This window comes from Bombina bombina, chromosome 1 (assembly GCF_027579735.1).
Source record: "Bombina bombina isolate aBomBom1 chromosome 1, aBomBom1.pri, whole genome shotgun sequence".
Classification (NCBI taxonomy): domain Eukaryota; kingdom Metazoa; phylum Chordata; class Amphibia; order Anura; family Bombinatoridae; genus Bombina; species Bombina bombina.
The window spans coordinates 605,029,228-605,173,406 of NC_069499.1; the positions used below are offsets into that span (position 1 = coordinate 605,029,228).

Sequence of the window (144,179 nt, forward strand, 5' to 3'; positions counted from 1 at the left end):
TAATTGGCAAGAGTCCATGAGCTAGTGATATATGGGATATACAATCCTACCAGGAGGGGCAAAGTTTCCCAAACCTCAAAATGCCTATAAATACACCCCTCACCACACCCACAATTCAGTTTTACAAACTTTGCCTCCTATGGAGGTGGTGAAGTAAGTTTGTGCTAAGATTTCTACGTTGATATGCGCTTCTCAGCATTGTTGAAGCCTGATTCCTCTCAGAGTACAGCGAATGTCAGAGGGCCGTGAAGGGGGTATCACTTATTTGAATATGATAATTTCCCTAACGGGGGTCTATTTCATAGGTTCTCTGTTATCGATCGTAGAGATTCATCTCCTACCTCCCTTTTCAGATCGACGATATACTCTCAATTTACCATTACCTCTACTAATAACTGTTTTAGTACTGGTTTGGCTATCTGCTATATGTGGATGGGTGTCTTTTGGTAAGTATGTTTTTTATTACTTAAGACACCTCAGCTATGGTTTGGCAGTTTATGCATTTATATAAAGTTCTAAATATATGTATTGTACTTATATTTGCCATGAGTCAGGTTCATGTATTTCCTTCAGCAGACTTTCAGTTTCATATTTGGGGAATTTAACCCTTTAATGACCACAGCACTTTTCCATTTTCTGTCCGTTTGGGACCAAGGCTATTTTTACATTTTTGCAGTCTTTGTGTTTAGCTGTAATTTTCCTCTTACTCATTTACTGTACCCACACATATTATATACCGTTTTTCTCGCCATTAAATGGACTTTCCAAAGATACCATTATTTTCATCATATCTTATAATTTACTATAAAAAATTTTATAAAATATGAGAAAAAAATGGAAAAAAACACACTTTTTCTAACTTTGACCCCCAAAATCTGTTACACATCTACAACCACCAAAAAATACCCATGCTAAATAGTTTCTAAATTTTGTCCTGAGTTTAGAAATACCCAATGTTTACATGTTCTTTCCTTTTTTTGCAAGTTATAGGGCCATAAATACAAGTAGCACTTTGCTATTTCCAAACCATTTTTTTTTTTTCAAGATTAGCGCTAGTTACATTAGAACACTAATATCTTTCAGGAATCCCTGAATATCCCTTGACATGTATATATTTATTTTTAGACGACATCCCAAAGTATTGATCTAAGCCAATTTTGGTATATTTCATGCCACCATTTCACCACCAAATGCGATCAAATACAAAAAATCGTTCACTTTTTCACAAATTTTTTCACAAACTTTTGGTTTCTCACTGAAATTATTTACAAACAGCTTGTGCAATTATGGCATAAATGATTGTAATTTTTTTTTTGGGATCCCCTTTGTTCAGAAATAGCAGACATATATGGCTTTGGCGTTGCTTTTTGGTAATTAGAAGGCTGCTAAATGCCACTGTGCACCACACGTGTATTATGCCCAGCAGTAAAGGGGTTAATTAGGGAGCATGTAGGGAGCTTTTTGGGGTAATTTTAGCTTTAGTGTAGTGTAGTAGACAACCCCAAGTAATGATCTAGGCCCATTTTGGTATATTTCATGCCATCATTTACCCCGCCAAATACGATCAAATTAAAAAAAAACGTTAAATTTTTCACACTTTTAGGTTTCTCACTGAAATCATTTACAAACAGCTTGTGCAATTATGGCACAAATTGTTGCAAATGCTTCTCTGGGATCCCCTTTGTTCAGAAATAGCAGACATATATGGCTTTGGCATTGCTTTTTGGTAATTAGAAGGCCGCTAAATGCCCCTGCGCACCACACATGTATTATGCCCAGCAGTGCAGGGGTTAATTAGGGAGCTTGTAGGGAGTTTGTAGGGTTAATTTTAGCTTTAGTGTAGTGTAGCAGACAACCCAAAGTATTAATCTAGGCCCATTTTGGTATATTGCATGCCACCATTTCACCGCCAAATGCGATCAAATAAAAAAAAAATGTTCCCTTTTTCACAAACTTTTTCACAAACTTTAGGTTTCTCACTGAAATTATTTACAAACAGCTTGTACAATTATGGCATAAATGGTTGTAAATTTTTCTCTGGGATCCCCTTTGTTCAGAAATAGCAGACATATATGGCTTTGGCGTTGCTTTTTGGTACTTAGAAGGCCGCTAAATGCCGCTGTGCATCACACGTGTATTATGGCTAGCAGTGAAGGGGTTAATTAGGTAGCTTGTAGGGAGCTTGCAGGGTTAATTTTAGCTTTAGTGTAGAGCTCAGCCTCCCACCTGAAACATCAGACCCCCTGATCCCTCCCAAACAGCTCTCTTCCCTCCCCCTCCCGACAATTGTCCCCGCCATCTTAAGTACTGGCAGCAACTCTGCCAGTACTAAAATAAAAGATATATTTAGGCTTTTTGGTTTTTTTTTTTAAGCATATTTACATATGCTGCTGTGTAGGAGCCCCCCTTAGCCCCCAACCTGACTGATCCCCCACCAAACAGCTCTCTAACCCTCCCCCTCTGCCTTAATGGCCGCCATCTTGGGTACTGGCAGCTGTCTGCCAGTACCCAGTTTAGAATAAAACAGTTGCTTTTTTATTTTTTCCCCATTTTCTGTAGTGTAGCTCCCCCCCCACCAAAGAACAAACCCCCACCCCCTCCTAGATACCGTTGATTGTTTGTTTTTAAATAACACTTTTTATGACACTTTTAGCACAATCTTTTCTGTAGTGTAGCGGTTCCCACCTGCTCCCGCCCCGTGCACGCTCCCGCCCGCCGCCCCCGTGCATGCGTGCGTGCCCGTGTGCGCCCCCTTCTGCCCCGCCCCCGATCCCGCCCCCCGCTACATTACCCGGCCCATCGATGGCCGCCCACCCGCCTCCCAAGTCGGCTCCCACCCACCAACGATACCGGCCATCAATGTCCGGTGCAGAGAGGGCCACAGAGTGGCTCTCTCTGCATTGGGTGGCCATCTAGAATTATTGCAGGATGCCTCCATATCGAGGCATCACTGCAATAACCGGAAAGCAGCTGGAAGCGAGCAGGATCGCTTCCAGCTGCCTACCACACCGAGGACGTGCAGGGTACGTTCTCAGGCGTTAACTGCCTTTTTTTTGAGGACGTACCCTGCACGTCCTCGGTCGTTAAGGGGTTAAACATATTAATAAATTTATTTCTTGCCTGGGATTTTAGTCTTTTTTTCAATTGACTACTTCTTGCTATTGCGGGTATTAGGCCTGCGGGTGCGTCAAATGCTAAACTTTATTGCGTCATTCTTGGCCAAAATTTTTTTGGGCACGGAAAAAGACGTTTATGGCGCAACTTCGTCATTTCCACCGTCAGACTTGACGCAGAGACCTTTCACACTGCGGCGTCATTAGTGACGCGAGTGTGTCATTTCCGGTTATTTTTGGAGCCAAAAAAAGTTTACATTTTGTTGTGTGTCATACTTGCCGCCAAATTTGTTTCATTATTTCAATACCCCATTGATGTTTGCCTCTTGCTTTTTTCTCTATCAGAGGCCTATGCTTTTGCTTTTTTCCCATTCCTGAAACTGTCATATAAGGAAATAGATAATTTTGCTTTATATGTTGTTTTTTCTCTTACATTGAGCAAGATGTCCCAATCTGATCCTGCCTCAGAAGTTTCTGCTGGAACATTGCTGCCTGACATCGGTTCTACCAAAGCTAAGTGCATTTGTTGTAAAAGTGTAGAAATTATTCCACCAAATGTCATTTGTAATAGTTGTCATGATAAACTTTTACATGCAGATAGTGTTTCCATCAGTAATAGTACATTGCCAGTTGCAGTTCCTTCAACTTCTATTGTACATGATATACCTGTAAATTTTAAAGAATTTGTTTCTGATTCTATTTTGAAGGCTTTGTCTGCATTTCCACCTTCTAATAAGCATAAAAGATCTTTTAAAACTTCTCATTTAGCTGATGAAATTTCAAATGACCAGCAACATAATAATTTATACTCTTCTGATGAGGATCTATCTGATTCAGAAGATCCTTCCTCAGACATTGACACTGACAAATCTACTTATTTATTTAAAATAGAGTATATGCGTTCTTTATTAAAAGAAGTGTTAATTACTTTGGATATTGAGGTAACCAGTCCTATTGACGTTCAGTCTAATAAACATTTAAATGCTGTTTTTAAACCTCCTGTGGTTTCCCCAGGGTTTTTTCCTATTCCTGAGGCTATTTCTGATATGATTTCTAGGGAATGGAATAAGCCAGGTACTTCTTTTATTCCTTCTTCAAGGTTTAAAAAATTGTATCCTTTACCAGCAAAATCTATAGAGTTTTGGGAAAAAATCCACAAAGTTAATGGGGCTATTTCTACTCTTGCTAAACGTACCACTATTCCTGTGGAAGATAGTACTTCCTTTAAGGATCCTTTAGATAAGAAGCTTGAATCCTATCTAAGGAAGGCCTATTTATATTCAGGTCATCTTCTCAGACCTGCTATTTCTTTGGCTGATGTTGCGGCTGCCTCAACTTTTTGGTTGGAGAATTTAGCGCAACGAGAATTGGATCCTGACATATCTAGCATTACTCGCTTACTGCAACATGCTAATAATTTTATTTGTGATGCCATTTTTTATATTATCAAAATTGATGTTAGATCCATGTCTTTGGCTGTATTAGCTAGAAGAGCTTTGTGGCTTAAATCTTGGGATGCTGATATGACATCTAAATCTAGATTACTATCTCTTTCTTTCCAAGGTAATAATTTATTTGGTTCTCAGTTGGATTCTATTATTTCAACTATCACTGGAGGAAAAGGAGTTTTTTTGCCTCAGAATAAAAAACCTAAGGGTAAATCTAAGGCTTCTAATCGTTTTCGTTCCTTTCGTGAGAATAAGAAACAAAAACTCAATCCTCCTCCCAAGGAATCTGCTTCCAGTTGGAAACCTTCCTCAAATTAGAATAAATCCAAGCCATTTAGGAAACCAAAGTCTGCCCCTAAGTCCGCATGAAGGTGCAGCCCTCATTCTAGCTCAGCTGGTAGGGGGCAGATTAAGGTTTTTCAAGGATTTTTGGATAAAATCTGTCCAAAATCATTGGATTCAGAGCATTGTCTCTCAAGGGTATCGAATAGGATTCAAAGTAAGACCTCCTGTGAGAAGATTTTTTCTCTCACGCATCCCTGTAAATCCAGTAAAAGCTCAGGCTTTTCTGAAGTGTGTTTCAGACCTGGAGTCTTCAGGGGTAATCATGCCAGTTCCTCCTCAGGAACAAGGTTTGGGGTTTTATTCAAACCTATTCATTGTACCAAAGAAAGAAAATTTGTTCAGACCAGTTCTGGATCTGAAAATTTTGAATCGTTATGTAAGAGTACCAACTTTCAAGATGGTGACTATAAGGACTATTCTGCCTTTTGTTCAGCAAGGACATTATATGTCCACAATAGACTTGCAGGATGCATACCTTCATATTCCGATTCATCCAGAACACTTTCAGTTTCTGAGATTCTCTTTTCTAGACAAGCATTACCAATTTGTTGCTCTTCCATTTGGCCTAGCAACAGCTCCAAGAATCTTTTCAAAGGTTCTGGGTGCCCTACTATCTGTAATCAGAGAACAGGGTATTGCGGTTTTTCCTTATTTGGACGATATCTTGGTACTAGCTCAGTCTTTACATACTGCAGAATCTCACACGAATCAACTAGTGTTGTTTCTTCGGAAACATGGTTGGAGGATCAATTTACCAAAAAGTTTCTTGATTCCTCAGACATGGGTCACCTTTTTAGGTTTCCAGATAGATTCAGTGTCCATGACTCTGTCTCTAACAGACAAGAGACGTTTAAAATTGGTCGCAGCATGCCGGCACCTTCAGTCTCAGTCATTCCCTTCAGTGGCTATGTGCATGGAAGTTTTAGGTCTCATGACTGCAGCATCGGACGCAATCCCCTTTGCTCGTTTTCACTTGAGACCTCTACAGCTTTGGTGCAGGGATTATACAAAGATATCACAATTAATATCCTTGAATCCCAATGTACGACACTCTCTGACATGGTGGATAGATCACCATCATTTGGTTCAAGGGGCCTCTTTTGTTCGGCCAACCTGGACTGTGATCTCAGCAGATGCGAGTCTTTCAGGTTGGGGAGCTGTTTGGGGATCTCTGACAGCACAAGGAGGTTGGAAATCTCAAGAGGCGAGATTACCAATCAATATTTAGAACTCCGTGCAATTCTCAGGGCTCTTCATTTTTGGCCTCTGCTAAAGATAGAACCGTTCATTTGTTTTCAGACAGACAATATCACAACTGTGGCTTATGTCAATCATCAGGGTGGGACTCACAGTCCCCAAGCTATGAAAGAAGTATCTCGGATACTTGCTTGGGTGGAATCCAGCTCCTGTCTAATCTCTGTGGTGCATATCCCAGGTGTAGACAATTGGGAGGCGGATTATCTCAGCCGCCAGACTTTACATCCAGGGGAGTGGTCTCTCCATGCAGATGTGTTTTCTCAGATTGTTCAGATGTGGGGTCTTCCAGAGATAGATCTCATGGCCTTTCATCAAAACAAGAAACTTCCCAGATACCTGTCCATGTCCAGGGATGGTCAGGCAGAAGCAGTGGATGCACTGACACTTCCTTGGTGTTATCATCCTGCTTACATCTTCCCGCCTCTAGTTCTCCTTCCAAGAGTGATCTCCAAAATCATCATGGAACAGTCTTTTGTGTTGCTGGTGGCTCCAGCATGACCACACAGGTTTTGGTATGCAGATCTGGTGCGGATGTCCAGTTGCCCACCTTGGCCACTTCCGTTACGGCCGGATCTACTATCTCAAGGTCCGTTTTTCCATCAGGATCTCAAATCATTAAATTTGAAGGTGTGGAAATTGAACTCTTAGTTCTAAGTCATAGAGGTTTCTCTGACTCAGTGATTAATACTATGTTACAAGCTCGTAAATCTGTCTCTAGAAAGATTTATTATAGAGTTTGGAAGACTTACATTTCATGGTGTTCTTCTCATAAATTCTCCTGGCATTCTTTTAGAATTCCTAGAATTTTACAGTTCCTTCAGGATGGTTTGGATAAGGGTTTGTCTGCAAGTTCCTTGAAAGGAAAAATCTCCGCTCTTTCTGTTTTATTTCACAGAAAGATTGCTATACTTCCTGATATTCACTGTTTTGTACAGGCTTTAGTTCATATTAATCCTGTCATGAAATCAATTTCTCCTCCTTGGAGTCTTAATTTTGTTCTGAAGGCGTTACAGGCTCCTCCATTTGAGCCTATGCATTCTTTGGAAATTAAACTACTTTCTTGGAAAGTGTTGTTCCTTTTGGCTATCTCTTCTGCTAGAAGAGTTTCTGAGCTATCTGCTCTTTCTTGTGAGTCTCCTTTTCTGATTTTTCATCAGGATAAGGCAGTTTTGCAGACTTCTTTTCAATTTTTACCTAAGGTTGTGAATTCTAACAACATTAGTAGAGAAATTGTTGTCCCTTCCTTATGTCCTAATCCTAAGAATTATTTGGAGAGATCCTTACATTCTTTGTATGTGGTAAGAGCTTTGAAATATTATGTGGAAGCTACTAAAGATTTCAGGAAGACTTCTAGTCTATTTGTTTTATTTTCTGGTCCTAGGAAAGGTCAGAAGGCTTCTGCTAGTTCCTTGGCTTCTTGGTTGAAACTTTTGATTCATCAAGCTTATTTGGAGTCGGGTCAGGCCCGCCTTAGAGAATTACAGCTCATTCTACTAGATCAGTTTCCACTTTGTGGGCTTTTAAGAATGAAGCTTCAGTTGATCAGATTTGCAAAGCTGCGACTTGGTCCTCTTTGCATACATTTACTAAATTCTACCGTTTTTATGTATTTGCTTCTTCGGAAGCAGTTTTTGGTAGAAAAGTTCTTCAGGCAACTGTTTCAGTTTGATTCTTTTGCTTTTGATTTAAGTTTTTTTCTTTCAAAGATGAAATAAACTTATTTTTGTTTTGGGTTGTGGATTAATTTTTTCAGCGGAATATGGCTGTTTTTATTTTTATTCCCTCCCTCTCTAGTGACTCTTTAGAGGAAGACTCCACATCTTGGGTATTGATATCCCATATGTCACTAGCTCATGGACTCTTGCCAATTACATGAAAGAAAACATAATTTATGTAAGAATTTACCTGATAAATTAATTTCTTTCATATTGGCAAGAGTCCATGAGGCCCACCCTTTTTATGGTGGTTATGATTTTTTGTATAAAGCACAATTATTTCCAAATTTCCTTTGTTGATGCTTTCTACTCCTTTCTTTATCACCCACTGCTTGGCTATTCGTTAAACTGAATTGTGGGTGTGGTGAGGGGTGTATTTATAGGCATTTTGAGGTTTGGAAAACTTTGCCCCTCCTGGTAGGATTGTATATCCCATATGTCACTAGCTCATGGACTCTTGCCAATATGAAAGAAATTAATTTATCAGGTAAGTTCTTACATAAATTATGTTTTTTTTCCCATTCCTGAAACTGCCATATAAGGGAATTGATAATTTTGCTTTATATGTTGTTTTTTTCTCTTACATTTGCAAGAAGTCTCAATCTGATCCTGTCTTAGAAATCACTGTTGGAACACTGCTGCCTGATAACAGTTCTACCAAAGCTAAGTGCATTTGTTGTAAACTTGTGGAGGTTATACCTCCAGCTGTGGTTTGTAATGGTTGTCATGATAAACTTTTACATGCAGAGAATGTATCCATCAGTAGTATATCCATCAGTAGTAGTTCATTACCTGTTGCTGTTCCCTCAACATCTAATGCACATGATATACCTGTAAATTTAAAAGAATTTATTTCTGATTCTATTCAGAAGGCTTTGTCTGCCATTCCGCCTTCTAATAAACGTAAAAGGTCTTTTAAAACTTCTCATAAGGTTGATGAAATTTCAAATGACCAGCAACATACTGAATTATCCTTCACTGATGAGAATTTATCTGATTCAGAAGATCCTGCCTCAGATATTGACACTGACAAATCCTCTTATTTATTTAAAATTGAGTATATTCGTTCTTTGTTAAAAGAAGTGTTGATTACATTAGATATGGAGGAAACTAGTCCTCTTGATATTAAAACTAGTAAACATTTAAATTCTGTTTATAAACCTCCTGTGGTTATTCCAGAGGTTTTTCCAGTTCCTGATGCTATTTCTGCTATGATTTCTAAAGAATGGAATAGGCCTGGTACTTCTTTTATTCCTTCTTCAAGGTTTAAAAAATTGTATCCTTTGCCAGCAGTTAGATTGGAGTTTTGGGAAAAGATCCCCAAAGTTGATGGGGCTATCTCTACTCTTGCTAAACGTACTACTACTCCTACGGAAGATAGTACTTCTTTTAAAGATCCTTTAGATAGGAAACTTGAATCTTATCTAAGGAAAGCTTATTTATATTCAGGTCATCTTCTTAGGCCTGCAATTTATTTGGCTGATGTTGCAGCTGCTTCAACTTTTTGGTTGGAAACTTTAGCGCAGCAAGTATTGGATCATGATTTGTCTAGAATTGGTAAATTGATTCAACATGCTAATAATTTAATTTGTGATGCCATTTTTGATATTATCAAAATTGATGTTAAATCTATGTCTTTAGCTATTTTAGCTAGAAGAGTTTTGTGGCTTAGATCTTGGAATGCTGATATGACTTCTAAGTCCAGATTGCTATCTCTTTCTTTCCAAGGTAATAAATTATTTGGTTCTCAGTTGGATTCAATAATTTCAACTGTCACTGGGGGGAAGGGAGTTTTTTGCCTCAGGATAAAAGACCTACGGGTAAATCTAAAGCTTCTAACCATTTTCGTTCCTTTCAACAAAATAAGGAACAGAAACCTAATCCTTCCCCCAAGGAATCTTCTTCCAATTGGAAGCCTTCTTCAAATTGGAATAAATCCAAGCCATTTAAGAGATCAAAACCAACCCCCAAGTCCGCATGAAGGTACGGCCCTCATTCCAGCTCAGCTGGTAGGGGGCAGATTAAAATTTTTCAAAGATGTTTGGATCAATTCGATCCAAAATCATTGCATTCAGAGTATTGTCTCTTAGGGGTACAGAATGGGATTCAGAGTAAGACCGCCTGTGAGAAGATTTTTTCTCTCACGCATTCCAGCAAACCCAGTAAAGGCTCAGGCTCAGGCTTTCCTGAAGTGTGTTTCAGACCTGGAGTTATCAGGGGTAATCTTGCCAGTTCCGTTTCAGGAACAGGGTCTGGGGTTTTATTCAAATCTATTCATTGTCCCAAAGAAAGAAAATTCATTCAGACCAGTTTTGGATCTAAAGATTTTGAATCGATATGTAAGAGTACCAACTTTCAAAATGGTGACTATAAGGACTATTCTGCCTTTTGTTAAGCAAGGGCATTCTATGTCCACAATAGACTTACAGGATGCATATCTTCATATTTCGATTCATCCATATCACTATCAGTTCCTGAGATTCTCTTTTCTAGACAAGCATTACCAATTTGTCGCTCTTTATTTTGGCCTAGCAACAGCTCCAAGAATCTTTTCAAAGGTTCTAGGTGCCCTACTCTCTGTAATCAGAGAGCAGGGTATTGCGGTATTTCCTTATTTGGACGATATCTTGGTACTCTCTCAGTCTTTACGTTCTACAGAATCTCACACAAATCAACTAGTGTTGTTTCTTCAAAGACATGGTTGGAGGATGAATTTACCAAAAAATTATTTGATTCCTCAGACAAAGGTAACCTTTTTATGTTTCCAGATAGATTCAGTGTCCATGACTTTGTCTCTAACAGACAAGAGACGTTTGAAATTGGTTGCAGCCTGTCGGAACCTTCAGTCTCAGTCATTCCCTTCAGTAGCTATGTGCATGGAAGTTTTAGGTCTGATGACTGCAGCATTGGACGCAATCCCCTTTGCTCATTTTCATATGAGACCTCTCCAGCTTTGTATGTTGAACCAACAGTGCAGGGATTATACAAGGATATCACAATTAATATCCTTAAATCCCAATGTTCGACTTTCTCTAACTTGGTGGTTAGATCACCATCATATAATGTTAGGGGCCTCTTTTGTTCATCCAACCTGGACTGTGATCACAACAGATGCAAGTCTTTCAGGTCGGGGAGCTGTTTGGGGATCTCTGACAGCACAAGGGGTTTGGAAATCTCAAGAGGCGAGATTACCAATCAATATTTTGGAACTCCGTCCGATACTCAGGGCTCTTTAGTTTTGGCCTCTGTTGAAGAGAGAACCGTTCATTTGTTTTCAGACAGACAATATCACATCTGTGGCATATGTCCATCATCAGGGTGGGACTCACAGTCCTCAAGCTATGAAAGAAGTATCTCGGATACTTGTTTGGGCGGAATCCAGCTCCTCTCTAATTCTGTGGTTCATATCCCAGGTATAGACAATTGGGAAGCGGATTACCTCAGGCATCAGACTTTACATCCTGGAAAATGGTCTCTCCACCCAAATGTGTTTTCTCAAATTGTTCAGATGTGGGGACTTCCAGAAACAGATCTGATTGCATCTCATCTAAACAAAAAACTTCCCAGGTACCTGTCCAGGTCTAGGGATCCTCAGGCAGAAGCAGTGAATGCATTGACACTTCCTTGGTGTTATCAACCTGCTTATATTTTCCCGCCTCTAGTTCTTCTTCCAAGAGTGATCTCCAAAATCATCATGGATCAATCGTTTGTGCTGCTGGTGGCTCCAGCATGGGCTCACAGGTTTTGGTATGCGGATCTTGTTCGGATGTCCAGTTGCCAACCTTGGCCACTTCCATTAAGGCTAGACCTTCTATCTCAAGGTCCGTTTTTCCATCAGGATCTCAAATCATTAAATTTGAAGGTATGGAAATTGAATGCTTAGTGCTTAATCATAAAGGTTTCTCTGACTCTGTGATTAATACTATATTTCAGGGTCGTAAATCTTTTTCTAGAAAGATTTATTATCGAGTTTGGAAGACTTACATTTCATGGTGTTCTTCTCATAAATTCTCTTGGCATTCTTTTAGAATTCCTAGAATTTTACAGTTTCTTCAGGATGGTTTGGATAAAGGTTTGTCTGCAAGTTCCTTGAAAGGACAAATCTCTGCTCTTTCTGTTTTATTTCATAGAAAGATTGCTAAACTTCATGATATTCATTGTTTTGTGCAGGCTTTGGCTTGTTTCAAGCCTGTCACTAAATCAATCTCTTTGGAGTCTTAATTTGGTTTTGAAGGCTGTACAGGCTCCTCTGTTTGAGCCTATGCATTCTTTAGACAGTAAACTACTTTCTTGGAAAGTGTTGTTTCTTTTGGCCATCTCTTCTACTAGAAGAGTTTCTAAATTATCCGCTCTCTCTTGTGAATCTCCTTTTCTGATTTTTCATCAGGATAAGGCAGTTTTGCGGACTTAATTTAAATTCCTACCTAAGGTTGTAAATTTTAACAACATTAATAGAGAAAGTGTTGTCCCTTCTTTGTGTCCTAATCCTAAGAATTCTTTGGAAAGATCTTTACATTCTTTGGATGTGGTGAGAGCTTTGAAATATTATGTTGAAGCTACTAAAGATTTTAGGAAGACTTCTAGTCTATTTGTTATCTTTTCTGGTTCCAGGAAAGGTCAGAAGGCTTCTGCCGTTTCCTTGGCCTTGTGGTTAAAGCTTTTGATTCATCAAGCCTATTTGGAGTCAGGTCAAGCCCCGCCTCAGAGAATTACAGCTCATTCTACTAGATCAGTTTCCACTTCCTGTGCTTTTAAGAATGAAGCTTCAGTTGATCAGATTTGCAAAGCTGCTACTTGGTCTTCTTTGCATACATTTAATAAATTCTACCATTTTTATGTATTTGCTTCTTTGGGAGCAGTTTTTGGTAGAAAAGTTCTTCAGGCAGCTGTTTCAGTTTTATTTTTCTGCTTTTGATTTAATTTTTTTCCTCACTTTTATGAGAATTAACTTATATTTTGGGTTGTGGATTATTTTTTCAGCAGAATTCAGAATTTATGTAGGAACTTACCTGATAAATTAATTTCTTTCACATTGGCAAGAGTCCATGAGGCCCACCCTTTTCTTATGGTGGTTATGATTTTTTTTGTATAAAGCACAATTATTTCCAGATTCCTTTTGTTGATGCTTTTTACTCATTTCTTTATCACCCCACTATTTGGCTATTTGTTAAACTGAATTGTCGGTGTGGTGAGGGGTGTATTTATAGGCATTTTGAGGTTTGGGAAACTTTGCCCCTCCTGGTAGGATTGTATATCCCATACGTCACTAGCTCATGGACTCTTGCCAATATGAAATAAATTAATTTATCAGGTAAGTTCTTACATAAATTATGTTTTTCCATTGAGAGCAACGTCATATTATATTTATATTACAGAACAAAATAAATTTAACATCTGTGTGTATTTGTAATAAAAATATCAGAGTTCACTAGATTTTTTTCATGTAGTGGAAAAAATACCTACATTTTATATTTTCTTCCAATGGCTGCACAGGTTGTTGATGAGCTTGCTTGCTGCTAGTTTTAATATTGCTATTGTTTACCCAAAACTGTGTTTAACGCCAACAAAAATGTTAAGCACATAGTCAAGGTCATCTCCAGAAAAGCAATACACTAATGGCTTGTCAGTAAACATGCCCTACGAGCCCATCTGGTTCTGCACAAATGTGTATTGCTGTCTCAGAACTTACATTGACTGTGTTTAACTCTTTTGCAAGAGGCTAACACACTTCTGTGCAAGCACTAGTGCAATAATAAAATGCCCTAGAAAACTGTCACATTTTATGTCCCTTTAAATAGGGTTTTCTTTATATTTTTTAAATTCGGATACAACATCATACACAAGCACATTTAAAAATACAAGTTAAATATTTGTTTTAATGATAAATGTATTACAGGAGAAATGTAATGAAGGAAGTGAATAATATACACACAATCACACACACACATATATTATTATTATTATTCTTTATTTATTAAGCGCAAACAGATTCTGCAGAGCTGTTCATAGGTAACAAAGATAAAAGGACAGTACAATATGAGACACCAGACAAAATTTAACAAACATATACAGGGGGAATTGGGAGCCCTGTTCCCGTGGGAACTTACAATCTAAATGGGTAGGAGGGTGAGAAACAGGAGGTGGGGACTGCAAAGGTGGGAATGATGTTAGTGTGGAGTTAGATGAGGGCAACTATTAGGCAAGTGGAATTCATTAGTTGCTCATTTGGTGATAGGCTTCCCTGAACAAGAAGGTCTTTAGGGAGCGTTTAAAGGAGGAGAGGTTAGGGGAAAGTCTGACAGCTTGAGGAAGTGCGTTCCAGAGGGTTGGTGCCGCACGAGAGAAGTCCTGTAGTCTAGCATGAGAGGAGGTGATGGTAGAAGAAGCAAGGAGCAGGTCATTGTTGGATCTTAGGGGACGGGCTGGAGTATATTTGTTGATGAGTGAGGACAGGTATGGGGGGGGGCTGCATTGGTAAGTGCTTTGTAGGTCAGAGTGAGAATTTTGAATTTAATCTGCTGTGAATGGGGAGCCAGTGAAGGGACTCACAAAGGGGTGCGGCAGATACAGAGCATCAGGAGAGGTGGATTAGCCTAGCAGAGGCATTTAGGATGTATTGAAAGGGGGAGAGGCGGGATAGAGGAAGGCCAGTTAGTAGGTTGTTACAGTAGTCAAGCCGGGAAATTACTAGGGAATGGATTAGCTGTTTAGTAATTTCAGCACTCAGAAAAGGACGAATTTTGGAGATATTGCGTAGGTGGTTGCGACAGGATGAAGAGAGCGATTGGATGTGGGGTATGAAGGACAGATTGGAGTCGAGTGTAACTCCTAGGCAGCGGACTTGGGGTGATGAAGAGATAGTGGTGTCACCAACAGTGATAGTAAAGTTAGAAACTGGAGTAGAATTAGTTGGGGGGATTAGAAGAAGCTCAGTCTTGGACATGTTGATTTTTAGGTGGTGAGAGGCCATCCAGGAAGAAATGCCAGATAAGCAGTCGCTGATGTGGGAACGGACAGAAGGAAAGAGTGCAGGGGTGGATAGGTAGATCTGAGTATCATCAGCATAGAGGTGATAGTTGAAGCCATAGCTACTGATAAGTTTACCCAGTGAGGAAGTATAAATAGAGAAGAGTAGAGGGCCTAGAACAGAGCCTTGAGGTACTGCAACAGACAGAGGCAATGGAGAGGATGAGTCGCCAGCAAATTAGACAGAAAAGGACCTATTAGAGAGATAAGAGTGGATCCAGGAGAGGGCAATGTCACAGAGCCCAAGGGAGCTGAGAGTCCATAGGAGGAGGGGATGGTCAACAGTGTCAAAGGCAGCAGACAGGTCAAGTAAGATAAGTATAGAATAGTGGCCATTGTTTTTAGCAGAAAGAAGAAAGAAGATCGTTAGTAACCTTGGTGAGGGCAGTCTCAGTTGAGTGTTGTGGACGGAAGCCAGATTGCAGGGGGTCAAGCAATGAGTTGGAGGATAGGAAGTGTGTTAGGCGATCGAAAACTAGTTTTTCCAGGACTTTGGAAGCTAGCGGAAGTAGTGATATGGGGCGGTAGTTTGCAGGAGAATTGGGGTCGAGGGAGGGTTTTTTGAGGATGGGGGTAACCTTTGCATGTTTGCATATATATGTGTTTGATTGTGTGTATATTATTCACACACACACACATATATATATATATGTACACACACTTTAATTAAATTCCTACTCTAACACATATACAAATATATTAGAGCGTGAAAAATAGATGAACAGATCCAGTTATGAATTTTGCACTTTGCTGCATATTTTGTCTTTGAATTGTAATATAGTTCTAAACAAGGAATATCATTGACTCCCTGTGACACATACAAGGAATAAAAACACAATTAGTGAGGCTGTGTTTGAGGGGTCAGACAAGCTGTTGTGTTTGCATAAACTGTGGCTGGAAAAATCTCATAGGAGTGAGTAACAGTAAACTTAACTGTAAGTAAGTCAGTGTGTTTTATTTGCAAATTGATCTATCTGATGCAGAATTATTTGTCCAAGGGGCCATAAAGCGGTGTGACTGTCAATAAATACACAAAAGAAATTACCAGAGATATCTGCAATACATTTCATAGGTGTATGTTCCATCCATTTTTCATAACGGTCGGTTTTAATTGTATGGCCATTTGAGTTAAGTGAATATTGATTTTTGGTGTAGCTTCCATTACAACAAATATTGCAAAGTCAGATAAACTCGAGCACCAGTGGCTTATTTTCTGTGTGCAAGCTGGAGGAGCCACTGCTTGAAGACTCCAACACAGTATAAAATCAAAGAATTCCAGCAGCACAACAAGAGCAAGATATATTCCAAATTTATTAGGTACCTGGAGGAAAAAGCATGACGTTTTGGGCTCAGTTGCCCTTAATCATATGACCTCAATGCAGTACACACCTCTCTTAAAGAGACATAATACTCATATGCTAAATCACTTGAAACTGATGCAGTATAACTGTAAAAAGCTGACAGGAAAATATCACCTTTACTATGTAAAAAAGGAAGATATTTTACCTCACAATCTCCTCAGCTCAGCAGAGTAAGTTCTGTGTAAAAAAGTTATACTCAGCTGCTCCCAGCTGCAGGTAAAAAAATTAAAAAAATGAAGAAATGAACAGCAGCCAATCAGCATCAGCAGTGCTGAGGTCATGAACTCTTACTGTGATCTCATGAGATTTGACTTAACTCTCATGAGATTTCATAGTAAGCTTCCTTTACCTGATAGGTGAAATAATATGAGAGTGCACGAAGCTCATCCTTTCAGTTGTCCCGGGACAGACATACTAATATGCTGCTTAGAAATCCTTTACAATGGGAGGTGGCCACTGATGAACTTTTGAGGTAAAATATCTTTCTTTTTTACATAGAGATGTTCAGGTGATATTTTCTAATCAGCTTTTTACAGCTATGTTGCATCACTTTCAAGTGTTTAAACATTTGGGTATTATGGCCCTTTAAATACCCAACACCACAGGTGTGGCTAATCATACCTTTACCTTTTTCAAACATAACTCTCAAGTCTATGCGCCACCTAGTGGTGAAGCGCAGGATAGAGCTAGTGCTTGTGTTCCAATTAGTTTCAAATGGACACAAGCATGTAAGATAATTCCACTAATCTTTAATTAATAAAAACATATATTTATTAAAAACAATATATAAAATAACAACAAGAAGTGGATTAGGGGTATCCAAGTATCCCCCTTGACATGCAAGGAATTTCTCGGCACTAAGAAGGCCGTTTCATCAGGCATAAAGTTACCTTACTAACTATCCTGCTTTTAATGTATCTCTCAGCAAATCTGAATTATAAAAAACACGCCCAAAAGGGCGTATTCTCTAATTAGTCAAATGCACCTGTATGCATATGTGACCTACAACGTCTCACTATGCATGTAAACAAAACCTCACACAAAACTTTCACTAAAATATAATAATACATCATAATCCCACAATTTAAATATGAAGCAGTGTCAACCCATATGTAAATTGAAACATTGCAAGTACAGAAATGTATATATACAAAACCGCTTTCATTTTGCGGTTCAATTGTTATATTACAATCCACAATATCACCATAAATGGGCAATAACATATGAAACATAGAAATATACAAACCAATTTCATTATTGTTAGCATTTTAATTGTTAAGATCACCATACCATTTGTTTGTGATCACTGACGTCCATTGAAATGGACACATATTCATCCCTTTTTAATCCTAAAAGAAAAATGAGTTTACTACCTTACAGCTAGATTACGAGTTTTGCGTTATGAATGAAAGTGCAGCGTTATGCTTCATAACACTGCTTTTTCCCTAACGCTGCTATTACAAGTCTTGTAGGTATAGGTGTACCGCACACCTTTTTGGGCGTCACGCAACGTCAGTAACGCGTTTTTTAAAAGGACCTTTTTCAATGGGACTCCCATAGCGCCGGTATTACGAGTTTGCCTGGGAGGCCAAAAAGTGAGTGGTACAGTCTATAACCACAAGATCCCTACCTCCATCTAAAGTCAGTAGTTATGAGTTTTATGTTACAAAGCTGTAGCATAAAGTGTTAAAAAGTACACTAACACCCATAAACTACCTATTAACCCCTAAACCAAGGCCCTCCTGCATCGCAAACACTATAATACATTTATTAACCCCTAATCTTCCGCTCCAGACCTCGCTGCCACTATTAAAATATATTAACCCCTATTCCGCCGCTCCCCGACATCGTCGCCACTATAATAAACCTATTAACCCCTAAACCGCCGCCCTCCCGCATCGCAAACACTATTTAAATATTATTAACCCCTAATCTGCCGTCCGCCCACACCGCCGCTTTAATAAACCTATTAACCGCTAAACCGCAAACCCCCACAATTAAATATACTAAAATAAATTATTAACCCCTAAACCTCTGACCTCCCACATCACTAACTCTACATAAATATATTAACCCCCTAATCCTAACCCTAACGTAACTCTAAGTCTAACCCTAACACCCCTAACTTAAAGGGGGGGAGCGAGCTGACAGCGGGAGCGAGCTACTTTGAGTGTAATGGCGCGGTCGGGCCGGGCTGTGACTAGACAGCTGCCCAGATGCGCTCAGAGGGAAAACCAGACCCGCTCAGTAGAGCACAGAGGGCGGATCTGAAAAACCCTCTTTTTTTAATAAAAATTTCAGCGGCATTATTATGTTACATAAAGCTAGCACTAATATAATGTATTGCCCCTTAAATATAATTAAAATAAATCTAAATAAACCTTACAATTATTAACTAAATAATTCCTATTTAAAACTAAATACAAACTTACCTGTAAAAAAAACCCTAAGCTAGCTACAAAATAACTAATAGTTATATTGTAGCTATCTTAAGTTTTATTTTTATTTCACAGGTAAGTTTGTATTTATTTTAACTAGGTAGACTAGTTAGTAAATAGTTATTAACTATTTACTAACTACCTAGTTAAAATAAATACAAACTTACCTGTAAAATAAAACCTAATCTGCCTTACACTAAAACCTAACATTACAATAAAATTAAATAAATTACATTAATAAAATATAATTTACTAACTTACAAAAAAAAAAAACACTAAATTACAAAAAATAAAAAACGAAATTATTAAAAATAAAAATTAATTACTCCTAATCTTAAAGCCCTATCAAAATAAAAAAAGACCCCCCCAAAATAAAAAAAACCCTAGCCTACACTAAATTGCCAATGGCCCTTAAAAGGGCCTTTTGCGAAGCATTGCCCCAAAGAAATCAGCTCTTTTACATTGCAATAAAAAATACAAACAACCCCCCAACAGTAAAACCCACCCACCCTACCAAATAAAAACCTATCTAAATAAACCTAAGCTAAAAATTGCCCTGAAAAGGGCATTTGGATGGGCATTGCCCTTAAAAGGGCATTTAGCTCTTTTACGAATTTCCCAAAACCTTAACCTAAAAGAAAAACACACCCAAAAAAACCTTAAAAAAACCTAACACTAATCCCGACGATCCAATTACATCCATCCTCCTCCAGCCGGCAAAGTCCTCATCCAAGCGAGAAGAAGTCTTCATCCAGACGGCATCTTCTATCTTCATTCCATCCAGCGCGGAGTGGGTCCATCTTCAAGACATCCTGCGTGAAGCATTCTCTTCTTACGGTCGTCGGCCTAAACTGAAGCTTCCCTTTAAGTGATGTCATCCAAGATGGCATCCCTTACATTCCTATTGGCTGAAAGATTTCTATCAGCCAATAGGAATTAAAGGGGAACAAATCATATTGGCTATTGCAATCAGCCAATAGGATTGAGCTTTCATCCTAATGACTTATCCAATCAGCCAATAGGATTGAGCTCTCATTCTATTGGCTGATTGGATTAATTCCTATTGGCTGATAGAAATCTTTCAGCCAATAGGAATGTAAGGGACGCCATTTTGGATGACGTCACTTAAAGGTAACCTTCAGTTTATGCCGACGACCATAAGAAGAGGATGCTCCGCGCCGAATGTCTTGAAGATGGACCCGCTTTGCGCCGGATGGATGAAGATAGAAGATGCCGTCTGGGGGGGGGGGGGGGGGGATATTTGGGGGGGCTATTTTGGGGGGACTTTTTTATTTTGATAGGGCTATTCGTTTTTTATTTTTTGTAATTTAGTGTTTATTTTTTTTGTAAGTTAGTAAATTGTATTTTATTAATTTAGTTTATTTCATTTTAATGTAATGTTAGGTTTTAGTGTAAGGCAGATAAGGTTCTATTTTACAGTTAAGTTTGTATTTATTTTAACTAGGTAGCTAGTAAATAGTTAATAACTATTTACTAACTAGTCTACTTTGTTAAAATAAATACAAACTTACCTGTGAAATAAAAATAAAACCTAAGATAGCTACAATATAACTATTAGTTATATTGTAGATAGCTTAGTTTTTTTTACAGGTATGTATTTAGTTTTAAATAGGAATTATTTAGTTAATAATTGTAAAGTTTATTTAGATTTATTTTAATTATATTTAAGTTAGGGGGTGTTAGGGTTAGATTTAGGATACGTTAGGGTTAGGTTTAGGGGTTAATAACTTTAGTATAGTGGCGGCGACATTGGGGGCGGCAGATTAGGGGTTAATAACATTATGTAGGCGGCGGTGATGTTAGGGGCAGCAGATTAGGGGTGTTTAGACGTGGGGTTTATGTTAGGGTGTTAGGTTTAAACGTAACTTTTTCTTTCCCCATAGACATCAATGAGGCTGCGTTATGGAGCTTTTGTTTCCGATGATCGCAGGTGTTAGGCTTTTTTTTGCCGGCTCTCCCCATTGATGGGAAAATCGTGCACGAGCATGTCAAAGCAGCACTTGATTTCGCTGCGGTATGGAGCTCAACGCCACCATATCTCCCGCACAAGCCTGCTTTTTTAAAACCTGTAATAGCAGCGCTATAGGAAGGTGAAATAACACGCTCAAAACTCGTAATCTGGCTGATTATTTGCTATGAGTATGTGAAACGTTCGATATTTAACTTTGCTTTTGAAAAAGGAATGCTAATGGATGGACCCATTATTTGTATATCAACATTCCGTAAATTCTAAGTATACAATGTGTATGAACTACTTCCATGTATACGTATCCTCACCAGTCAGTGTGTGCAAAATTTTCCTTTTTCCTATCAGATTAGGGGTGTGTGTTCTATGATACGCCCATCTGGATATTCGTCACTCTTACTCTCCCATAATTGGCCGTTTGTATTTACGATATTTGCCAAGTGTGTAACTAAAGACTACGACCGTTCGTCATCACTTTCTACCTCTATTAAATCCCCATTCATTTTTTTATTGAAGCGAAAGATAAGTTTTCCTATAGACAATGAGAAAATCGCTACCTGTATCCTGTCACACCACATGATCACAGTACAATACACAGCACTGAACGTTCCTCCGGCATTTTCCACAACCCATGACACATCCTAACAAGAGGGTCAATTAACATAACACCTATATGGAAATGATAGTATTCCTACACAAATGAACTGTATATGAATGAGCTCACCTATAATATCTCTAATGACATCCGGTAGTCCAAGACTAAATAAATATGTGAGTGTATTATGTGTCAGTTACGAATCTGTTAACAGTGTATAGGATACTAAATCCGATGAAGAATAAAAGAATGAAAAATAAATATAAATAGTTCTGTATGTGGATAGGTAAATATCTGTGCAATGTGGATAAAATTATACCTAATATCGTATATACCTACTAATAATAAATAATTATGAACCCTACGGCATTGACACAGAAGTGCCAATCACTATAAATGTCTGAAATCTATAAACGGTCATTATCACCAGGGGGTCCAATTTCTGAAGAGTTATCACCCACTATGTGTCAACGAATATGTGATATATAAAAAAAGATACCATGTGTTCCGGTGGTAGAACCATCTATGTGTCAACGAATATGTGATATTTAAAAAAAGATACCATGTGTTCTGGTGGTAGAACCATCCGTATTAAAACCCTATAGTGTAGTGGCATATAAACTGTAATATTCAAGTGTTAGCATCCTCATCCTAAGAGAACCACTGAAATAGAACGAAATAAACAAAAATCCTGTAAAAAGCTGCCAGATCTATGGCTTCGTTCAGACCAGAGGGAAACAAGGACTGAAACCTATATATCCAAAAAGTCTCCATCTGGCGCAAATGAGCATATCTATTGACACCCACTGAACAACTGATGTGTTCCAAAGGGGTAATCTTAAATGTGTGATGACATCCCTTGTGTTGAACTGTACTATGTCTAGATACACTGTGTTTCATGGAGTGATATCTGATGTTCCTCCAGTGTTCACTCCATCTGGTGTGGATTTTTCTGCAAGTGCGGCCTAAATATTGAAGGCCACACTTGCAGGTCAAGACATAAATTACGTAGTTACTGCCACAATTAATGCGGCTCTTGATCCTAATAATTTCACCTACATATGGGTTGACACTGCTTCATATTTAAATTGTGGTTTTATGATGTATTATTATATTTCATTGAAAGTTTTGTGTGAGGTTTTGTTTACATGCATAGTGAGACGTAGGTCACATATGCATACAGGTGCATTTGACTAATTAGAGAATATGCCCTTTTTGGGTGTGTGTTTTCAATTCAGATTTGCTGCGAGATACTTAAAAAGCAGGATGGTTAGTAAGGTAACTTTATGCCTGATGAAACGGCCTTCTTAGTGCTGAGAAACTCCTTGCATGTCAAGGGGGATACTTGGATACCCCTAATCCACTTCTTGTTGTTATTTTATATATTGTTTTTAATAAATATATGTTTTTATTAATTCAAGATTAGTGGAATTATCTTACATGCTTGTGTCCATTTGAAACTAATTCGAACACAAGCACTAGCTCTATCCTGCGCTTGTATCCTGACTATTTGGAGAATCCTAATAGGGTGAGCTGATACGCCCTGCTGAAATTTATCAGTCTATTCCTACCAGCACATAGCTGTGCTTGTCTTAAATGTGAGTACCCTTTTGGCACTTATTATACACATGCCTTTTTACTTTGGTTGGCCTGCACATGTAGTGCCTCTCTGCTTCACTTCCCTTTTGCTGCCAACAAGGAACCTTTTGGAGCGGGTGAGCTGACACACCCCATAATTCTTCAGCCTGTTTCTACTAGCACATTTAGCGATATGTGAGTATCCATTTGGCACAAGCTATATCGTATTTGCACATTTGTGTAGTGTTTCTGCACATGAAGCGCCCCTCTGCTCTCTCATTCTGCAGCATATCCGGACTAGTCTGTGAGGAGGAGGCAGCCATCATTTGTTTGTCTATTTCGTGAAGATCCTTGAATCCTGGAGGAATTTATTTTATAAAACTTTGGACTGTGACTTAAGGACTTTTGTATGTATATTGTGTGTATTTGTATATGATACATTGTTTCACCTTTGTATATAACTACTTGGTTATATACGCGCCCCCTTGAGTCCTAACTTTGCTTTCTTTGTATCCTTTGCTGAAAATTTATATGCTCAGGAGCAGCAATACACCACTGGGAGCTAGCTGCTGATTGGTGGCTGCACATGTATGCCTCTTGTTATTGGTTTACCTGATGTGTTTAGCTATCAGTAGTACATTGCTGCTCCTTTAGCAAAGGATAACAAGAGAATGAAGTAAATTTGATACGTAAAGTAAGATGTTTTAAATTGTATGCTCCATCTGAATCATGAAAGAAAATATTTGGGTTTCATGTCCCGTTCAAAGGACATACGCGGGCAAAAATAAAATGCTTTAGAACATTTTATTATCCCACTATTCCTTATACAGGCCTATGTGTTTAACCTTAGGGAAGGGTTTAAGCACATAGTTAAAGTAGGTTCCTGTAGATAATCACTGGTGCTGCTACTTTCCACAAATAACTGAATAGTGTTTGTGGGGCTTATCCCTTGATTCCCTTGAGTTTATTTTGCTTTTGAACTTTATTTTTCATTTAATTTTTACCTTTTATTAGCCCCTTCTCCTCTATAAAGGGCTGAGGATATCCATAGATTCTGGGTGTCATTTTCTGTTCCAAAGACACATAGAAACATGAAATATAAAATTACGTACAAATTCCTTACAAATTATGTTTGTGTGTCTATGGCCACATATTCTTAGTATGCCTCTATGTGTCTTAATAGATAGTTAAAGGGACAATCAAGCTAAAATGAACCTTTCATGATTCAGATAGGGCATGCAATTTTAAATAACTTATTTTAATAATAAAAGTTTCTTTGTTCTCTTGATATTCTTAGTTGAAAGCTATACCTATGTATGTTCATATGCTAATTTCTAAGCCCTTGAAGGCCGCCTCTTATCTCAGTGCATGTTGAAGTTTTTCACAGCTAGACAGCACAAGTTTATAAATGCCATATAGATAACATTGTGCTCACTCCCGTGAACTTACTTATGGATCAGCACTGATTGGCTAAAATGCAAGTCTGTAAAATGAACTGAAATAAGGGGGAAGTATGTAGAGACTTAGATACAAGGTAATCACAGGTAAAAAATATATTAATATAACTGTGTTGGTTATGCAGAACTGGGGAATGGGTAATAAAATGATTATCTATCGTTTAAAAAAATAACAATTCTGGAGTAGATTGTCCCTTTAATGTGAAGTCATATTGCAGTATGATGCTATGGCAATATATATACAGCGGCATACTTTTTTTGTTGTAGTTTAAACAAAATAAAAAATTAACTGGGGTGACACTGTGCCCTGAAAGGCAGGCCCTGAAACGCACACGTGTGAAGGAAACTGACTGCTATTATTTAACACAGTCAAATAAGTGTTTTTTTTTTTTTTATTCTACACTACTGTTACACAAGATATGAGTTGCACTGGGGTGATACTGAGCCCTGGCAGGCAGGCCCTGAAACGCACACGTGTGAAGGAAACTGACTGCTATTATTTAACACAGTCAAAAAAGTGTTGTTTTTTTAAATCTACACTACTGTTACACCAGATATGAGTTGCACTGGGGTGATACTGAGCCCTGGCAGGCAGGCCCTGAAACGCACACGTGTGAAGGAAACTGACTGCTATTATTTAACACAGTCAAAAAAGTGTTGGTTTTTTTTAAATCTACACTACTGTTACACCAGATATGAGTTGCACTGGGGTGACACTGTGCCCTGGCAGGCAGGCAGGCACTGAAACACACACGTGTGAAGGAAACTGACTGCTATTATTTAACACAGTCAAAAAAGTGTTTTTTTTTTTTTTTAAATCTACACTACTGTTACACCAGATATGAGTTGCACTGGGGTGACACTGTGCCCTGGCAGGCAGGCCCTGAAACGCACATGTGTGAAGGAAACTGACTGCTATTATTTAACACAGTCAAAAAAGTGTTTGTTTTTTTTTAAATCTACCCTACTGTTACACCAGATATGAGTTGCACTGGGGTGACACTGTGCCCTGGCAGGCAGGCCCTGAAACGCACATGTGTGAAGGAAACTGACTGCTATTATTTAACACAGTCAAAAAAGTGTTTGTTTGTTTTTTAAATCTACACTACTGTTACACTAGATATGAGTTGCACTGGGGTGACACTGTGCCCTGGCAGGCACTAAAACGCACACGTGTGAAGGAAAATGACTGCTATTATTTAACACAGTCAAAAAAGTGTTGTTTTTTTAAATCTACACTACTGTTACACCAGATATGAGTTGCACTGGGGTGATACTGAGCCCTGGCAGGCAGGCCCTGAAACGCACACGTGTGAAGGAAACTGACTGCTATTATTTAACACAGTCAAAAAAGTGTTTTTTTTTTTAAATCTACACTACTGTTACACCAGATATGAGTTGCACTGGGGTGACACTGTGCCCTGGCAGGCAGGCCCTGAAACGCACACGTGTGAAGGAAACTGACTGCTATTATTTAACACAGTCAAAAAAGTGATGTTTTTTTAAATCTACACTACTGTTACACCAGATATGAGTTGCACTGGGGTGATACTGAGCCCTGGCAGGCAGGCACTGAAACGCACACGTGTGAAGGAAACTGACTGCTATTATTTAACACAGTCAAAGAAGTGTTGTTTTTTTTTAAATCTACACTACTGTTACACCAGATATGAGTTGCACTGGGGTGACACTGTGCCCTGGCAGACAGGCAGGCACTGAAACGCACATGTGTGAAGGAAACTGACTGCTATTATTTAACACAGTCAAAAAAGTGTTTGTTTTTTTAAATCTACACTACTGTTACACCAGATATGAGTTGCACTGGGGTGACACTGTGCCCTGGCACAGGCAGGCACTGAAACGTGAAGGAAACTGACTGCTATTATTTAATACAGTCAAAAAAGTGTTTTGTTTTTTTTAAATCTACACTACTGTTACACCAGATATGAGTTGCACTGGGGTGACACTGTGCCCTGGCAGGCACTAAAACGCACACGTGTGAAGGGAAATGACTGCTATTATTTAACACAGTCAAAAAAGTGATGTTTTTTTAAATCTACACTACTGTTACACCAGATATGAGTTGCACTGGGGTGACACTGTGCCCTGGCAGGCAGGCACTGAAACGCACACGTGTGAAGGGAAATGACTGCTATTATTTAACACAGTCAAAAAAGTTTTTTTTTTTTAAATCTACACTACTGTTACACCAGATATGAGTGGTGGCACTGGGCAAGTGGGCACAGTATACGCTGTGAGCCTGACACACACGCTGGCAGGCAGGCAACTGCAATTAGATTACACAGGAGAAAAAAAAAAAGCAGACTGATGTTCTAGCCCTAAAAAGGGCTTTTTGGGGTGCTCTCCTTACAGCAGAGATCAGATGAGTCCTTCAGGACTGTAGTGGACACTGAATACACTAGCCTAGCTATCAAATTCCCTATTAAATCAGCAGCAGCTACACTGTCCATCCTTCACTAAGAATGCAGCTTCCAAATGAATCTAAAATGGATGCTGTCCAGGAGGTAGGAGGGTCTGGGAGGGAGTGTCTGCTGCTGATTGGCTGGAATGTGTCTTCTGACTGTGAGGTACAGGGTCAAAGTATTACTCAATGATGACGAATAGGGGGCGGATCGAACATCGCATACGGAACTATTTGCCGGCGAACTATTCGCGACATCACTACCCGTAACTAATTAGTAAAATTTGGTTATGTTGTTGCCATTGATTTGAATACATTTTAATCCTATCAATTTGAACATTCTACAGCCATTAGTACACGTTGCTGATAGGATGGAGTGACTCATTAGTACAATTAAACGTATAACATATTTACACAAGTTTGGAGTTAGAATAAAGAAAACATATTTATTTGTATTAAAATGAGGGTATATAACCATCAAAGAATTTAATCTCTCTTGAATCTCACTCTTTTTCGCATACTCAGCAAAACAAATAACTTGGCTTATTCCAGACCGCCAGGTAGTTTATTTAGTTTCAAAACAAAAATTTATATCTGCCTGTAACATAAAGAAATGAGGTTTTAAAGTGCACAGTGAAATGGTATATATGAGATTGGTGGGACATTGGTCAAATCTCATTCAATACAGTAGATATTACTTTATCCCACATCAAAACCCTTATCCTGAGCACAAGTCATAATAAGGTGTAGCAAATGTAAAAAGAACATTTTGGCTCAGTATGATCATGCAGCAACATCTGCTACACCTTTAACAAATAATTCAACCTTTTATATGTGCCCTTTATCCTTTAGAAACCATAACTGGACTATGTTAATGTAATGAAATTATGAAGATACATTTATGAAGGAGAACTTTCCACCAGATTTTGTATTATTCTAGGACACAGTGTTAATTTTTCTGCTGTGCTCTATGGAACTGCTGATATCAAGATTTTGCTGTAGAGTTTACTATTAAAATTTGAGTCAACACAGCTGCTGACTAATTAGAGAAACCAATGTTTTGGAATTAATCAGAACCAAATATTTGTATCAAATTCAAGTATAGTGAACATCAATGAAGCCTTTTCCTGCCCTGACATCATCAAGGTGGTTGTGGATTTTCATATAAATGTAAAACAAAAATGAAAAAAATAAATAAAATAAAATGTTAATAAATAGTGGTCTTTCACAGCTAGGAGACCTTTGCTGTTCAACACTGGTCCTCCTTTCCCACAGGTAATCCTTGATTTCCTATCCCAATCCCCCTTCTGAATCCCTCAAACCTTCCTGAGCTATTTCAGCATTATTTGCCTCTGGGTACCCAATTTGGTATTTGTGTTTATCACAAACAATCACATTCTCATGAATTTCCCTATGATGAAGTTTAAAATGAGTTTGCATATATCAGAGGTGGTTCTCAGTTATTTTTTTCCCAAGTTTAAAGTATTTTGTTTGTTGCAGGAAAAGGGGGATTGTTACATTGGAATATCATGGATTCTCTACTTGAGTTAGAGGACAATCAGTTCCGAGGTCCTCCAGGTTCAAGTTTAACCCACCCCATTAAAACAAAACCCAGAAGTCCTGGTATACCACATAGGTTATGGACCAGATTGTACACAGAATCTAAGAAACTTTCATCTTGCTGGGGTCACGGGGGATGGCACCATTCCCACCTCGTATTCCTTTCTTTTCAGTGGGCTCCTCTTCATGTTGGCGAGACACAAGAAGTCTACAGGTAAGAAGTATACCAAATACGAGTGCATGGGCATATCTCTTGAGGGGATCGCCAACCAACTGATGGAAGAACAGGACAATAAGAACCAAGAGTAGTAGTATAAAGTTGGCCACGTCTTTAGGTTTCCCAGGAACTAGAGTGAGTACAATACCACATGCTAGCTCAAAGGAACCAATGGTCTTTCTGAGTAACATAGAAGAGATACCAAGTTTCTTCAGCGCTGGGAGAGCCTTAACATAACTCTTATAAGCTCGTCTCTGTGAAGAAAAGAGATAAACTATCAGCAATAGTCAGTTCTAGTATGAAGACATATTAGATAAACAAAAAGAAAAAAACACTTAAAAAAGAAAACAGTGAGAAGGAAGTGTTTTATTTTGATCAAAATAACAAATTCTTAATTGGTGAATTAATATTACATTTATGTTTCAGGAACTGTATTTGCGCTTATGCATTTATGTGCACATTTTCATACCGCCAAACGGGTCAAGTCCTACAAAAAGTGTGGGAACTCACCAAGACTTCCACCCCCTCACAATTAACATTGTTTTATACACACTGTATTTATATGTATATAATCTATACACTCTGGTTAATAAAAGCAAATTAAAACCAATAAAGGGCTAAATGGTTGCCTTTGAGCCTAACGATGGACACCTTTGGTTAGATTTTTACATGGCAGGGGTGAAATTTGTATTTGTAATTTAGGATTCAACTGATACTGAGAAGCTAGAAACACACTTTTTATAACACATGAAGGGGTATTTGTATATAGATGATGTTGAATAATCCAAAAAGCTAAGAGCCTTAGTACAATTTTAGGAGATGTTACTCCCTGGCTCTCAGGATGTGTAAGGCTCTGTAATGTAAACATCTGATATCATGACCTTAATAAGGTTTGTGTGTGCACTCACTCTGCAAGAAGAAACAATGATAATGTGATTTAAAGTAAAATTATGGTCACAGGGTGTCATTTTTTTCTTTTACCATTAACACGTATACCAAGTAAATGTGAAGCAAGTAACACTGGGAGAGGAAGCAGGAGGCATGAGTGCACAGTAACATTAAAAGAAAAACAGCTCACCTTGTACTTTGGGGTGAAACTGGTAAGGTTGAATCTGCAAAAAAATCATCATCTTGAACAGGTCAGCATTCTGCAGAGAACCTGGTCTGCTGACTATAAATTGATAGACATGCAGACACCAACATAGATAAACAGACTGCAATACTATTGGTGTATAAAATAAAGTAATTGGGCTTATCATCCTACAAGATGTTTCACAAACACCTATATTGCAAGGACTATTTTCCTTTGTGTGTACACGTGTTTTTTCCTTGCAAACCTCATCCCAGTTATCTCTAGAAGAATTAAAGGGACACTGAACCCAAGTTTTTTCTTTTGTGATTCAGATAGAGCATGCAATTTTAAGCAACTTTCTAATTTACTCCTATTATCAAATTTTCTTTATTCTCTTGGTATCTTTATTTGAAAAGCAAGAATGTAAGTTTAGATGCCGGCCCATTTTTGGTGAACAACCCAGGTTGTTCTAGCTGATTGGTGGATAAATTCACCCACCAATAAATAAGTGCTGACCAGGGCCTGCTGAGACCTCCCTGTCTGACAGCAACTCCAGACACCTCTTTCTGCTGAGCAGAGCAAGCCACACAGAACAGTAAGCACCATGTGTTCCACACAGTCCGGGGTGATCACACATGCAGGACCTATGATAGGCTTACATTTAGTGTATTATAGGAAGCGTTACTGCCCATTACTAAAGGATCTCACTATCCCTCTAACCATACTGTGCACCAGCTCCTCCCACCAGCAGCAGCAGTGTTTACTGAAAGCGTCTCTGTTTTCTGTCCAGGGGGAACTTAGTTAAATCTGCAAAAATAGTGCAGGTACTCTGATTTCATACATCCCCGCTGGACTTGACCCCTGCCTTCAAACATTCAAAATATGGAAACTGGAACCAGATTTTCCAAGGCTGTCTAGAGCTGTAGTCAGGGTGAACTGTGGTCATGGCTCACTTGGGCAAGCAAACCTGCAGTGAAGCAACACTTAACCACACCCCTTTACAGTCATATAGCACTAATGAGAGAGGCTTTGTAACAAGAATTTATACCAGTGGTCACAAAGTTTATTCTGGCCCTTCCTTGTTTATTAGGTAAATTATTAATTTGGCCCCATCAATTTTAACAAGTTAATGTTCTATAAAGGCACTCACAAATAAATATAAAGACAAGCACTCATTGTATGTATGTATGTATGTATTGGGTATTTGTAAAGCGCAGCTAATCACCCGTAAGGGTCTCAAGGCGCTGCTCATTTTATCGACCTCGGAAGGATGAAAGGTTGTCCAGCGTAGACTCCCATTATGCACTGCTTGAATAAATGTCACTTTTTATTCTGTTCCAGAATCATCACTTCACTTGGCACTCACAAGATAAATATACACTGTGTATGTCTATTGTGGACTACAGCTCCTACTATGCACTACTACATGGGTAAATGTCACTTCTAGTTTCTAGTATATCCAGTTCCAGGACAACTCATTGTTCAAGTGGCCCCCATGGGAGAAAAACACTTGGCCAGTAGCGCCCAAATATGAGCTTGATACCCCTGGTTTATACGCATGCCTCATCAAACATCAATACTATGTTACCATGCTTCCATCATTGAATGTATCAAAAGTAATTTAACAGACCTAAGTATCTGTAAACCATTTGAAATTGATTTGTGAATGTTGGGTTAAATATTATTATTAAAGGGATGCAGTAGTCAGTAAACTAAGTACAGTTCTTGAAAAAATAACTTAAGTAGTATTTTTGTAAAATATATCTATTACATTTTTTGCAGCTAGAATTGATATAATTGAGAGTGAACGGTATGATACTATAGTATTCTTTCTTGTCCACATGGCTATTTTTCTGCACTCCCTAACCAGCTGTATTACATGTATAGCGCCACCTAGTCAGCTACCAGGAACCACTGGCTGTGACATTATTAGCTGTGTACAGTTACAGTATATAGTATACAAGGCAGCAATCATCTGTTATCAGAACCTTGGGCACCGCAACCGCCTCTGTGAACCTAACCATGGATCCCACACCCCACGTGCTTTTAAGTTCTCGGACAGCCCAGACTGTTATCCAAGGGACATTTGTCTGTCAGATTATTATCCGTCACACACGCATTCTGACCGAGAACCTTTAAAAGCATGATGTGTTGGGTGGTTAGGTTCGTTAAGGTGGTTGCAGCACCCGAGGCTCTGATTAGAACAGAACTCTCTGGAGCGTATCTGCCCTCGGCCGTTATTGCATGATCTGATTAGTCCGTGTCTCTGTGAGGTCACTGGATGCACAACCAATCGGATAATCGTTTTATGTTGTCGCTAGCGCCTAGTTGCCATCACTGCAGAGACTAGTTTGTTGCCAAGGTAACCCAGGCTGTGCAGGAATTGTAATCAACTACAGAGTACTTCAATCAGGACAGGGAGACAGCCTCTGCTTACTTTTTTGTGTCACCTACACTTTATTTCTACTGTTTCCATTATTGCTGTGTGCAGTATACTGCACAGCTAGTACTATTACAGCCAGTGTTGCCTTGTAGCTGAGCAGGTGGCTCTCTGCATGTAATACAGATGCTTAGGGGGCATGTGGGAAAAAAGTGGGATGTGTGGAGAAGGAACAATACTATAGTATCAGGGAATGGCAATACAGACAAAGTTTACACTCAATTTAAACAACTTGGCTGCAACATTTTTATTATATATATCATGCAAAAATGCTAATTGTCATTTTTTTTTCTTTTTTCAAATATTGTACTTTGCTATCTAACTACAGTGTTATCATGCTTTTGCCAATAAAGATATATAGGAGTTGCATGTGAGTGTTTGATTTAAACATTTTTAGCAATGGGGAATTAGTCAGAAAACCCTAACTTATGAGTATGATTATCATATGATCTGTTTACTCACATATTATTTATAACTATCTTTATGTAGAATTTGTCATAAAATTAAAGGGGGCTAAAATTAAATTATATGTTTCAGATATAGAATGTCATTTGAAGAGACATTTCAGTGAATTTGTATTATGAAATTTACTTAATTATTTTGGTATATTGAAAAGCATAGGAGCAGGACCAGCAATGCCTTACTGGGAGCTAGCTGGTGTTTGGTGGCTTCTCACATTTGCCTCTTGTCATTGGCTCATGTGTGTTCAGCTAGCTCCCAGTAGTGCATTACTGCTCTGTAGCTGACTTTAACGATATGTTTAGCCCCATGAAAGGGTTTGACAATTATACACAAAGAACAGCGGTGCAATAACGACCGGACACATTACAGATTGTTTTCCCTTTAATAGTGACCTTGTTACTCTTGCCTATCTCTGTTGGTTTTTAAAAAGTAGGTTACCAATACATTTAAAGGAACATTAACACTGCTTTCTTTTATGTCAAAATTGTGCTTGTCCTGCGCTCTGTAAAGAGTTCCAAAATAAAACTTTCTATCCTAGGTTTTCTTTGAAATGCTGCAAATTGTCTACAATAGTGGAATACCCATTTATAACTAGCTATAATTGTACACAGCTAAGATCAAAATACTGACCAGAATATTAAAGTGGTTTTGCAACAAAAATATATTTATTTTGTATGTAGGATTACAAATGAAAGAAAATCATTTACCTACAATATGAGATTTATGTATTATTGTTCCTATAGGTCAATGCATCTCAGTGTGCTATTCCAGCTGTTAATGTTATAAAAAGGTCTGTATGTTAATTGTCTATTTGTTCATCTGTTCTAGAGAGCACGGTTTAGGAAGCCAAGCACAAGCAGCTCCCCTCCTCCCATGCAACAAAGAAACACCCTGTGAAACCAACTCAGACAGATGTGAGGGGGTGGGGTATATGTAGTAGACAAAGATTTACAAATATCATTTAATTTCCAATACTTATTGAGATAAGGCATTTAAGGGCATGCTTATGGCAAGGGCATGTGAAGGGGAAATCATTTTCTTTTTTTGTGAGCGAGGTTACTGCAATGTCTACAAGGCCAATGATTACATTCAGGATGGCTTTATGCAATGAGATGTGCAGGGGCGGCCAGATATTAGAAGAAACAGTGACAGCTCAATAAGGCCTGGGCTGGGCTACTTCTAGGAGATGTAACACTAGTACTGGGGGGTCAGGGTTACTACAAATTTTGACTAAGCTTGTAATTAAATATATATATATACACACCCACACATATACTCTAACATCTGCAGTGTGTGGGCCTCTTAATAACTATCCTTCTTATTTATAAATGTTATCAGATAAAATAAAGAGATTCAACAATGAATGAATGGAAAATAACCCTTAAAAAATCCACACCTCTTTTGCTTGTCATTCCTCATATTGTCTGAATGCAATTGGTATAGGTTTAAAGCTGCAGATACAATGACAAATGAAACCGACGAGGAACAGCAGATGTGAGATGACACTGAATGCTTGATTGTAAACATTGTACCAATGAAAAACAGTATCAATCAAAGACCTGCATATGGTTCTCCCAACTCAAAATAATCCGAAACCATATCAATTCTACAATAGTGTATAAATCGTCTTCAGCATTAACCCTTTTGTTGTTTATAAAAACAGGTAGATAAAAAAGGGCATTTATCATGTGAGGGGGGAAATCTTTTCTGTTGCTAAATATAGAATATTCCTGCCTGCTCCAGAGAGGATGACAGGGGTCAACCAGCAGAGGCCAAGTGTCCACTACAGTTCTCTATTGTCCCAGCCAGTATCTTTCCTTCTAATTATATCCATCATTCTCCTCTTATTTCCCCCAGCTATGCCCCTCCTGCCACTCACCATCTCACTATATGCATCCTTGCTGAGTCGTGGGGTTAGCTTGATGGTTCCCATGAACACAAAGAAAAGCCCGAGAGCTACAGAGAGGGCCACAACTGTCACAGTACGTGGGGACGCCATGGAGCAGCTAGTTAGCTACTCACACCTGTTCTGTTCAGATCCTGCTCTCAGAATGACAATATTGGTGCCTGAGCCCTGTACAGATCAGCTCTGAAGCCACATGGTCCTAGCGCCTTCCTCCCACCCCCTTTCTTGCTGAATATGTCTTTTCATCTGAGGTAGTCAAGCAGAAAAAAAGAGAGAGAGATAAAAAAGTATATAACCTAAGTTGCCAAAGAATTCTCAACTAAATCATTCCAATTAATTTCTTATTTTACGGAACATATTCATTAAGATATGGGGAAATGTCTATTTTAATTTATGAAACATTTGCAGGACAGGGGTCAGTATCTTGTAGAAGTTTGCGGTTTTTGTGTTTTCATCATAATCCAAGATGTCATCTAGTAAGACGCAGGACTAGCTCACAGTGAGCCGTGTGGGGAAACATATCCACTGCTACTGCTTCTTGTGGGACAAAGGATTCACCCAGAAGCCTTTTCTCTGGGGAGCTGGGGCAGCACAACCTAAAATTACACGGAAAATAAAAATGAATAAGTGGATGAACAGGTGAGCATTTTTATGCGATTTACATTCATTCATGTAATAATAATAATAGTGAGGTAATGATTATGAAATAAAAACTTATAGTGTGCACCTTAAACAAGAAACCCAATTTGTTTTTCATTATTCGGATACTGCATACTATTTTAAACAACTTTCAAATTGACTTCAATTATTTAATTTGCTTCATTATTTAGATATCCTTTGTTGGAGCAATTTATAAATTGGGAGGCCGTCTGCTCTTGTAAAGTACGGAGTCCCATTGCCTGCACATATTTCAGAAGTGTATTTGGTATATTGTTTTGTAAAATAAAGGTGCTACTGGGTGTATTAAAATACCCTTGTATATGGTAAGATAGACAAAAAAGGCAATGTGGGAGCAAGTAGCCATGATGCTTGCATTGTTAGTTGCCTTTCTGTGGCTCCCACAGTTGGAAAAGCTTCTAGACTTGGGAGGCCTAAATGATTGTATTCCAGTGAAGAATATCTATTCAAGTCTGAGGATTATGTCAAAGAAGCGTCAGAGATGCCTTTATTTCATTTGGCCTGGGATATGAAACCCAAACACTTTCTTTAGTGATTCAGACAGAGCATACAATTAAAAAAAATCCAGTTTACTTCTATTACCAAGTTTCCTTCATTCTTATGTTATTCTTTGTTAAAGAGATACATAGGTCGGTGTCTGGAGCAGTACATGGCAGGAAATAGTGCTGCCATCTAGTGCTATTGCATATGGATAACATTCTAACCAAACTGCTGCCATATAATGCTCCAGACACGTGCATACTCCTGAGCTTACCTCCCTGTTTATCAACAAAAGATACCAAGATAACAAATACAATTTGATAGAAGTACATTAGAAAGTTGTTTAAAATTGAATGCTCTATTTGAATCATGAAAACAGAATTTATGTTTACCTGATAAATTACTTTCTCCAACGGTGTGTCCGGTCCACGGCGTCATCCTTACTTGTGGGATATTCTCTTCCCCAACAGGAAATGGCAAAGAGCCCAGCAAAGCTGGTCACATGATCCCTCCTAGGCTCCGCCTACCCCAGTCATTCGACCGACGTTAAGGAGGAATATTTGCATAGGAGAAACCATATGGTACCGTGGTGACTGTAGTTAAAGAAAATAAATTATCAGACCTGATTAAAAAAACCAGGGCGGGCCGTGGACCGGACACACCGTTGGAGAAAGTAATTTATCAGGTAAACATAAATTCTGTTTTCTCCAACATAGGTGTGTCCGGTCCACGGCGTCATCCTTACTTGTGGGAACCAATACCAAAGCTTTAGGACACGGATGAAGGGAGGGAGCAAATCAGGTCACCTAAATGGAAGGCACCACGGCTTGCAAAACCTTTCTCCCAAAAATAGCCTCAGAAGAAGCAAAAGTATCAAACTTGTAAAATTTGGTAAAAGTGTGCAGTGAAGACCAAGTCGCTGCCCTACATATCTGATCAACAGAAGCCTCGTTCTTGAAGGCCCATGTGGAAGCCACAGCCCTAGTGGAGTGAGCTGTGATTCTTTCAGGAGGCTGCCGTCCGGCAGTCTCGTAAGCCAATCTGATGATGCTTTTAATCCAAAAAGAGAGAGAGGTAGAAGTTGCTTTTTGACCTCTCCTTTTACCGGAATAAACAACAAACAAGGAAGATGTTTGTCTAAAATCCTTTGTAGCATCTAAATAGAATTTTAGAGCGCGAACAACATCCAAATTGTGCAACAAACGTTCCTTCTTTGAAACTGGTTTCGGACACAGAGAAGGTACGATAATCTCCTGGTTAATGTTTTTGTTAGAAACAACTTTTGGAAGAAAACCAGGTTTAGTACGTAAAACCACCTTATCTGCATGGAACACCAGATAAGGAGGAGAACACTGCAGAGCAGATAATTCTGAAACTCTTCTAGCAGAAGAAATTGCAACTAAAAACAAAACTTTCCAAGATAATAACTTAATATCAACGGAATGTAAGGGTTCAAACGGAACCCCCTGAAGAACTGAAAGAACTAAGTTGAGACTCCAAGGAGGAGTCAAAGGTTTGTAAACAGGCTTAATTCTAACCAGAGCCTGAACAAAGGCTTGAACATCTGGCACAGCTGCCAGCTTTTTGTGAAGTAACACAGACAAGGCAGAAATCTGTCCCTTCAGGGAACTAGCAGATAATCCTTTTTCCAATCCTTCTTGAAGGAAGGATAGAATCTTAGGAATCTTAACCTTGTCCCAAGGGAATCCTTTAGATTCACACCAACAGATATATTTTTTCCAAATTTTGTGGTAAATCTTTCTAGTTACAGGCTTTCTGGCCTGAACAAGAGTATCGATAACAGAATCTGAGAACCCTCGCTTCGATAAGATCAAGCGTTCAATCTCCAAGCAGTCAGCTGGAGTGAAACCAGATTCGGATGTTCGAACGGACCCTGAACAAGAAGATCTCGTCTCAAAGGTAGCTTCCAAGGTGAAGCCGATGACATATTCACCAGATCTGCATACCAAGTCCTGCGTGGCCACGCAGGAGCTATCAAGATCACCGACGCCCTCTCCTGATTGATCCTGGCTACCAGCCTGGGGATGAGAGGAAACGGCGGGAACACATAAGCTAGTTTGAAGGTCCAAGGTGCTACTAGTGCATCCACTAGAGCCGCCTTGGGATCCCTGGATCTGGACCCGTAGCAAGGAACTTTGAAGTTCTGACGAGAGGCCATCAGATCCATGTCTGGAATGCCCCACAGCTGAGTGACTTGGGCAAAGATTTCCGGATGGAGTTCCCACTCCCCCGGATGCAATGTCTGACGACTCAGAAAATCCGCTTCCCAATTTTCCACTCCTGGGATGTGGATAGCAGACAGGTGGCAGGAGTGAGACTCCGCCCATAGAATGATTTTGGTCACTTCTTCCATCGCTAGGGAACTCCTTGTTCCCCCCTGATGGTTGATGTACGCAACAGTTGTCATGTTGTCTGATTGAAACCGTATGAACTTGGCCCTCGCTAGCTGAGGCCAAGCCTTGAGAGCATTGAATATCGCTCTCAGTTCCAGAATATTTATCGGTAGAAGAGATTCTTCCCGAGACCAAAGACCCTGAGCTTTCAGGGATCCCCAGACCGCGCCCCAGCCCATCAGACTGGCGTCGGTCGTGACGATGACCCACTCCGGTCTGCGGAATGTCATCCCTTGTGACAGGTTGTCCAGGGACAGCCACCAACGGAGTGAGTCTCTGGTCCTCTGATTTACTTGTATCTTCGGAGACAAGTCTGTATAGTCCCCATTCCACTGACTGAGCATGCACAGTTGTAATGGTCTTAGATGAATGCGCGCAAAAGGAACTATGTCCATTGCCGCTACCATCAAACCGATCACTTCCATGCACTGCGCTATGGAAGGAAGAGGAACGGAATGAAGTATCCGACAAGAGTCTAGAAGTTTTGTTTTTCTGGCCTCTGTCAGAAAAATCCTCATTTCTAAGGAGTCTATTATTGTTCCCAAGAAGGGAACCCTTGTTGACGGAGATAGAGAACTCTTTTCCACGTTCACTTTCCATCCGTGAGATCTGAGAAAGGCCAGGACAATGTCCGTGTGAGCCTTTGCTTGAGGAAGGGACGACGCTTGAATCAGAATGTCGTCCAAGTAAGGTACTACAGCAATGCCCCTTGGTCTTAGCACAGCTAGAAGGGACCCTAGTACCTTTGTGAAAATCCTTGGAGCAGTGGCTAATCCGAAAGGAAGCGCCACGAACTGGTAATGCTTGTCCAGGAATGCGAACCTTAGGAACCGATGATGTTCCTTGTGGATAGGAATATGTAGATACGCATCCTTTAAATCCACTGTGGTCATGAATTGACCTTCCTGGATGGAAGGAAGAATAGTTCGAATGGTTTCCATCTTGAACGATGGAACCTTGAGAAACTTGTTTAAGATCTTGAGATCTAAGATTGGTCTGAACGTTCCCTCTTTTTTGGGAACTATGAACAGATTGGAGTAGAACCCCATCCCTTGTTCTCTTAATGGAACAGGATGAATCACTCCCATTTTTAACAGGTCTTCTACACAATGTAAGAATGCCTGTCTTTTTATGTGGTCTGAAGACAACTGAGACCTGTGGAACCTCCCCCTTGGGGGAAGCCCCTTGAATTCCAGAAGATAACCTTGGGAGACTATTTCTAGCGCCCAAGGATCCAGAACATCTCTTGCCCAAGCCTGAGCGAAGAGAGAGAGTCTGCCCCCCACCAGATCCGGTCCCGGATCGGGGGCCAACATTTCATGCTGTCTTGGTAGCAGTGGCAGGTTTCTTGGCCTGCTTTCCCTTGTTCCAGCCTTGCATTGGTCTCCAAGCTGGCTTGGCTTGAGAAGTATTACCCTCTTGCTTAGAGGACGTAGCACTTTGGGCTGGTCCATTTCTACGAAAGGGACGAAAATTAGGTTTATTTTTTGCCTTGAAAGGCCGATCCTGAGGAAGGGCGTGGCCCTTACCCCCAGTGATATCAGAGATAATCTCTTTCAAGTCAGGGCCAAACAGCGTTTTCCCCTTGAAAGGAATGTTAAGTAGCTTGTTCTTGGAAGACGCATCAGCTGACCAAGATTTCAACCAAAGCGCTCTGCGCGCCACAATAGCAAACCCAGAATTCTTAGCCGCTAACCTAGTCAATTGCAAAGTGGCGTCTAGGGTGAAAGAATTAGCCAATTTGAGAGCATTGATTCTGTCCATAATCTCCTCATAAGGAGGAGAATCACTATCGACCGCCTTTATCAGCTCATCGAACCAGAAACATGCGGCTGTAGCTACAGGGACAATGCATGAAATTGGTTGTAGAAGGTAACCCTGCTGAACAAACATCTTTTTAAGTAAACCTTCTAATTTTTTATCCATAGGATCTTTGAAAGCACAACTATCCTCTATGGGTATAGTGGTGCGTTTGTTTAAAGTGGAAACCGCTCCCTCGACCTTGGGGACTGTCTTCCATAAGTCCTTTCTGGGGTCGACCATAGGAAACAATTTTTTAAATATGGGGGGAGGGACGAAAGGAATACCGGGCCTTTCCCATTCTTTATTAACAATGTCCGCCACCCGCTTGGGTATAGGAAAAGCTTCTGGGAGCCCCGGGACCTCTAGGAACTTGTCCATTTTACATAGTTTCTCTGGGATGACCAACTTGTCACAATCATCCAGAGTGGATAATACCTCCTTAAGCAGAATGCGGAGATGTTCCAACTTAAATTTAAACGTAATCACATCAGGTTCAGCTTGTTGAGAAATGTTCCCTGAATCAGTAATTTCTCCCTCAGACAAAACCTCCCTGGCCCCATCAGACTGGGTTAGGGGCCCTTCAGAACCATTATTATCAGCGTCGTCATGCTCTTCAGTATCTAAAACAGAGCAGTCGCGCTTACGCTGATAAGTGTTCATTTTGGCTAAAATGTTTTTGACAGAATTATCCATTACAGCCGTTAATTGTTGCATAGTAAGGAGTATTGGCGCGCTAGATGTACTAGGGGCCTCCTGAGTGGGCAAGACTCGTGTAGACGAAGGAGGGAATGATGCAGTACCATGCTTACTCCCCTCACTTGAGGAATCATCTTGGGCATCATTGTCATTGTCACATAAATCACATTTATTTAAATGAATGGGAATTCTGGCTTCCCCACATTCAGAACACAGTCTATCTGGTAGTTCAGACATGTTAAACAGGCATAAACTTGATAACAAAGTACAAAAAACGTTTTAAAATAAAACCGTTACTGTCACTTTAAATTTTAAACTGAACACACTTTATTACTGCAATTGCGAAAAAACATGAAGGAATTGTTCAAAATTCACCAAATTTTCACCACAGTGTCTTAAAGCCTTAAAAGTATTGCACACCAAATTTGGAAGCTTTAACCCTTAAAATAACGGAACCGGAGCCGTTTTTAACTTTAACCCCTTTACAGTCCCTGGTATCTGCTTTGCTGAGACCCAACCAAGCCCAAAGGGGAATACGATACCAAATGACGCCTTCAGAAAGTCTTTTCTAAGTATCAGAGCTCCTCTCACATGCGACTGCATGTCATGCCTCTCAAAAACAAGTGCGCAACACCGGCGCGAAAATGAGGCTCTGCCTATGATTTGGGAAAGCCCCTAAAGAATAAGGTGTCTAAAACAGTGCCTGCCGATATTATTATATCAAAATACCCAGAATAAATGATTCCTCAAGGCTAAATATGTGTTAATAATGAATCGATTTAGCCCAGAAAAAGTCTACAGTCTTAATAAGCCCTTGTGAAGCCCTTATTTACGATCTTAATAAACATGGCTTACCGGATCCCATAGGGAAAATGACAGCTTCCAGCATTACATCGTCTTGTTAGAATGTGTCATACCTCAAGCAGCAAGAGACTGCTCACTGTTCCCCCAACTGAAGTTAATTGCTCTCAACAGTCCTGTGTGGAACAGTCATGGATTTTAGTGACGGTTGCTAAAATCATTTTCCTCATACAAACAGAAATCTTCATCTCTTTTCTGTTTCTGAGTAAATAGTACATACCAGCACTATTTCAAAATAACAAACTCTTGATTGAATAATAAAAACTACAGTTAAACACTAAAAAACTCTAAGCCATCTCCGTGGAGATGTTGCCTGTACAACGGCAAAGAGAATGACTGGGGTAGGCGGAGCCTAGGAGGGATCATGTGACCAGCTTTGCTGGGCTCTTTGCCATTTCCTGTTGGGGAAGAGAATATCCCACAAGTAAGGATGACGCCGTGGACCGGACACACCTATGTTGGAGAAATATATTTTTGGGGTTTTATGTCCCTTTAAATATAGTAGAATTGCATAATCAACAAATGTATAATGTTACTTTCATTGTCCCCTTGCCCCTGTATCATGTGACAGCTATTAGCCAAACACAAGCACTGCAGACTCTTGCACATGCTCCGGTTCCTCAGAAAGTGTGCCAATAAAAATATTGTGCACATTTTGATAATGGAAGTAAATTGGCTGGAGTTGCTTGTGTTGAACAGTGTTTATATGGCAGCAAGTAGCTGTGATTAATTGCCTTTCCATGACTGGTTATTAATCTCCCGTAGTTCCACAACAGTGCCCGGGATTGAGTCTAGGGGGCCCATTTATCAAAGGGCTTGCGGACCTGATCCGACACTGCGGATCAGGTCCGCAAGACCTCGCTAAATGCGGAGAGCAATACGCTCTCCACATTTAACATTGCACCAGCAGCTCACAAGAGCTGCTGGTGCAACGCCGGCCCCTGCTGACTCGCGGCCAATCGGCCGCCAGCAGGGAGCTGTCAATCAACCCGATCGTATTCGATCGGGTTGATTTCCGGTGATTCCTGTCCGCCTGCTCAGAGCAGGCGGACAGGGTTATGGAGCAGCGGTCTTTAGACCGCTGCTTCATAACTTGTGTTTCTGGCGAGTCTGAAGACTCGCCAGAAACACGGCCCTTCAAGCTCCGTACAGAGCTTGATAATTGGGCCTGTAGGACTCCAGGTTTGCAGAATTTTCCTCTATATCCCTGTGTCATCAGAGGGCTCTAGATTCTGCTGCTTTTCCTGGAGACATGCTGCCTGCACGGGCTAGCTCTCTGGCTCTACCTGCTTGCCATCTGCAGGTAGTTACACAATCAGCAGTGCTTTAAAAGGCTGTCTCACTGGCCAATCCCTGCTCTGACTTTGTGGGCCTCTGGCCTGTGTCTGTATCCAAGTTGTTCTGGAGAACCTTCTGGCTCTTACACCCGGCTTGTCTCCTTACTTTTCTATTTAATCCCCTGTGTTAGACAAAGGATTGGACAGCTTCTCTGGTACACTGAACTTGGCTTGTTTTCGACTACTCTTCCAGATTCGCCCTGTGTTTGGTGACTTATCTGACCCTCGGTTTGTCTTCAGACCATCCTCTTGTTGCGAGCCTGTCACAGCTACCAGTGTATCCAGTATAACTACTTTTCTCAGTGGTGCCCTGCTACAGTACCCAAGCCCTGCAGAAGGCATCTGCCACACACCAGTATACAGAGGGAATCTGCCAAGCAACAGTATCCAGCTCCAGTACCAAGTCTTGCAGAGGGCATCTACCAAGCACCAGTATTCTGCTCCAGTACTCAAAGCCTTGTAGAGGGTGTCTGCCAAGCATCAGTCTCCTGCTTCAGCCCTCAAAGTGGACATTGCAATCCTCAACATGGAGTGGGCACCCCAGTTCCAGAGTGTGCACTTTCGGTCTAAGAGTGGGCACTCCTGTCCTCAGCCCTCGAGTGGGCACTCTGGCCTTAGAGTGGGCAATCCATATACCGGCCATAGAGTGGGCACACCTTCTGACTTCGTCTCCGGTGTTGGCATTACTGCAGCCTATCCTGTTTAAAGAATCTGAACATTTTTCCTGTACAATAAAAACTTACCTTATCTGTTTCTTTGCTACCATGCCTTAAAGGGGTAATAATTCCTTTAAAAAAAAGCCCATTCCACTAACCCCTTTTAGTGCTCAAGATAGGACTAAGACTGACACCTCTACATATGAGCTCCAAATCCCTGAACTGGCTTGCCGAGCATGACACATAGTTTAAAAACTATTAGATGGGGGGGGGGGGCATATCTGCACAGCAATCTGGAGCGGTCACACTTCTCAGAGCTCCAGTAGAATCTTCAATAAACCGCCGATTAAAGGAGAACATTTACAGGAAAACCCCTTTTTCAGAAAGCTGAAGTCCTCCATCACCTGAGGGGCCATATAAAATTATTTTAACGCTGTATTTTTGACACCGGAGGCCTGACACAGGCATCTAAGGCCTAGAGCGGCGGCTCAATATAGGCGGCGTCACCCACTCGGTAAAGCGACGTACTTAGCCATAACAGACCAAATCGCCAAACCTGCTAGGACTCTATCACTTTTACTCAAAAGATCTAAGAAGAGGAGGCTAGTAAAGAGCTACAATCAAAATGGTTTTATCAGGGAATATCACTAAACAAGACATCCTAAGTATTCAATGGCACAAATTCGAAACATTATGTCAGAAACTCATTAACAAAGCTCCACTCGATTACTTAAAGGGACAGTTTACTCAAAAATGTTCTCAATGATCCACTTCAGCTGCTGGAGTGTATTAAATTGTTTACAAGTATTACTATTAACCTTATATTGACATATGAAATAGTTTATTTAGCCTGTAGTATCCCCACCCATCCTGAAAGTTTTTGGCCTCCAGGCCAAGCTGTGTTAACACAGCCAGTAAAAGAAATTACACCCCAGGCGGGTTATAGAAGAGATAGGGTAATAAAATGTAAATTTTTCCATTGTTCTCTGCAAGTATTGGTGATTGGTTTATGGACATATATAAGATAAAGAAGCATGTATATGTACACAATGTGATAATGTAATGAGATCTGGTTATACCTACAAGCTCAACCTATTTTATTAGGTTGTGGATTAAAAAACACAAAATCAGCTAATTCATATACACAAATAAGCCTTAAAAAAAAGCAAATCTCATAATTATATACTATGCAGCTGGTAAAAAAAAAGTAATTGGAAACACATTAAGGGAAAAACAATTTTATAGTATACTGTCCCTTTAATGTCCCAATATCGCCCTAATGGGGTAGCATCAAATCCGACAGAGGAACAAAAAGAAACCAAGCTCACCATGAGCAATACCATGGAGAAGGGACCTCAACACATGGCAGCATCACCGCATAGATCGCAGCGTGGCATGGAGCCTCCGGAGGTGTCGGACGGCCTCTACGCAGAACTTATTATGAAGCATGCTATACCAAGCGCAACAACACTAATCATCGCTCCATCAGGTGCTTTAGAAGGATCTCTGCAGACGGGAAGACAAGCACCAGTAGGTGCGGCTCCCCGGGGGTTTGTAGGGGGCTCTCAGAGGACTGCATTGACAAAAATAATTTGCCCAATGTCTGCGCTAACAGCTGTGCTGATGGTAGATAACAGCAATCTTGCTGAGGCCCTACATAAAACAACTAGTACGGCTCACTTAACTGGAGCTCACGGAGGGACAACACATGAGGCTACCTCAAGACATCACTCCACTCAGGAATATCTTAACAAACCTTTACAAGGGAACTTCCAAACCCTTACTAAGGCGCTTTCCTACTTTAAACCCTTGGGATGACGAAGTTATATGACCCTAAAAACAGGGTTCACCATACTCATGAGTCTCGACCCATAACAGTTGGACACTTAAAGGAACTATGAGTAGACAGTTTGAAGTTGCACAGTTAATTATTTAAAAAGTTATTTCATGCATAATTTTAACTAGAAAAATGTATTTATCTGTTATAGTTAAAGTCACCATACCGAAGCAGTAGACCTGGCAATACTTTCTACTGTTAAATACAGGCATGATAGTTATCTCAGTCATTATATGTTATAAATGTAAAACAGAGGAGATATAAGCACTTTGCCTGTGGTTAGCGGCCGAAGCTGCAGGTAAGGGACATAAACACCATTTGAAGTCTCAATAAATGAGAGACTGTGATGCCACTTGTGTTTTTCTTTATCATGGTATTGTTGCCTGGATACTTAACCCTCTTACCTAACGTTCCTAATTTCCCGTTGTGATATCCCCTTATACACCCTATATACTGTACCTAGCATATTATATCACCCCTTACATAAAGCTCATCAGTTAATAAACTCTGTAGCTCACAGGGGGACATAAGTCCGAGCAGGACACAACTTATCTTTATTTTCATATAAATTTTGTATAGATCAGTTATGGCTCCTATCTAGCATATTTCATAACATTTGAATCTTATAGCTATATTTTCTTTTCTGATATTTTGTTTTATTACTATATAACCCTTAACTTCATGTTCTGACTTGAAAGTGGAAGGCCCAAAACTACAAAAGTGGTCTGCATTTACATCAAAAGGGGACTAAAAAAATGAGGACAGCGATTTAGGATGCACAAACATGTCTCTAAACAATATATCCATGTAAGCATAATAAATGCATTGCGTATTCCTGCATACGCTTGTTATTTATATCATGCAAATCCTCAATAAAAAAGTTTAAAAAACAAACAAAACAAAGCTACCTTCTATCTGAATTGTAAAAGATTTTTTTTGTTTTTTATGTCCCTTTAATGCTATTGCGCAAAGCATATTTCTTTTGCATTCATTGTTGTCATACTCCTTAAAAGGGACAGTCTAGGCCAAAATAAACGTTCATGATTCAGATAGGGCATGTCATTTTAAACAATTTGCCAATGTACTTTTATCACCAATTTTGCTTTGTTCTCTTGGTATTCTTAGTTGAAAGCTTAACCTAGGAGGTTCATATGCTAATTTCTTAGACCTTGAAGGCCACCTCTTTTCAGAATGCATTTTAACAGTTTTTCACCACTAGAGGGTGTTAGTTCATGTGTTTCATATAGATAACACTGTGCTCGTGCACGTGAAGTTATCTGGGAGCAGGCTGTGATTGGCTAAACTGCCAGTCTGTCAAAAGAACTGAAATAAACGGGCAGTTTGCAGAGGCTTAAATACAAGATAATCACAGAGGTTAAAAGTATATTAATATAACTGTGTTGGTTATGCAAAACTGGGGAATGGGTAATAAAGGGATTATCTATCTTTTAAAACAATAAAAATTCTGGTGTAGACTATCCCTTTAAAGGGACACTGAACCCAAATTTTTTCTTTTGTAATTCAGAAAGAGCATGCAATTTTAAGCAACTTTATAATTTACTCCTATTATCATTTTTTCTTCGTTCTCTTGCTATCATTATTTGAAAAAGAAGGCATCTAAGATTCTTTTTGGTTTCAGTACTCTGGACCGCACTTTTTTATTGGTGGATGAATATATCCACCAATCAGCAAGGAAAACCCAGGTTGTTCACCAAAAATGGGCCGGCATCTAAACTTACATTCTTGCATTTCAAATAAAGATACCAAGAGAATGAACAAAATTTGATAATAGGAGTAAATTAGAAAGTTGCTTAAAATTTCATGCTCATTCTGAATCACGGAAGAATTTTTTTGGGTACAGTGTCCCTTTAAGCAAATAAAGCACATTATTTCAATAAAAAAACAAAAACTATTAGATTTATTAGGTATGTGCATTCTGCAGTTTTGGTAGTCACCTAATGTGGAAGAAGATGGCCGCTCGTTACATTCACCTTTTTTTGGAGTTTAATTTCTTCTTGTGAAAACGCAGAACACTAAGATCTGTGCAAATCCAGATCTTAGCGTGTTGCACATTCACAAGAAGAAACCCAGATCCGAAAAGAGCCGAATGGCGCAAGCAGCCCCTTCTTCCGCATTCGGTAGCTAACAAAACTGCCGAACACACATGCCTAAGATTTAGTCCCAGTGAAGCATACCTACACAAATTTGAAGGTTATGTTAAAGAGGTTACACACTTTTCTTTTCCCATCTTGTTTGCCTATCTTACATAAAGTGATAGTTAATTATATTTATCAAAAATGTATTGTTTTAACCCCTTTGCTACTGGGAATTTCAGAGAAAATCTTGCCCGAAGGGAACATTTTTACCATTTTTGCTGTAATTCTGATTACAGAAATAATTTTTATTTTTTTGATTTATCTATGAAAACTGTGTGTGTGATATATATAGACCAACCATAGATTGCACTGCACCTCCTGGTACTTCATTCAGGAGTAGAAGTATAAAAGGTATTTCTTTATTGAGCTTGTTTTAAAAAAACATAGAAGCCTTAAAAACAGAGGGGAAAAAAAACAAATAATGAAGATGATTGACGAAATTCCTTAGTCGCCTGCAAGTAAAACTTCAGGGCACGGACTACGTCCAAGTTATACAACAGACGCTCCTTCTTAGAAGAAGGATTAGGACATAATGAAGGAACAATAATTTCCTGATTAATATTCTTATTAGAAACAACCTTAGGAAGGAAACCAGGTTTGGTATGTAAAACCACCTTATCAGAATGGAAGATAAGGCGAGTCACATTGTAATGCTGAAAGCTCAGAAACTCTACGAGCAGAAGAAATAGCAACCAAAAATAAAACCTTCCAATATAACAACTTAATATCTATGGAATGCATGGGTTCAAATGGAACCCCTTGAAGAACATTAAAGGGACACTGTACCCAAAAAAATTCTTTCGTGATTCAGATTGAGCATGAAATTTTAAGCAACTTTCTAATTTACTCCTATTATCAAATTTTTTTCATTCTCTTGGTATCTTTATTTGAAATGCAAGAATGTAAGTTTAGATGCCGGCCCATTTTTGGTGAACAACCTGGGTTGTCCTTGCTGATTGGTGAATAAATTCATCCACCAATAAAAAAGTGCTGTCCAGAGTACTGAAACCAAAAAAAGCTTAGATGCCTTCTTTTTCAAATAAAGATAGCAAGAGAACAAAGAAAAATTGATAATAGGAGTAAATTAGAAAGTTGCTTAAAATTGCATGCTCTTTCTGAATCACAAAAGAAAACATTTGGGTTCAGTGTCCCTTTAAGAACTAAATTCAAACTCCAGGGTGGAGCAATTGGTCTAAACACAGGCTTAATTCTGGTTAGAGTCTGACAAAAAGACTGAATGTCTGGAACATCTGCCAAACGTTTGTGTAGTAAAATTGACAAAGCAGAGATTTGTCCCTTTAAGGAACTTGCTGATAACCCTTTATCCAATCCTTCTTGGAGAAAAGACAGAATCCTGGGAATCCTAACTCTACTCCATGAGTAGCCCTTAGATTCGCACCAGTAAAGATATTTACGCCATATCTTATGATAGATCTTTCTAGTAACAGGCTTACATGCCTGAATCAAGGTATCAATGACCGAATCAGAGAACCCCCACTTAGATAAAATCAAGCGTTCAATCTCCAAGCAGTCAGTTGCAGGGAAACTAGATTTGGGTGTTGGAAGGGTCCCTGAATAAATAGGTCCTGCCTCAATGGAAGCTTCCACTGCAGCAGAGAGGACATGTCCACTAGATCGGCATACCAAGTCCTGCGAGGCCACGCAGGCGCGATTAGAATTACTGAAGCCCTCTCCTGTTTGATCCGAGCAATCACCCGGGGAAGGAGAGCAAACAGTGGAAACACATAAGCTAGGTTGAACAACCAAGGCACTGCCAAGGCATCTATCAGTTCGGCCTGAGGATCCCTTGACCTGGATCCGTATCTTGGGAGCTTGGCATTCTGACGAGACGCCATCAGATCCAAATCCGGTCTGCCCCTTCTGAGAATCAGGGTGGCAAAGACCTCCGGATGGAGTTCCCACTCCCCCGGATGAAACGTCTGTCTGCTTAAAAAGTCCGCTTCCCAGTTGTCCACTCCTGGGATGTAGATTGCTGACAGATAACAAGAGTAAGCCTCCACCCACCGAATTATCTTGGATACTTCTGTTATCGCTAAGGAACTTCTTGTTTCTCCCTGATGATTGATGTAAGCCACAGTCGTGATGTTGTCCGACTGAAAACGGATGAATTTGGCCGAAGCCAACTGGGGCCAAGCCTGAAGCGCATTAAATATTGCTCTCAATTCCAGAATATTGATTGGAAGAAGAGACTCTGACCTAGTCCACACACCCTGAGCCTTCAGGGAATTCCAGACTGCCCCCCAACCTAGTAGGCTGGCGTCCGTTGTCACTATCAACCATGAGGGTCTGCGGAAGCACGTCCCTTGGGACAGATGATCCAGCGACAACCACCAAAGAAGAGAGTCTCTTGTCTCCTGATCCAGATCTATCTGAGGATACAAATTTGCATAATCTCCATTCCACTGCCTGAGCATGTTCAGTTGTAGCGGTCTGAGATGAAAACGAGCAAACGGAATGATGTCCATTGCCGCCACCATCAATCCAATTACCTCCATACACTGAGCCACTGATGGCCGAGGATTGGACTGAAGGGCTCGGCATGTATTCAGGATCTTTAACTTTCTGACCTCTGTCAAGAAATTTTTCATGGATATGGAATCTATTAAGAGTTCCCAGGAAGGGAACCCTGGTCTGTGGAATTAATTAACTCTTTTCTAGATTCACCTTCCACCCGTGAGTCCTCAGAAAGGACAGCACCATGTCTGTATGAGACTTTGTCAGATGGTAAGACGACGCCTGGATTAGACTATCGTCTAGATAAGGCGCCACTGCAATACCCCGCGGCCTGAGAACCGCCAGAAGGGACCCTAGAACCTTCGTGAAGATGGTTAGCCAGGGTAGATATAGATCCTTCCACCTTAGGGACTGTTTGCCAAGAGTCCCAAACAGTGTCAGATATGGGATACATTTTCTTAAAATTGGAGATGGTGAGAACAGTATACCCGGTCTTTCCGATTCCCGTGTAATAATTTCCGAGATTCTCTTAGGAACCGGAAAAACATCACAGTAAGCAGGCACCTCAAGGTATTTGTCCATCTTACACAATTTCTCTGGTGGTACCACAATAGAGTCACAATCATCCAGAGTCGCTAAAACCTCCCGAAGCAACAGGCGGAGGTGTTCAAGCTTAAATCTAAAGGACATGACGTCCGAGTCCGTCTGAGGTAACACACTTCCCGAATCAGAAAGTTCCCCCTCAGACAGAAGTTCCCTGACCCCCAAATCAGATCCCTGAGAGGGTACATCGGAAATATCCAACAAAGCATCAGAGGTCGCAGTAATCAAATTGACTTCTGTCCTGCTACGTTTGCCCTGTAACACTGGCAACTTAGATAAAACCTCTGTAAGAGTAGATGACATAACTGTAGCCATATCCTGCAGAGTAAATGAAGTAGATGCGGTTGAGGAACCCGGCGTTGCTTGAGTGGGCGTTAAAGGTTGTGACGCTTGGGGAGAAAGTAGCGGCATACACTGATTCTCATCAGACTGAGAAGCATCTTTAGACATATTTTCCTTAAAGAAAATCTGCCCTTTACATTGTAAGGCCCTTTCAGTACATGAGGGACAAAAAGTAAGAGGGGGTTCCACAATGGCATCTAAACACATAGAACAAGTAGTTTCCTCAAGTTCAGACATGTTAAACAGACTAGCAATAGCAATAATAGTCGTTCTTTACTTGAAATATTGAGCTCTGAAGTCAAATTACAGACAAAAAAATTTTCACTAAAAAGTGTACTGCACCTTTAAATAATAAAAGCGCAACAATTTTTCTGTTATCTCCAAAACAACGTTTGCAGCAATAAAAACTTTATATATTGCACCAGTTTGCTTAGCTATGTTATGTCTGAATGACTGAACATACCTCAATGCTGCTTGTAGCATGACACCGTTCTCCACAATGAAGATTTTTCTTTACACTACCTTCAGCTGCTCTGTGGGAACCAGCATGGATCTTAGATAACATTTGCTAAGATCCTCAACATCAGGGCAGAAAAATAAAATGTCTCCACTCCTCTTGGGAAGTTATAGACTGACGATTTCTCCCTGAGGAAAATAGTACTCAATGGCACCATTTTAAAATAACAAACTTCTTGATTGAAGAATATAAACTAACACCTCACTTTACCTCTTCCTATCACTAACACAGGCAAAGAGAATGACTGGGGGGGGAGGAGCTATATATACAGCTCTCCTGTGGTGCTCTTTGCCACTTCCTGCTAAACAGGAAGTGTAATCCCATAAGTAAGGATGAAATCTGTGGACTCATCATATCTTGTAAAAAAGATCCAAAAGTGCAGGTTAGGACTGATAGCCAAACATGTTTCGGGCTCTCCCCTGGCCCTTGTTCACTGGCATGGAGCAGAGCAAAAACCTGCAAGTATTTAAAGCCCTATTGCAAACACCTGTGTGTAATTAATTGATGGTAGCAAATCATTATTTAAAGCTACAATTTCACATATATTACATAGACTTGTATAACAGTGTACCTATTGAAATCTTAAGTCTTAAAGATTAAGGAGGTTGTAAATGGATTTTCAAATGCATTTGTTTTAATGTTATAGATTAAATGTCCATTATCAATAAAATTCAATAAAAAAAGATTTACATCCAGTATGGAGTTAAGCCCCCCCTGGTTGTTTACATTGCAATTTGAAGATCCACATTACTTCCCTCTGATCTAAGAGGCGCTCCCTATCTCCCCCTCTTATGTTTGGGTATGTGGTCTATCCCATGTACTTGTAGCAATGCATCTCTAGACTCATGTTCATATGAAAATGTTTTGCTATGGGTGTGTTGCTTTCTGGGTTTTTAATGTCCCTAAGGTGTTGTAAGACCCTATCTCTAAGGGCACGTTTTGTGTGCCCAACATACTGTTTGTTGCATCCTTTGCATGTTAGCAAATGTTTGACATGCTTTGTATTGAAACTGATGGTATATCTGATATCATATTCATTACCTGTAACAGATTAGGTCAATTTGTTACCTGTCTTAATGTGTGTACATGTTTTGCAAACATTACCGTGGCATTTGTAACAACCAACTCTTTTGGGTAACCATGTGTGTTGTTGTTTTTTAGGTAGCATAGAGAGTCAACACATTTCGGAGAGTTTTTGCTCTGAGAGTTTAAAAATGGCAACCATTGAGAATGTACCACAAACAATTGATGCACAGAAAATGTCAGATGTTATCACAAAAATCTGTATGCAAATGACATAAGAACAATACTCTCCTTATGTAACGGACCGCTGCCTTCTTGCAGTCTCTCCCAAAGGACTGTAATGGACAACGTTATGAAAATAGAGATGGCGCAGGTCCTGTGGAATTCTTGTTAAATTTCTTTGTCTGACTCTGCAGATCTCTAATAGTAAAAGAGAAGGGCTTGATGTGTTTGTAATCATTAGATAAGAGCGCAGTATACTCAATCCATAGGTTCTGTATGTTCAGCCTCCTAAGACGGGCTGAACATACAGAACCTATGGAGTGAGTATACTGCACTCATTATCTAATGATTACAAACACATCAAGCTCTTCTCTTTTACTATTAAAGATCTGCAGAGTCAGACAAAGAAATTTAACAAGAATTCAACAGGACCTGCGCCATCTCTATTTTCATAACCATTGATAAGGACTTGTTTCAATTTATTGTCTCCTTGTAAAATAGGAAGGCATTCACATACGATACTGCAAATCTTGGAATAATCACAACTATAAGTGGGGATGAAAGTGGGTTTTCTTTCACCAAATTGTCTGTTATTCGTTTTCTGATTTAAAAGCTCATTTCTCGTTCTTAGATTGGCCTTTTTTGCGGATTGTTCCAATAGTTGAGTATCATAGCCTCTTGCTTGTAACCTTTGTTGGGTTTCAGTCAAATGTTTTTGATATGAACTGTCCCTTGTACAGTTTCTTTTAGTGCGTATAAATTGGCCATATGGTCTAGATTTAATAGTGTGCTGTGGGTGGCAAGATGTAGAGTGTAATATGGTGTTACCAGCTGTGGCTTTGCGAAAAGTTAAACTTCAACAGAAGATGAAGTGGATTTGACAGTAACGTCAAGAAAGTTAATGCTTGATGTGTTGTGTTCCAATGTGAAGTAGAGGTTTAGATTGTTACAGTGGATATATCAATGAAACTGGTGGATGGACAGTTCACCTCCATCCCATACCAGTACCAAATCATTGATATATCGCCCATAGTATTTGATGTTATTCCTGTATGGGTTACCATCTCCAAAAACGTGGCACAGTTCCCAGAATCCCATATAGAGATTTGCATAGGAAGGTGCGAATTTGGCACCAATAGTTGTGCCACGCTCTTGGAGATAGGAACAATCTTCAAAAAGAAAAAAGTTTTGAGTAAGTAAGTATTCCACCATAGTATGCAAAAATTGGATAGTGCAAGTATCATATTGTGAATGTAAGTTCAAAAAGTGATTGAGCGCTTTCAAGCCTTCTGTATGTGGGATTGTGGTGTACAGTGATGAGACATCCACCGTGACAAATCTGTAGGTATCCACTTTATGTTCTCTATTTGTTGAAATAATGTGGTAGTGTCTTTTAGATAACCATACAGATTTGCCACAATGGGTTGCAAAAAACTGTCTACCAAATCTGAAACTTTCTCATTTAGTGATCCTATGCCCGCCACAATGGGACGTCCAGTAGGGCGGGTGGGATGTTTGTGCAACTTAGGAAAGTTATTCAATATTGGAGTTACAGGATGTTGAGGAAGGAGACTTTCTGCTATTTTTTGTGTGATAATGCCATTGTTCTGAGCTGTATCGATCATGTTGTTCAATATCAGAAAATAAGCACCAGTGGGGTCAGAACGGAGGGTCTCGTAGGTATCTGTGTCACTGAGCTGTCTACTGGCCTCAGCCAGATAGTTAGTCCTGTTCAACAGCACCACGTTGCCCCCCCTTATCGGACTCCCTGATGACTATGTGCTGTGATCATGAGCAAGATCATGTAGTGCTTTTCTTTCTTGGGGGGGTTAAGATTGTTATCTCTATAGTGTCCACCACTTCGTTTCAGAGATTGTTTAATCTTCTTATCTAACTCGATGAGGAGAATATCTACAGTTAGTTGAAAAACGTTTAATGTTTGACCTCGTGCATGTATCGGATAGAAATTACTTTGAGCTTTAAAGTTACTAAGATCAACATCTTATGTTACAGGCCCACTTCTATTGTTTTGCAGACCCTCATTTCCCAATAATATTTGCTGCATATCACAAACTGCAGCATTTTAGTGAAAATTCAAATCTGAGGGTATGCAATCCAAATTAGAAGTAGAAACTGGGACAGAAAGGTTATCTTCTGTGCCCAAAATGAAAATTTATGCTTACCTGATAAATTTATTTATTTTTTGACACAATGAGTCCACGGATCATCTTAATTACTAATTGGATATTCACCTCCTGGTCAGCAGGAGGAGGCAAAGAGCACCACAGCAGAGCTGTTAAATAGCTCCTCCCCTCCCACTCCAGTCATTCAAGTGAAGTTAGGAAGAGAAAGGAAAAGCCAAGGTGCAGAGGTGTCTGAAGTTTACAATAACCCACAACCTGTCTAAAAGAACAGGTCGGCCCGTGGACTCATCGTGTCAAAAAAGAAATAAATTTATCAGGTAAGCATAAATTTTCTTTTCTTTTTTAAGACACGATGAGTCCACGGATCATCTTAATTACTAATGGGATTCAATACCCAAGCTAGAGTACACAGATGATACGGGAGAGACAAGACAGGTAACCTAAACGGAAGGCACCACTGCTTGAAGAACCTTTCTCCCAAAAGCAGCCTCAGACAAACTAAAAGTATCAAATTTGAAGAACTTTGAAAAAGTTGGAAAAGAGGAACTTCATCTGTGAATGCCCATGAGGAAGCAACAGCCCTCGTGGAATGAGCCATAACTCTCTCTAGAGGCTGCTGTCCAGCAGTCTCCTATGATACTCTTCAGTCAAAAAGAAGGAGAAGTAGCCTTAGCCTTCTGTCCCTTACGTTTTCCTGAGAAAGCCACAAACAAAGAAAAAGACTGACGAAAATCCTTAGTCGCCTGCAGGAGAAAACTTTAAAGCACGGACCACGTCCAAATTGCACAGAGTCGTTCCTTCTGAGAAGAAGGATTAGGACACAAGGAGGGAACAACAATCTCCTGATTAATGTTCCGAAATAAGATAAGGAGACTCATACTGAAATGCCGAAGCTCTGACACTTCCCGAGCAGAAGAAATAGCAACAAGAAATAAAAGTTTCCAAGATAACTACTTAATAACAAAGGAATACCTAAACTCAAAAGGAGCAACCAGAAGAACTTTGAGAACGAAATTCAGACTCCATAAAGAAGTAATGGTCTTGAACACAGGCCTGATCTTGACCAAGGCCTGACAAAATTATTGCCCACCTGGAACATCCGCCAGACGTTTGTGTAACAAAATAGATAAGGCAAAGATTTGACCCTTTAGGGAACTAGACGATATGCCTTTCTCCAAACCTTCTTGGAGAAGAGACAAAATTCTAGGGATCCTAACTCTACTCCATGAGTAGCTCTTCGATCCACACCAATAGAGATATACAAGCCATATCTTATGGCAAATCTTACTAGATACAGGCTTACGAATCTGAATCATGGTCACTATGACCAAGTCAGAAAACCCCACTTGGATAAAGTTAAACGTTCAATCTCCAAGCAGTCAGCTGCAGAGAAATTAGATATGGGAGAAGGAAAGGCCCTTAAATTAGAAGGTCCTTCCTCAACGGAAGACTCCAAGGCAGCAGAAATGGCAAGTCCACCAGATCAGCATACCAAATTCTGCAAGGCCAAGCAGGAGCAATGAGGATCACTGATGCCCTCTCCTGCTTTATTCGAGCAATGACCCAAGAAAGAAGCGCAAATAGAGGAAATAGATATGCTAGAGTGAAAATCCAAGGAACCGCCAGAGCATTTAATACTTCCGCCTGGGAATCCCTGAATCTCGACCCGAATCTCGGGAGCTTGGCAGTCTGTTGGAATGCCAAGAAATCTAATTCCGACTAAGCCCACCTGAGAATCAGGCTGCAGAACACTTCTGAATGGAGTTCCCACTCCCCCTGAAAGGTCTGCTTGCCCAAGAAGTCCACCTCCTAGAAGTCCACCCCTGGGATGTGGATCATCAACAGGCAACAGGAATGGGCCTCTGCCCCCTGAATTATTTCTGGTTATCTCTGTCATCTCTAAGGAACTCCTCGTTCCTCTCGGATGAGTGATGTAAGCCACAGAAGGTATATTGTCTGAATGGAACCTGATAAACTGGACCGAGGCTAACTGGGGCCAGGCCAGAAGAGCCTTCGCTCTCCGCTCTAGCAAGATTATACAGGGAGTGCAGAATTATTAGGCAAGTTGTATTTTTGAGGATTAATTTTATTATTGAACAACAACCATGTTCTCAATGAACCCAAAAAAACTCATTAATATCAAAGCTGAATAGTTTTGGAAGTAGTTTTTAGTTTGTTTTTAGTTATAGCTATTTTAGGGGGATATCTGTGTGTGCAGGTGACTATTACTGTGCATAATTATTAGGCAACTTAACAAAAAACAAATATATACCCATTTCAATTATTTATTTTTACCAGTGAAACCAATATAACATCTCAACATTCACAAATATACATTTCTGACATTCAAAAACAAAACAAAAACAAATCAGTGACCAATATAGCCACCTTTCTTTGCAAGGACACTCAAAAGCCTGCCATCCATGGATTCTGTCAGTGGTTTGATCTGTTCACCATCAAAATTGCGTGCAGCAGCAACCACAGCCTCCCAGACACTGTTCAGAGAGGTGTACCGTTTTCCCTCCTTGTAAATCTCACATTTGATGATGGACCACAGTTTCTCAATGGGGTTCAGATCAGGTGAACAAGGAGGCCATGTCATTAGATTTTCTTCTTTTATACCCTTTCTTGCCAGCCACGCTGTGGAGTACTTGGACGCGTGTGATGGAGCATTGTCCTGCATGAAAATCATGTTTTTCTTGAAGGATGCAGACTTCTTCCTGTACCACTGCTTGAAGGTGGTGTCTTCCAGAAACTGGCAGTAGGACTGGGAGTTGAGCTTGACTCCATCCTCAACCCGAAAAGGCCCCACAAGCTCATCTTTGATGATACCAGCCCAAACCAGTACTCCACCTCCACCTTGCTGGTGTCTGAGTCGGACTGGAGCTCACTGCCCTTTACCAATCCAGCCACGGGCCCATCCATCTGGCCCATCAAGACTCACTCTCATTTCATCAGTCCATAAAACCTTAGAAAAATCAGTCTTGAGATATTTCTTGGCCCAGTCTTGACGTTTCAGCTTGTGTGTCTTGTTCAGTGGTGGTCGTCTTTCAGCCTTTCTTACCTTGGCCATGTCTCTGAGTATTGCACACCTTGTGCTTTTGGGCACTCCAGTGATGTTGCAGCTCTGAAATATGGCCAAACTGGTGGCAAGTGGCATCTTGGCAGCTGCACGCTTGACTTTTCTCAGTTCATGGGCAGTTATTTTGCGCCTTGGTTTTTCCACACGCTTCTTGTGACCCTGTTGACTATTTTGAATGAAACGCTTGATTGTTCGATGATCACGCTTCAGAAGCTTTGCAATTTTAAGAGTGCTGCATCCCTCTGCAAGATATCTCACTATTTTTGACTTTTCTGAGCCTGTCAATTCCTTCTTTTGACCCATTTTGCCAAAGGAAAGGAAGTTGCCTAATAATTATGCACACCTGATATAGGGTGTTGATGTCATTAGACCACACCCCTTCTCATTACAGAGATGCACATCACCTAATATGCTTAATTGGTAGTAGGCTTTCGAGCCTATACAGCTTTGAGTAAGACAACATGCATAAAGAGGATGATGTGGTCAAAATACTCATTTGCCTAATAATTCTGCACTCCCTGTAGGTAGAACGGACTCTGACTGAGTCCAAACTCCCTGAGCCTTTAGGGAGCCCCAGACTGCTCCCTACCTTCTAAGCCCGGCGTCCGTCGTCACTATCACCCAAGATGGTCTGCGAAAGCAGGTTCCCTGGGGAAGATGATCCAAAGACAACCACTATAGAATCGAATCCTTCGTCTCCTGGTCCTATTCGAGGAGACAAGTCTGCATAATTTCCGTTCAGTTGCTTGAGCATGCTTAACCAAAAGCACAGCAAACAGTGACCCCAAAACCAAAAAATTCTGGGAGTTGTAGTCACGAACTGGAAGTGTTTGTCCAAAAAAACAAACCGTAGGAACTTGTGATGATCCCTGTAAATGGAACATGCAGGTACGCGTCCTTTAAATCCAATGTTGTCATAAATTGAACCTTTTGGATCAAAGGGTGAATGGAACGAATAGATTCATCTTGAAGGGCGGTACTCAGAGAAATTAGTTTAGACTCTTGAGATCTAAAAATGGCTTGAAGGTTCCCTCTTTTATTCGAACCATGAACAGATTGGAATAAAATCCCAAACCCTGATCTGGTATCGGAACAGGAACGAGCACTCCCAGGTTGGAAAGGTCTTTTACGCAGTGTAAAAACGCCTCTCTTTTTGTCTGGACTGCAGACAATCCTGGAAACAGAAAACTGCCTCTGGGAGAAAAACTCTTGAACTCTAACTTGTATCCCTGGGACACCATCTCTATTGCCCAGGGATCCTGAACCTCTCGAACCCAAGCCTGAGCGAAGAGGGAAAGACTGCCCCCTACAAGATCTGGTCCCAGATCGGGGGCATGCCCTTCATGATGTCCTTGAATACAACAGCAGGCTTTTTGGATTGTTTTCCCTTATTCCAAGATTGATTGGGTCTCCATGCAGGTTTAGTCTGTTCCTGTTTGGAGGTAGTTTAGAAAGAATTTCCCTGGAAATATCGAAAGGAACAAAATTGCTCTGTCGTCCTTTTCTCTATTGTGAGGGAGAAGGTGACCTTTACCTCCCATGAGGTAATCTCCGACAGGCCAGGTCCAAACAAGGACTTCCCCTTGTAAGGAACAGCTAAAAATTATGAATGTATGTATGGGGTACTTGAAAAGTATGGCTCATCACCCGTAAGGGTCTCAGGGCGCCGCTCATCTTAACATCAGAAGGATGAAATGTTGAGTGGACCTTGCCAGGGACTGAACCTGCAACCCTTGGGTTGCTACAGAACTTAGCCACAGTGTCTTATCATGCTGAGCTATCTGATAAGGTACAAAAGCGTAGAGTTAGAGGACACATCCGCAGGCCAAAGCCTTAACCATAAGGCTCTGTGAGCTAGATAGAAAACCCAAAAGCATCCGTAATAAAGGAATTAGCCAGTTTAAGGGCTTTAATCCTATCCTGTATTTCATTCAAAGAAGTTTCTGTCCTGATAGCATCAACCAATATGCTGCCGCCTAGTGACGGTAGCAATGCACACAGATGGCTGACATTGTATTTGTAAGCCCTGGTGTACAAAAATCTTTTTTTTTTTTTTTTAAATTACGACTGAGGAGTCGCTGTCCAATGTAGCGAAAACCTCCTTGAGTAACAGACAAAGGAGATGAGGCTTAAACTTGAAAGCTACAACTTCAGCATCAACAAGGGGAATTACACTGTGTTAGAGACCTCTCTTGCTGAATGTCTGTACTACCTCTAACGCTTTCCCTGTAATTTTGGGAAAGCAGACAACACATCAAAACACATGAGAAGAGCGAAGTCTAATAAAGTAACTCAAATGAGTTATAGAGGAAGCGCAGGGCACTGCATGTGAGGGCAATAAAATTTGCGACTCCAAAGGAGAAAATTGTATATAATAAACATTGAAATTAAATTTCTGAAAAACCACCTCATTGGAAACTGTTGTCTCAGAAAAAAGCACTATTCCTAAGGAATAAATTCCTCACATACAGAAGAAACAGCAAAAGAGTTAATGGTTAAACATGTTGTAACAACACAAAAGAAAAAGACTCTCTGCATAGCCTCTTGGTCCTGGATCACAAAAAAACAAGAGCTTCCAAAGAATCCTTTAATCATTTAATAACAGTAAATCATACAAAAATGTTACTTTCCCTTTAAATTTTAACAAGAACAGCTTTTTTCCTCTTTTCATTAATTGTTGTAAATATGGCAGAACAGCTTAAATAAGCTTTGCAATTTATCAAAAACCCCTCAGCGGGAAAATGCTGAGGTGCCTGTCTGAACAGAAAAACTATCTCCCTCTGAGCAGTACGTTCATGATCCGGAACTCCACCGCAACAGGGAAAGAGTCTCCGGTCCCATTACGCATATAGTATGATGATGCGTATAGGATCAGTAACTGCTCCGGAAGAGAAGGGAAAAAGGCACAATATGCAAATACTGCCCCCCCAAGGACCACCCGTCGTGGGCGTTAGCAAAAACAGCCGTCTCCTGGTCGGCATGTTATTTTATGTAACCGCTGGGAGATGAAAAAGGCACGCTATGCAAATTCAGTGAAAAACAGACTTGACAATAAAGTCATCTCCCGGTCGGCATTTTTCTTATGTAACCGCCAGGAGATGAGATAAAGTGCCCCAGAAACTAATTATGACAATAGTCAACTAGACGTAAAAGCACCTAATTACACCCGCCTAGGGCGATATCAGCACAGTAATCTCCCGGTCGGCATGTTTCTTATGTAACCCCTGGAGATGAGATAAAGTGCCTCAGAGACTAAGTATTATAATAGTCAGATAAACCAAATACACCCGCCTAGGGTGATATCAGTACAGTCATCTTCCGGTCGGCATGATTCTTTAAGTAACCGCCAGGAGATGTGACTACCACCATCGTCAGTTGCCCTGTGAGGCAAAATAAATACAGAGTGCCCCCCGTGCCTGCGCTAGCTGTCACAAATAATCTCCTATGTATCAGGGAGAATTCATGCAAAATAAAAATAAATTGCCCAATCCATTAAGGGCTTCTTTATAAATCCCATCCATACAAAGTAAGTGCCCAACTTCTTCTGAGTTCCTTCTTTATATCCCCAGAAATAAGTCAGCACTTACCTCATATTCTGCCCGACAGCAAAGGCAGCTCCCAGGTTTGCGAGGTCCTATTCCTCACATGGACCTGTGAAAGAGGAGAAAATACTGAGTAATATCCCTCAGACTTTTCAGGGTTAGGGCAGCATAAATGTATGGGAGGCGCAGTGAGAATTATGTCCCACAAGTTCCCATTTCTCTAAAGCCACCAAAGCTCTACTGTAGAGACTGATATGGACTACGGCTACACCCTAGGACAAAGCAGCACAATCTTGCACTACTTTAAAAATAATAAACTCTTGATTGAAGAATCTCATCTAACACCTCACTTTACTTCTTCCTATCACTAACGTAGGCAAAGAGAATGACTGGAGTGGGAGGGAAGGGAGGAGCTATTTAACAGATCTGCTGTGGTGCTCTTTGCCTCCTCCTGCTGACCAGGAGGTGAATATCCCATTAGTAATTAATATGATCTGTGGACTCATCGTGTCTTAAAAAGAAAAATGTTTTTTTAGCATAAGGTCCCTGACAAATCTATTTGTGTCTAATATTGTGGAAAATGAATCAAAGTGACAACTAAAGGAAAATCTTAGACCCCTGTTCAAGGAGGATATCACAAAGTTGTTGAGTTATCTAGATTATAGGTTTACCACATTATTTATTGATGATTTTATATATATATATATATATATATATATATATATATATATATATATATATATATATATATATATATATATATATATATATATATATATATATGAGTTTTCAAGGAGAGGTATAACAATAACAATAATATTCAATAGTTAAGTGTCATACAAAGAATAGTTATAACAGTCTTTTTCCTCTGAGAATGTTCGTAGATCGCTCAAAAATGGCAAGGTGTACATTAGTAGAGGGTTATATACAGGAGTAACTTGTGGAGATAAATTGGTGTTATATATAACAGTCTAGAACATGATAAAACGTTGACTTGTATAGAACAGTTTAATACAATCAATAAAGATTTCCTGATAATTGTTGTAAGAGAAAGAAGAAAAAAAGGATAAAGTAAAAAGGGGGAGAGGGGGTAGAGAAAAGAGTAGAGCGGAGAGAAGGACATTGGGGGAGGGAGGAGAGTAACAGGTTAAGATATGGATGCTGGTTAACTTAAAAATAATATATATTTTAAAAGTAGACAACCCAAGGTATTGATCTAGGCCAATTTTGGTATATTTGATGCTACTATTTGACCACTAGATATGATCATATAAAAAATAAATTAAAAAAATCCACAAACTTTGGGTTCCTCACTGAAATTATTACACACAAATAAGGCAGTCTTATGACAAATCATTATAAAAGCTTCTCTGGGACCCCCTTTGTTCAGAAATAGCAGACATATGCATGGCTTTGCCATTGTTTTTTGGCAATTATAATGTCGCTAATTGCAGCTTCGCACCTTACCTGAAATTTTTGGCAGTGAAGGAGTTAGTCAGTTAGCTTTTAAAGGGACATGATACCCAAATGTTGAAACACTTGAAAGTAATGCAGCACAGATGTAAAAAGTTGACTAGAAAATATCACCTGAACATCTCTATGTGAAAAAAGAAAGATATTTTACCTCAAAATGTCTTAAGTATTTACACCCCATTGTAAAGGACTTTAAGCAGCAAATCAGTATTGCCTGTCCCGGAACCTGCAAGGGAGCATGCCTCATGCACACTCATGTTATTTCCTTATTCCGTTTAAGGAAGTTTACAATGAAATCTCATGAGATCACAGTTCATGACCTTATCACTGCTGATTAGCTGCTGTTCATTTCTTTTTTTAACTGCAGCTGGGCAGTAACTGAAGTATAACTGTTTACACAGCACTTACTCTGGTGAACTGAGGAAATTGTAAAATATCTTCCTTTTTTACATAAAGATGTTCAGGTGATATTTTCATGTCAGCTTTTTACAGTTATACTGCATTCAAGTCATTTAGCATATCAGTATTATGTCCCTTTACGGTTAAGTTTTGAGTAGAGACTACCCTCCCACTTGAAATCGCCCACTCCTTGATCCCTCCCAAACAGCTATCTTCCCGCCCTCACCCCCCACTGGTCACCACCATCTTAGGTACTGGCAGAAGGTATACCAGTATGTCGTTTATTTTTTTTAATTTTTTTATTATTATTTTCATTGCCCTCGCAGTGTAGCGATCACTCCTCAACCCTCCCTCCACTCTGATCCCCCCTCAAAAGTTCTATAGCCCCACCCCCTTACTACTAGTGACCATCTTAGGTACTGGCAACTGCCTACCGTTGCCCAGTTTATTTTTTTATTATTTTTATATTGTAGAAAAATAATAATTCTGTAGTGGTGCCCCCTACCTCCCCCCAATCATTAATTATGCCCCCCCCCTTCCAATCCTTTTTCCCCCATAGTATAAACCATGCCTCCTTTAATTTTGTTTTTTTACTGTTGCGTAGGGCCCCTCCCATTCCCTCATCCACCTCTGTGCTGCTCACCTGCCAATTGTGCCCCGGTTCCATATGCAGACAAATTCCTGGAGCTCAGGAACTGCAACTTTTGGATGTAAAGTTATTGCTGGAGCTTCATACAGCTCAGACATATATACACGTTATGTGGTATGATGGGCAAAGTACAGCATAACGTGTGTATATATATATATATATATATATATATATATATATATATATATATATATACATACACACATATATACACACACACATACACACACTCTAGCCAGGATGTGCACTCTCACCTTCTTTCATCTGCCAGGGTGCTAGTAATATACATAGTAACAGAAATGAAAACTTGCACTCACTGGATATTAAAAAATAAAACTCAGGGCCTGAGGAAGGGGATGTAAAGCTCCCGAAACGTTACACTTTACACAAAAAATTTGATTTTTGAATATCCAGTGAGTGCAAGTTATCATTTCTGTTAATATATATATATATATATGAATTATTAGTACTTATCAGACCTCTGGTGCAAGGGGAAAGTAGTACATTTTTACTCAGAACAAATAGAAATGATAAGCCTCTCCTATCCAGCACTAAACAATCCCAACGGGTATAATTGGCTAAACAATCCTAGAGTGGTAAACCTTATAGAGACATAAGAAAAATAATTCAAAAAGTGTCAGACATATGCTGCAACCAAAGGAGTATTAAAAAAGCAGTTTATTGGAAAAACATGAGGTTAATATTAAACAACCTGAAGGGTACTCAAAACAATTCCTATCATAGTGCACTATGAAAATTCCTACCAGCTGGAAGAACATAAATTTAAGTAAAGTAAAAACTAAAAACTAAATAATGAAAATAACAAAAACAAAAACCTGTTTGTCACCACAGGTAATTTAAGTCCCGGTAGGTGGATTTAAAGAGACTTCCCAACAGATCAATAATAATAATGTAGCAACTTAGAAAATAAAATGTTGCTGTTGCTTGAAGACAGCCTGCAATTGGGTTGTTTAAACTTCCTTGTTAATTCGGAAGTTGGTGAAAGTAATATTCTGCTGTGATGCAAGATATAATCCAAACTTAACTTAAAGACACAGTATAAACTAACAATTCCACCATAGCGGTAAGTATTTAACCAGTTCTTGGCTATCAGCAATACTTCAAGTTGTTAGAAAATCAAGCTCCGCCATAGCGGTAAAGTATTCACCAGTTCTTGGCTCAAATAACAATAACTGTCTGAAAGTAAATTCCGCCGTAGCGGTTGTACTTGTGATTATTTGAGAGTCCCACTATCGCGGTGCCGCACCTCCAGGGGTGCTCCTCTCGCACTTCTTTGTGATCTCCGATTATTTAGCAGTTATTCACAGCCTCCAAATTGCAGCTATCTTAAATATTTACACCAGCAGTCTCAGTCTCATGAGTTTCCAAACTTCAGCCAGCTACGTGCGTTTCACCCCTAAGGCTATGGGGCTTCTTCCGGCTCCAAATTCAATCAATACTTTTGCAGGTGTGTTTGGTATACCTTTAAAGGGAATTTCTCGGAGGAAAACTCCTCCCTCTCTTGAAGCCTTTTGTAATTCTATATCATTCTTGGGGTAAAATGGTAACTGTCTGAACAAAAAACAAAAGGTATATCTACATTCCTATATACATACTTAAGTGTCAGACGATAAATACAAGCTACGGAATTGTAAAGAATACCGTAAATAAAAATATATACTTTGATGAAATCAATTTGCTCCTCTGAAATGCAACAATGGTCGACACCAATGTTGAAAAATAAAATACTTTGAAAATAATAATAGTAATATCCTATCATAAGTGGAACTCCTTCCTATAAATTCTTTAAAAAAGTTTGTGACTTGTTAGTATGGCAAATTTTATACAAAAATAATAAATAAATAAACCTTTAAGTATCAATTTTTCTTAACTTATGACCAAAATGAATTTTGGATACTTTATATTTGGTGTCTTAGTTTTATTTTTCTTATAGGGTTCCGACATGGACCATTCCTCCACTTCCATTTTGTTTTTCATTAAAAGATGAATGAGAGTGCAATCTAATCTAGCACCCTTATTCACCAAGAAAGCATGCATAATTTATTTCCTCATTCATGCCTTGGGGAGCAAGGGCTTTTAAATCAAATATCCATTTACATTCATTCTGTAAAAGTTTTTTATCCAAGTCTCCACCACGCTCTCTCAGATCAATCTTTTGCAGACCTCTAAATTTTACTTCATGCTTATTGCTGTTATGAAAATAGAAAACATGTTGTGCTACACTACTGGTGTCAATCAATTTGTTCTTTATATATCTCTCTTGTGCTCTTTAATTCTTTCTTTGAGCTCTCTGTACGTTTTTCCGTTGTTTGCCAAATTTGTCAATGAATTTATTCCCAGTGCTCATGTTTGGACAGACTGAGCATTTAGAACATCTAAAATTGCCATCTTTTCTTTTATATTGTGACAGCCATGTTTCAGACCTATTTATACGAAAATTGCTTCTTACTAGTTTATCCTTCAAGTTTGGAGCTTTTTTGGCTGTCATTTGGGGAGTACTGCTTATTTGTTTAGCAATAGAATTGTCTAAAATTAAAATGTGCCAATGTTTTAGCAATATTGTCCTAATTTTGGCCCAAGAATCATTATAAACACTAATGAATCTTACTGTATCTTCTTTCAAATTATCCTTAGGTTTATACAGTATGTCCTGTCGATTCTTATATCTAGCTTTTATGTATGCTTGTTTGAGACAATTCTGCGAATACCCCCTTTCCTTGAATCTTTTTTGTAGGTCACCTGCCTCTGTTTTAAATGTTTCAATTTGTGTACAATTTCTCCTGTGTCTGAGATTTTGGCCATGTGGTATATTAAATAGGAGGTGAGACGGGTGATGGCTATCAGCACGCAATAGTGTGTTGCCAGCAGTAATTTTTCTATGGGTAGAGGTAGTAATTATTTGGTTCACATTTGTAATGTTTAAATCAAGAAAACTTATTTCTGTTCTGCTACTGATATATGTGAATTTCAAATTAAATGTATTCTGATTCAGAACCTCCATGAATTTAGTTAATTCTTCCTCTGATCCCTCCCATAGCATTAAGGCATCATCTGTGAAGCGTATCCATAGTCCTATTTTGTCCTTATAGTCACTATCCCAGATTATTTCTTTTTCCCAGTATCCTAGGTACAGGCATGCATACGTAGGCGCACAACAAGTGCCCATCGCTGTACCTAGGATTTGTACATAGATCTTTTGATTAAATGTAAAATAATTATGTTGCAGTAGGAAGTTCAAAAGTGTTAATACAAAATTAGTGTGTTCAGAATATTGTTTCCCCCTTTGTTCCAGAAAATATCGACAGGTTTCCACTCCTTTTGAATGTGGAATTGAAGAGTATAAGCCTTCAACGTCAATTGTTTCTAAAATTGTATCCTTTTGGACAGCTAGACCTTCTAATTTTTTAAGTACATCAAGTGAATCTTTCACAAAGGATGGCAAATTTTCAAGGAATGGTCTTAAATTATAATCAACGTATTCAGAGATTTTTTCCGTCAGGGACCCCATACCAGAAATTATTGGTCTATCCGGTGGGGGTAACCTCCCCTTATGTAATTTTGGTATGGTATAGAAGGTGGGTATAATTGGAAACTTAACTTTTAGATAGTCAAATTCTTGTTTATTAATCAGACCTTCTTTTAAAGCTGCAGATAGTATTTCATCTAATTTAAGAGAGTATAGTTCAGTTGGGTCATTTTTGATATGTTTGTAATGAGTTTTATCTTGGACTTGGAGAATACATTCTTTCAGATAATCTTTTGTATTTAATACTACCACATTACCGCCTTTATCTGATGGCTTAATGGTAATTTCATTATTTGTTTGTAATTCTTTTAATGCTAGCTGTTGTTTAGCTGTTAAATTTTGTTTAATATGTGTATTCTCTTCCATCTCAATAATATCTTTTTCTACCAATTTGACAAAGTTTTGTACGCATGGTACCATTGATAAGGAGGGCATATAAGTAGATTTATTTCTTAATGTACTAAATCCTATATGAGATAAAGATGATTTTTCATGTGGTTCCCCCTCTGAAGCCAATTCCTCTAAGCCAATCAAAATTTGGCGATCATGGATATCAAGAGTTGTTTCAGGTATTTTATTCTCAAAAGTTTTCTTAAAAGATTTAAATTTGTTTGCACGTAAATTAATTTTAATCAATGTAAATTTATTACATTTATTTGTGGGAGCAAAGGATAGACCCTTACCCAATACTTCTATTTGATAATCAGTGAGTTTGGCGTCAGAGAGATTAACCACTTTTTTGTTTTTATTAGATTTTCTGCTTCTCTTTCATTTGATTTCTCAATGGGTATTTTCTCCCTTCCTGTGAAGCTTGTTTTGTATTTCCTCCCTCCTCTCCTGGTCCTTTTGTTTCCTGTTGTCTCTGGCCTAAAAAATCCCTTCTTCTACCTCTTCTAGATCTAAATCTTTGTCTATTTTTATCCTCAGTTGATGAACCTCCTGATTCTGAACTACTTGTCTGAAATGTGTAATTATAGACTTGATTCTTTTGATAGTCATCCCATCCCAGAAACGCGCGTAGCTGGCTGAAGCAATTGTTTGGAAACTCATGAGACTGAGACTGCTGGTGTAAATATCCAAGATAGCTGCAATTTGGAGGCTGTGAATAACTGCTAAATAATCGGAGATCACAAAGAAGTGCGAGAGGAGCACCCCTGGAGGTGCGGCACCGCGATAGTGGGACTCTCAAATAATCGCAAGTACAACCGCTACGGCGGAATTTACTTTCAGACACAGTTATTGTTATTTGAGCCAAGAACTGGTGAATACTTTACCGCTATGGCGGAGCTTGATTTTCTAACAACTTGAAGTATTGCTGATAGCCAAGAACTGGTTAAATACTTACCGCTATGGTGGAATTGTTAGTTTATACTGTGTCTTTAAGTTAAGTTTGGATTATATCTTGCATCACAGCAGAATATTACTTTCACCAACTTCCGAATTAACAAGGAAGTTTAAAAAACCCAATTGCAGGCTGTCTTCAAGCAACAGCAACATTTTATTTTCTAAGTTGCTACATTATTATTATTGATCTGTTGGGAAGTCTCTTTAAATCCACCTACCGGGACTTATATTACCTGTGGTGACAAACAGGTTTTTGTTTTTGTTATTTTCATTATTTAGTTTTTACTTTACTTAAATTTATGTTCTTCCAGCTGGTAGGAATTTTCATAGTGCACTATGATAGGAATTGTTTTGAGTACCCTTCAGGTTGTTTAATATTAACCTCATGTTTTTCCAATAAACTGCTTTTTTAATGCTCCTTTGGTTGCAGCATATGTCTGACACTTTTTGAATTATTTTTCTTATGTCTCTATAAGGTTTACCACTCTAGGATTGTTTAGTGCTGGATAGGAGAGGCTTATCATTTCTATTTGTTCTGAATATATATATACATACACACACACACACACATACATACATATACACACAGTATATATATATATATATATATATATATATATATATATATATATATATATATATAGATAGATAGATAGATAGATAGATAGAGAGAGTGTAGACTGTCCCATTAAAGGAATAGAAAGGTCCAAAAAGAAATGCGCATGAGCGCATTTCATTATAAATAGAAGCACTTTTGCAACATATTTTCATTAGCAAATATTACTGTTTTTCCGTGGCAAATGCACGTATCCTGTAAAGTCTCACGCAGCAATATTCAAACACCATCCCTGCTCAGAGAGTCAGCAGTGGCTTGTATGATACAAATTATGTCTTCAGAAACAAAATCTCTGAGCAGGCATGGTGTTTAAATACTGGTGCATAGGGCCCTCAGGGGATTTGTGTGTATGCCGCAGAAAAGCGGTAATAACTTTTATTAGAAGCATTTAGTTTTTGACCTTTCTATCCCTTTAAACATTAGAATGTCTCTTTAGTATATGAAGCATAAGCATGGCCCCACAAGCTGGGAGTCAAAGGGGGCACACAACGACTGCAGGAAGCCGGATTAGTCATCGATGTGCGAACTACAGCAGGAGATGCGGGCGGACTATCGCCGGTCTGTTTTCCATAAAGAAAAGGTATTTATTTTAAAAAGAAGCTTCATTGTAAAGTTTAATGAATGAAAGTGCCCCTGTTTTTAAGATTAGTTTTAGATACCGGGCTCTTATTAATTAAACGTTACATTTACTTTAAAGTAGCCATTCAGTAGAGCTAGTTGCACAGCACGGTTCATAGTCCCGAGTGCTTCTTTAATTATGTGTTTTGCACAGAGTTAAACAGACACAGATGCAGGGTTGCTAGTCTTAAAATTACATGCACTAATGAATTAGGGCAATTGTTCCAACTATGATGGTCCTTTATCTAAAACGTAACTGCCCATTTGTCATACTGTGCTTCAAGCTTATTTTAGAGATTCAGAGAGTAAGGATGGAAGAAAGGAGAAGAAGAAAAGTAGAAATAAAATATTAGTCTGGTTGTATGATCTATGCTCCAGTAAAAACATATAAAGGAAGAATGGGGCAATGGCAAGTGAGACAGAGGCAAAAGGAAAAGAAAGTGACACAGAACAGCAACAGATAGATGTGAGGATACTAGCGGTAGAGGTATGAGAGTGTGGGGAAGGGATACTAATAAAAAAGGTAGGAGAGAGTGAGAAAGGGATACTAGCGAAAGAGATAGGAGAGAGTGGGGAAGGGATACTAGCGAAAGAGATAGGAGAGAGTGGGGAAGGGATACTAGCGAAAGAGATAGGAGAGAGTGGGGAAGGGATACTAGCGAAAGAGATAGGAGAGAGTGGGGAAGGGATACTAGCGAAAGAGATAGGAGAGAGTGGGGAAGGGATACTAGCGAAAGAGATAGGAGAGAGTGGGGAAGGGATACTAGCGAAAGAGATAGGAGAGAGTGGGGAAGGGATACTAGCGAAAGAGATAGGAGAGAGTGGGGAAGGGATACTAGCAAAAAAGGTAGGAGAGAGTAAGGAAGGGATACTAGCAAAAAAGATAGGAGAGAGTGGGGAAGGGATACTAGCAAAAAAGGTAGGAGAGAGTAAGGAAGGGATACTAGCAAAAGAGATAGGAGAGAGTGAGAAAGGGATACTAGCAAAAAAGGTAGGAGAGAGTAAGGAAGGGATACTAGCGAAAGAGATAGGAGAGAGTGGGGAAGGGATACTAGAGAAAGAGGTAGGAGAGAATAAGGAAGGGATACTAGCGAAAGAGATAGGAGAGAGTGGGGAAGGGATACTAGTGAAAAAAGGTAGGAGAGAGTAAGGAAGGGATACTAGCGAAAGAGATAGGAGAGAGTGGGGAAGGGATACTAGTGAAAAAAGGTAGGAGAGAGTAAGGAAGGGATACTAGCGAAAGAGATAGGAGAGAGTGGGGAAGGGATACTAGTGAAAAAGGTAGGAGAGAATGGGGAAGTGGTAAGGAGAGGTGTAGAAAGTACACTGAGGCAGACGGAAGAGTCAGGAGAGTAAGACAGAGAGAGGAGGGACACTGAGTAAGTGGAAATAAAATATTAAAAATGTTCTTACTCAATCAAGTTCCTTCCAGCCTCTCCATTTAGTTTGCAAGTAACAAAGAGAAGGGTCCGGAGGCTCTCACATCTTCTGAGGGCCCGAACCACACGTGGGTCTACGGAGAAACATAGTCTTATTTTACCAAAATGATGACAAAGATAAATCATCACATTGTTACATGAGAAGGGTACAAAGAGACATACAGATGTACTCTATAGAAGTAATGGGAAAGAATAACACACATAAATCCACCAACTCAATTTAGGAAGAGCTCTAATGAGCCTGAAGTCTTCCCATCCATAAACAGAGGTGGGGCATGGCATCTCTCTTATTGGTGCAAGTAGTAGACCCTGGAGCCATCTGCATTGTCTGACCACTACAGACTAGCTGCTATCCGAAAGCAGGAGCTACGAGTAACCTGACACTTTCGCATAAGGAGCATGGAAAGGAAGCCAGAAGAGAGGAGTAAAAGGAAGAACTCATCTGTATAACACCAGAAGTTCCTATTAAAGCTCAAGGTAATTATAAAGATTAAAGCAGTGGAAAGAAATATGGCACTGATTTACTACATATAGGGTACATTTATTATGCTGTATTTGCAGTTTTTAAAGATATGTGAAGCACAAATGCAAGAAGCAGAAACTTATTCTTTTGCCACCTCAGAGATGGTGAGATCAATCACTGTGACACGTGCACATTTGGGGTGATTGACATTGATATTGCGAGAGCAGAGGGCGGCATTGCACAAGAAAGCTCTTATACAATGTTAAATTTCACCATACGATGCAGCATTGCAAGTGGCGACTGCAGGCAGACCCTGTGTATTACTTATATCTGTTGCTGCAATATTGAATATACTTTGAGATTATACCAATAACTGTGCAGACAGCACACAGAATAGGACAGAAACAAAAGAACAAAGATGGCTCTAAATAAATATAAGTGCACATTTTGATAAAATATCTACATTTGCAGGACTAAATGTTAAATCTCAGAGCCTATGGGAAATTAAAATCACTGCACAGTCCAAAGAACTCAGCAGCACTCATCACTATGCAAAAAGTTCCATCTTTATTTGGGATATTCAAAGCAAAAAAGACAATGTTTCGGACCTCTTATCCTTAGTCATGTCAATACATAAATGCAAGAAACACACCTTAATATAGGGATGGGGGTTAAAAAAACCACACCTACTTAATTAACAATTTACCTGTGAATTACTTGTCCTAGAGGAGGATGCGCCATCTAGTGATATATATATATATATATATAGTAATACACGTTAAAAACATAACTATTACATATTGTTGCAAAAAACAGCAACAATTACAGAGTATTAGATACAGAGACTGATCCTATTAAAATATTTACAGAAAAACAGATCATATTCTTTATTCATACCAACAGGGGCCATGGTTTCCAATTTATTAATCCAAAATACTTCCTTCTGTTTTAAAAAAAGCTCTCTGTCACCACCCCTTCTGGGTGGACTAATATGGTCAATTATTTGGAACCTAAGTTGACATACCCTGTGTCCTGCCTGAACAAAATGTTCTGCTACTGGATTTTTTATCTTGCCATTTCTGATATCAGATTTGTGTTCACATATCCTATCGCGGACCATCCTAGTGGTCTCTCCGATGTAACTCCACCCACATGGGCATTTAATCATATAAATGGCAAATGTAGTTTTACATGTGAAAAAAACCCTGATGTTGTTATATTTCTTGCCTGTGCGTGGATGATTGAAAAATTTACCCTTCACCATACTATTACAACTAGCACAGCCTAAACATGGGTAACCCCCAATATTTTTGTCTGTAATATAGCTCTTCACTTTAGTTTTAGAAGTACCTATATTGGCCTTTATTAGCCTATCTCTAAGATTCTTACTTCTCTTATAGGCCGGCATAAATCCTGACTGAAACTCAGTTACATGAGGGTTACACTGGCTCAATATGTGCCAGTGTCTCCTAAGGATAGAGTTAATATTACCGCTTAATGAGTTAAACTTAGTAACAAAAACAACACGATTCTGCTTCATCTTAACTTTAGGTTTTGTTGTCTCAAGCAAGCTATTGCGTGACACTGTTGCCACTTCTTCAATTTCTTTGTTAACTAAATCCGTAGGGTAACCCCTCACCTTAAATTTGTCACCCATCTGGTTCAATCTCTGTCTGACCAGTTTATCCTCTGACACAATTCTTCTTACTCTCAAGAGTTGACTCCGAGGTAAGGACCTTTTAAGGGATTCTGGGTGAAAGCTATCAAAATGAAGCAGGCTATTTTTGTCAGTAGACTTAGTAAAAAGATCTGTTCCAAAACTGTTGCCTAATTTATAGACTCTGGTGTCAAGAAATTCAATACTTTCCTCACTGTGCTTCAGTGTGAACTTAATGTGTGTAGTTGCACTATTCAACTGATTGACAAACTCCCATAGGGATCCAATCTCGCCCAACCACACTCCAAATATATCATCTATGTAGCGCCACCAGGTGGCGCCACATAGAATGAAGAGATTGTTCTCAAAGACAAATCTCTCCTCAAAGGTGTTCATAAATATATTTGCGTATGTTGGGGAGACATTGGATCCCATGGTCGTACCCTGTGTCTGAATATAAAATTCATCTTGAAATTGAAAATAATTACACCTAAGCACAATTTCAAGAAGTTCCAAAACAAAATCAATTTGACAATTATTGAACGTACTGAATTGCTGCAAAACTTTTTTCACTGCCCCTATACCAGATGCGTGTGTTATAGAGGTGTATAGACTTGATGCATCTAGAGTATATAGGATACTTTTCTCAGTTGCAATATTTAAATAATTTAATTTAACCATCTTGAAATAGAAAATAATTACACCTAAGCACAATTTCAAGAAGTTCCAAAACAAAATCAATTTGACAATTATTGAACGTACTCTATATTAAGGTGTGTTTCTTGCATTTATGTATTGACATGACTAAGGACTAGAGGTCCGAAACGTTGTCTTTTTTGCTTTGAATATCCCAAATAAAGATGGAACTTTTTGCATAGTGGTGAGTGCTGCCGAGTTCTTTGGACTGTGTTACTATTTAAAGGGTTTTTGTGTGGTACCCCTTCAGCTTGCACCACCTTTTTATCTTAGTGCTGTACCACTTGGACTGTGTTATATTGTCACCACACTGGTAATTTGCACTTAGATACTATGGATACAGTGACAGATATAGTCACGAATCATGGAGATATACATTCAAAGATGTTTGCCTACACTGAGATGGAGGCTGCACGGATCACCACCCTTGCCCGTGGTTCCAGAGACTTTTTAAAAATCTTGCCTGTGGAAGTTTCCTCCAAACAGTTTGATAAGGTGTCTAGAAAAAAACTTGCCTGGGAATTACACTCGACTACACTAGCTGAATATCACAGAGTGGGGTGCATTCCCCGTGGCTTAAGGATGAATGTGAGACCAACCCTCATGCTTAACAATGCTGAATACTGTGAGAAATTTGAGTATATCTTGAACAAATGTTCATTTGATTTGATGGTCCTTACTGTGGACTGTTTACAAAAAGAAATCGACACACAGCAATCCGAATTGTTAAAGCTTGAGTTGGAATTAAAGGCAAGTTTGAAATTAGAAGATCTAAATAAGTTGATGGAGACAACTAACAAAACTGTGGCTGAACTCCGCTCTGTGCTAGAAGCACGCAAACGTACCAAGTTCCTCCGCGATGAGGAATATTATTCACTGGGGACAGTGTACCGCTGGAGATCGGAATGGACTGGAAATTACGCCAGAGGAACTTCCGGTTATCGGAGACGTAGACACAACAGACGCTGACATGATGGAACATCGAATACAAGCCAGGATTTGGGGTCCTCAACGGGGGACTCGGAGACAGACGCAGGATCAGACGTGGGGGCCGGAGGGTGAATCATTAGTTTTAAATTTATCAAAGGTACAGATTACAGAGACTGAGTCTTCATTATTACAACGTGGACTTTCTTTTTGCCCTTTTTCCAAATGTGATTTTTTTTGAGATAGAGAAAGATTTATTTAAATTTTTTAGATCATTAAAATTAAGATCTATGTTTTCCAATGATTGTTATGTTGATAAATCTGATAATGCTGTAGCAAATTCGGGTGAGTTACACCTTAAAAATCTTGGTCTTAAGGTTAAAAGTAAATATATGCCAGCAAATTATGACAGTAGTATTGACATTTTTTCAAAGCTTGTATTAGATGATGTAAAAAATTTGCAACATAAGGTACTTAAAAAGACAAAGGCTAATAAATATGCAGTCCATCAAGGCCAGAATAAGGGTCATTTAGATAATGGGTCTATAGAAGCTTTAAAGTCTTTACAAATGAACAAAAATGTCATTTTGAAATCTGCAGATAAGGGCGGAGCAACAGTTCTTCTTGATAAGGATTACTATGTGAAAGAAATTAAGTCCCAATTATCTGATAATGAGGTTTACCAATGTTTACCATATAATCCTATCTTTAATATCGAAAAGGAAATTAATCAGAAGGTTTTATTTGCCTTTAAAAATGGCATCTTTGGTAAAAAGGAAATTATGTTCCTATCTCGTGAACATGCACAAACACCAGTACTATATACCTTACCTAAGGTCCATAAAAATTTACAGGCCCCTCCAGGGCGTCCCATTATTTCCAGAATGAATTCAGTGTGTTCTAATATCTCTATCTCGACCACATTTTAAGACCGTTTGTAGAACTATCTAGCTCTTACATTAAAGATACCAGTAATTTTCTGGTTAAATTAAATGATTTAAATATTGCAACTGAGAAAAGTATCCTATATACTCTAGATGCATCAAGTCTATACACCTCTATAACACACGCATCTGGTATAGGGGCAGTGAAAAAAGTTTTGCAGCAATTCAGTACGTTCAATAATTGTCAAATTGATTTTGTGCTTAGGTGTAATAATTTTCTATTTCAAGATGAATTTTATATTCAGACACAGGGTACGACCATGGGATCCAATGTCGCCCCAACATACGCAAATATATTTATGAACACCTTTGAGGAGAGATTTGTCTTTGAGAACAATCTCTTCATTCTATGTGGCGCCACCTGGTGGCGCTACATAGATGATATATTTGGAGTGTGGTTGGGCAACATTGGATCCCTATGGGAGTTTGTCAATCAGTTGAATAGTGCAACTACACACATTAAGTTCACACTGAAGCACAGTGAGGAAAGTATTGAATTTCTTGACACCAGAGTCTATAAATTAGGCAACAGTTTTGGAACAGATCTTTTTACTAAGTCTACTGACAAAAATAGCCTGCTTCATTTTGATAGCTTTCACCCAGAATCCCTTAAAAGGTCCTTACCTCGGAGTCAACTCTTGAGAGTAAGAAGAATTGTGTCAGAGGATAAACTGGTCAGACAGAGATTGAACCAGATGGGTGACAAATTTAAGGTGAGGGGTTACCCTACGGATTTAGTTAACAAAGAAATTGAAGAAGTGGCAACAGTGTCACGCAATAGCTTGCTTGAGACAACAAAACCTAAAGTTAAGATGAAGCAGAATCGTGTTGTTTTTGTTACTAAGTTTAACTCATTAAGCGGTAATATTAACTCTATCCTTAGGAGACACTGGCACATATTGAGCCAGTGTAACCCTCATGTAACTGAGTTTCAGTCAGGATTTATGCCGGCCTATAAGAGAAGTAAGAATCTTAGAGATAGGCTAATAAAGGCCGATATAGGTACTTCTAAAACTAAAGTGAAGAGCTATATTACAGACAAAAATATGGGGGGTTACCCATGTTTAGGCTGTGCTAGTTGTAATAGTATGGTGAAGGGTAAATTTTTCAATCATCCACGCACAGGCAAGAAATATAACAACATCAGGGTTTTTTTCACATGTAAAACTACATTTGCCATTTATATGATTAAATGCCCATGTGGGTGGAGTTACATCGGAGAGACCACTAGGATGGTCCGCGATAGGATATGTGAACACAAATCTGATATCAGAAATGGCAAGATAAAAAATCCAGTAGCAGAACATTTTGTTCAGGCAGGACACAGGGTATGTCAACTTAGGTTCCAAATAATTGACCATATTAGTCCACCCAGAAGGGGTGGTGACAGAGAGCTTTTTTTAAAACAGAAGGAAGTATTTTGGATTAATAAATTGGAAACCATGGCCCCTGTTGGTATGAATAAAGAATATGATCTGTTTTTCTGTAAATATTTTAATAGGATCAGTCTCTGTATCTAATACTCTGTAATTGTTGCTGTTTTTTGCAACAATATGTAATAGTTATGTTTTTAACGTGTATTACTATATATATATATATATCACTAGATGGCGCATCCTCCTCTAGGACAAGTAATTCACAGGTAAATTGTTAATTAAGTAGGTGTGGTTTTTTTAACCCCCATCCCTATATTAAGGTGTGTTTCTTGCATTTATGTATTGACATGACTAAGGACTAGAGGTCCGAAACGTTGTCTTTTTTGCTTTGAATATCCCAAATAAAGATGGAACTTTTTGCATAGAGGTGAGTGCTGCTGAGTTCTTTGGACTGTGTTACTATTTAAAGGGTTTTTGTGTGGTACCCCTTCAGCTTGCACCACCTTTTTATCTTAGTGCTGTACCACTTGGACTAAATTAAAATCACTGCAAATGGATGGAACATTTATTTATTCCAATATTATTAATCAGCAAAGTAGGGAACGTGCACCATATTGTTCATTACTGAATAAAGATGGATTTGAAGCCTTTTTAAAATTATCCTGCAAAATTATGTATTAAAACTCAGGAATTATACATATTTCTGGACTTATTTGATGTGAAAGACTTCATCAAAACTCAATTTAGGGAAAAAGCTAAATGACCATTCTTCCACACTAGCAAAGAAACCAATTTGAAACAGCCCATGCAGCTAACAGCTCACACCTTGAGGTATAAGAGAGGAAATTAAAGATTATGGGGAAGAAGAGAAAGGGGAATAAGATATAAAAAAAAAATGATAAATGGGGAAGAGAACGGGAGGAAAGGAAGTATGGAAGGTCTTGTACTCAAAAAGAAAAGTGGAGAGACGAGGAAGGAAAGGTGAAAAAGGCTAACTAGAAAGCTTCTAGAGAAGAATGGCCTATGTTTTTATTTTATTAACAAGTCTTACGAAGTCCTGCACGAGGGGGGTTGACCACTGCCACAACCGGCTCTGATTCAGGCCTTGTCTCCAAAAGCTGAGGGAGGAGTTTTTCAGCTCTTCCAGCTATGAACTGGCAGTTTTTTATCTCTAGAAGGACAAAAGCCAACATTGGGACAAAGTAAAGAATATCACCTTGAATTAACAAACATTACGATATATAGTTTTTAGAATGGAAAAATTAAGGAAAATCACACAGTAAAGAGGAATTACAACATCGGGTAGAAAAGTGACAAAGTAATTCCTAAATTACAGGTTTAATCTTTTGCTCAGTACATACCATTATAAGCCGCATTCCAGTCAGCATCAGAAACAGCCTCATTTGCCAGCTCAACCCCAATTACCTCCTGATATCTGTCTGCCAGGGATAAGCCAATCACACCTGGGTACAAACACATTATTGTATGTGAGATATTTTATTATATACATATTGAACGACAATCTATATTTTCTATCAATTATCCAATCACTGAGCCTATTACAGGAGCCCAGTGTATGAGATGCTCTAGTATCCAATCAGAGGTAGGTGTCACTGTCACTATTATAAGATCTGTGTATAAGGCAGATTCTTATTTCATTCAACTAACTTCAAATGCATTGAGACTTGAGGTGGTGAAATCAGGAGTGGTGTGCTCTAAGCGCTTACATTTCTCCCACCCTGTTGCATTCACTCAGAGAAGAGTAGAAAACTATGGCGTCCTTGAAAAGTAACACTAACAGGCCAAAGAAGGCTATGAACAACTCAGACAGGCTGAAGAGACGCAAGATGCAATTAAAATATTTTGACAAAAAGCTTCTTACTGACTGGGTATATTTTGGTAAATTAAAGGGACAGTAAAGATAAAACTAAAAATTCAGGTAGAACATGTACTGTAACTGTATAATTTACATCTGTTCTCAAATGTGTTCAGTCTCTTGGTATCGATCATACCTAGGTAGCCTCATGAGCAGCAATGCACCACTGGGAGCTAAGTGCTGATTTGTGGCTGCACATATATGCCTCGTTATTGGCTCAGGTGATATGTTCAGCTAGCTCCCAATAGTACATTTTGCTCCTTCAACAAATACCAAGAATTACGCAAATTTGATAATAGATGTAACTGGAAAGTTCCCTTTAACTACTAAATATGCATACCCACATAAAATATTTTCCCTTTCACATATAAATGAATCGTCATTGTCCACCCATAAGCAGTATACCAACCTAACCTGTTTTATTATTATAATTATGATAACATTGAGATTGGCACAAAGTGCACACGAGTAGCGCTGGTCTCTGCCCTAGGGAGGTACTGACAGATAAGCTCCACAGTGTTTAGTCAAGAAATAAACTGCTTTATAAATGTAATGCAGTATTTTTGTGGTTTTACATTTCTATTCCTTTAAAGGGACACTGAACCCAAATTTTTTATTTCGTGATTCAGATAGAGCATGACATTTTAAGCAACTTTCTAATTTATTTCTATTATCAAATTTTCTTTATTCTCTCTGTATCTTTATTTGAAATGCAAGAATGTAAGTTTAGATGCCGGCCCATTTTTGGTGAACAACCTGGGTTGTTCTTGCTGATTGGTGGAAAAATCCATCCACCAATAAAAAGGTGCTGTCCAGAGTACTGAACCAAAAAACAAAACAAAACAAAAAAGCTTAGATGCCTTCTTTTTTAAATAAAGATAGCAAGAGAACAAAGAAAAATTGATAATAGGAGTAAATTAGAAAGTTGATTAAAATGGCATGCTCTATCTGAATCGCAAAATAAAAAAATTGTGGTCAGTGTCCCTTTAATGTTTATTTTCTTTAGACATATGTTCCTCAACCCACAATCACATAGGCAGAAGCGGTATAGAAGGTATTCACATATGCTTGTGCAGTGTGTGATTGTAGGACCCTTATACATATAGGTCAATGACTTTTGCATTGGTTTATATGATCTCTATACCCATCATTAACATGAGTTAGTAGAAATGTATTATATTTTTAAGTTTTAGGAACCCCTAGTTAAAGGGACACTGAAGCCAATTTTTTTCTTTCGTGATTCAGAGCATGCAATTTTAATCAACTTTCTAATTTACTCCAATTATACATTTTCTTTGTTCTCTTGCTTTTTTTATTTGAAAAAGAAGGCATCTAAGCTATTTTTTTTTGTTTAGGACCATGGAAAGCACTAGTTTATTGGTGGATGAATTTATCCACCAATCAGCAAGAACAACCTAGGTTGTTCACCAAAAATGGGCCGGCATCTAAACTTACAGTCTTACATTTCAAATAAAGATACCAAGAGAATGAAGACAATTTGATAATAGGAGTACATTAGAAAGTTGCTTAAAAATTGCATACTCTATCTGAATCCCAAAAGAAAAAATTTGGGTTCAGTGTCCCTTTAACTTTCAAATATGTTGTTGGCTAAAAATCCCCTAATATATAGTGGGCTGAAGGAATAAGGGAATGTGCTATAAGATTTTACTTTAGTCTGTACACCCTTATCTTTTTATTAGGTAACAAACATTGTTATATTAATATACTTTATAACATTTAAACTTCTAAATTTCTGCCTGTATCTAAGCCAATATAGTCAGCCTCTTAGCACATGCTTTTTTATTTGCTTTTCACAATAGGATAGAAAAAGAGGGCGCCACATAGCGTAATAGAGTTTGAAGAAAATGCAAACTGTGATGAATCAAAAATGCTTACCAAATAGATATGCACCGTACTGTGACCGGTGCTGACAGGCAGACTAACACTCACAGTGGTTAGTACACTGGTGTCTGTGGTATACTGCGTCTGGACGAAGGTAGATTGATTCTGTCAGACTCCGTGCCGGGTAAATCGCTTTCTTGTCAAGCGTGGTATTGCAATGTATGATTCACACTGCAGACAGTGTGAAAAACGTTGGCCCTTGCAACGTTAGGATAAAAGCAAAAGGACAACTTCCGTGAATATAAAATATATATTTATTCCATACAAGTATCCATTGTTTCATGCCTGAGGAAACGACCAGTTACGGTCGAGAAACGCGTAGCGGTACTTGTATGGAATAAATATATATTTTATATTCACGGAAGTTGTCCTTTTGCTTTTATCTTAACGTTGCAAGGGCCAACGTTTTTCACACTGTCACCGGCACGGAGTTTGACAGAATCAATCTACCTTCGTCCAGACGCAGTATACCACAGACACCAGTGTACTAACCACTGTAAGTGTTAGTCTGCCTGTCAGCACCGGTCACAGTACGGTGCATATCTATTTGGTAAGCATTTTTGATTCATCACAGTTTGCATTTTCTTCAAACTCTATTACGCTATGTGGCGCCCTCTTTTTCTATTCTAATTCTACAGAATCCCCTTACCGAGGATCAGAGGAGCAGCCACCACAGAACTGTATTCACTCCATTTTTTCGTCTCATAGGAGCCATCTGGCTTGTGTCTATCTAATCATCTGATTGACGGTTTGTGCACTGACTGTTTAACTAATCTTCTAGCGCACCCCATGTTTGGATCCCTTCCATGGTTCTAAACTTGATTTTCACAATAGGAGACTGCTAGTTCATGTGGGCCATATAGATAACATTGTGCTTACGCCCGTTGAGTTATTTTAGAGTCAGCACAACACAGCACTAATTGGCTAAAATGCAGTTCAATAGATAATAAATAAAAAGTAATGTGATCATGGGGATGTCAGAAAAAGCTTAGATACAAGTTAATTACAGAGGTAAAAAGTATATTAATATAACCATGTTGGTTATGCAAAACTGGGGAATTAGTAATAAAGGGATTATCTAACTTTTAAAACAATAAAAATTCTGGTGTAGACTGTCCCTTTAAGATATGCCTTAGAGAGAACAATGCATACATAGCTAAGCACAACTACAATGAAAATTTAATGAAAAATTAATGAGTTGCAGTCTTTCATCAAAGACTACTCACCAGTCCCACAGCATACATCAAATAAGGTGCGACTAACATGGTCTTGATTCATGTTTCCAAGAGTTCTGTATAGGCGCTCAGCTGCCGGTGTATTCACCTGGAGAAAAGTTGTAGGGGACACACGGAGTCGAAGATCCAGAATCTGCTCAATAAGGTGAGGGATACCATACAGGAGAACTGGGGAAGTGGGCTGGTGCGTTTTAGTATCGCTGGGGGACATGAAAGAGGTAAAGCGAGGTAAAGTAGTAAGAGACATGCAAAACGGTTTGTGAGACGAGAGGGAGAGAAAACAGGAAGTTGTAGTATTAGATTCCATGAGTGAAAAGGTCTCCTAAAAATGGAAATTTAAACTCTGTACCCACTACATTTCCTTATGAAGAGCTTCTTTGTCTGACAATAGCTGACAATATTCTTATAGGGAACAACCACAAATGTTGGTTTTAATAATTCCTTGCAAGAGCAAAAATGTTTTAGGGTATGGAGGTTGTTCTTTATAACTCTGGGTTTGTTTTTTTAATTAAATAAAAAACAAAACAAAAAAAAAAACACATTCGTCCCTTTAGCTTTAACTTTGATATTTTAGCTTGCTTTTACATAAAGTTCCTGTATTCTAGCCAAATGCTGTAGGCAAGCCTCAGGAGAAACACAGAGGAATGAGTTGCAAGAGTATGTTAGATAGGGAAATCAGAGAGTATGGGGAGTAAAGCAGTGCTCTACACAGAAAATGTTGCCAGCCGGGTGGCTTTATGAAGAAGCTGTGTTGGGGCAGTGTAATACTTCGTAATATTATAGCATTTGTTGCTATGCAAAGCACAAATTAACTACAGAATTCAATATAAAATGTTATTAATGATAATTTGTGCAATAAACATTTTTAAAAAATGTTATTATTAGATCATTTTAGCTTATTATAGGCCTAAATTTTACCCATGTGGTCAGTAAAATCAGCAGGGTGGTGCCCCCATTAAAAAGGCCTAGCGGAGAACACTGTAAAGTGTAAGGGGAGAACTGGGAGAAGTCAATCGAGACAAAAGTGCACCTTTAAGGAATTAGAAGAGAGTAGGAATTAGAAATTCTGATGTTCTTACTTCAGCTGATAGTATAGAGAAGACAGATTACAGATAGAGCCAGCCCCTTTTGTAAAATATTCTTTGAGAGACTGCATGTGAAAACAGACCTCATCCTAATAAGGTAAAGTGGGGCAAGAGGGGAAAAAAATAAAACACGTAAAGAGTCAAATTATGGTAGCCAGGGAGATTAAGTGCACACATGCAAGAGTGGGTGAATAAGAAGTGAGTTAGAGAACGAGCACAAAGGGGAGTGAGAGAGCACACCATGAGAGGAAAGGGATGAGGGGCAAACAGGTGGTATAGGGAGACAAAGATAAATTAAATACACATTGCTTATTTGCATACAACATATTCCTATTTGTTCTATAGTTTTACTTGCGTCCCTGCGCCCTATATTTTAGTCTTTCTTCCACTAACCTGACCAAAATCCTGGGGATGAAATATAACTATGGCCATTGTCTCCCCATGGCTGTTGGTTCGCACAATGATTTCACGCCAGTGACCCCCATCGTGATAACGTATACAGGGCTGCAGCGGAGAGAGGTGCAGGAAATCTTCATAGCACTGGAGAAATACAATATCCAATGAGGACAGTAGTACAGAATGTAGCAATCATTTTATGATGTAATTTTGTGTGGGAACGGTTGTTATAAGATCCTACAGAGCATCCTATGAAAGTGTAAGATGGAATCTTATAAAGGGGCATGTGTTAGTGTATAAAACAGTAAAAGATATTCCTATAAAATTATTACATTTATGTTTAAAGTGATGGTATATCCTAGCATTTGTGAAACGCTAGGATTTACCAGTGGAACAAATAAAAGGGGACTTTCAGTCATAATGTTTAAAATGTGTAAAGTGCAAAATCCTATAACTAGGAAGATGACAGAGGGCGCAAAAATTAGTGTTGATGTAATAAAACTGTAGTAAATTTTAGTAAATTAAAAAAATACATTTTTTTTGGTAAAAATTGTGAAACCTAGGTTTCAAGTGAAAAATTGTGAAAATGTGAAAAAAAATGTGGGACCTAGGTATGGAGAAAATAATTCTCTAACTGTGGAAATGTTAGTGATTGCACTGCAGTGCTAAAAAATATATATATAAAATATACAATAATATAATATGTGAATAATGGTTACTAAATAAATAAAATGAAAAGAATCAAATAGAACAAAAAGTCCTCTAGTCTGCTCTTCTTCTGGCGAATCGGGTTTGCAAAGGATGATCTAAAAAAGAGATAAAGAGGAGCGGAGCGCCTCATAGTGCAGTTATCCAAGATAAGTGGATAAGTAAATGCTGACAATTGCTTACTTAAAGGTGTTTGCACAAAAAGGAGTGCAAACTAGGCAGGCTGGGCTTTTGCAATCTCCAGCTGACTGATAACAGCAACAACTCCTTTCTGTGTGTATTACGATGGATTTAGGGTAAGGTGACCTTTTAAGAAAACACAAGGATTGTCATAGTGCAGAGGTGACTGGTATCTGTGGTAACTTCAAATAAATGTGAAAATGAGTACTCACATTGGGTATGCACGGTGCAATCGTGCAAGCAGGTAGGCTGGATATTGTAAACACCAGCTGTCTAACCTAATCAGTCAGTTTGGTCTCCCTGGAAGCATCTTCAAAACGATGTGGCAAATAAGAATGATGTGGAGCGCTTCAAATTGTGTATTAGTGAAAAAAGGAGAACTACTTAAAAACACAAATTTATTGTAGTAAAATCATATAAAAAGCATGCAACGTGTTTCTCAGCTGGCTGGCTGTTTCATCAGGCATGTTCCTTTATTTGTCTTAAGCATTCGCCGTGCTGAGTGCCTCAGGCAGCCCACGGCAGAACGCTATTTTGTGGTGAGGTAACATTTCCACCTCTTAGCAAATAGCGTGCTAGCTAACCGGCATGGCGCCAGCTGGCACGCACGCCTATTGGCTTAGAGGTGGAAATGTCACCTCATAGCAAAATAGCGTTCTGCCGTGGGCTGCCTGAGGAGCTCAGTGCGGTGAACGCTTTAGACAAATAATGGAACTTTCAGCATGAAGTATTTTATACTTCATGACTGAAAGTCCCCTTTACTTGTTCCACTGGTAAATCCTAGCGTTTCACAAATGCTAGGATTTACCATCACTTTAAGGAGCTGCTTATGTATGTATGTATGTATGTATGAATGGGAGACACTAGAGACATTTATGAGGAACAGATATAGAGTGAGTGCACCTAGTGTGTGTTTATTTAGAGAAAAATTATTTTTGTCTAGAGAAAATAGTTTTTTGTAACCTCGCTCTGGATCCTACGAATTTTGACAGTAGTTCCTTCAAACGACTGTCTTAAGATAAAGTGTGAAATAACCAAGGTGTGGGGAGCTAACGGTGTGGTTTAAAAAGTGTTGTATCACAGTGTTATCACAAAATAAAAATAATTAAGCTTATATACAAAATGTATTTATTTAAAAACACTTTAAAACAGGTAGAATGTAAGTATAGAGCTCTAATACTCTAAAACATTAAAACAGTGTACAATTTTATAAGGACAACATTGGAGAATTTTGAGCAGTATTTATGATTTGTGTTCAAACTGTTCATATAATTTGATTAGTTTCGTGTTTTGGTTAAAAAGTTTTTTATATGAATGTTTTTCTTGTACTCACGATTTAGTCCTGAATAAAAAGACTTTTTTAGATGGCCTTAATTTGTGTCCAGGATAGGCCGTAGGAGAGACAAAGGAAATAGGTGACTGTCTTATGTTTAAGACGCTCCTTCTTTAGAAAGGTCAGAAATGGCAACAAATGTAAGCAAAGTTGTTTCTGTTTCAAAAGATTCTTTTCTTTTTGTTCCAATTCTTTGATAGTCTTTGAGGAGGTGAGACAATGTATGTTTCTATATTTGATGTGCTTAAAAATTCAATGTGCTTAAAGATTCTTAGCCGTTTTTACTCGTTAGTATGATGTTTGATAGCGAAATGAACTCGTTGGTCTCTGAGACTGTTTACCCTATTGATATGGTAGATTTGATGTTCAGGGTTTGCAGGAGTCTCTAAGAGGCTTGAAGTATTTCTGGATAGTACTGTCTTAGATCCAATATCAATTTCGGAGTACAAATAAATTTTTGAAGATTCTGAGGACCGGGACAATTTATCTGTCCGTAGAGGTCTCTTGTGGTAAAATGCTTCTTATGCACACTCAGGTGCACCCTCTTTTGATACCATATGCCCACACTGTGGGATTTTGAACTTACAAACGGATTCACCATATTTAGCGTTTGAACGTTTACAAGCGCATAAGAAGCATTTTACCACAAGAGACCTCTACGGACAGATAAATTGTCCCGGTCCTCAGAATCTTCAAAAATGTATTTGTACTCCGAAATTGATATCGGATCTAAGACAGTACTATCCAGAAATACTTCAAGCCTCTTAGAGACTCCTGCAAACCCTGAACATCAAATCTACCATATCAATAGGGTAAACAGTCTCAGAGACCAACGAGTTCATTTCGCTATCAAACATCATACTAACGAGTAAAAACGGCTAAGAATCTTTAAGCACATTGAATTTTTAAGCACATCAAATATAGAAACATACATTGTCTCACCTCCTCAAAGACTATCAAAGAATTGGAACAAAAAGAAAAGAATCTTTTGAAACAGAAACAACTTTGCTTACATTTGTTGCCATTTCTGACCTTTCTAAAGAAGGAGCGTCTTAAACATAAGACAGTCACCTATTTCCTTTGTCTCTCCTACGGCCTATCCTGGACACAAATTAAGGCCATCTAAAAAAGTCTTTTTATTCAGGACTAAATCGTGAGTACTAGAGACATTTATGGAATAGATGTATATAATAGTGACTCTATACACCATCATACCTTTGCTGCAAGTTTGTGTTTCTCAGGAATGTTGATAAGATGGTCTGTTCGCACACAAACAATGTTCCTCTCTAAAGAAAATGAGAGCAATTTTAACTGGAACCCAAATCAAATGTATTTTTTTAAAAGTCCTTATAACTGATTATATCAGGAGCTACCTCAACCCATTTATATTGTACCTAAGCCCAATTGTTGCCTTGCTCACCTCGGCTTTTTCCCACAAAGTGTCCAACAGTCTTGGGGTCTCCATCTGGACCACAGTTAACAGAGAAGGAAGTTTTGTTACGATATCCATAAATTTCTGGCTGTAAGGGAGACAGTGAGTAGGATGAGGTCACAAACTGATATAGAACTCCAGCCATTGCTTCCTGTTGACCAAAGCACTGGAGTTTACTTAGTTATGTTGGAGCACTCATCTTCACCCTTACCTATATATGTCTAACTGCTATCTCCTGAGACTAGTTCATCTTATGACGACTAACCTAAGATCCGCACATTTAAAGGGACATGAAAGCCAAAATTTTTATTTCACAATTCAGATAGAACATGCAATGTTAACTTCCCAATTTCCTTCTATTATCTAATTTACTTTGTTCACTTGGTATCTTTTGTTGAAAAGAAAACCTAAGTAGGCTCAGGAGCTATCTGCCGATTAGCAGTTCCTCATATATGCCTGTTGTTTGGCTTACCGATGTGTTCAGCTAGTTTCCATTAGTTCACTGTTGTTCCTTCAATAAAGGATACCAAGAAAATGAAACAAAGTTGACTATAGAAGTAAATTGGAAAGTTTTTTTAAAAAAATTGTACGTTCTATCTGAATCTTGAAAGAAAAAATATGGGTTTCATGTCATTTAACTAAATGTATAACATTTAGCTATGACTACTGTTCATCTAGTGATGGCTAACTGCGGATAATTAATCTTGGCACAGACCCTTACTACCAGCTCACCAGACCATTGGTCTGATTTATGCATGCTAGTGTCTCTCGCTCCCACTCTCACTTTATACTCAGAAATGATAACTGAGTGTGGATCCTTGTTCACCCCTTTGACCTGGAAATGTAGAAAGAAGCTTAACACCAGGTGAATTTACAATGTCTAACAGCAGATCCTCACTCCTAAAGGAACAGTAAACAAGGCAAGTGGTGGGTGGAGTTTGACAACTGAAAAACGATTGCAGCAAACAAGATGTTTATTTTAAAAAACGGTTAGACTTGGCTGATGCTATTTTATAGCAAGACAACAGGAAAGTGTTGTATTTACAGTGTTATAGTGTCCCTTTATTTAATAATAATATCTAAAGATGATAACCGACAGCAGACCCTTGGTCGCTTACAGATTAACTGCATAGCTTACTCTAATTTTACTAGGAACAAGAAACTGGTTAAAACTAACCTCAGATAAATAATTACATTTGACTCACCAAATAACTTTATAAAAAAATAGTACCACACTCTGAAGTGACCCTATATTTAAAATTCCAAATGCATTGGTTGTTATGGGTCGCATAAACAAAAAAAGTATTTGTTATCCTATGGCACTGGAATAGACTCATGTAATTAACCAATTCCAAGCTTTAAAGGGACACTGAACCCAATTTTTTTCTTTTGTAATTCAGAAAGAGCATGCAATTTTAAGCAACTTTCTAATTTACTCCTATTATCAATTTGTCTTCATTCACTTGTTATCTTTATTTGAAAAAGAAGGCATCTAAGCTTTTTTTGGTTTCAGTACTCTGGACAGCACTTTTTTATTGGTGGATGAATTTATCCACCAATCAGCAAGGACAACCCAGGTTGTTCACCAAAAATAAGCCGGCATCTAAACTTACATTCTTGCATTTCAAATAAAGATACCAAGAGAATGAAGAAAATTTGATAATAGGAGTGAATTAGAAAGTTGCTTAAAATGTCATGCTCTATCTGAATCACGAAAGAAAAAATTTGGGTACAGTGTCCCTTTAACAATCCCCTATTCTAAAGCCAGGTATCCAACGTCTGCAGATTTCTAGTTTGAAAATCTAAAATCCCTAGTGTCAGTTATTCTGAGTTTACTTTCTATGCAAATCCTGTTTTTCTTACCGACGGAAGAATTTCATGCAGGGGACAAACTAAATCGTTGTGATCACAGTTTTTTCCTCCATGCTCCTTTAAACGCTGGGTCAGTTCTCTGAGTACATCCTGCATGGCGCCCATCTTATACTGAGAGAGAGAGAGAGAGAAATATATATTGCATGTGCAACACTACAAGGATAACGTGTCCATCTCAAGAGTCAGACAAAGGATATGTTACCTGCAGCTGTTCTTCATATCCCAGCCTCCATAAAGGAGTAACTACATCAGATAGTCTGCAACACAAAGATAAAGGGGACGTATAGGGACTCTAAAAAGGTTACTTTTTGTTACTTGAGCTTATGCCATCGCTTTTCAGCAAAAGATATTAAGAGAACAAATACAATTTGATAATAGAAGTAAAGTGGAAAGCTGTTTAAAATTGCATGCTCTATCTGAATCTCAAAATAAAAATCATAGGTTTTAAGTCCCTTAATTAATTCATATAATACACCAACCCCCTCTCATCCCAAAATATAGCAAGTTAAACAAAATGTACTGATGGTATCCAACTACCACTCCCTATTTAAAAACACAACTACATAAAATGCATGGATATTTGGTACCTCTCCTCCCAGGAAGCATCTGAGCTCAGAGCTCCTTGTTTCTTCTTCTTTGGATATTGAAAACATCTTTCTCTCTGCCCAGTCTGTGACATTGCTCGTTTCATACACCAAGAGATGCGACCAGGACGCGGCAAAAGTCTCCGGAGCATCCCATGAAGTGCCATCTATTAGAAAGAAGAAAAAAAGTTGATGAACCATCATCCTTTTCAATAAGTCAGACTTCTGGTGAAAGAATCAAACAATATTTCCTATAGCTTTGTTCTATTTCCCTGAAATAAGGTTGTTTCTCTGTCTATATAGATTAATCATTACTATGTACTGTTAACAGGACACTTAATAAGGCAAAAACACAAACTGTTGCAGTATTATTGTTGTGAATCTAAGGTTACTTGCACTAAGTCTGTGCAATATTACTTTGAGAAAAACTTTAATCCAACTAAATGCAGAAGTTTCCATACATACTGCAGCAGTGTGCCATATAATGCAGTCTGTGAACTGTATTGTCCTCTTAATAGTAATTTCATTTTAATAATTGTTAAATTGGCAGTTTTGATACTGTAAGTCTGTAACACATCCTTGGTATAATAACCAGGAGAGTAGAAAGCTACAGTATGTTTAACATCCGATTGAGGTGTAGGTCAAACATTCCACTCAGTACTTCTCCTCCTAATCTATCCCCTGGGTGTGTCTCTAGTAGGGTTGCCACCCGTCCCTTAAAATACGGAATCATCCCGTATTTGAGCAGAAAATAGTGCGTCCCGTTTTGAATAAATACGGGACGGGGTTTGTTCCGTATTTTTGTAGTGATAGGTATGAGGCATGGAACTTGGAAGTGCTCTGGGGATCCGCGTTATTTCAGGCACAATACAGATAACTCACACTTCTAACTTCAGGATCTGATGTAACTACAGCCCTACCGTCGCACTCTATGGTAAGTTTCTGGCGGCACTCTGTATGTTTCCGCACTAGTTGGTTCCCAGGGGAAACAGGCGCTCTGCGCTTCTCTGTCACTGAGCTTGCAGCAACTCTATGGACGGTGTTCCATCTATCTCTATGGTCCCGGGGGCCGCCTCGATATCCGGTGTTAGCAGAGGAGCTTTGGACATGGGGAAGGGCTGGTGTGCTGTATTGTGACAGTCCGGTTTGCATTGCCAACATGGAACTGCTGGTGTGAAGCCGGGAGACAGGTGAAAAGAGAAACTGGCCAGAGAGTCATTCAGGTGCGTGCGTGCTGGGGAAGAGATTGATGTAAGAGATATAAGGAAGAAAATGAGAGATGATTGAGACGAAGATGGGAGCGCATGACAATATTAAGGAATTGCGGACAATGGCAGAACAACTTTGGGTAGCAATAAAAAAATGTACAGAGATTGAGAGCAGTGCTTCTAAAGTGCAGGGGTCATTAACGGTGGGCGACAAATGTTAAACAGCTGAGATCGAGACAGTGAGAGATTGAAAGTAGGGAGTATTAGAAGAGATGATTAAATAATGCGGATGAAGTAATTTAGAGAGAATGAAAGTGAAATCGATGTTAAATGGAAGAAATTGATGAATTGCGTTCATGGAAAAGGAAAACTGGTAGGATAAATAATTGTCAGACTGGAAAGATGTATTATTTAGTGGGGAAAGTGAGAACTGAAGAGTAAGGTGAGAATTATCAGAGGGGGGTTATTGAAGAAAGTTATTGGAGAAAGGGTGACGAATTGTAGACATAAGTCAGGAATGAGAGTAAAAGTGGAAAACAGGAATGTGGTTGAGGCTGTGAAAACTGCGGAACAGGGAGAGTGATGGAGGAAATTGGGAGAGACTGGGGTAGAAGAAGTGGATACTTTTGTGAATTAAGAAAATACTGTGTTTTAGAGACTAAATGGGTGAGGGAGTGAGACATCAAAATTTGGAGAGATAATTGGATGACCATAGGGACTAGACAGTAAGGTTGTGAGACTAAGGGTGAGAGAAACTAAGAAACCCTTCTACATCAGAATTCAACTATATCCATAGCCACCTTTCCCTAAATTATCCTCTTTGGCAACACTTACTATATCAAATGTCACACCATTCATTCAGATATTCATTCTGAAAGTAACAATGGTGAGGAAGGGAGACCGAGAATATGGGAGAAGCATTGATGGAGAGTGAAAGCTTCCAGTCAGTTTAAGAGGAATTAGTGAGGGATTGTTTTGTTGTTGTTTTTTTTTTTTTTTTTTTAACTTTTCAAGAATTTCAGCAAAAAGAACATGGGATAAGGCAGGGAGGAAGAATTGAGAGAGGTTAGAGGGCAGAAAAATAGAAGCTTGGTGGAAAAACCAAAGAGAAGTTTGTAAGAATGCATGACAAACATTTTGGGAGTTAAGAGATTTCCTTAAGAATTCAAAGATCCTTACTATGAGATTTCTTCACTTTGATGCTATTATGCAGAGCTAGTTCATTTAGAGGTACGCAATGCTATAGTGAATAATTTTCATAAAATAACGTAAGAATTTGGAACATTTAGCTAATATTAGAGATCTTTACATTTGTAGTAAATGTTGTTGATAAGCACAAGAGGGGGGTGCTTGAGGAGTGAGCAAGGATATAAGACGTGTGTACTATTCTTTTTTGGCCCAGAAGAGCCTTAAAGGGACATTTAAGACTAAATAAATGTTAGATATAATTATGCATTCAATGAAAAGATTAGTCTGAGAATAACATGAAGATGTATTTTTTAAAGTTTCATAAGTTGTTTAAACAGGGACAAAATAAGTGCAAAGTTTTAATGTCTATAAAACAAGGGGAGCTGCCATGTTGTAACTTACCTTCTCTGCTGTGATCAATTAGGGACAGTTATAATAGGTCACTGGAATATGCAGCCAATGGCTGTGTGGAATATGACCGTCATTGGGTCTGTGGTTATTGTGGCCATAAGGGGTGTGGCCCCCGCTGCGGCAGGCGTCCCTTATTTTTCTGTATTGAAGGTGGCAACCCTAGTCTCTAGTACTGTTCCTTTTGTCCTAAATATAGCTATGTTTTATCTACTATTGTGTATTTATTTCAGACAAGTATCTCAGTTTCTACCATGGTTTAGTCTGCTTGTTGCACAGGGACAGGATAACTATAGGTTCCTTCCGTGTCACGTGTTCCCTTCCCTGCTTCGTCCTTTCACCAAAAGTAGTCTAGCTGCAGACTGGAGCTCCACTAGTCTAGACAGGAAACATGTGACCTCCACTGACTCTAGTCTCTAGACAGGAAACCAGCCCCTTAACGATTCCTAATTTCCTGAAACACCTCCTTGAAGTTCTGATTCGTAGATGTTGCTCAGTTCTCTTCTTTTGATTGGCTCTTCCAGATTTGTCAGACGATAAAAAAAAACAAAAACAAAAACCATAAGTGCTTGATAAAAACAAAACATAAGTGCTCGGGGAGATTTGAAGTTCTGATTCGCGGATGTTGTTGCTCAGTCTCTTCTGTTGATTGGCTCTTCCAGATTTGTCAGACGTGCAATTGGTGAAGTTGAATTCACGCCTTGTGTCATATCTGTTATTGCTGGACTCGCCCACCAAGTATGATTCTTTTCCTTGCGTGTGTAGATTGGAAAGATATTTCCATGTGTTCTTCTCTGGTTCCAGTGTTAAAGTATGGATTCACTTTTAAATAGAAACGTGTAGCCGCTTCATTCACCATGCCCAGTGGGCAATTCGATGATAAATGTGTAGAGTGCAGGGCAGAAATGGAAACATTATTTAAAATAACGTTTATAATTTATTACAGATCTATATATTATCTGTTCCCCTTTTTTTAGGGCTTAACTAATGTAGAAAGCAATGAGTCTTAATATGTACAGCGGAACAAGAAGACAGACGCCAAAAAACACTGGAGTCAAGCTATCAGACTAACCAATTTAACCCCTAAAGGACCACAGTACTTTTCCATTTTCTGTCCATTTGGGACCAGGGCTATTTTTACATTTCTGCAGTGTTTGTGTTTAGCTGTAATTTTCCTCTTACTCATTTACTGTACCCACAGATATTATATACTGTTTTTCTCACCATTAAATGGACTTTCTAAAGATACCATTATTTTCATCATATCTTATAAAAAAAATTTAATAAAATATGATGAAAAAAACACACTTTTTCTAACTTTGACCCCCAAAATCTGTTACATATCTACAACCACCAATAAACACCCATGCTAAATAGTTTCTAAATTTTGTCCTGAGTTTAGAAATACCCAATGTTTACAGGTTCTTTGCTTTTTTTTTTGCAAGTTATAGGGCAATAAGTACAAGTAGCACTTTGCTATTTCCAAACCACTTTTTTTCAAAATTAGCGCTAGTTACATTGGGACACTGATATCTTTCAGGAATCCCTTAATATACCTTGACATTTATATATTTTTATTTAGAAGACACCCCAAAGTATTGCTCTAGGTCCATTTTGGTATATTTCATGCCACCATTTCACCACCAAATGCGATCAAATAAAGAAAATTTTTCACTTTTTCACAAATCTTTTCACAAACTTTAGGTTTCTCACTGAAATTAATTACAAACAGCTTGTGCAATTATAGCACAAATGGTTGTAAATGCTTCTCTGGGATCCCCTTTGTTCAGAAATAGCAGACATATATGACTTAGTTGTTGCTTTTTGGTAATTAGAAGGCCGCTAAATGCCGCTGCGCACCACACGTGTATTATGCCCAGCAGTGAAGGGGTTAATTAGGTAGCTTGTAGGGAGCTTGCACGGTTAATTTTATTTTTAGTATAGAGATCAGCCTCCCATCTGAGACATCTCACCCCCTGATCCCTCCCAAACAGCTGTCTTCCCTCCTCCACCCCACAATTGTCTCCGCAATCTAAGTACTGTCAGAAAGTCTGCCAGAACTAAAATAAAGGTTTTTGGGGTTTTTTTTTGTGGTTTTTTTTTAAAGACACATATTCTGCTGTGTAGGACCCCCCCCCAAACAGCTCTCTAACCCTCCCCCTCTGCCAGTACCCAGTTTACAATAATAAAATGTTATTTTTTTAAATATATTTTTCTGTAGTGTAGCTTCCCCCCTCAAACACCAACCCCCCACCCCTCCCAGATCTCTTAGATCAAAATACCCTCCCTCCTCTCTCCCACTTTATCTTATAAAAATGTCTCATAGTGTAGTGTTCCCTCCCGTCCCCGTGCATGCGCCCGTGTGCGCCCCGATGACCCCGCCAGCGATCCCGCCCCCTCTTACTGCTTCCTAACATCGATGGCCGCCAACTGCCTCCCACATCGGCTCCCTCCCACCAACGATCACGGCCATCGATGTCCGATGCAGAGAGGGCCCCAGAGTGGATCTCTCTGCATCGGATGGCTACAAACTGTTATTGCAGGATGCCTTAATATCGAGGCATCACTGCAATAACAGGAAAGGATCAATAATAACAGGATCGCTTCCACAGCTTGAAGGAACCAACGACGTACAGGGTACATCCTTAGTCGTTAAGGCCTTTTTTTTTGTAGGACGTACCCTGTACGTCGTTGGTCCTTTAAAGGGTTAAGTCAAGCTATCCGACACTGTTTTGGAGCAATCAGACAGTTATAAAACAGTAGTCAAGCTATCAGACACTTATTTGTTAGCACTTTCTTAAAAAGGCTGTTCCATACATATATGCTAATAAGAAATTTACTGAATACAACAAGCAATTTTGTTATAAATGTCACTCAAATTTAAAAAATAGTCATTTTCCAGCACTTCTATAAGCGTTAAAAACAAAATCTCCCATTGTGCCACTAAATTTTAACCACCGCTATCTCACATAATGATCCCTCTACAATATCACAAAGTATGGAGACTTTTTACTGTGGAATTTTAAAAATGTTAGTCCCCAAATGTCCCTCAAATTGCAAAATATTAACTTCCCAGCAATTTCACTTAGGGATAAAAATAAAATCTTCCACAGCACCAAGATTGTGAATTAAAAACTTTTATTGGAACATCAGCGTCATCAGATAAACATGCAACATTTCGTGCTATTCACCCTTAACCATGCAGTGCAAATACACCTGTGTAGGTGCCTTAAATACACCTGGATACACCAACAAGTAATACCTGTTACCAGACCATATATCCTATATACCAATACTACAATATTCTTATAGTGATACCTAGTGGTCAAAATTAATATTACACTTATTAGTTAAAGCAGCATATATTAACAAACATTATTCCATCTTCTTAATACATCGTTACAAAAACACTGATATATCTTTTTCTTTATGACCTTTAGGGAACATGGTGTCCAACTTACTTATCCAAAATACTTCCCTTTGTTTTAATAACATTTCTCAATTGCCACCCCTCCTAGGTTTTTTTAACACTATCAATAATCTGCCATCGCAGCTAATTGCATGACCAGCCTCCAAAAAATGAGATGATACCGGGGCATCCCTATTTTTACATCTTATGTTGGACCGGTGTTCGTTAATCCAATCACGTACCTTACGTGTCGTTTCAGCTATGTAAACTTTTGAACATGGGCATTTTATCAAATAGCATAGGTAGAATTGCAAGTATAATAATCATTAATGTGATACTTAATAAGTGCTCATACGATTTAATTGTTCTTACTGTACCTGCAAAAGGAAATGGAAATACAGAAGCATGAAATAACAGTAGCTAGAGAACAACTGCAGAATGTTTGCACATTAATTGATTTCAATAAAATGATGAAAGAAATTGATGTTAAAATTGATGAGATGCGGAAACAATTGCAGGAGCAAAAGAAAATCAAATTTACCCGTGATGAACAGGCTTACAGCACTGGCCGGGTTTACAGATGGCGATTTGCTGAAACCATAAGTCTTCAAAATCGTACTTCCGGTTTTCGCCAATTGGGAGCACAGTGTATTCCACACAATGCCAAAAGTGCAAACATATCGTTGGAGTCCACGTCCTCAGGAGAGGGGTTTACGGAGGATCAGGGAAGCGAAGGAGGTGGAGAGGTGGCCGTAAACACCGGCGCCCTGCATACCAGAAGTATGGAGAGAGCAAAACAAAATAGAGCCACCTGAAGAAATACAAAGTAGAACTACATCGTTGGTGCTAAATATATCTAACACTGCACTTGATGAAAATGAAGATAGTTTGTTAAACAAGGGACTTTCATTCTGTCCATATAAGAAACCCGATTTTTTGGAGTTTGATTAAGATCTGTATACATTTTTCAGAACTTTAAGGTTAAAACGTTTTTTTGCAAACAGGGTTGATGTAATTAAATCTGATATTAAGCATGATGTAATGAGCAATAATGTATTACTTTAAAGAAAGTGGGTTTGGTTGATAAAAGTAAATTTGTCCCTCCACAACAAAGTCACAGTATTGAAACTTTCATTTCTTTAGTTGGTAAAAATATTTAATTATTGAAGAAAAATTCTGTTAAAATAAAAAATCATGAATTTAATATTTCTAGAGAAGAGCAACATGCTATAAAAACCTTAAAGGGACAGTAAACCTTTGAAAAAAAATTAAAGCATTCAAACCAACAGATATATACCTTCATATTCATAATATATTGTCTTTTTCGTTTTTTCAGTTTTAATAATAAAAAATCGCTTTATGTTTTTATCATTTGCACTCCCTCCATTTACCTCATTATGCAAAGCCATTCACAGATGGCTCTACATATAGCACTCCGGAGTGCGCATAGCCATTTTCAATCCCATCATTCATTCAGTTGTAGCTGATTTCAGTAGGAGGAGTAAATATTTCACTCTCTCTACAGCGGCTAGTGTGGTAGTGTTAGTGTAGAGACACTACTGCGCATGCGAACGGGATTGCGCATTGCCATCATGAATATTCACTGCACACATTATAGGAAAACCAACGATTGGTCGATAGCTTACACCCATTTGACTTGCTTGCTCACGGGGCTGTCAGCTATCGATAGACTGAAGCGTGAAACGGCTGCTTGAAATGTAAAAAAAGAAGGTGATTTAAATAATAATTTTATTTACATTAAGGACGTATTTATATTGCAGTTCTATGACGATCTAGAGGTTATATACTAAGTGACTTTTCTAATCCTTTAAAAGAAAAGGATAACATCATAAAATCTTCTGATAAGGGTGGAGCTACCGTCATAATGGGAATAGATTATTATATACAAGAAATAAGTAACCAGTTAGCAGACCCTGTTGTGTATAAAAGAACAGATATTAACCCTACTACCAAAATACAGAAAGAAATTTATTTTATTTTACAAAGAGCAGTTGATGAAAAAGTTATTGATGCTAGATTAAAGAATTATCTATTCAATCGGAATCCTATTACACCTGTAATGTATATGTTGCCTAAAATTCACAAAAATTATAAATGCCCCCCAGGTTGTCAAATTGTGACCTCAATTTATTCTGTGTTTTCTAATTTATCTAAATTTATGGATAAGATTCTACAACCTTTTGTAGACCTTATTAGTTCTCATTTGAAAGACACTTGTGATTTTATCAGTAAAATAACTAATTTAGAGTGGCCCTATGATAAATGAATTTTATTCACTCTAGATGTAGGTAGCTTGTACACTTCTATAAGGCATGAGTGTGGAATTGGGCTGTTATTAATACCTTGAAAAAAAAGTCAATTATATGATGAAAGGCAACTTGCATTTTTTGATGATATATATTGAGAGTAATTTTGTATCATTACTACTTTTTGTTCCAGGACTCCCTATGTGCAGAAGCAGGGGACTGCTATGGGCTCTAACATAGCCCCCTCATATGCCAACATATATGGTTGTATTTAAAGCGATATATAGATGATGTGTTTGACATATGGGGTGGGGGCAGAGTTGAGTCCTTAGTAACATTTGTAAGAGATTTAAATTATGCTGTGTCAGGTTAGCAGTTTACTTTGGAGTACAGCGAGGAGGCCATCAATTTTCTTGATACAAGGGTATATATAGAAACAAATCGAATAATAGGTTGGAGTTGGATATTTATAGCAAACCAACTGACAGAAATAATATGCTACATTATACAAGTTATTATAACCATAGGCTTATTAATTCTTTACCTCGTAGCCAGTTCCTTCAAGTGGAAAGGATTGTCAGAGATGACAGTTTGGTTACAGATAGATTGAAAACTATGGACAATTCATTTTTGGAAATATTTTTTCCTAGACCTTTTGATTGAGAAAGAAATGATGAGGGTCATAGATACTCGCAAGAATGTTATACCTAAGAATAATAAAGAGGTAAAAAAAAATCAGACAGATTAGTGTTTATATCACAATACAAGGCCCTTAGTAATAAGATTGAATCTACCATTAGACGACATTGGCATATTCTTCAACAGTGTAATGAAAACAACAACAAATGTAATCAGTTATCTATGATGGCATATAGGAAGGTACCTAATCTGCGGGACAAATTGGTGCAAACTGACATTGGAAGTATTAAACAATTAAGTCAGAAATTAATTTCCTCTAAAAATTATGGATGTTATCCTTGTTTAAATTGTGAAAACTGTAACTCAGTTATTAGAGGCAAGGAATTTCTGCACCCCAGAACTGAACATAAGTATCACATTAATGATTATTATACCTGCAATTCTACCAATGCAATCTATTTGATAAAATGCCCATGTTCAAAAGTTTACATAGGTGAAACGACACGTAAGGTACGTGATTGGATTAACGAACACCGGTCCAACATAAGTTGTAAAAATAGAGATGCCCCGGTATCATCTCATTTTTTGGAGGCTGGTCATGCAATTAGCTGCGATGGCAGATTATTGATAGTGTTAAAAAACCTAGGAGGGGTGGCAACTGGGAAATGTTATTAAAACAAAGGGAAGTATTTTGGATAAGTAAGTTGGACTTTTGACCACTAGGTGTCACTATTAGAATATTGTAGTATTGGTATATAGGATATATGGTCTGGTAACAGGTATTACTTGATGGAGCATCCAGGTGTATTTATAGGGACATGAGACCCACATTTTTTCTTTCATGATTTAGAAAGAGAATGCAATTTTAAACATCTTTCTAATTTACTTCTATTATCTAATTTGTTTTATTCTCTTGATATTCTTTGCTGAAAAGCATCTCTAGATATGCTCAGTAGCTGCTGATTGGTTGCTGCACATAGAAGCCTCGTGTGATTGGCTCACCATGTGCAATGCTTTTTCTTCAACTAACTAAGGCCTAGATTTGGAGTTTAACAAACAAAACTGTCCACAGCACCAGTGAAGTAAAAGGAATCTTCTTTATTAAATGTTTAAAAGCATACAAGACAGGTATGCGACGTTTCGAGACCGCAGTCTCTTAATCATGACTGCGGTCTCGAAACGTCGCATACCTGTCTTGTATGCTTTTAAACATTTAATAAAGAAGATTCCTTTTACTTCACTGGTGCTGTGGACAGTTTGGTTTGTTATACATTGTGGAGCTGGAGGTCGCCAGCTCGACCAATTTGCATCAAAGCCTAGGAAGGCATTGCCCTGTGCCGGTCTCATCTCACAGTGCTGTAGATTTGGAGTTTGGCGTTAGCCGTGAAAACCAGCGTTAGAGGCTCCTAACGCTGGTTTTAGGCTACCGCCAGTATTTGGAGTCACTCAAAATAGGGTCTAACGCTCACTTTTCAGCCGCGACTTTTCCATACCGCAGATCCCCTTACGTAAATTGCGTATCCTATCTTTTCAATGGGATCTTTCTAACTCCGGTATTTAGAGTCGTGTCTGAAGTGAGCGTTAGACATCTAACGACAAAACTCCAGCCACAGGAAAAAAGTCAGTAGTTAAGAGCTTTCTGGGCTAACGCCGGTTTATAAAGCTCTTAACTACTGTGCTCTAAAGTACACTAACACCCATAAACTATGTACCCCTAAACCGAGGCCCCCCCACATCGCCGCAACTCGATTAATTTTTTTTAACCCCTAATCTGCCGACCGCCACCTACGTTATACTTATGTACCCCTAATCTGCTGCCCCTAACACCGCCGACCCCTATATTATATTAACCCCTAATCTGCCCCCCACAACGTCGCCTCCACCTACCTACACTTATTAACCCCTTATCTGCCGACCGCAAAGCGCCGCCACCTACGTTATCCTTATGTACCCCTAATCTGCTGCCCCTAACACCGCCGACCCCGATATTATATTTATTAACCCCTAATCTGCCCCCCACAACGTCGCCTCCACCTGCCTACACTTATTAACCCCTAATCTGCCGACCGGAGCTCACCGCTATTCTAATAAATGTATTAACCCCTAAACCTAAGTCTAACACTAACACCCCCCTAACTTAAATATAATTTACATCTAACGAAATTAATTAACTCTTATTAAATAAATTATTCCTATTTAAAGATAAATACTTACCTGTAAAATAAATCCTAATATAGCTACAATATAAATTATAATTATATTATAGCTATTTTAGGATTTATATTTATTTTACAGGTAACTTTGTATTTATTTTAACCAGGTACAATAGCTATTAAATAGTTAAGAACTATTTAATAGCTAAAATAGTTAAAATAATTACAAAATTACCTGTAAAATAAATCCTAACCTAAGTTACAATTAAACCTAACACTACACTATCAATAAATTAATTAAATAAACTACCTACAATTACCTACAATTAACCTAACACTACACTATCAATAAATTAATTAAATACAATTCCTACAAATAAATACATGGACCTCTTCAGCTCCCGCTTGGATGAAGACTTCAGCCGGATCATGGACCTCTTCAGCCCCCCGCTTGGGCTTGGATCAGGACATCGGAGGAGCTCTTCAGGACGGATCGGTGAACCTGGCAGGGTGAAGATAAGGTAGGAAGATCTTCAGGGGCTTAGTGTTAGGTTTATTTAAGGGGGGTTTGGGTTAGATTAGGGGTATGTGGGTGGTGGGTTGTAATGTTGGGGGGGGTATTGTATGTTTTTTTTTACAGGCAAAAGAGCTGAATTCTTTGGGGCATGCCCCGCAAAGGGCCCTGTTCAGGGCTGGTAAGGTAAAAGAGCTTTGAACTTTAGTAATATAGAATAGGGTAGGGCATTTTTTTATTTTAGGGGGCTTAGAGTAGGTGTAATTAGTTTAAAATTGTTGTAATATTTTTATTATGTTTGTAAATATTTTTTTATTTTTTGTAACTTAGTTCTTTTTTATTTTTTGTACTTTAGCTAGTTTATTTAATTGTATTTATTTGTAGGAATTGTATTTAATTAATTTATTGATAGTGTAGTGTTAGGTTAATTGTAGGTAATTGTAGGTAGTTTATTTAATTAATTTATTGATAGTGTAGTGTTAGGTTTAATTTTAACTTAGGTTAGGATTTATTTTACAGGTAATTTTGTAATTATTTTAACTATTTTAGCTATTAAATAGTTCTTAACTATTTAATAGCTATTGTACCTGGTTAAAATAAATACAAAGTTACCTGTAAAATAAATATAAATCCTAAAATAGCTATAATATAATTATAATTTATATTGTAGCTATATTAGGATTTATTTTACAGGTAAGTATTTAGCTTTAAATAGGAATAATTTATTTAATAAGAGTTAATTAATTTCGTTAGATTTAAATTATATTTAATTTAGGGGGGTGTTAGTGTTATACGATAAAGGAGAAAGGCAGCACCTGTGATTGTATTGTTGCGTTGCTAACTCCAAACACCCCTTTTATGTATAGCACCTGCTACAATTTCCAAAACCTCACAGTGGCCCCCAAAAGTTCTGTTATATATTCATACGACCTGTATTCCGTTGTGGCGCTGATTCTGGGGACCCACCAAAACCTTCTGGGCTCCAGATCCCCTCTCTCCGTATTCTGTGTATCAACAGTGATGGCCTGGAGGTCGAGCCGCGGCGTGGGTCCCTACAGCGTGTAAGCGTGTGTGCAGGATCGATCCGGAACTATGTGACGTCACAAATGGGAGCGGAAGAATCCGCAGGTGCGATGAGTCCTCAACCAGGGAGGACCGTTGTTACAGCGTCCTACTGTGTCTTTGCAGGGGTGATTCAATGCTGCTCAAAAGGTGCAAGTACCCGTGCCTTTGAACATATCCATCAAGATACAGCGTCAAAGAAAGAGAATAGAGGCACCGGGTAGTTGCACAAACAAATGTCCTTTATTAAGGAAATAAAACTGGAAACACTTAGGATAAAGCTTAAATCCTTGGGGCAATGGTGTAGTGGTAGTTCCCCACGTACCCTAGTGCTGACATGTTTCGGCAAATGCCGTAATCGTAGCTATAGGGTGCAAGCTTGTTTGTTTATTTAAATACACAAATCACATATCATTGGTTAAAAACTTGTGTGCTACGTGGGTGACACCCACCTCCACCTGTAGTTAATCTATCTGCCCTAATCTAGGATGTGTTACCGTGCTATCCACTCTATGTACAGGTTAGTCATTCTCAATTATAAACTAAACTGATATAATAAATATAATAGATAAATAATGTCATGAAACGAGACCTTCCTTAACATATGTATATAAATACATAAAGAAATACAAAAACTAAAACTGAAAAAACCTTTGTAATAATGAATTGTAAATAATAAACTAAGTGTACAATCTTAAATCCAAAAAATAATAATAATAACAAAGGCAGGGATCTGCTAAAACAGACCCAATACTGGAGGCACCAGAGAGTATTCTCGGCAGCTAATACTCATAAGCATCTTTACATTAAACCATGTTTTACTATAGTGTACATATACTAGACTATTTTAAGTCAGTTTTCTATGTCTTTTGTATAGTTGCCAAAGATAAAATTTAAAGATAGAATTTATCGAAGGTGAAATTTATTAATGAACATATAAACTTGTAAGCATATATATACATTATAATGCTTTGTTTTGAATACACAGGCTAACACCAGAAATTAATTAAATCATACTCAGAGTTGAGCCCCTTGGGCACCCTGGTGTTCAACCTGTGTATCCAGAACACTTCCCTTTTGAGGAGCAAGTTCTCCCTATCCCCTCCCCTATTTTGTGTATTCACCACTTCAATAATTGTCCATGACAATGTCCCTGGATCCTTATTATGTTTAGACTTGAAGTGGTTTACAAGGGGGGTGGTGAGTTTACCTTGCTTGATATCGTTTATATGTTCCCTAATCCTGGTTCTGACTTGTCGAGACGTTTGTCCTGTATATTGGATGTCACATGTATCGCAACTGAGAAGATACACTGCATATGTAGACCTACAATTAAAGAGCGCCCTGTGTGCAAATATTTCACCTGAATAGGCACTCCTAAATATATTTCCTAGTTTTACATGTCCACATGCTATACAGCCGCTAAAATTGCACTTGTAAACCCCTTTGTACCTTAACCAAGAGGATGTATTTATTTCATCTTGCTTTAATTGTGTGGGGGCTACATAGTTTCCTATGGTTTTGCCTCTCCTGAAGGCAAACCTCACTTTTTGTGTGGCAATGTGAGCGAGCTCATCATCAGCCTTCAGCAACGTCATGTGCTTGCGTACAATATTGCACACCTGATAATATTGCCTACTAAACTGTGTGACAAAAGTTAACTGTTCTGGTTTGGTGTCACATTTTGATTGTTTCTCACAAAGTAAGGTGGTCCTTTTTATGGCCCTTACTTCCTCACATGCCCTATATATATCCTGCTTGGGGTACCCTCTCTCCTTAAATTTGGTTACTAGTTCAGTTTCATGCTTGAAATGTTCACTATCTCGGGTACAATTCCTTTTGACCCTGGTGAACTGACCCTTCAAGACTGATTTGAATACCTGTTTCGGGTGGCTACTATGGGCATGTAAAAGCATATTTCTGGTTATTGGTTTCCTATAAAGCTCGACCTTAACATATTCCAGTTTCACACCATGAAGGGTAACATCCAAAAAATTGATGCTAGTGGACCCATATTCATGGGTGAACTGTAGGCCAGCCTTATTGATATTCAGATACTCTGCAAAAATCTCAGCTTCCTCCACACTTCCATCCCAGACAAAAAGCAGATCGTCTATATAACGACGATAATATGCAATTTTGCTTCTCTGTCTGTTTTTATCTCCATAGATGTGGCACAGCTCCCACCAACCCATATACAGGTTGGCGTAAGAGGGAGCAAATTTTGCTCCCATGGCCGTGCCACATCTCTGGAGATAAAATACGTTTTCAAACACAAAGAAATTATGTGTGAGGAGGAATTCGGTTACCCTGACAACAAATTTAATGAAATCATCATTATATTTAGTAGATCTTCTTAGAAAGAAGGCTATGGCTTCCAAACCTAAATTATGTGGAATGGATGAATAAAGCGACTTTACATCCACTGATAACCAGCCATAGCCCTCCCTCCAAGAGATCTTTTCCACCTCTATGAGGAGTTGTTTGGTATCCCTCAGGTGACTAAGGAGTTCCCCCACTAGGGGTTGTAGAAGAGAATCTAGCCATTTGGATAATGGTTCCAACATGGAACCAATCCCACTGATGATAGGCCTACCCTCAACCTTCTCCAGGGACTTGTGTACCTTAGGGAGAAGGTTGAAGGTAGGAATTCTGGGGTTACAATTATATAAATAATCGCTAGTACCTTCATCAAAAAAACCCCCTTCCATCCCATCATCAATTAGGTGTGAAAGTTCTCTTTGGAACCTTAGTGTGGGGTTGAAATCCAGTTCGGTATATTGTTTGGGGTCATTAAGCTGTCGTAGGGCTTCTTTGATAAAGGATGCCCTATCCATTAAAACAACAGATCCCCCCTTGTCCGCTGCCCTCACCACCAAATTTTTATTCTCACTTAAAGCTTTGAGTGCTTTCCTCTCCTTAACACTGAGATTACCATTAGCTCCATATCCAGAGGTGTATGCTAATTTATTTAAATCCTCCTCAATTCTTCGCTGGAATTTTTCCAGGATAGGTCCCCTCGACTGAATAGGGTAAAATTTGGATGCACCTCTGAATCTGGGACCAATGGTACTGGTGTGGGCAGAATTCATATCACCACAGTAGTTCTCTCTATCCAGAGACTCCAAGTTCACCACATCACAACATTCTTCAAAGGTTAAAGAAGAATTTATTTGCCCTTTGGCTAAATCACCTGTATATATATCCTCAGCCTGATCATTTTTGAAATGCTTTTTTAATGTTAGTGTTCTGATGAGTTTGTTTACATCAATTAACGTAGTGAACAGGTCAAAGTTATCAGTAGGTACAAAATTTAGTCCCAAGCCTAGGACTTTTTCCTCAACCTTACTCAATGTGTGGCTGGAAATATTGATCACTGGTGTTAATTGTACTTCCTGCCCTGATATTTTCTTCTGGATGATGACCTTGTTTTTAAATGATCTCCACCTTTCCCCCCCCCTTCTTGTCCTATGGGGGGCCTGGAAAAAACCTGTTCAATCTCTCCCCTCTCCCGTTCCATGGACATAGCAGTAGTGGGTATAGGAGCACCATTGGTATTATCTAGATCCTGGTATCTGGATTGTCTGCCCCTACCTCTTCCCCTGCTACCTGTATTGGGCTGTACTGGGGCTGAAACTATGGCTCTGGTTTTATTCGAGGCGACTGTGGGTGTTTGTATATTCTCGTCACCTGAAGAGGCACCAGTATTGTAGTCTTCTTGTGACTCTACCTCACTATCAGAGAAAGTGACTTTTTTGAGTGTGGAGTGTCCCTTCTGACCCCCTTGTCCCTGAGATCTAAGTCTATTATCTTTTTTAAATCTATATGCATGTGATCTTTGCTTCCTGTTCCAGATATAGACTTTATTGTTGTCATAATCACTCTGATCCCTGAGATATTTCTCATGCTTAATGCCCATAATATTATTTTTAGCCTCATCCAAGGTACTTTTTAAAATAATGTCATATTGTGAGTATTTGACACATGTACTGCGTATGCTTAATTCTGACTGTAATAATTCAATTTCAACTGTTATATTTTGTAATAACTTTCTCTTATACTCTATAAGCATATTTATCAAACGTATCGAACATTCTGTCAATATGTCATTCCATGCAGTGATAAATTCTATATCCTCAACAGGAAAGGTAGGGAACTTAGCTATGCGTAGTCCCCTGGGTATAATCCCTAAGGAAAGATATTTTTGTAATGTCCAAATGTCCCATTTGAGACGACATTCTTTTATCAAGAGACATTCAGCCTCTTCAAAGAGCTTACTGAGTGGTAACTGTGCTCTATCCGTAACACGGAACTACCACTACACCATTGCCCCAAGGATTTAAGCTTTATCCTAAGTGTTTCCAGTTTTATTTCCTTAATAAAGGACATTTGGGTGTTAGTGTTAGGGTTAGACTTAGCTTTAGGGGTTAATAAATTTATTAGAATAGCGGTGAGCTCCAGTCGGCAGATTAGGGGTTAATAATTGAAGTTAGGTGTCGGCGATGTTAGGGAGGGCAGATTAGGGGTTAATACTATTTATTATAGGGTTAGTGAGGCGGATTAGGGGTTAATAACTTTATTATAGTAGCGCTCAGGTCCGGTCGGCAGATTAGGGGTTAATAAGTGTAGGCAGGTGGAGGCGACGTTGTGGGGGGCAGATTAGGGGTTAATAAATATAGGGGTCGGCGATGTTAGGGCAGCAGATTAGGGGTACATAGGGATAATGTAAGTAGCGGCGGTTTACGGAGCGGCAGAATAGGGGTTAATAATAATATGCAGGGGTCAGCGATAGCGGGGGCGGCAGATTAGGGGTTAATAAGTGTAAGGTTAGGGGTGTTTAGACTCACTCGGGGTACATGTTAGAGTGTTAGGTGCAGACGTAGGAAGTGTTTCCGCATAGCAAACAATGGGGCTGCGTTAAGAGCTGAACGCGGCTTTTTTGCAGGTGTTAGGTTTTTTTTCAGCTCAAACAGCCCCATTGTTTCCTATGGGAGAATCGTGCACGAGCACGTTTTTGAGGCTGGCCGCTTGCGTAAGCAACTCTGGTATCGAGAGTTGAAGCTGCGTTAAAAATGCTCTACGCTCCTTTTTTGGAGCCTAACGCAGCCTTTATGTGGACTCTCAATACCAGAGTTATTTTTATGGTGCGGCCAGAAAAAAGCCGGCGTTAGCTACGCGGGTCGTTACCGACAAAACTCTAAATCTAGGCCTAAAAAATTAAGCAAAATAAATAATAGAAGTAAATTGTAATGTTGTTTAAATTTCTATTCTCTATCTGAATCATGAAAGAAAGATTTTGGGTTTAGTGGCCCTTTAAGGCACCTACACAGGTGTATTTGCACTGCATGGTTAAGGGTGAATAGCCCGAAACGTTGCATGTTTATCTGATGACTCTGATGTTCCAATAAAAGTTTTTTATTCAGAATCCTGGTGCTGTGGAATACTTTGGCCTTTGATATACCTTGGGGTGTCTGCAGTAACCCCTTCCTACATGCATAGGAAAAGTGGTTAGGTGCTGTATTGTGTGAGACAGCTGCAGTGAAAATTTAATGACACAATGGGAGATTTTGTTTTTATCCCTAAGTGAAATTGCTGGAAAGTAAATATTTTGCAATTTGAGTGACATTTGGAGACTAATATTTTTAAAATTTCCCAGTAAAAATTCCCCATACTTTGTGAAATTGTAGAGGGGTCATAAAGTGAGATAGCTGCAGTGAAAATGTAGTGGCACAATGGGAGATTTTGTTTTTATCTGTAAGTGAAATTGTTGTAGAATGCCTATTTCTCTTGTTAGGTGTATCTAGTCCACGGATCATCCATTACTTGTGGGATATTCTCCTTCCCAACAGGAAGTTGCAAGAGGATCACCCACAGCAGAGCTGCTATATAGCTCCTCCCCTAACTGCCATATCCAGTCATTCTCTTGCAAGCTCTCAACATAGCTGGAGGTAGTAAGAGGAAAGTGGTAAAATATAGTTAGTTTTTTCTTCAATCAAAAGTTTATTTTTTTTAAATGGTACCGGAGTGTTCTATTTTTCTCAGGCAGCATTTAGAAGAAGAATCTGCCTGCGTTTTTCTATGATCTTAGCAGAAGTAACTAAGATCCACTGCTATTCTCACATATGTCTGAGGAGTGAGGTAACTTCAGAGGGAGAATGGCGTGCAGGGTATCCTGCAATAAGGTATGTGCAGTTACGTTTTTATAGGGATGGAATTTGCTAGAAAATGCTGCTGATACCGGATTAATGTAAGTTAAAGCCTAAATACAGTGATTTAATAGCGACTAGTATCAGGCTTGCTATCAGAGGTATATACTCTGATTAATGTGCAATATAAAACGTTTGCTGGCATGTTTAATCGTTTTGATATATGCTTTGGTGAAAAAACTTATTGGGGCCTAGTTTTTTCCACATGGCTGGCTTTATTTTTGCCTAGAAACAGTTTCCTAAGGCTTTCCACTGTTATAGTATAAAAGTTACAGTTGGTGCAGTTAAAATTACAAACTGTGACATTCAGCTTCCCTCAGCAGTCCCCTGCATGCTAGTATAGGACATCTCTGAAGGGCTCAAAAGGCTTCAAAAGTAGGAGCTGTGGCAGTTGTTATGACTGTTTAAAAAACATATTTTTTGTTTTGTTAATCTGTTTTTTGTATTAAGGGGTTAATCATCCATTTGCAAGTGGGTGCAATGCTCTGCTAACTTGTTACATACACTGTAAAAATTTCGTTAGTTTAACTGCCTTTTTTCACTGTTATTTCAAATTTTGGCAAAATTTGTTTCTCTTAAAGGCACAGTAACATTTTTTTTATATATATTGCTTGTTAACTTGATTTAAAGTGTTTTCCAATCTTTCTAGTCTCATTGCTAGTCTGTATAAACATGTCTGACATAGAGGAAACTCCTTGTTCATTATGTTTAAAAGCCATGGTGGAACCCCATAGGAGAATGTGTACTAAATGTATTGATTTCACTTTAAACAATAAAGATCAGCAGTTATCTTTAAAAGAATTATCACCAGAGGATTCTGACGAGGGGGAAGTTATGCCGACTAAGTCTCCCCACGTGTCGGACCCTTTGACTCCCACTCAAGGGACTCACGCTAAAATGGCGCCAAGTACATCAAAGACGCCCATAGCGATTACTTTGCAGGACATGGCGGCAATCATGGATAATACCCTGTCAGCGGTATTAGCCAGACTGCCTGAATTCAGAGGAAAGCGCGATAGCTCTGGGGTTAGACGTAATACAGAGCGCGCAGATGTTTTAAGGCCCATGTCTGATACTGCGTCACAATATGCAGAAGCTGAGGAAGAGCTTCAGTCTGTGGGTGACGTCTCTGACTCGGGGAAACCTGATTCAGATATGTATACTTTTAATTTTAAGCTTGAGAACCTCCGGGTGTTGCTTGGAGAGGTTTTAGCTGCTCTGAATGACTGTGACACAATTGCAGTGCCAGAGAAATTGTGTAGACTGGATAAATACTACACGGTGCCGGTGTGTACTGACGTTTTTCCAATACCTAAAAGGTTTACAGAAATTATTACTAAGGAGTGGGACAGACCCGGTGTGCCGTTTCCCCCCCCCCCCTCCTATTTTTAGAAAAATGTTTCCAATAGACGCCACCACACGGGACTTATGGCAGACGGTCCCTAAGGTGGAGGGAGCAGTTTCTACTTTAGCAAAGCGTACCACTATCCCTGTCGAGGACAGTTGTGCTTTTTCAGATCCAATGGATAAAAAATTAGAAGGTTACCTTAAGAAAATGTTTATTCTACAAGGTTTTATCCTGCAGCCCCTTGCATGCATTGCTCCTGTCACTGCTGCTGCGGCGTTCTGGTTTGAGTGTCTGGAAGAGGCCTTTCAGACAGCTACTCCATTGACTGAAATACTTGACAAGCTTAGAACACTTAAGCTAGCTAATTCTTTTGTTTCTGATGCCATTGTTCATTTGACTAAACTAACGGCTAAGAATTCTGGATTCGCCATCCAGGCGCATAGGGCGCTATGGCTTAAATCTTGGTCAGCTGACGTGACTTCAAAGTCTAAATTACTTAACATTCCCTTCAAGGGGCAGACCCTATTCGGGCCTGGTTTGAAGGAAATTATTGCTGACATTACTGGAGGTAAGGGTCATACCTTTCCTCAGGACAGGGCCAAATCATGGGCCAAACAGTCTAATTTTCGTGCCTTTCGAAACTTCAAGGCAGGTGCAGCATCAACTTCCTCTGCTACAAAACAAGAGGGAACTTTTGCGCAATCCAAGCCGGCCTGGAAATCTAACCAGAAAGCCTGCTGCTGCCTCTAAGACAGCATGAAGGAACGGCCCCCTATCCGGCAACGGATCTAGTAGGAGGCAGACTTTTTCTCTTCGCCCAGGCGTGGGCAAGAGATGTTCAGGATCCCTGGGCGTTGGAGATCATATCTCAGGGATATCTTCTGGACTTCAAAGCTTCCCCCCTACAAGGGAGATTTCACCTTTCGAGATTATCTGTAAACCAGATAAAGAAAGAGGCATTCTTACGCTGTGTGCAAGACCTCCTAATAATGGGAGTGATCCATCCAGTTCCACAGATGGAACAAGGACAGGGATTTTATTCAAATCTGTTTGTGGTTCCCAAAAAAGAGGGAACCTTCAGACCAATTTTGGATCTAAAGATCTTAAACAAATTCCTCAGAGTTCAAAATGGAAACTATTCGGACAATCCTACCTATGATCCAGGAGGGTCAGTACATGACCACAGTGGATTTGAAGGATGCTTACCTTCACATACCGATTCACAAAGATCATCATCGGTTCCTAAGGTTTGCCTTTCTAGACAGGCATTACCAGTTTGTGGCTCTAACCTTCGGGTTAGCTACAGCCCCAAGAATTTTTACAAAGGTTCTGGGGTCTCTTCTGGCGGTCCTAAGACCACGGGGCATAGCAGTGGCCCCTTATCTAGACGACATCCTGATACAGGCGTCAAACTTCCAAATTGCCAAATCTCATACGGACATAGTGTTGGCATTTCTGAGGTCGCATGGGTGGAAAGTGAACGAGGGAAAGAGTTCTCTATCACCCCTCACAAGGGTTTCCTTCCTAGGAACTCTGATAGATTCTGTAGAAATGAAAATTTACCTGACGGAGTCCAGGTTATCAAAGCTTCTAAATTCCTGCCGTGTTCTCCACTACATTCCGCGTCCTTCGGTGGCTCAGTGCATGGAAGTGATCGGCTTAATGGTAGCGGCGATGGACATAGTGCCATTTGCGCGCCTACATCTCAGACCGCTGCAATTATGCATGCTCAGTCAGTGGAATGGGGATTACACAGATTTGTTCCCTCTGCTAAATCTGGATCAAGAGACCAGAGATTCTCTTCTCTGGTGGCTATCTCTGGTCCATCTGTCCATAGGTATGACCTTTCGCAGGCCAGATTGGACAATTGTAACAGATGCCAGCCTTCTAGGTTGGGGTGCAGTCTGGAATTCCCTGAAGGCTCAGGGATCGTGGACTCAGGAGGAGAAACTCCTCCCAAGTGCATCCCAGGTGTAGAGAACTGGGAGGCGGATTTTCTAAGTCGTCAGACTTTTCATCCGGGGGAGTGGGAACTCCATCCGGAGGTGTTTGCTCAATTGGTTCATCGTTGGGGCACACCAGAATTGGATCTCATGGCGTCTCGCCAGAACGCCAAGCTTCCTTGTTACAGACCCAGAAGCGACGCTGATAGATGCTCTAGCAGCACCGTGGTTCTTCAACCTGGCTTATGTGTTTCCACCGTTTCCTCTGCTCCCTCGACTGATTGCCAAAATCAAACAGGAGAGAGCATCAGTGATCTTGATCGCGCCTGCGTGGCCACGCAGGACCTGGTATGCAGACCTGGTGGACATGTCATCCTTTCCACCTTGGCCTCTGCCTCTGAGACAAGACCTTCTACTACAAGGTCCTTTCAATCATCCAAATCTAATTTCTCTGAGACTGACTGCCTGGAGATTGAACGCTTGATTTTATCAAGGCGTGGCTTCTCCGAGTCAGTCATTGATACCTTAATACAGGCACGAAAGCCTGTAACCAGGAAAATCTACCATAAGATATGGCGCAAATATCTTCATTGGTGTGAATCCAAGAATTACTCATGGAGTAAGGTTAGGATTCCTAGGATATTGTCCTTTCTCCAAGAGGGTTTGGATAAAGGATTATCAGCTAGTTCTTTAAAGGGACAGATTTTTGCTCTGTCTATCCTTTTGCACAAGCGTCTGGCAGAGGTTCCAGACGTCCAGGCATTTTGTCATTCTTTGGTTAGAATTAAGCCTGTGTTTAAACCTGTTGCTCCTCCATGGAGCTTAAACTTGGTTCTTAAGGTTCTTCAAGGAGTTCCGTTTGAACCCCTTCATTCCATTGATATCAAACTTTTATCTTGGAAAGTTCTGTTTTTGATGGCTATTTCCTCGGCTCGTAGAGTCTCTGAGTTATCAGCTTTACAATGTGATTCTCCTTATCTGATTTTCCATACAGATAAAGTAGTTCTGCGTACAAAACCTGGGTTTTTACCTAAGGTAGTTTCCAACAAGAATATCAATCAAGAGATTGTTGTTCCATCATTGTGTCCTAATCCTTCTTCAAAGAAGGAAGTCTTTTACATAATTTGGACGTAGTCCGTGCTTTAAAGTTTTACTTACAAGCGACTAAAGATTTTCGTCAAACATCTTCCCTGTTTGTTGTTTACTCTGGACAGAGGAGAGGTCAAAAGGCTTCGGCAACCTCTCTTTCTTTTTGGCTTCGGAGCGTAATACGCTTAGCCTATGAGATTGCTGGACAGCAGCCCCCTGAAAGGATTACAGCTCATTCTGCTAGAGCTGTGGCTTCCACCTGGGCCTTTAAAAATGAGGCTTCTGTTGAACAGATTTGCAAAGCGGCGACTTGGTCTTCGCTTCATACCTTTTCAAAATTTTACAAATTTGATACTTTTGCTTCTTCTGAGGCTATTTTTGGGAGAAAGGTTCTACAGGCAGTGGTCCCTTCCGTTTAAGTACCTGCCTTGTCCCTCCCTTCATCCGTGTACTTTAGCTTTGGTATTGGTATCCCACAAGTAATGGATGATCCATGGACTGGATACACCTAACAAGAGAAAACATAATTTATGCTTACCTGATAAATTTATTTCTCTTGTGGTGTATCCAGTCCACGGCCCGCCCTGTCCTTTTAAGGCAGGTCTAAATTTTAAACTACAGTCACCACTGCACCCTATGGTTTCTCCTTTCTCGGCTAGTTTCGGTCGAATGACTGGATATGGCAGTTAGGGGAGGAGCTATATAGCTGCTCTGCTGTGGGTGATCCTCTTGCAACTTCCTGTTGGGAAGGAGAATATCCCACAAGTAATGGATGATCCGTGAACTGGATACACCACAAGAGAAATACATTTATCAGGTAAGCATAAATTATGTTTTTTGCAATTTGAGAGACATTTGGGAACTAATATTTTTAAAATTCTACAGTAAAAAGTCCCCATACTTTGTGATGTCGTTGAGGGCCATTGTGCGAGATAGCTGCAGTGAAAATTTAGTGGCATAATAGGGGATTTCATTTTTATCCATAAGTGAAAATTTTGGAAAGTGGCTATTTTTGCAATTTGAGGGACATTTGATGACTAATATTTTTAAAATTCCACAGTAAAAATCCATTGTGGTGGATTGAAATTATCCTGATCCAATACGATCGGGATGATTGAAAGTCCCTGCTAAAGGTCAATTGGCTGCCAGGGGGCAGCACTGCACAAGCATTTCACCAGAAATGCTTGCGCAATGATAAATGCGGACATGATTCACTATAGTGAACCATATCCGCTCTACAAATGATAAATCAACCCCTAAAACTCACATCCACAATTAAGTGCAGGAAATGATCATTTGTAGCAAGCTTTATTCCCTCATCAATTCATTTTTATTATATATACACACACACATATATATATATATATATATATATATATATATATATATATATAACACATACACATGCATGCATGCACACACACGCATGAATGCGCACACACGCATGCACGCACACATGCATGCAAACACACATACACTAGAGGGAGTTGATGCACAGCCTAGCAAACACTACAACACTAAGAAAAAAATTACCAAAGCAAACGGCTTAATTTCTGTGCAGAGCTTTCTTTTTTTCGGTTGCTTTTCAGTAAAGTTTAGGGACCTCTATTGGTGATGAGATGAACTGTAAACAATTTGCTATGAAATCTAGTTGCTCTAACTTGCTACTGAATTGTGATGCATGAGTAAAACACCATTTGCTCTTCCTATAAGAAATAACAGGAAGCATACATTTCTTATGACCTTCCGACATAGGAATTGTTTTTTTTTTCTTGCACCAGAAAGATGGTTTCTAAATCACAATGGTTTATATCATGGGTTTCAATTTTGTCTATAAACTTTGATATTACATAAGTACTAGAAGGTCCAACTACTCTGCCCATTATCCCACCTATGGAAAATGCAGGCTATCCTTTTGCATACACAAGGCTACCTTGAATGTCTTTACTGTATTTCTGTATGATTTCTGCCTAAATTCAGTGTCATAGGTCCCTGAATGGGTGGAAGCAGACCTCTTCTAGTATGCACTCTTTAAATGAAAATATAATTGCACAACAAATTCCAAAAGAGGAAGCTACACATTTTTTTTCTTCATTTTTAATCACTTACAATACAAGCACACAACATGATAATGACAGTGTAACAGTTTAAAGAACAAGCAAATTAATCTAATTACAGCAAAGTTGAATTAGTATAAGCAGAACATAGAGTGAGGAATGCTAGGGTTAAGACTTAAAAACTGAAGGTAGTAAGGCATTTGGCCATACAAAATCCATCATTATATGTTTTTAACATTTGCTGCATTTTACCCAACAATTGAGTGATAGCTAATCCTTTTTGCTGAGATTCAAACCTAATAACAGAAATATATCTGACCCATTTAGAGTTAGAATTACTTACAGCCTCCAATAACAATGAAAAGTTAGCGAATGAAAGGGCTTGTCACTCTGGGAAGTACAATAATCTAATGACAATGATAAGGTTAAGGTGTAAATGTTAAGTCCCACTTAAGGGCAGAGTGAACTAATGACCATGTGATGCTTAAAGGTCTGAGGGCGGAAGCCCATAACGTGAATGGGCTGATGCTCAGCGATGTGGATTATTCTCTTGGGTTCCATGTTCTGATCTCGCTCTCTGCTGCTCTTGTTTCAGTTTTAGCGCCTGCATTGCTTTGCGGTAAAGATCTGAAATAAAGGAAGGATAAGAAGATATATAATTTTTTAAAATTTATGTATATTTGTTTATCTATTTATCTCTTAGAAATATGTTTATTGATTATGCTATTGGAGCCGATGCTAGGACTTTTTCTGCTACACAGACTAAGATACATTCCCCCCCCCCCCCCATGAAAGTTGGAAGATTGTCAATACTCCTACGAGTGCCCATCAGCCCCAGTAATAACAATTAGGCTGTGGATTAGTATGTCCCACTGTTGTCATTGACTCCACCAACTTTTATAAAGTTTTGCAGAGAGCGCAGGGGCTGTGCAGTGAGATATTTCAGCTGACCTGCACTCTCTGCCTCTTTATGTTTCAGAGGAGTCCCCTCCCATTCTAGTCATTATGCCACCACATATGGCCCCTACTATGAAGCCCTAGTTAGGCAGCAAAATTAAACAAATATACACATTATGCTACCAGTTTAAAGCTTTGCAATACCAAAATGAATTACCATTATTAGCTATACTCTCTTTAAAAACCCTCACATAATACTTGTCCAAGTGCATTCTGATTATTGTACTACCTATGTTGAATCAAGTGGTTTGTAAACAGGAAGTACTACATACAAATCTCAAGAGCCAAGCTTCTTTGATTGTTTTCCTTTTTGCTCCTTTTTGGATTATTCTATATCCATTTATTTAAAAGCAGCTTTGGATCATAAAAATGAAAGGGTCTGGCTCCTAATATTCCTGCTTACTCCTAAATTTGAAATAAATTTGTCAGCCCACAATGCAGAACATTTTCCCCACTATATCCTCTTACCAAAAGTGTTGCCTGTGTCTCTAGTATTGGCTTCAATCTCTTGTGATTTGATTTGATTCTTCTGAATCAGTTTTCTTTTCTTCTTTTTCTTTTTTAAACCTGGAGGCATAGTACATATTGTCATTTTACCATTACATTGGAGAGGTAAGTCATGTCCTATTGCTCCTGTTTGTGCCATCCTGCAGTACAATAACATCTGTCAATAATCAATATAACTATAAGGAGGTAGAGATTCTAGTATATCATGTAGTGAAGGACAGACTCTATATCTCTGAACAGACTCAGTTCTATATCTCTGGATGTGAAACTTTCTGGAGACTCCATGTTCTACAGGATCTCACAAAAGTGACTACACCCCTCACATTTTTATAAATATTTTATTATATCTATTCATGTGACAATACTGAAGAAATTACACTTTGCTACAATGTAAAGTAGTGAGTGTACAGCCTGTATAACAGTGTAAGTTTGCTGTCCCCTCAAAATAAACCAACACACAGCCATTAATGTCTAAACCGTTGGCAACAAAAGTAAGTACACCCCTAAGTGGAAATGTCCAAATTGGGCCCAAAGTGTCAATATTTTGTGTGGCCACCAATATTTTCCAGCATTGCCTTAACCCTCTTGGGCATGGAGTTTACCAGAGCTTCACAGGTTACCACTGGAGTCCTCTTCCACTCCTCCATGATAACATCACAGAGTTGGTGGATGTTAGAGACCTTGCCCTCTCTGGGCCTCTATGAGTGCTGGCAGCACTCATAGAGGCCCAGACCATGACACTCCCACCACCCTGCTTGACTTTAGGCAAGACACACTTGTCTTTGTACTCCTCACCTGGTTGCCGCCACACACGCTTGACACCATCTGAACCAAATACGTTTATCTTGATCTCATCAGACCACAGGACATGGTTCCAGTAATCCATGTCCTTAGTCTGCTTGTCTTCAGCAAACTGTTTGCAGGCTTTCTTGTGCATCATCTTTAGAAGAGGCTTTCTTCTGGGACGACAACCATGCAGACCAATTTGATGCCGTGTGCGGCGTATGGTCTGAGCACTGACAGGCTGACCCCCCAACCCTTCAACCTCTGCAGCAATGCTGGCAGCACTCATACATCTATTTCCCAAAGACAAACTCTGGATATGACTCTGAGCACGTGCACTCAACTTCTTTGGTCGACCATGGCGAGGCCTGTTCTAAGTGGAACCTGTCCTGTGAAACTGCTGTATGGTTTTGCCCACCGTGCTGCAGCTCAGTTTCAGAGTCTTGGCCATCTTCTTACAGCCTAGGCCATCTTTATGTAGAGCAACAATTCTTTTTTTCAGATCCTCAGAGTTCTTTGCCATGAGATGTCATGTTGAACTCCCAGTGACCAGTATGAGAGAGTGTGAGAGCGATAACGCCAAATTTAACACATCTGCTCCCCATTCACACCTAAGACTTTGTAACACTAACAAGTCACATGACACCGGGGAGGGAAAATGGCTAATTGGGCCCAGTTTGGACTTTTCCACTTAGGGGTGTACTCACTTTTGTTGCCAATGATTTAGACATTAATGGCTGTGTGTTGAGTTATTTTGAGGGGACAGCAAATTTACACTGCTATACAGGCTGTACACTCACTACTTTACATTGTAGCAAAGTGTCATTTCTTCAGTGTTGTCACATGAGATATAATAAAATATTTACAAAAATGTGAGGGGTGTAGTCACTTTTGTGAGATACTGTATAATTACCACCTAGCTATGTCCCTTTCTGAGGGATAAACGCCATGTAAAAGCTTCTTTTGGTTTGTGTCATATGTTGCAAGGAGGTACAGGCTCCATGTGCCTTAGCTCTAGTTCCCTGTGGAGAGAAAATTCTGCCCCATATTCCTTTCCTGTTCATGTCACTCCTCACCAGCAGTCTGGTCACTGGGCTGTTCTTCAGGCTGGATTAATGCCCTGTGTCCTATTACATGTGTTTGCTGAGCTTTGCTGGAGGGAGACCCCTTCGGCTCAGATTTCCATTTCTTGTTATCCTCTCCCTCTTTCAGTTCCTGGAGTTGTCCAGTCTCCTTCACTCTGACCTTCCTTCTCCTCTTCTTTACATTGTTCATACTGTGACCAGTCTTAAAAACAAACAGAATGGAGCACCATTATATCATTTGCAAGGATACTTCAGCTGTCTATGATAAGAAAGAGGAGAACATATTCTATATTTGCCAGAAGAGATCAGTGTTTTATCAGATTACTATATAATTACACTTGAGAATACCACATGTAAAATAACATAACTGGAAAAACGCTTTTTTTTTTGTAAATGTTTATTTTTGACAGTTAAAGGGTCATGATACCCAATTTTTTTCTTTCATGATTTAGAAAGAGCATGTCATTTTAAACAACTTTCTAATTTACTTCTATTATCTAATTTGCTTCATTCTCTTGATATCACTTGCTGAAAAGCATATCTAGATATGCTCAGTAGCTGCTGATTGGTTGCTGCACATAAAGGCCTTGTGTGATTGGCTCACACATGTACATTGCTATTTCTTCAACAAAGGATATCTAAAGAATTTAGCAAATTAGATAATAGAAGTAAATTGGAAAGTTGTTTAAAATTGCATGCCCTATCTGAATCATGAAAGTTTAATTTTGACTAGACTGTCCCTTTAAATGATATAATGAATGTTTCTAAACAAATATTAATAATAACAACATTTCAATACCCCTGGTAAGGTTGTCCCAAAATACAAGGCACACTAAGTAAAATTAAACAAGAATCTATAGAAAAGAGTCAAATAAAAGTTCATCTGCAATGCATTAACAACATGTCATTTGATTTATATTTGCCTGAAACTGAGATTTTTTTCCACTAGTGCTAAATGCTGTCATATTAAAGGGACATGAAATCTAAAAAAAATAATTTCATGATTCAGATAGATCATACAGTTTTTAATAACTTTCCAATTTACTTCTATTATCTAATTTATTTCATTCTCTTAGGCCTAGATATAGAGTTGGGCGGTAGCCGTCAAAACCAGCGTTAGAGGCTCCTAACGCTGGTTTTGGGCTACCGCTGGTATTTAGAGTCAGTCAGGAAAGGGTCTAACGCTCACTTTCCAGCCGCGACTTTTCCATACCGCAGATCCCCTTACGTCATTTGCGTATCCTATCTTTTCAATGGGATCTTTCTAACGCCGGTATTTAGAGTCGTGGCTGAAGTGAGCCTTAGAAATCTGACGACAAAACTCCAGCCGCAGAAAAAAGTCAGTAGTTAAGAGCTTTCTGGGCTAACGCCGGTTTATAAAGCTCTTAACTACTGTGCTCTAAAGTACACTAACACCCATAAACTTCCTATGTACCCCTAAACCGAGGTCCCCCCACATCGCCGCCACTCGATTAAATTTTTTTAACCCCTAATCTGCCGACCGCCACCTACGTTATACTTATGTACCCCTAATCTGCTGCCCCTAACACCGCCGACACCTATATTATATTTATTAACCCCTAACCTGCCCCCCACAACGTCGCCGCCAGCTACCTACAATAATTAACCCCTAATCTGCCGACCGCAAAGAGCCGCCACCTACGTTATCCTTATGTACCCCTAATCGGCTGCCCCTAACACCGCCGACCCCTATATTATATTTATTAACCCCTAATCTGCCCCCCTTAACGTCGCCTCCACCTGCCTACACTTATTAACCCCTAATCTGCCGAGCGGACTGCACCGCTACTATAATAAAGTTATTAACCCCTAATCCGCCTCACTCCCGCCTCAATAACCCTATAATAAATAGTATTAACCCCTAATCTGCCCTCCCTAACATCGCCGACACCTAACTTCAATTATTAACCCCTAATCTGCCGACCGAATCTCGCCGCTACTGTAATAAATGGATTAACCCCTAAAGCTAAGTCTAACCCTAACACTAACACCCCCCTAAGTTAGCTATTTAATAGCTACCTAGTTAAAATAATTACATTACCTGTAAAATAAATCCTAACCTAAGTTACAATTAAACCTAACACTACACTAACAATAAATTAATTAAATAAAATACCTACAATTAAACCTAACACTACACTATCAATAAATAAATTAAAATTCCTACAAATAAATACAATTAAATAAACTAACTAAAGTACAAAAAATAAAAAAGTATTTACAAACATAAGAAAAATATTACAACAATTTTAAACTAATTACACCTACTCTAAGCCCCCTAATAAAATAACAAAGACCCCCAAAATAAAAAATGCCCTACCCTATTCTAAATTACAAAAGTTCAAAGCTCTTTTACCTTACCAGCCCTTAAAAGGGCCCTTTGCGGGGCATGCCCCAAAGAATTAAGCTCTTTTGCCTGTAAAAAAAAAACCATACAATACCTCCCCCCAACATTACAACCCACCACCCACATACCCCTAATCTAACCCAAACCCCCCTTAAATAAGCCTAACACTAAGCCCCTGAAGATCTTCCTACCTTGTCTTCACCATGCCAGGTATCACCGATCGTTCCAGGCTCCAAAATCTTCATCCAAGCCCAAGCGGGGGCTGGCGATCCATAATCCGGCGGCTGAAGAGGTCCAGAAGAGGCTCCGAAGTCTTCATCCTATCCGGGAAGAAGAGGCGATCCGGACCGGCAACCATCTTGATCCAAGCGGCATCTTCTATCTTCATCCGATGACGACCGGCTCCATCTTGAAGACCTCCACCGTGGACCCATCTTCTTCCGACGACTTCCCGACGAATGACGGTTCCTTTAAGGGACGTCATCCAAGATGGCGTCCCTCGAATTCCGATTGGCTTATAGGATTCTATCAGCCAATCGGAATTAAGGTAGGAAAATTCTGATTGGCTGATGGAATCGGCCAATCAGAATCAAGTTCAATCCGATTGGCTGATCCGATCAGCCAATCAGATTGAGCTCGCATTCTATTGGCTGATCGGAACAGGTGGAGGCGATGTTGAGGGGGGCAGATTAGGGGTTCATAAATATAATATAGGGGTCGGCGGTGTTAGGGGCAGCAGATTAGGGGTACATAAGGATAACGTAGGTGGCGGCGCTTTGCGGTCGGCAGATTAGGGGTTAATTATTGTAGGTAGCTGGCGGCGACGTTGTAGGGGGCAGATTAGGGGTTAATTTATATATTATAGGGGTCGGCGGTGTTAGGGGCAGCAGATTAAGGGTACATAGGGATAATGTAAGTAGCGGCGGTTTACGGAGGGGCAGATTAGGGGTTAAAAAAATATGCAGGTGTCAGCGATAGCGGGGGCGGCAGATTAGAGGTTAATAAGTGTAAGGCTAGGGGTGTGTAGACTCGGGGTACATGTTAGGGTGTTAGGTGCAGACGTAGGAAGTGTTTCCCCATAGAAAACAATGGGGCTGCATTAGGAGCTGAACGCGACTTTTTTGCAGGGTTTTTTTTTCAGCTCAAACAGCCCCATTGTTTTCTATGGGGGAATTGTGCACGAGCACGTTTTTGAAGCTGGCCGCGTCCGTAAGCACCACTGGTATCGAGAGTTGCAGTGGCGTTAAATTATGCTCTACGCTCCCTTTTTGGAGCCTAACGCACTGAAAACCCAGCCATTCTGTGAACTCTAAATACCAGCAGTATTTAAAAGGTGCGGCCAGAAAAAAGCACGCGTAGCTAACGCACCCCTTTGGCCGCAAAACTCTAAATCTAGGCGTTAGTATCTGTTGTTGAAGGAGCGGAAATGCAAGCTGAAAGCCAATAACAAGCGGCATACAGCCACCAATTAGCAGCTTCTGAGCCTAATTAGGTATACTTTTCAACAAAGGATACAAAGAGAATGAATCAAATTAGATAATAGAAATAAATTGGAAAGTTATTTAAAATGGTATGCTCTATCTGAATAATGAAAAAAATAATTTTTTTAATGTATCGGTTCAATCTGGGATGTTGTTTCAGGAAACCTTATTACTATCTTTGGAAAACATCACTGCTCATTGGGGTTCCAAATTATGCCCCACTCACTAGAGAATGCCGTGACAATCAACACTAAAAGGTCTGCTAGCTGTTATCTTTTAAAATCTGCACATTTTAGGAGTCTACCTGATTGACTTATTGAAAGGAAAAAGGCAAACAAAACATTCATAAATAATCCACTCACGTGAGAGCTGCTCAATTTGCTGGCAGTGAGCCTACTAGTAATAATTAAAGGGATATGAAACACAAACATTTTCTTTTGTCATTCAGACAGAGAATACCATTTTAAAAAGTGTTTCCAATTTACTTCTATTATCAAATTTGCTTTGTTCCCATGATATTCTTTGTTGAAGGGATACCTAGGTAGACATCTGGAACACTACATGGCAGGAAATAGTGTTGTCATCTAGTGCTCTTGCACAAGAATAATAATCTTGTAAAACTGCTGCCATATAGTGCTCCAGAAATCGGCTGGCTCCTATGCATACGTGCCTGCGTTTCAACAAAAGATACCAAGAGAATGAAGGGAAATTGATAATAGAAGTAAATTTAAAAGTTGTTTCAAATGCTCTATCTGAATCATAAAAGATGTTTTTGGGGTTTCATATCCCTTTAATGTTGTGTTCTGTGGGCACTATATTATTTTGTGGTTGATTACTTATGAGAACAGTTTGTTTACATCTCCTGCTAAATTGCTCTAATATGAGACAATATTTTATCACTAATAATAATCCAACCATGCTTACTAAACTATATTTCTTGGACGCGTTTCACGCAGGAGGCAGATGGCAGCTTTTGGAATTAAACAATCACAGTTTCATTCATACTGAGCCTTTATGCTCTTTGCTGTGTTTGTGTTTTTTTCACTAAAGCTGATCTCTTCTTGCTTTTATAGAATGTAACTGTATTTCAACATCAACATGGGAATACATTCATTGCTGTAACATAACCACTACAAATCCCAAATCTTAAAGGGACATCATACTGTAAAATCTTCTCCCCTTTAATGTGTCCCTAATTATTAATTTGACCTGATGGAGTGTTTTCATTTGTTTACAAATATCTCCTTTACCTTTTTTTTGTCATTTTAAAAATAGAGCCCATTCCATTTGAAATTGTTTTCTTGCAGCTACGCTCAGTACAATGAACTCTTATCAGCTATTTGCCAGAGTACATTACCCCTCTAGTTCTTGGACTTGCCCTGCCATGTTATGACTCATGCCAAGTTATTTCTTGGTCAGGTAAGCGATTGTGCCAGTCAAACCTAGTTTCCCTATTTAAAGGAGTTTGTAACCAAAGGTCAAGACTTATTGAAGTTGCAATTCTCTAATTTTAATGATTTTATTAATTATGAGAAAAAGCTTAGTCACACAAATATTGTTAATCAAATTGTGGGGCTAGATTTACAGTTGTTTTCAATGCAACCCAAGCAACACACAGGATGACAGGGACATTAAAGGGACACTCAAGTCAAAATACAGAAAGATACATAAAGAGCAAGCAGTTTTGAGACACTTTCCAATTTACTTCCATTATCAAATTTTGCACGGCCCTTTTATGTTCACACTTTCTGTGGAACAAGATCCTACTGAGCATGTGCACAAGCTCAAGTTGCGTAATTATATATAATTTTATATAAAGATTATATTAAAGAAGCGGGATGTTTGGTGGATTAAGCATCTTGGCACTGTAAGCCCTAAAGGTCTTAATAAAGATTTTGATATTCATTTGTTTTTATAATATTGATTTTATTGATTATATATGTATATATGTGTGTGTGTGTGTGTATATATATATATATATATATATATATATATATATATATATATATATATATATATATATTATACACACAATTGTTTTTATTTTATTTTTGTTTAATTTTTCAATAAATGTATATTGATTTTACTGTAGGACTTTTGTGCAATTGACTTTGGATATAGAAGTTTGGACTGCAATGTCTATATGGCCACTAGATGGGGTGGTGAGTGATTTTTGTTACAATGTGTTTGAGAGTCATCCTGATAATGTCCACTATGGGGTAATATTGATTTGCACAGGTAGCTGTGTCTAGCTGTGAACGGTATGAGTATGTAGCCTGAAACATCGCATCTGTGTGTTTTCTCCCCAATAAATGAGACCAAGTTGTGGTACTTGAAAAAGAGTGGTGCTGGATTTTTATTGTGGATGTATCTGCCTTAGGATAACAGAGCCATGTAAATGCCATGCACACAGTGTTGTTCTTTTATTTAATTTTTTAATTATACCATTAAACATGTTCATTACTGAGGTCTAACTTATCCATATCAGGGGTGGACTGAGCAGTCTGGCAAATAAGACCTGGACAGAGCGCCCGGCACATAGGGGGGCCCACTAGTTGTGTCACCAAGGCAGCTGATCACCATGTGTTAGTAGTAACTAAGCAGGGGGGTCTGTTGCTCGGGGAGCTGGGAGTGTGGGGTCTGGCCCTGGAAGGCGGTCGCTGGGGGATCTGTCACTGTGGGGGCCCTAGGGTGTGGGGTCTGGCACTGAAAGTTGAGGGACTTGTCTCTGGCCCTAATGGTTGGTGGACCCTGGTGAGACCGGGGCATTGAAGCAGGGGGATGAGGGAGGGGCATGGGAGGCCTTTTGTAATTTGTGCCCGGGGGGCCTGGTTGGTCTCAGTCCACCCCTAATCCATAGCCATTAAAAGGAGTGTTTTATGGAGAGAAAAAAATTGTCTTAGAGGGCTATATAGGGTGTTCAATCTCCCCATGTAAGGGGCCACATTGGATTACATTTTTTACTTGTATGGCAGATGAACACATTTTTAAAACTATATTAATTGAAACAAAAATACAATTATGAACTTCTATACATAAAGTTTAAATATTCAGGTATTTAACATGATGTGTTTCACAAACCAACATATTTAAGAGCATGTACATGGGATTTACAAGGAAAGGGGTCAGTTCCAGAGAAAGGGACTGTACCTGAAAGCTGCTGAGACTGAAGTTTTGCCCCTGGCGTTAGATTTAAAAAGCCTGGGCTATAAAGAACACTAGAGAACAATTAAAATCTAAAGCGCCAGTACAGGCAAAATATACCCAAGAAAAAGAGAGCATGTAATTTAGTGTTTAAATAAAAAAAAAAAAAATATGTATAACATGAGATGAAAATCTCCTAGGTATAAATTAAACCTTATACAAGAATTCAGAGCTTGACAAAGGCTGAAGTAATTTCAGCGGAAACGCGTGGCGGATCTCCTAGTGTGCATCAAGAGGAAGAAAAGAAAGGATCAGCTGTAGAGCCGGCACCCCACAACTCAAACCAGACACTCCCATAATACTAAGCTAATCAGCGCCCTAACCGGTATAGGCGAGAACTGAGCAAGAGACAGAAGTGTTTGTAGCTGGGGTTTTTCAGCGCGGCTTCAAGATCAGCAAAAACAGTTACACTGCTTGTCTTATTTTGGAGGCATTTTCTTCTAAAAGGTGACATCGGACAAAGAAGACAGCTCATTCTAAGAGCTGAACTTAAAAGGATCACTTAAACATTCTAAGAGCTGAACTTAAAAGGATCACTTAAACAGGTACCTGTAGTTTCTAGTGGATCCATTTGAGCACTAAAAAACACTGTGCTACACTAAAGGAATCACGGATACCAGTAAATCACTCAAATTCATCTGCACCTTTGTGGACATTTTACTGATATGCTGATTTAGCCATATTAAACGGAAGCTATTTGGTTTATGCACTTAGCGCACATACTCTTAGATTATCAGTAGATAATTTGATGATAGATATTGTGTTACAAATTGCTTGATATTCTGATACATACAGTTCTAGTTGCTTACATTAGTAACCTACAATATATGTGTAATTTTCCTTGTGTAAATGCTTTTATAGATTACTCACATTTTAATAGAGATTGGCCAATCACATATTTTATTGTCTGAATTCTTGTATAAGGTTTAATTTATACCTAGGAGATTTTCATCTCATGTTATACATATTTTTTTATTTTTTTTTAGGTTCTTTTTGTGACATTTGTTGAAGAATAAATTATTTTTTTATTTAAACACTAAATTGCATGCTCTTTTTCTTGGGTATATTTTGCCTGTACTGGCGCTTTAGATTTTAATTGTTCTCTGTTGTCCTTTCCCCTGGGGATTTAGGAGAAATATCCCCTTAAATCTTAAAGCATATATACCCTAACCTTTGCGCAGTCTGTATAACCTTTTGTAGATTATCCTATAAAGAACACTACAATGTTTATTGCTTTGAAGGTATTATAAATAGGGCAACAGGGGGGGGGGGGGGGGGGGTTGTAGAGAGAGAGCACCTACTTCTATTACCTGTGACAAGATATTCTGGATCGGTTTCAGAGGTCTCTTTTTCTCCCCTGGGAATGATTTAAATTGCACCAGGTCTGTGATGTTGTCACGAGGAACTTCCCAGCCAGGCAGGGCCCTGACATGGATTAAAAAGAAAAATGTTGATAAGTCATAACACAAAAATAAGACTATATCTGAATATAGTCTATATAATTTGTGCTGCCTTCTTTGTTATATCATGTAACATCCTGTAAACTGTAAGCATAAACATGTCTAGGAACAATATACAATATATAGGGCAAGGGGGAAACACAATCAAAAGAAATAGGGCCACTAAAATGCCTACGAATGAAATAAAGAATCATTCACATATGTATGATTGATAGATAGATACTTACATACATGCATACAGTATAGCAAGAGGGATGATCATGGTTGGGGGCACACAAGGGAGCTATCTATTATGCAAGTGGAGCTTGTGCTCCCTGCCTGGAGATTCCTGTTTATTTTGCATATTTTATGTAACTGTATTTCTCTTTGTTTGTTTGGTTTTGTACAATCATGTACCCAGCTCTAAAGAATTTAATGTCCTTTACAAATAATATTAAATATACAAGTATTGATAAACACACATATTTCTTTTAGTAGTCAAAAAACCTTCATAACTTAGATAAATTGTTCCAAAGATGATTTTTTTTCAGGTGCTGAGGATGTGTTGTCAGGTGGTTACCTATCAACTTGTGTCCTCCTTGATGCTTTTAGACTGTCTTTCAGCTCTGCACTCTCCTGCAGCACTCGTGCGCTCAGTATGGGGTAACTGAGGGACACAGATTTTAGGATCCAGCGTAGCCCCTTCAGGATGGCCCAGTCATGGTGTGAATGAAAGTTGGTGCCAGCAGAACACGGTTCCTAAGATAAGTAATGGACAGTAGGGTTCTATAGGAAATAGATGCTAAAGTCTGTCTTTCCCTTTTAAGCTAACACAGGGACTACAGGGCAAGAGGTTTGTTTTTCCCTCTATAGGGTTAAACAGTCATACACATATGAGGGTATTAATCTGACTCTGCTTCTCTTGTTTTAGGATGAGCAACAAAGTGGAACATAGTAGGTACATGGAGCCTGTCCCTTCTCTACATTAGTGGCACTAGGGCTAACACCTTTTCTGGACAAAATACCGACTGTGGCACAGTGAAAGAGCCAGATTAAGATTTTAGCAGGCCCTTCCAGCCTGGGTCTCCCCTGCAGCCATACTAATATTCTCTCTCTCCCATCATGTAACACAAAGCAGGGGGTATTGGCACACATACTCACACACACCTTTATATATGAAAAATATATTTCTTACAGTTTTAGGATGGGTGGAAGTTATATCTATAGTGCCCATGTGTGAAAATCTCTCTGTTTGGCAATATTATTTAGGTGGCTTTGGGCTAGAATGTTGGCAGAAGGGTGCTGTGCTAGAGGCCTATATGGGTTAGGCAACTATACTTAGTTTACCTTTTTAATGTTAGTGGGCATCAAGCAAATACCTAGACTGCCTTGTGATTAATCTGATTCTACTGAGAGAAGCAAGAGGTAACTGAAGGTCATTAAGTCCCTCCCTCCTCAGAAAAAGAGCAAAAGAACGCAGACAAGACGGAGATTGTAACACGTTAGACGTACAATTCTGCAGTGTGTCTGGCTCTCATTCACCAGTGTCTCTAGTGACAGCAACTCGATGACTTCACTGGGAAGAATAGCGCATGACTTGTCCTGCTTATTTGCCAATCTATATCAGAGATAGAAAACGGACACAAAATAATATGTTCACAGATAATGGATAAAGCAGAATGTATTGGTACTGTTTATGATATGTTATAAGAGAGAGTTGTAATATGTTGTCTCACATTAGCAGTGGTTTTCCGGACACTCTGGGGTGCCTCAGGACACTGGCCAGGACACAGGCCACCTCTTGCATACGACCTGGATCACTGGCATCCACAACAAACATCAAAGCATGTGCATATGGGTAATGAAACCTCCAACTGGTGCGTCCCTTGAGCCCTCCTGGCAGCTCCAGCAAAGTCAGATCAAAGTGGTCCAATCGAAGATCTGTCCTATGAGGATCAGTGGGGGAAGATGAGACATGACAGGGAGGGACTGGAGGAAAATTGGTAGATAAATAATAGGCAGGTATCGAGGGGAGCAAAGGGTGAGTCAGGTTTCAGTGGGAGTGGTATAAGAAAATATATAGAAAGTTCATGAAAGTGTTTCAAATTATGCAGTGTATATACAAAGCTTACACACCCAATATACATTATTCTTAGTAGAAATGCATTCAATATTCTAAAGAACACATGATTTTTACTTCTCACCTCTTCGAATTACTCTAATAATTGAACTTTTCCCTGAATTTTCCAGACCAAGAACCAGAATTGTCACTCGTCTGTAAACAAAAGAGACATGCATACTAAGCTATGGGTGCGGTTACATTAGAGAAAATTATTTTTTTAGAGCAATGAGCAAAAAAAGATAGAGAAATAAGTCAGTATCACTTGTGTATATACAGAATACAAGTTAAAGGTCACAAGTTTTAGGCCCAAGTAAGACAATCGGTATTTTAATTTGCCTATTTGAATAGTCATGTATAAGAGCTCTGACTGAAATATTGTAAACCTATGAGACTTACAGTTTATTTTTGGGCATGGTTTAAAGACACAACTATACAATGTAGACCATTTTCATAGAGAGTTCACTTCTAAACACATTTAACCTGTGTCTATTAATTCCCAAGAGTCTACTTTACTGTATGATCTTATTAAAGGACCCACCCATTAACAATACTAAAAGCTGAATAAGTAAACATGTTTCTGTGTTACTCCAGATGAGAATACAGATGATGATTGGAGGATACTTACATATGTGACTTTTGATTAGGTTACTGACTTAATACCTTATATGGTGGACACTAACATAGCAGGAAACATACTGGCAAAAAAAGTTTTAGTAAAAAATAAACTACTCTGTAAAAAGTAAGAGGTTTATTTTCACCAGATTGTCCCTTTAATGGGCTGCTGAGAATTAATTGGGTACAGTCATTTAAAGAAGACAAGCAATTGGTCATCTAGTTTGTATCAGTCATTTAGAAAGTTTATTTTATGTTTAGCTTCTAAAGAAATTAAGATAGGGTGGTGCATGGAGATTCTGGATAATGAGGAGCGTTTGTGGGAAGGAATATGACAATATGTTTAATGCAGGTGAGGGTAATTGTCAAAATGAGCTTGGGCTGCAAGGAAAGACAATGGCAGTTGTATATGGCTTTGGGAGTTAAAGCAAATAAGTATATACAATGGCCAGTCTACAAAACATTTTAGTTAATTATTCTTAAATGATAAATTAATGTTCAAAATGATTAAATTAATCAGCAACGGTTATGGAGGTAGATCATTTTTAACTTAGACAATATGCCATAAATTCCTAGTGATATACCACTCAACCAACACTATGCACCATACTTTACAGTAGAGAATAATCACAAGCAGTCTTAACTTATTTGTAGATTTAGACTGTAAATTTCTTTGATGTATTTATTTATTTACTTTTTGCTCCCATTACAATCCATTTGAGTTTGCCTTGCAAAAACTTCAGAGTGTCATTGAGATTTTTTGGCTCCAATTTCTATACCATTCTATTCCATTAAAATCAGAGGCATTTCACTTACGCCTAGATTTAGAGTTCTGCGTTAGCCGTCCAAACCAGCGTTAGGGGGTCCTAACGCTGGTTTTGGCCGGCCGCTGGTATTTAGAGTCTTGTAGGTAAGGGTCTAACGCTCACTTTCCAGCCGCGACTTTTCCATACCGCAGATCCCCTTACGTCAATTGCGTATCCTATCTTTTCAATGGGATCTTTCTAACACTGGTATTTAGAGTCTTGGCTGAAGTGAGCGTTAGAACTCTAGCGACAAGACACCAGCCGCAGAAAAAAGTCAGGAGTTAAGAGCTTTATGGGCTAACGCCGGTTCATAAAGCTCTTAACTACTGTGCTCTAAAGTACACTAACACCCATAAACTACCTATGTACCCCTAAACCGAGGTCCCCCCACATCGCCACCACTATAATTACATTTTTTAACCCCAATCTGCCGACCGCACACCGCCGCAACCTACATTATCCCTATGTACCCCTAATATTATATTTATTAACCCCTAATCTGCCCCCCCAACGTCGCTGCTACCTACCTACTTATTAACCCCTAATCTGCCGACCGGACCTCGCCGCTACTCTAATAAATGTATTAACCCCTAAACCGCCTCACTCCCGCCTCAAAAACCCTATAATGAGTAGTATTAACCCCTAATCTGCCCTCCCTAACATCGCTGACACCTAACTTCAAGCTACAATTACCTACAATTAAATCAACTAAACTAAATTACAAAAAAAAAAAACACTAAATTACAAAAAAAACAAACACTAAATTACAAAAAATAAAAAAAGATTACAAGAATTTTAAACTAATTACACCTACTCTAAGCCCCCTAAAAAAAATAACAAAGCCCCCCAAAATGAAAAAAATGCCCTACCCTATTCTAAAATAAAAAGTTTACAGCTCTTTTACCTTACCAGCCCTTAAAAGGGCCTTTTGCGTGGCATGCCCCAAAGAAAACAGCTCTTTTTCCTGTAAAAAAACATACAATACCCCCCCAACATTACAACCCACCACCCACATACCCCTAATCTAACCCAACCCCCCCTTAAAAAACACTAAGCCCCTGAAGATCTCCCTACCTTATCTTCATCAAGCTGGGTATCACCGATCCGTCCAGAAGAGGCTCCGAAGTCTTCATCCTATCCGGCAAGAAGAGGTCCAGAAGAGGGTCCGAAGTCTTCATCCTATCCGGCAAGAAGAGGAAATCCGGACCGGCAAACATCTTCATCCAAGCGGCATCTTCTATCTTCATCCATCCGACGAGGAGCGGCTCCATCTTCAAGACCTCCGGCGCGGAACATCCTCTTCTCCCGACGACGAATGAAGGTTCCTTTAAGGGACGTCATACAAGATGGCGTCCCTCGAATTCCGATTTGCTGATAGGATTCTATCAGCTAATCGGAATTAAGGTAGGAAAAATCTGATTGGCTGATTGAATCAGCCAATCAGATTGAGCTTGCATTCTATTGGCTGTTCCGATCAGCCAATATAATGCAAGCTCAATCTGATTGGCTGATCCAATCAGCCAATCGGATTGAACTTGAATCTGATTGGCTGATTCAATCAGCCAATCAGATTTTTCCTACCTTAATTCCGATTGGCTGATAGAATCCTATCAGCCAATCGGAATTCGAGGGATGCCATCTTGGATGACGTCCCTTAAAGGAACCTTCATTCGTCGTCTAGTCGTCGGGAGAAGAGGATGTTCCGCGCCGGAGGTCTTGAAGATGGAGCCGTTCCTCGTCGGATGGATGAAGATAGAAGATGCCGCTTGGATGAAGATGTTTGCCGGTCCGGATGTCCTCTTCTTGCCGGATAGGATGAAGACTTTGGACCCTCTTCTGGACCTCCTCTTGCTGGATAGGATGAAGACTTTGGAGCCTCTTCTGGACGGATCTGTGATTCCCAGCGTGGTGAAGATAAGGTAGGGAGATCTTCAGGGGCTTAGTGTTAGGTTTTTTAAGGGGGGTTTCGGTTAGATTAGGGGTATGTGGGTGGTGGGTTGTAATGTTGGGGGGGGTATTGTATGTTTTTTTACAGGCAAAAGAGCTGTTTTCTTTGGGGCATGCCCTGAAAAAGGCACTTTTAAGGGCTGGTAAGGTAAAAGAGCTGTAAACTTTTTATTTTAGAATAGGGTAGGGCATTTTTTTATTTTGGGGGGCTTTGTTATTTTTTTAGGGGGCTTAGAGTAGGTGTAATTAGTTTAAAATTCTTGTAATCTTTTTTTATTTTTTGTAATTTAGTGTTTGTTTGTTTTTTGTAATTTAGTTTAGTTGATTTAATTGTAGGTAGTTTATTTATTTAATTAATTTATTGATAGTGTAGTGTTGGGTTTAATTGTAACTTAGGTTAGGATTTATTTTACTGGTAATTTTGCAATTATTTTAACTAGGTAGCTATTAAATAGTTATTAACTATTTAATAGCTATTGTACCTGGTTAAAATAAATACAAAGTTGCCTGTAAAATAAATATTAATCCTAAAATAGCTACAATGTAATTATTATTTATATTGTAGCTATATTAGGGTTTATTTTACAGGTAAGTATTTAGCTTTAAATAGGAATAATTTATTTAATAAGATTTATTTTATTTCGTTAGATTTAAATTATATTTAACTTAGGGGGGTGTTAGGGTTAGACTTAGCTTTAGGGGTTAATACATTTATTAGAGTAGCGGCGAGGTCCGGTCGGCAGATTAGGGGTTAATACTTGAAGTTAGGTGTCAGCGATGTTAGGGAGGGCAGATTAGGGGTTAATACTATTTATTATAGGGTTGTTGAGGCAGTAGTTAGGCGGTTTAGGGGTTAATACATTTATTATAGTGGCGGGGTCCGGTCGGCAGATTAGGGGTTAATAAGTGTAGGTAAGGTAGCGGCGACGTTTGGGGGGCAGATTAGAGGTTAATAAATATAATATAGGGGTCGGCGATGTTAGGGGCAGCAGATTAGGGGTACATAGGTATAATGTAGGTTGCGGCGGTGTACAGAGCGGCAGATTAGGGGTTAATAATAAAATGCAGGGGTCAGCGATAGCGGGGGAGGCAGATTAGGGGTTAATAAGTGTAAGGTTAGGGGTGTTTAGACTCGGGGTACATGTTAGGGTGTTAGGTGCAGACTTAGAAACTGTTTCCCCATAGGAAACAATGGGGCTGCGTTAGGAACGGAACGCTGCTTTTTTGCAGATGTTAAGTTTTTTTTCAGCTCAAACTGCCCCATTGTTTCCTATGGGGGAATCGTGCACGAGCACGTTTTTGAAGCTGGCCGCGTCTGTAAGCAACGCTGGTATTGAGAGTTGAAGTGGTGGTAAATATGCCTGTACGCTCCCTTTTTGGAGCCTAACGCAGCCCTTCAGAGAACTCTAAATACCAGCGTTGTTTAAAAAGTGCGGGGGGAAAAAAACACGCGTAGCTAACGCACCCCTTCTAACGCAAAACTCTAAATCTAGCCGTTAGTTTAGATGCTATACTATATCAATCGATTTAACAGTCAAGGCCTATAAGAAACATTTTATTTTGGGCATCTAGGACAGCAAAGTTTAAAGAACAACTTGGTTACATGATAATTTGCCACTCTCATGCTCTCCAAGGAAGAATGGTCTATAACTGGTCTAAACGCAGCTCCCAGAAGCGGATAGTCACAGTTGCCTTCTTTTCTATGTATCTGACAGGAGAGAACGAAAAATTAACTGCTTGGTATTTTGTGAGAAACATATACGTATATAAGGCAAATAAATACTAAAATGAGTGAGAGTTGGACGTTTGTGGAGCAACAGATTTATTAAAAAAGTCAAAAAACAACTGCTATCAATTGATTTATTGGCCTCTGCAAATGTAGACTTATATTTAACTCTTACTAACATGCTTTTGAAAATGGCACCACTTCATGGAGCCAATTCAAAGTGGCTGATTTGATTTTGGTTCAGAAAATCAGCCAATAACAATTCAAGGGCACGCCTATATAAGGGGGTACATTGCATTAAAATTCAGTTTGCGGTGGTGACCGCATGAAGAAGACATAAGATCAGAAGATGGGGAGATAAGATGTACCGGGTGGAACATGGATAAAGACTTCCCCAGTGGAATGGTGGATGAAAATGGACCACAGCCACCGGGATAGAAAAGGAGCTCGTAGGAGCCAGATTCAAGTTTGGTGAGAACCTTCTTTGGTGTTTAGTGCTAGGTTCTTTTGGGGTGGGTTTTTTATTTTTAAGAATAGTTTTTTGGTTTTTTTTTGGGCAGCAAAAGTGTTAAATGCCCTACTAACGGCAGTGCCCAGCCAAATGCCCTTATCAGGACAATCTGTAGAGTAGGTTTGTTTTGATAGGCTTTTTTTTGGAGGGGGGGTACTTGTATTGTAGGTTGGTTTGTTTTTTTGAAAGGAAAAAGAGCTGTATAACTTTAGGGCAATACCCTACAAAAAGCCCTTCTATATACTTTTTATTAGTCAGGTAGATTGCAGACATTATGAAGGTGCAGGGCGCGTTATGTGGGAGTTGGCCGAGCGTTCCAGGGGAGTATATGGAAGAAATGACGTAGGTGTACAGTCTGTGGGAGTTCGCAGGGTGTTTCAGGGGAGGGTAACTAACACATTACATAGATGTAGGAAGTATAAGGGAGTAAGCTGGGCGTTGCACGGGGAGTATAGTTAGAATATGACATAGGTGTAGGCATTCCAGGGGGGAGTAACCTGTACTTTGATTGGAATACATAATCAGCAGTGCAATATATTCCAATCTCTGAAGTATAGAGAAGGTGTCAGTCATTTTTGTCTGGCCCCCTTTTTTTAGTTATGTCAGACAGGTATTATTTTAAGTGTTTGTACACAGAAACTTAATCAGTGATAAACCACTTAGACAACAGGGCAGGACTACCTCAATCTCTTTCTTTAACTACAAATGTGCAAACTATAATTCATGTTCAGATCTTATGTAAGTGTAACCGTTTGTGATTGCTTAGCAATGGTCCTTTTGTTCTGGGGGATAGGGAAGTCGGTTACAAGAAAAAAAACCATTAAACAATATGCTCATTTATATAACTCCACAGGAGTGAGCACCATGTTATCTATATGGCACACATGAACTAGCAGTGTCTTGCTGTGAAAAGCTATACAAATTTACTGAGATAAAAGGCGGTCTGTAGTGGCTTAGAGACAGGCAGAAATTTAGAGGTTAAAAGGTTATAAAGTATATTAATATAACAATGTTGGTTGTGCAAAGCTGAGGAATGGGTAGTAAATTGGAGTAGGCTGTCCCTTTTAACATATTTTCAGGCAAAGTAGCTGCTCTTTCATATACATGATAGTACATTTTTTAGTACAATGTTGCTTTAATTTGTTTAGAAGCACATGCTAGCCAAATGCTAAATCACTTGAAAGTCATGCAGCATACCTGTAAAAAGCTGACTAGAAAATATCACATGAGCATCTCTCTATAAAAAATTAAGATATTTTACTTCAGAAAATCCTTAGAAGAAACATTCCATTGTAGAGGAACTTTAAGCAGCCAATCAGGATGCTTGCTCAGGATTTACAAAGACATTTGTATCTGGCATGTGCATGCAAGGGATGGGCGAATGTGTATATTTCCGAATTCGAATGTTAGAACGAATGTTATTACCGAAATTCGAATTACAAATCCGAATGTTGATACGAACCAATATAAAAAAAATTATAATCTAATGCTATTTACAGTTTTTGAATGTCACTTTTGAATTCGAATGTTTATAATTAGATCGAATGTCCACATTTGAAATTTCGAATTTAACCTTCTATTTAACAAATACTATTCAGAAGTTCAATAGTTCATGTGGTAGGGAATCTAGTAAATTGATACATAATAGATACAAATATATCAATTTGAATGTTTCTATTTCGATTGAATATTGTTGAATATTACATTTAAAGAAATCATTAGAAATACTATTACAAACATATTAATTTGAATTTTTCGAATTTGAATATTGCATAATTCTAATATTACATTTAAATAAAGCATTATAGTAATACTATTACAAATATATAAATTCTACATTTTCGAATTCGAATATTGCATAATTTGAATATTACATTTAAAGAAAGCATTAGAAATACTATTACAAGTATATAAATTAAAAATTTTCAAAACAAATATTTTCGAATGTAATTGTAAAATTCGAAACCGAACATTCGAAAATCGAATGTTATGTAAACATTCGATTCGAACGAACAAATGTGTTAAAATTCGTTTCATTTTTCGAATGTTGCGAAACATTTGCCCATCCCTAGTGCATGCACCATCACATTATTTACATCCTCAGTTTAAGGAAGTTTACAATGAAATCTCGAAAGTGTGAACTAAGTACTGATGATGCTAATTAGCAGCTTTTTACAGATATGCTGCCTCACTTTTAAAAAAAAGTATTAATCTCTCAAAAATAAATCCAACCAAATAAACCTAATTATCATAATTATGGACAGTGCAAAGCAACTTGATTCATTGGCCTCTATTTATCAAGGTCTGGCGGACCTGATCCGACAGTGCGGATCAGGTCCGCCAGACCTCGCTAAATATGGAGAGCAATACGCTCTCCGTATTCAGCATTGCACCAGCAGCTCACAAGAGCTGCTGGTGCAACGCCGCCCCCTGCAGACTCGCGGCCAATCGGCCGCAAGCAGGGGGGTGTCAATCAACCCGATCATACTCGATCGGGTTGATTTCCGGCAATGTCTGTCCGCCTGCTCAGAGCAGGCGGACAGGTTATGGAGCAGCAGTCTTTGTGACCGCTGCTTCATAACTGCTGTTTCTGGCGAGTCTGATGACTCGCCATAAACACGGGGCATCAAGCTCCTTTCGGAGCTTGATAGATAGGCCCCATTGTGTATCTATAAATCTGCAAATGTTATACTGGAATAAGCCTCATATTTCATGGGGCAGTCCAGTGAAATAAATGCATAAAGCTTTAAATAATACTCTAAGTAGCTGCTATATTTATAAAGAGCGTCAATCATTTATACATATGGAGCCAGTTTTTTCAAGATGGGGTAGAATCTCTACTCAATGGGTTCAATTTATTATTGACCGAATTGGGCCAAATCACTCTGTTTCCGCGCAAGCTTTTAGGCTCACCAGAAACAGGGGTTAAGAAGCAACGGTCTATAGACCGCTGCTCCTTAACTCATACGCCACCTCTGAGGCTGCGTATAGCAATCCGCACCATCCTAAACGATCAGGCTGATTGACACCCCCTGCTAGCGGCCGATTGGTCGCGAATATGCAGGGGGCTGTATTGTGCAAGGAGTTCACTAGAACTGCTTGTACAATGCTGAATACGGACAGCATATGCTGTCTACCTTATGCTGAATACGGACAGCATAAGGTAGAAAAAATCCTATTGGCTGATGCAATCAGCCAATAGAATTGAGCTGGCATTCTATTGGCTGTTCCAATCAGCCAATAGAAGGTGAGCTCAATCCTATTGGCTGATTGGATTTTTTTCTTCCTTAATTCTGATTGGCTGATAGAATTCTATCAGCCAATCGGAATCGAAGAGACGCCATCTTGGATGACGTCACTTAAAGTGATATTCATTCAGCAAGAAGACGTCGTTGGAAGAGGATGCTCCGCGTCGAATGTCTTGAAGCTGGACTCGCTCCGCTCCGGAAGGATGTAGATAGAAGATGCCGTCTGGATGAAGACTTCTGCCCATCTGGAGGACCACTTCTCCTCCCGGCTTTGTTGAGGACATCTTGCCACTTGGATGAAGACTTCTCCCGGTAAGTGAATCTTCATGGGGTTAGTGTTAGGATTTTTTAAGGGTGTATTGGGTGGGTATTAGTTTTAGATTAGGACTTGGGCCTGCAAAAGAGCTAAATGCCCTTTTAAGGGCAATGCCCATCCAAATGCCCTTTTCAGGGCAATGGGGAGCTTAGGTTTTATTAGTTAGCTTTTTATTTGGGGGGTTGGTTGTGTGGGTGGTGGGTTTTACTATTGGGGGGGTTGTTTGTATTTTTTCTACAGGTAAAAGAGCTGATTTCTTTGGGGCAATGCCCCACAAAAGGCCCTTTTAAGGGCTATTTGTAGTTTATTGTAGGTTAGGGTTTTTTTATTTGAGGGGGCTTTTTTATTTTCATAGGGCCCTTAGATTAGGTGTAATTAGTTTAAAGCTTTCATAATTTCTTTTTTATTTTTTGTAACTTAGTGTTTATTTTTTTGTGTAACTTAGTGTTTGTTATTTTTTGTAACTTAGTTATTTGTAACTTAATTTTTTACAGGGAGTGCAGAATTATTAGGCAAGTTGTATTTTTGAGGATTAATTTTATTATTGAACAACAACCATGTTCTCAATGAACCCAAAAAACTCATTAATATCAAAGCTGAATAGTTTTGGAAGTAGTTTTTAGTTTGTTTTTAGTTATAGCTATTTTAGGGGGATATCTGTGTGTGCAGGTGACTATTACTGTGCATAATTATTAGGCAACTTAACAAAAAACAAATATATACCCATTTCAATTATTTATTTTTACCAGTGAAACCAATATAACATCTCAACATTCACAAATATACATTTCTGACATTCAAAAACAAAACAAAAACAAATCAGTGATCAATATAGCCACCTTTCTTTGCAAGGACACTCAAAAGCCTGCCATCCATGGATTCTGTCAGTGTTTTGATCTGTTCTCCATCAACATTGCGTGCAGCAGCAACCACAGCCTCCCAGACACTGTTCAGAGAGGTGTACTGTTTTCCCTCCTTGTAAATCTCACATTTGATGATGAACCACAGGTTCTCAATGGGGTTCAGATCAGGTGAACAAGGAGGCCATGTCATTAGATTTTCTTCTTTTATACCCTTTCTTGCCAGCCACGCTGTGGAGTACTTGGACGCGTGTGATGGAGCATTGTTGTGCATGAAAATCATGTTTTTCTTGAAGGATGCAGACTTCTTCCTGTACCACTGCTTGAAGAAGGTGTCTTCCAGAAGCTGGCAGTAGGACTGGGAGTTGAGCTTGACTCCATCCTCAACCCGAAAAGGCCCCACAAGCTCATCTTTGATGATACCAGCCCAAACCAGTACTCCACCTTGCTGGCGTCTGAGTTGGACTGGAGCTCTCTGCCCTTTACCAATCCAGCCACGGGCCCATCCATCTGGCCCATCAAGACTCACACTCATGTCATCAGTCCATAAAACCTTAGAAAAATCAGTCTTGAGATATTTCTTGGCCCAGTCTTGACGTTTCAGCTTGTGTGTCTTGTTCAGTGGTGGTCGTCTTTCAGCCTTTCTTACCTTGTCCATGTCTCTGAGTATTGCACACCTTGTGCTTTTGGGCACTCCAGTGATGTTGCAGCTCTGAAATATGGCCAAACTGGTGGCAAGTGGCATCTTGGCAGCTGCACGCTTGACTTTTCTCAGTTCATGGGCAGTTATTTTGCGCCTTGGTTTTTCCACACGCTTCTTGCGACCCTGTTGACTAATTTGAATGAAACGCTTGATTGTTCGATGATCACGCTTAAGAAGCTTTGCAATTTTAAGAGTGCTGCATCCCTCTGCAAGATATCTCACTATTTTTGACTTTTCTGAGCCTGTCAAGTCCTTCTTTTGACCCATTTTGCCAAAGGAAAGGAAGTTGCCTAATAATTATGCACACCTGATATAGGGTGTTGATGTCATTAGACCACACCCCTTCTCATTACAGAGATGCACATCACCTAATATGCTTAATTGGTAGTAGGCTTTCGAGCCTGGAGTAAGACAACATGCATAAAGAGGATGATGTGGTCAAAATACTCATTTGCCTAATAATTCTGCACTCCCTGTAGTGTAGATTTAAATTATTTGAGTAGGGTTAGGTGTTTAACCTCTTAAGGACATATGACGGAATTTTTCCGTCATAAAACAATTGAGCAAACTGAAAGCTGTGTCCTTAAAGCGTTAAATACGGTATATAATATATTTATTTTAAATTGTAGTTTTATGTTATTTTAGTATAAAAGTTAGGTTAGATTAATTATTAATTTAATATAGTTTAATGTAATTTTATTATAATAGTTAGGGTAGGTTAATTAATAGTTTAATATAGTTTAATTTAATTTTAAAGCTAAGTTTAAATTTATTATAAGATAGGAATGAGTTAATATTTAATATAAAGTTAACGGGTTGTTAGGTTTAGGGATTAATAGGTTAATTTAGTTTATGACGATGTGGGGGGCTGGCTGTTTAGGGGTTAATACATTTTTTCAGTTGCGGTGGGCTTCGGGAGCGGCAGGATAGGGGTTAATAACTTTATGTAGGTGGCGGCTGTATAGGGGGTGGCAGATTAGGGGTTAATAAGTATAATGTAGGCGGCGGTGGGCTCTGGGAGCGGCGGTTTAGGGGTTAATAAGTTTATTTAGTTGCGGCGGGGTCTGGGAGCGGCGGATTGAAAACCAGGTACGCTGGGCCGGAATAGTGCCGAGCGTACCTGGTAGGTATTTGATAAATGGCAAAAGTAGTCAGATAGTGCCGAATTTGCATTCAGAACATCTGTAGTGATGTAAGCATTGATCTGTGTCGGACTGAGAGCGGCGGATCGTATGTTACGTCACAAAATTCGACTTTTTCCTGTCTGTAGGCTTTGATAAATAAGGCAAATCAAACTCTCCACAATTACGCTGCGGAATTCCAGCGTATTTGCGGTTGACGGCTTGATAAATAGAGGCCCTCATGTGTAATCTCAAGGTAAATTTGGCTATTACTGTAATTATTGTTTTCCATTATTATTACGTATGGAACTCATTCATTTTACAACACACACTAAACAAATCTATGGTGCATTTTATTATAATACTGAAGTCTCAAAAATAAAGCAGGAATATGTAACAAAACAAAAAGGCATTAATTATAATGTATGCAATTATATTGTGCAAAATATTAATGTATATATGTTCATACATTATTTCCAGTGGCATAAATTTGTTTTGGGTGTATGTTTTTAGAAGTTATTTTGAGACAGTAGTAATTCACCAGCTTTAATATAAAATATTAAGTAGTAGTGGTATTTCATTACAGTGCATTATAATATAATATATAAAATAATAGTGTGTGTGTATAAATGTGTCTGTGCATGAGTGTGTGGGAATGTACGTGTATCAGTGTGTGTGTAAGAGAGAGAGAGAGAGAATGGCTCTTTTTCAAAATCAAGCAAGATTACCAATTTGGCTATTTTATGCTTCCGACAGCCATATTGGTTTGAAATGCCATTTAAAAAGAAAGCAAGAATACGAACACTCTTGAATTCTTACTGTAAGGGGCCTATTTAACAAAGGTCTGTCGGACCTGATCACGCTCTCCGTATTCAGCATTGCACCAGCAGCTCTTGTGAGCTGCTGGTGCAACGCCGCCCTCTGCAGATTCGCGGCCAATCGGCCGCCAGCAGGAGGGTGTCAATCAACCTGATCGTACTCGATCGGGTTGAATTGCGGCAATGTCTGTCCGCCTGCTCATAACTGGTGTTTCTAGCGAGCCTGAAGGCTCGCCAGAAACACGGGGCTTCAAGCTCCGTACAGTGCTTGATAGATAGGCCCCTAAATCTTTGCCATCTACTTGCTGAGGCGAGCACTTTTGTAAGCAATGGTGGAAATAGAGCAAGGCAGTAGGGCAGAAGACATTACTTCTATCTATATGCATAATTTAAGTTTTTGGTCCAATTATAGATTTACGGCTAGATTACAAGTGCAGCGCTAAATTACCGTTAAATTTGCCGGCGTGCGATAATTAACCAGCCATTACAAGTGGTTGGTTACTGCTACCGCGAGCTCGCAATAGCAATTAGCGCTTATAAAATTAACCAGAGATCAGATCGCTGGTTAATTTTATAAATGTGCCCCAAATTCCCCCAAAATACTGTCTAGTGTATTTTATTAAAAAATAAAGATAGCAGCATGTTGGTGGGCACTGAAAAGGTCCTTTACATTGCGGTCTATGGGAACTGTGTGTTCCAAGTTAATATATATGTACAGTATATGCTTATGTACATATATATTTATGTGCTAATATGTGTATATACACATATTGACACATATTTTATATATGTATATAATAATACACAAATATATTTATATTTGCTGCCATCGCTGCGCTTAGGTTCATATGCCGTCTGACGGCATCAGAATGAGGCTCCCATAGGAGCCTAGGGAAGCGCACTCTCATGAGCGCAATGCTTCCCAGCAATCGCGTTTGCATTGCTGATAACTTGTAATACCAGCACACACTAGCGTGTGCTGGTATTACACAATGGAGCGCAAATATCACTTTCATAAAAATGATATTTAGCGTTCCACTTGTAACCTGGCCCTTAATCTTTGCTATGCCTAGAAACATACAGGACTCCTTAAGTTATATTTAAAGAAATGACAAATTAAAAAAAAAAAAAATACAGTGGACAAAAATAAATAAATGAATACATTCCAATTTCTCTGCTTGTTTTTTTAAGAGTTCCTTAAAAACTTACTGCCATTCGCACGTATTTTCCCTGCACTCCTTGAATAAGTGTGAATTAAAGAGAATACACTTGAAAATATGCAGTGTGTCTTTCTGAATACAGCCCTAAGTATGATTGAGCATTAGATAGAATGTGTTAAAGAGAGACAGGAAATGTATAAAGTGGGGAAAGTAAAACTGAGTGTCAGTACATGTGATTGCCTTGGCAATAAAAATGGAAAATTCTGCTCCAAAAAAACAGGATGGGGGCAGCATGCAGCTCTGAGATAGCCCAGTTTCCCACCATTGATCTAAGTGCACTGAGTTAAATCAATCGTTTAATGTCCTACGTTGTTTGCTTTTTTTGCCATTCCATATTCCAGAATAAATGAGGGTAGCAGACAAATGATCATCCTGGTGTATCTGTGTGCACACAGGCTTCAGAATGTCTAATTAATAGGGATGTGCATTTGAATGCAAATTCATAACGAAAATTGGATATTCGTTTTTTCATCAATATTCATTTCTTTAAATTGCCTAGTGTGCTAGTGCACTGGAGAGCTCGCTAATCCTGACCCTTCTTCATAGGGCCTCGCTAATAGGAGGCTGAGCTCTCCAGCGTGCCAGAGGTAAGTATAACGCTACTGTTACAAAGGAACATTTACATACGTTTCGCAGATTTTTTTTTTAAATATTCCACAAATATTCAGTATTTGTTGCATTTAAAGCATGACGGATACAGAATAGTGCAGCAGACGAATATTCGGGGAAAGTGATTTCCCTGAATATTCGTTCCGAAAGATTCTGAGGAAACATATTTTTCTCTGCTGCAGATGTCTATTAATTAACACTATCTGAACAACATTATAGGAAAAGCT

The 144,179-nt window shown here is 39.1% G+C and overlaps 3 protein-coding genes across 5 annotated transcripts in view; all 3 read right to left on the reverse strand.

The window, feature by feature from the left end:
• Positions 1 to 27,168: 27,168 nt before the first annotated feature.
• On the reverse strand, positions 27,169 to 34,605 carry TMEM35A (transmembrane protein 35A). The gene is made up of 2 exons (XM_053698964.1): positions 34,373 to 34,605; positions 27,169 to 28,773 (listed from the first exon to the last, which is right to left on the reverse strand). Exons 1-2 carry the CDS (start codon positions 34,490 to 34,492, stop codon positions 28,405 to 28,407), a joined length of 489 nt encoding a protein of 162 aa, XP_053554939.1. The 5' UTR covers positions 34,493 to 34,605; the 3' UTR covers positions 27,169 to 28,404.
• Positions 34,606 to 34,732: 127 nt separating this feature from the next.
• Positions 34,733 to 93,236, reverse strand: TRMT2B (tRNA methyltransferase 2 homolog B). Of its 3 annotated transcripts, none has more exons than XM_053698961.1 (13): positions 93,076 to 93,236; positions 90,022 to 90,185; positions 89,637 to 89,691; positions 89,426 to 89,545; positions 87,551 to 87,650; positions 87,346 to 87,416; positions 83,907 to 84,053; positions 83,508 to 83,602; positions 82,420 to 82,628; positions 78,777 to 78,878; positions 78,467 to 78,586; positions 71,327 to 71,426; positions 34,733 to 34,995 (listed from the first exon to the last, which is right to left on the reverse strand). In XM_053698961.1, the coding sequence occupies exons 1-13, from the start codon at positions 93,076 to 93,078 to the stop codon at positions 34,869 to 34,871; spliced, it is 1,413 nt and encodes a 470-aa protein (XP_053554936.1). In that variant the 5' UTR covers positions 93,079 to 93,236; the 3' UTR covers positions 34,733 to 34,868. The 3 variants fall into 3 exon arrangements, with proteins under 3 accessions (XP_053554936.1, XP_053554938.1, XP_053554937.1); XM_053698963.1 differs by lacking the exon at positions 93,076 to 93,236 and adding an exon at positions 92,817 to 93,062; XM_053698962.1 differs by lacking the exon at positions 93,076 to 93,236 and adding an exon at positions 90,484 to 90,654.
• A 22,297-nt stretch (positions 93,237 to 115,533) lies between these two features.
• The window catches only part of ARL13A (ADP ribosylation factor like GTPase 13A), a 43,154-nt gene continuing 14,508 nt past the window's right edge, over positions 115,534 to 144,179 (reverse strand). Inside the window, exons 3-10 of the mRNA XM_053691110.1 lie at positions 129,538 to 129,608; positions 129,070 to 129,322; positions 128,846 to 128,951; positions 127,914 to 128,092; positions 127,205 to 127,319; positions 118,833 to 119,043; positions 116,935 to 117,033; positions 115,534 to 116,136 (exon numbers count right to left, since the gene is read on the reverse strand). Of these exons, the coding sequence (XP_053547085.1) occupies positions 116,039 to 116,136; positions 116,935 to 117,033; positions 118,833 to 119,043; positions 127,205 to 127,319; positions 127,914 to 128,092; positions 128,846 to 128,951; positions 129,070 to 129,322; positions 129,538 to 129,608 (1,132 nt within the window). The 3' untranslated portion in view covers positions 115,534 to 116,038. The remainder of the gene's footprint in view (positions 116,137 to 116,934; positions 117,034 to 118,832; positions 119,044 to 127,204; positions 127,320 to 127,913; positions 128,093 to 128,845; positions 128,952 to 129,069; positions 129,323 to 129,537; positions 129,609 to 144,179) is intronic.

Bases quoted from the DNA above. Each gene is read 5' to 3' on its own strand.
- TMEM35A (XM_053698964.1), bottom strand. From the start codon at position 34,492: ATGGCGTCCCCACGTACTGTGACAGTTGTGGCCCTCTCTGTAGCTCTC. The intron at 28,774-34,372 runs GTGAGTGGCAGG...TTTTCTTCACAG, and splicing joins AGGATGCATATAGTGAGATG to AGACGAGCTTATAAGAGTTA.
- TRMT2B (XM_053698961.1), bottom strand. The intron at 82,629-83,507 runs GTAAGAACATCA...CATGTCCCCCAG, and splicing joins TCTCTATACTATCAGCTGAA to CGATACTAAAACGCACCAGC. The intron at 78,587-78,776 runs GTATGTACTGAG...TTGTCCTTCTAG, and splicing joins CTGGAATGCGGCTTATAATG to AGATAAAAAACTGCCAGTTC.